This window comes from Hypanus sabinus, chromosome 25 (assembly GCF_030144855.1).
Source record: "Hypanus sabinus isolate sHypSab1 chromosome 25, sHypSab1.hap1, whole genome shotgun sequence".
Taxonomy (NCBI): Eukaryota; Metazoa; Chordata; class Chondrichthyes; order Myliobatiformes; family Dasyatidae; genus Hypanus; species Hypanus sabinus.
The window spans coordinates 24,826,007-24,950,600 of NC_082730.1; the positions used below are offsets into that span (position 1 = coordinate 24,826,007).

At 41.1% G+C, this 124,594-nt stretch overlaps 3 protein-coding genes across 6 annotated transcripts; 1 reads left to right on the plus strand and 2 right to left on the minus strand.

The window, feature by feature from the left end:
- The first annotated feature begins 14,400 nt into the window (after nt 1-14,400).
- On the plus strand, nt 14,401-22,420 carry amigo1 (adhesion molecule with Ig-like domain 1). Its single transcript, XM_059950336.1, has one exon. It carries the CDS (start codon nt 15,124-15,126, stop codon nt 16,666-16,668), a length of 1,545 nt encoding a protein of 514 aa, XP_059806319.1. The 5' UTR covers nt 14,401-15,123; the 3' UTR covers nt 16,669-22,420.
- Nucleotides 22,421-51,156: 28,736 nt separating this feature from the next.
- Nucleotides 51,157-74,213, minus strand: LOC132381109 (probable transmembrane reductase CYB561D1). Of its 3 annotated transcripts, none has more exons than XM_059950339.1 (4): nt 73,970-74,106; nt 66,718-66,754; nt 64,959-64,996; nt 51,157-60,315 (listed from the first exon to the last, which is right to left on the minus strand). In XM_059950339.1, the coding sequence occupies exons 3-4, from the start codon at nt 64,968-64,970 to the stop codon at nt 59,812-59,814; spliced, it is 516 nt and encodes a 171-aa protein (XP_059806322.1). In that variant the 5' UTR covers nt 64,971-64,996; nt 66,718-66,754; nt 73,970-74,106; the 3' UTR covers nt 51,157-59,811. The 3 variants fall into 3 exon arrangements, with proteins under 3 accessions (XP_059806322.1, XP_059806321.1, XP_059806320.1); XM_059950338.1 differs by lacking the exon at nt 66,718-66,754 and adding an exon at nt 68,009-68,059 and having other exon boundaries at nt 73,970-74,095; XM_059950337.1 differs by lacking the exon at nt 66,718-66,754 and having other exon boundaries at nt 73,970-74,213.
- Nucleotides 74,214-75,007: 794 nt separating this feature from the next.
- LOC132381110 (ataxin-7-like protein 1) lies at nt 75,008-121,011 on the minus strand. 2 transcript variants are annotated; one of them, XM_059950341.1, is made up of 12 exons: nt 120,889-120,992; nt 119,954-120,062; nt 100,974-101,042; nt 100,728-100,832; nt 99,533-99,746; nt 95,799-96,118; nt 92,593-92,675; nt 90,823-91,058; nt 89,356-89,551; nt 87,666-87,787; nt 84,870-85,698; nt 75,008-81,525 (listed from the first exon to the last, which is right to left on the minus strand). In XM_059950341.1, exons 3-12 carry the CDS (start codon nt 100,990-100,992, stop codon nt 81,508-81,510), a joined length of 2,142 nt encoding a protein of 713 aa, XP_059806324.1. In that variant the 5' UTR covers nt 100,993-101,042; nt 119,954-120,062; nt 120,889-120,992; the 3' UTR covers nt 75,008-81,507. The 2 variants fall into 2 exon arrangements, with proteins under 2 accessions (XP_059806324.1, XP_059806323.1); XM_059950340.1 differs by lacking the exon at nt 119,954-120,062 and having other exon boundaries at nt 120,889-121,011.
- Between the last annotated feature and the right edge of the window lie 3,583 nt (nt 121,012-124,594).

Sequence of the window (124,594 nt, forward strand, 5' to 3'; positions counted from 1 at the left end):
GGAAAAGTCTTAGGCAAACTCTAAAGTCTTAAGGTGGATAAGTCATGTGGGTCAGATGGACTACATCCCAGAGTCCTGAGAGAGGTTGCTGAAGAGATGATGGAAGCATTGGACATGATTTTTCAAGAATCACTTGATTCTGGCATGGTCCTGGAGGATAAAATCTTATGGCATTACAGGAAAGATACTGGCATGTATAATGGAATGGCTGACAGGCAGGAGGCAGTGAGTGGGAATAAAAGGGGCCTTTTCCGGTTGGCGGCCGGTGACTAGTGGTGTTCCTCAGGGGTCAGTATTGGGACCACTGCTTTCCACATTGTTTGTAAATGATTTAGATAATGGAGTTGTTGGCTTTGTGGCAAAGTTTGTGGATGATACGATGATAGGTGGAGGGTTAGGTAATGTTGCGGAAGCAACGCGATTGCAGCAGGACTTAGACAAATTGGAAGAATGGGCAAAAAACTGTTGGGAAAAGTATGATAATGCATTTTGGTAAAAGGAACAATAGTGCGGACTATTATCTAAATGGGGAGAAGGTTCAAATGTCGAGAGGTGCAGAGGGACTTAGGACTCCTAGTGCTGGACTCCCAGAAGGTTTATTTACAGATAAATGGGGAGAAGGTTCAAACATGAGAGGTGCAGAGGGACTTAGGAGTCCTTGTGCAAGACTCACAGAAAGTTAGTTTACAGGTTGAGTCTGTGGTAAAGAAGGCAAATGCAAAGTTAGTATTTATTTCAAGGGGAATAGAATATAAGCGCAAGGAGATAATGCTGAGCCTTTATAAGACACCAGTCAGGCTGCACTTGGAGTATTGTCAACAGATTTGGGCCCCAAATCTCAGAAAGGATGTGTTGTCATTGGAGAGAGTCCAGAGGAGGTTCACGAGGATGATTCCAGGAATGAAGAGGTTAACAAATGAGGAACATTTGGCAGCTTTGGGCCTGTACTCACCGGAATTTAGAAGAGTGTGGTGAGGGGGAGGGGTGATATTAAAACCTACCCAATGTTGAAAGGACTAGTTAGAATGGATGTGGAGAGGATGTTTTCTACAGTGGGACTATCCAGAACAGCCTCAAAATTGGGGGGCAACGCTTTAGCACAGAGGTAAGGAGGAATTCCTTTAACAGAGAGTAGTGAATCTGTGGCTGATCCATAGAGGCCAAGTCTGTGTGCATATTTAATGCAGAAGTTGATCATTCCTGATCAGTCAGGGCATCAAAGGATATGGCGAGAAGGCAGGTGTACGGGTTTGAGTAGGATCCGGGATTAGCCATGATGGAATGGCGGAGCAGACTCGATGGGCTGAATGGCCCAATTCTGCTCCTATGCCTTATGGTCTGATCCAGCCTTTCTGACATTCATTTCACAGGTTAATTATACCAATGAAAAACTGCACCACATATTATACTTATTGGTCATATATACATTGAAGCATCAAAACTTCCAATGAACTTTGTTGTTTGACATCAACAACCAATACAGTCCGAGATGTACAGAGTGTCACCATACTTCCTGTGTCAGCATAGCATAGCTACAACTTACCAACCCTAACCCATGCACCTTTGGAATGTGTTACACCCCGAAGAAAACCATGTAGTGACAGCCAGAACGTGCAAACTCCTTACAGACGGTGACAGGAATTGAAACCCAATGTCGCTGTAATGTATTCCACTAGCCACTCTGCTAGGGTGCTGTCCTATGAGACAAGTTATTTTTTTGTGATACTGATCTATGCACAGTAAACATGGAGCTATTAAATTTATTCACTTACCAGATGTGGGCGAGGCCAGCATTTATTGCCCATCCCCAGTTGCCCTTGAGAAGGTGGTGACGAGCTGCCTTCTTGAACCGCTGCATTCCCTGAGGTGTAGGTACACCCACAGTGCTGTTAGGGAGGGAATCCCATCCATGACTTTGACCCAGCGACAACGAAGGAACGGCGATATGATTCCAAGTCCGGATGGTGAGCTACGGGGCGTCAAAGTACCAGTTAGTGCAGTCGCTTTACAAGGCCAGTGTTCACCAATTGGGGTATGATTCCCAACACTTCTATATACATATAAAACAAAGGCACGCTCTGAGGACATAGGATTACAAACAGAGGGATAACTTGACTAGCGTGCTGACACGATACCGTAAATATCTTCAGTTTGCATAATAAATTCCAATATCAGGATTTGTAAACCTTTGAAGCTGAAATGAACTCGTATCAACGCTGTCATACATCCGAAGCTGAGCACTTTTTATCGTTAACAAAGGCAAAGCGATTCTGAATTTAAAAGTTTGAGCAGAAGTTTATACTTTGTAATGAATTACAAAGTATTATATTAGGTGTCAACAACACAACAGAATATTTTTCTTACATTTCTAGTGTAAGTCAACTTAGGGTCCACGGACCCCTTGGTTAATGGTAAGGCTTCATGGTGTAATAATGGCTGGGAACCTCTGGTGTTAGTGGAGATAAGTGATAAACAGTGAAGCAAAACCGAGTGAAGCGACATTGCGTGCGTGTGTTATGATAAATGGATTCAGTTAATTCCAGCATTTCCCGAGTTTCAGCTCGATATCCTGTGGGAAAGTAAGAAAAGGAAGGCGTAGAAGGGTACTGCTAATTCTCCAGCACGCACTCCATCTGAATGCGGTGCCCTGCTGGAACCATAGAGCAATTGAATTAGCACAGTTGTTGATCACGGAGTGCCTGAAATAGGGCGGTAAATGTAGCCACGGCCTCAGAGGAAAGAGTCAGGAGGTTCTGTCACTGAGTCCGAACTCTGCTCCAGTGTGACTGGGGTCTACGTTGAAATCTTAGCTGCTTTATGCTAATCCGCTCCTCCCGCTCTCATCATCAGCACTGCGGGTGAGTTAGCACGCAGTGCACCATCGCTGAAGGCGCAGCTGAGGCACCTATTAATACTCCTGACAACGGCGCCCAGCCAAGCCTGAACTGAAAACAAAATGAGCAGGTTCCTAAGCATGTGGATGAGAAACCAAAGCTGAGCTATGATCTGACAGCGGCAAAACTACAGCTCATTACAGAATAATTGCGGTGGTAAAGCGCGGGGGGGGGGGGGGGGATTCACTTAACCCTTCAGTGTCTGAAGAAGAGCACATTCACGTAGAAATAAAAGTGATGATCTAAAGAGGACCTAAACTTGTACGGTAGCTAAGGGCACTGAGTATTTCACAGACCTCTTATTGTTAGGCAAGTGTCATAAACTGTACAAAACAAAAACAAGAATGTTAAAACCAAATTGTTGCCAAACCAGCTCAACAGCACATGAAGAGAGGGTAATAGGCTATGGAGGGTTACGTTCTGCGTGAGTTCAAGTTTACAATGGAGATCACAGCTAGTAAGCAGGCTATAGAGAAATAGATCAAAGTTTCAGGGATTAATAAATGGAGGCAGAGTGGAAATGGAAGATAGGCATATATGATCATGATGATAGAAGAGGTAAATGTTTGGAAGTTCTTTTCACTGACAAATACTCCACCACGCATTGTGTCTTGAACAATGTATAATTTAGGGTCAAACCATTATAGGAAGGATGAGAAGACGTTAGAGAGAATGGAAAAGTCCTCCAGAATGCTGCATGGATTAGAAGGTATTAGTGATAGGGAGAGGTTGGACAAACAAGTTTGTCAGAGACCTGACATTGGCGTAAAAACTACAGTCATAGTCTTTTTTTTTCCCTGGATTAGAAAGGACATTGCTTTAAGGCAGGGACTCCCAACATTTTTATGCCTTGGACCAATAACATTAAGCAAGGGGTCCGTGGACCCCATGTTGGGAACCCCTGCTTTGTGAGGGGGGCAAGTTTTTTTTATACAGAAAGTAGTAGATACCCGGAATGCACTACAAAGTATCTACCTGTTGAAATGCCATTATAGTGTTTGCCTCTGTCTTTAGCCAAAGTGGCAGTGGAAGCAGACATTGGGACTTGGGAGGCATTTAGACAGACACATGTACATGAAGGATTGAAGGGATATGAATAAGATGCAGAGAGAAAGGCTTTGTTTAATTTGGCATCATGGTTAGCACAGACACATGGTGGTTAGCACATGGTTTTTATAGTGCCTATAAAAAGTGTTCACCCTCCGCCCCAGGAAGTTTTCATTTTTTATTGTTTTACAACATTGAATCACTGTGGATTTACCTTGGCTTTTTTTTTGACACTGATCAACAGAAAAAGACTTCCGTGTCAGAGTGAAACCAAATCTCTACAGAGTGACCGAAAGTAGTTACAAATATAAAAAACAAAATAATTGATTGCATCAGTATTCACTCTCCCCCCCCCCCTTAATATGACACACCAAATCATCACTGGTGCAGCCAATCGGTTTTAGAAGTCACATAATTAGTTAAATTGAGATCTGTTTTGAGACCTGTGAGCATTCAAGGGGTTTCAAATGACTGCAGTAAAAAATTCACCTGTATCTGGAAGGTCCAAATGCTGGTGAGTCAGGATCCTGGCAAACACTACACCATGATGACAAAAGAACACTCCAATCAACTCCACAAAAAGGTTATTGAAAAGCACAAGTCAGAAGATGGACACCAGAAAATTTCCAAGTTACTGAATATCCCCTGGAATAAAGAAATGGGAAGAATATGGTACAGCTGTAATTCTGCCTTGAGCAGGCCATCCTCAAAAACTGAGTGACCGTACAATAAAGGGACTAGTGAGGGAAGTCACCAAGAGACCTATGACAACTCTGGTGGTTACAAGCTTCAGGGCTGAGATGGCAGAAACTGCGTATACAACTGTTCCCTGGGTGTTTCATCTGTTGCAGCGTTATGGGAGAGTGGCAAAAAGAAAGCCACTGTTGAAGAAAAAATTCACATGAAATCTCATCTAGAGTTTGCCAGAAGGCATGTGGGAGACTCTGAAGTCAGCTGGAAGAAGGTTCTATTGTCTAATGAGACTAAAATTGAGCTTTTTAGCCATCAGACTAAATGCTATGTATGGTGTAAGCCAAATACTGCACATCATTAAAAACATACCATTCCTACCATGAAGCATGGTGGTGGCTGCATCATGCTGTGGGGACGCTTCACTGCAACGGGCCTTGGAAGGATTGTGAAGGTCGAGGGTAAAATGAATGCAACAAAATACAAGGAAATCCTGGAGGAAAACCTGATGCAGTCTGCAAAAAAACTGTGACTTTGGAGAAGATTTGTTTTCTAGCAAGACAATGACCCCAAACATAAAGCCAAAGCCACACAGGAATGGCTTAAAAACAACAAAGTTAATGTCTTGGAGTGGCCAAATCAGAGTCCAGACCTCAATCAAATTGGGAATTTGTGGCTGGACTTGAAAAGGGCTGTTCACTCACAATCCCCATGCAATCTGACAGAGCTTGAGCAGTTTTGTAAAGAAGAATGGGGAAAAATTACAGTGTCCAGATGTGCAAAGCTGATAGAGACCTATCCACACAGACTCAAGTAATTGCTGCCGAAAGTGCATCTACTGAATACTTATGCTATCAGTTATTTTGTGGTTTATATTTGTAATTAATTTATCTCATTTTGTAGAGATCTGTTTTCATTTTGACACAAAAGAGTCTTTTTCTATTGATCAGTATGAGAAAAGCCAAATTAAATCCACTGTGATTCAATGTTGTAAAACAATAAAACACGAAAAACTTGAAGGGGGGTGAATACTTTTTATAGGCACTGTAGTGAGCTGAAGGTTCTGGACCTGTGCTGTACCGTGTTCTATGTATGGATTAGGAACAAGAGAAGGTTTTTTTTTAAAAAATGGACTTCTCAAGGCATGTAAACAATACAAGAGCACACAGGGTGAAATTCCTGTCCTAGTTTCCTACTTCTCCCTGGCTTTATCATTTTTAGTAAATTGCTAAATTTCTAACATCCATCAATTCTGCTTGAATGTAATTTTTAAACTCCTTCACACATGCCATCTGATTGTAAGAGTGTATCCCAGCATTTTCTGTTTTTATCTCACTACCATTCTGTTGTTCCTGTATCCAATAACCCCACATGAAAAACAGACCTCATTTTGCCCTTTATTTCTTTTTCCATTTGTGCTCTCGCCCTTCTAGATCTATTAAATAATTATACTGGTGTAGAAACAGAAGTGAAAATGACCCTAAATTGACCCTGCACTCTGTCTGAGAACATTAGCACAGATACTGTGTGGGCAAGGGAAATGAGATAGCAAATTGCTAGTAAAATAAAAACAAATTAAATTTCTTTTTGAAGCGTATTTTCTTATTGGACCTTATAGTTTTAATTTTGCGGCAACAAAAGGCAAACAAAAAGCTACAGCCTCGCCTTATGATGATGAACTTGGCTGTGGGATGGAAAAATCTGCCTGGAGGTGAATCCTTAGTCGACAATTCAGAGACAACGTCTGCCAGCACACGAGCACTGAGCTGCTGAAATGCTTCGTAATGTTTCTGCTGTTGTAAGCTGATCTCAGCTACTTGAGCTGTGGGGTCCACAGAGGGAACACCACAACTCATCAATAAACGGAAGCCTGAGAGCACAGTAACAGCTGTGCATTGTGTTAGTATGCACAACGTGTGTGTAACTAATGGCCTGCCAGTCAGTATACTCCGCAGTAGAGTCTGCCATTTAAATGTTCAAATCTATAACCTCCCTCTTGTTTGTTACCTGCGTGGAACAGAGTCCAGTGTGTATCAGATTTACTTTCTATTTGTTTGGATTCTGTGTTTCATTCATTTGTCGTTTTATGGCAGCAGAATACTAAAAATACTATAAATTGCTTTAATAAATATATGTATAATATTACAAATAATTTAATTAAATACACAGTGTAAAAAGAGAGAAAGAAAAAAGAAAAAAAATAGTAAGTTTGTGTACATGGATTCATTATCTATTCAGGAATCTGATGGTGGAGGGGGCATGTCCTGGGTGTTGGGAATCTTTAATGATGGACGCCACCTTTTGTAGGCATCATCTTTTGAAAAAGTCCTCAGTGACGTCCAATAAAAAGGAGTAGGAATAAAGGAGTAGAGATAATGGAAATTGATGAGATGCAATCAAGGACTTTGTTCACCGTTTCAGAGGAGAAGCCACTGTTCAGGTTGAAGAAAGGCATTTCAGAGGCACCTGTGTGGAATGTTTCCCTTTAAACAATGCTGCCTGATACGTTGGGGCTTTCAACATTTTTTAAATTTTTGTTCATTTTTGACCATGCAGATAGGCAATCAAATTATTACATGTTGTGAATTCTAGCCCACACTCATGTGCTACTACTTCCCAAAGTGTCCCAACGTTGGTTAATTCCTATTTCTTGTCTACATTCTCTCTTTGGTGTATCATCCAGAGAGGATAGGTTCCATCCCTTGAACATAGTTCTGCTTATTCACTGCTGTACACTAACCCCTGAATGAACCAGCGTTAATTTTGCCTGTACCCCCATTTTGGGGCTCCTATTCCCCTCAACTACCCAGAGATTTCTCACAATACAAGTATAACTTGATCAGAGAAATGTAGCTATTGATGAAAAATCATGAAGATCTGTCTAACATTGTTTTCTGCTATCCTGGTAGTAACATAATAAAGAATCTGTTGTACAATGGCAATAATCTATCACTATCCCTCTATAACAAACTCAGGAATGAGTAAAGTTCCTAGTAGTAAAACATCAAATATTTGAATATATATATCAGAATATTTGCTATTCCTGCAAAGCACAAGGAGGAAAGTTACAGGGAAAGGGATGTAATAAGAGAGGTAGTGATGAGCAAAAGAACAAAGAAGCTGAAGACTTAACTTCTTGTTTAGTGAAATCTCCACAGCACCTCTGTTCCCTCAATGGAATTCTCCACACATACTCTTTGCCACTTTTAACCATATCCAGATTCCAGGCCATAGCAAGGCTTCAGACATAAATGGAAATCTGTCTCCCAGATGCTTCTGGGACATCAACAGATGCTCTATCTGTAGTGCTGAAAATAAGTGGGAATAAATAAGACTACAGTGAGCAGTCTTTGATCAGCAAAATTAATTAATTGCTGAATTTCTATAGCACTTACCATCTCCCAACTTTTCAAATACCTAGAGGGCACTTCCTCTAATTGGCATTCTTCTTCCTCTCCTTATTTGGTTATGAGAAACTGTTTCCTCAGCTGTGCCAATTAGTAGAAAGATTGTGCCTTTCCAATAATGCAATAAAACTACACTCTAAAGTTAATATACAGTTAATGAACGAAACTCAAAGAGCATCTAATAGGGTTAGGAAGAGTTTAAAATTTGCTCTTGCAAATGGTCATCATTTTCTGCTCCTTCACTAATTGTCCTAAAGATATGTCTGTAATGTGCTAATGAGCAATGTGATTTTAATATGAGTCAGTAGTGTGAGAGCAACTAAGCACACAACAAGCAGAAGCAAGAGTTAACCCTTCAGCTCCTAATGCCTGCTCTGCCTTTGAGTGAGATCATTGCTAGTCACCACTTAACAGCAAAAGACCCGTAAGCCTTGATGTTTCGAATAGTGTATTCTACATCTCTCATTTTCTTGCCATTTCACAGATGTGCATGAACTTAGACAGTCAGCTTTGATGTTTCTCTCTAAATTATTCTTGGATTCTACTTTATCTTTCCCCTTCAAGATCCCTACGTGCTAAATTCTGAAGTTTTCCAGACCTCAGGCTCACTGGTCATTTTGGCAATATTATAAAACTTCCTTACAAAAAACAAACAAATTTTAACTTCTCTTATTGTCTATGGTTGTACCACATTTTGCACTGGAATTTTGAGTCTTAAAGAAATATTAAATCCTGTGAGCGAAAACACTTTGTTAATGGGAAAGGTCAGAGGAGAATGGCCAGACTATTTCAAGCTGACAGGAAGGTGACAGTAACTCAAATAGCAACGCGCTACAACAGTAGAGTGCAGAACGGCATCTCTGAATGCACAACACGTCGTATCTTGAAGTGGATAGGATACAGCAACAGAAGTCCATGAACATACAGAAATACTCTCAGTGGTCACTTAATTAGGTACATCTTGAATGTAATAAAGTGACCACTGAGTGTGTATTTGCTGCAAATGATGTCAGAATCAGAATCAGGTTTAATATCACTGGCGTAACCCTCAGGTTACAGCATGAGTCTGAGGGAAGACAGTCTGTGGCCCTGCCAAACTTGTGAAGTCTCATCTGTGTGATGTATTACCCTGTTACAAATCAGTACCACGAATTATCAGGCGGTACACTGCATGCAATTAAATGATTGAGCTTTATAATTCTTAATTTGACAATAGGGTTAGTCAAGAAAACAAAAAGAAGAAGGCCCATTTTAATTAAACAGTCTAATGCGCACGTTGGAGCTCATAGTTTCTCATCCATGAGTCCTTCATCGATTTCCCACACCTCCCTCCCCCGCAGCCACAAGCAGCATCGACTCCTGGCCCCATTCCAAGCCCACTCTGTCCTACAGTCTACCTCTCCATTCTGGCATTTTCCGCCAAACATCAGACCTCAAACAACTTGCTCTCAGGCACATAACAAGAAAAAAACACTCCTTTAGTCAGACAGTGGAAATTTCCTAAGCCCCCGTTATCTCTAGCCATAACCCAAATACTGCTGCTACAGAACAAGCATTACATTAGCAGTGGAACCTTTCCCAGGGCAGTACACTGGCATACATCATGAAATTTGTTAACTATGAGGCAACAGTACAATACATGATAAATTGTAGAGAAAAAAAACTTAAGTACAGTAAGTTTATACTGCATTTATATTAAATAGTTAAATTATTATAGGATCTGTAGTGGAAAACCAGAAATAAAAGAAGTAGCGAGGTAATGTTCATGGGTTCAATGTCCATTTAGAAATTGAATAGCTGGGGGGAACAAGATGTTCCTGAATCACTGAGTGTGTGCCTTCAGGCTTCTGTACCTTCTTCCTGATGTTAACAATGAAAAGAGGGCATGTCCTGGGTGGTGGAAGCCCTTAATGATAGAAGTGGCTTTTCTGAGGCACCGTTCCTTGAAGATGTCTTGGATGCTACAGAGGTTGGTATCCATGATGGATCAGACTAACTTTACAACTCTCTGTAGCTTACTTCAATCTAATACAGTCGCTTCACAACCCCCCCACCCCCCACCATACCAGCTGGTGACGTAGCCTGTCAGAATACTCTCCATGGTACATCCGTAGAAGCTTTTGAGTGTTTCAGGTGACAAATCAAACCTCCTCAAATTCCTAATGATATATAGCAGCCATCTTTATAGCTGCATCGATACGTTGGGGCCCGGTTAGGTCCTCAGAGATAGTGACTCCCAGGAACGTCACATTGCTCACTCTCTCTACTTCAGATCCCTCTCTGAGAATTAGTTTGTGATCTCTTGTCCTACCCCGTCTGAGGTCCACAGTCGGTTCTTTGGTCTTACTGACTTTGAGTGCCAAGTTGTTGCTGCGACACCACTCAGCTATCTGGTGTATCTCGCTCCTGTACGCCCTCTCGACTCCATCTGCGATTCTGCCAACAATGGATGCATCATCAGCAAATTCATAGAAGGCATTTGCACTGTGTCTAGCCATACAGCCATGGATGTAGAAAGAGTAGAGCAGTGAACTAAGCACACATCCCTGGGGTGTGACAATGTTGATTGTCAGCGAGATGTTTTTACTGATCCACACTTACTGTGGTCTTCCGGTTAGGAAGTCAAGGATCCAGTTGCAGGGGGAGGTACAGAGACCCAGGTTATGTAGCTTTTCAATCAGAACTGTAGTAATGATGGTGTTACATGCTGAGCTATAGTCAATAAACAGCACCCTTGTATTGGTATTATATTTTGGGGGTGGGGGGGTTTGCATGTGTATTAATGTATCTCTTTTTTTGGAATAACAATAACCAGCACACTAATGACATATATACCTGGTCTACCACAGCTAGGTCATGTTTCTTATTTGTTTACACTGAAGATTTTCAATTGAAATGTTTCAATTTCCAACTTTCTATTAAATTCTATAGTTTGATCACTCTTCCCTAAAGAGCCCTTAAATCAGGTTGTTGGTTAACTCCTTCCCATTGAACAATACTAGATCTAAATAAGCTTGTTTCTTCATCAGTTCATCAAAATATTAATTTAAAATATCAACCCTGGCTGCTAATTTGGTGTTTCCTGTGTACATGTAGATTGGTGTATTATCTTTTTTAATTTCCTGGTGCATACTATGCACTATATTGCTATTATGGCTTGTCAATGAGTCACAGGTGCTTTCTGGCCCTCACTGTTTCTCAGTACCACCACCCAAAAGTATTATATTTCTCCATTTTCTGAGTTAATATCCTTTTTTTCTTAACTGTTCTAATTATGAAAGCTTCCCACTTCCTTCTCCACTTTGCTTGTTTCTTTTGAAGTTAAATATCCTGGAATATTTAACTCCCGAACTTCATTTCTTTGCAACCACCTCTAAGTACCAACTATAAGATCACATCTGTTTAGTTTTACTTGTGCCATTGATTCACCTGTTCATCGGCTTTGTTAGGATTCTAGAACAGTCACTTAATTATCCAGGAAGAATCAAGAGATTGCAGATATTGGAATCTAAAGCACACAAAAAGTAAGAACATATTTTTTCCAATACAGTATTTGCAATTTTATGGCCACACCTCATGAAACAATAATTATATCTGGTCAAAGTCTCAAAGTGCTAAGGTGGGATTTGATGTCTCATTTCCTGATTATTCCAGTCATACTCAGCAATCATATGAGTAAACAATATCATTAATTAAGAAAAACAGTTATTCTAATCTCCACTTTAAAACCAAATATCTTAGAGTTACACACACGCACACCAGGGCTGATGTGAGCAGGGAGAAGATGAGATAAAATAGAAAGGAAGCTATTGGCAGCAGTTTTGAAACCTGCAGATGGCATTATGAAAGCAAAGCTGAATAAAGTGAGGAGATTTGAGACCATCAGAAGCATTAAATTAAAATGCAACATATCAATTTAAAGAAGAATAAAGATACAGGAAGGATGGACAGGAGTGAGACCTACAGTAGAGTTCCCCCTCCAATGTCACATGGAAGATTAGATATTGATACGAGTCTCCTCTATTCCCTCCAAACACTCTCAAGGCAGGTGCAATGCAAACTAAGTATCATCTTCTTCCAGGAAGTATTTCCAGACTAGGTACAGCATGTATTAGATACTGAGTTAATCTGCTTTTAAACTTTCTGATCTATATCACTAGGACTGTTACAGAATGGGTTAGATGAAGAGTAAAGCTGATTCCAAACTCCTAATCCAGTGATAGCATAGAGTAAATCTCATTCAACAATATTCTATCAAACATCTTCAGCAAAGTTTAGATACAGAATAAAACTGACTCTGCACCTTCTTATCTAATATTTATTCCATGCAGAAACCTCCATCTACTTCTAAATCTATATTGTATCATGTAAATTTAACTCCAGCTAGCGAACTCTACCATCTGTCCCTCACCACAGAATTGTGCCACTGTCAAAATTCTGCATCCAAGCATTTTCAGAGTGGCTAAGACTAGGACTGCACTAATTCCTTGGAAACAAATTCAAGCCTTCCTGTTCCATTCTAAAACTAAGGGATGCTGCATTGTTGGAGATGAGTTCTTTCAGACAAGAACTTAAAAGGGCATAAAAGATCCCACAACATCCAGTGTCACAGAATAAACAGCTAAAGCAAGTACTGTTGTCATTTAACCCTTTGTGTTCATGTGATATTGCAGAGTATATATTGGCTGCTGTGTTCACTACAAAAATGAGTACACATCATTTGGTTGTCCCAATCAGTTTCAGCATCCAACAAGGTGAAAGCCACAATATAAACTGAATCCTTTTATTTCAATTTCCACTGCAGCTGTCAGATTTTTATACAGAATAGAAGAAGAAAAGAGAAAAATCAGGAACAAAAATCAGATGCAGCTGCAACTTAGGAACAGAAACAAGGTCAACACACAGGTCAAGGACAATGGGAGTAATAGTGAGTGATGCCTCTGAGCTGAGAAGAGAAGATGGTTGGGTCAGATTGTGATCAGAACCTCTCGTCAGAGCAGCATTTGATGACAATATGATGAGAATGAGCAAAGGGATTAAAGGGGGATTTGTGGTTTGTGGCTGGAAAGAATTTGGTGGGATCTGTTTCTGTGTTGTACATCACTATGATTTGAGGAAAGACTTTGAACTGTTAATCAAATTGCCACATTCCCCCCCCCCCTCCTTTCAAATCCATTCCTCAGCTTTTTCTCTCCAGTCCTGCCAAAGGGTTTTGGCCCTAAACGTTGACTGTGCTTTTTTCCATCGATGCTGCCTGGCCTGCTGAGTTCCTCCAGCATTTTGTCTGGGGTGGTCGCACTTTAGAACTATTTGAAGAGAAATGCTATGATATTTTAATTTTTCACTCTATTCCCACTTTAACCTATCTATTTGAGGCTTCATGGAATATTACAAAGAGGAAGAGCACCTCATCTTCAGACCAGCATTTTGCAGTCTTCCAGACTCAGTAGTGAATTCTGCAAATGGAGGTAACTTGCTTTCTTGATCTGAACATTTCTGATCAAAGTTGGACGTAAATCATGCATCTGGTATTGGTTCAGTTTTAATCTGTCCATTGGTACAGACTGATTTCCTATGCATTTGCAAAAAAAGTTGAATTTCCATAGCATTTTGCACTCATTCATTTCAATTATTACTCAGTTGTTATTAACCCACTAATCACTCCACACCAAATGGCTAAACATAGACATTCCTTATGCCCTATCTACCCATTCCCCCACCTTCTCTGCAATTTAAAGCCAAATTAATTTTCTCTCTTTACCCAAAACATTAACTCTCCTTTCTTTTCACTGACGCTGTCTGAGTCCGTCCAGCATTTTCTGCTTCAGTTTCAGATTTGCAATATCCACAGTTCTTTCTTTTAAAATGTTGTTGCAATAACATTTCTAGTAATATTGACTAATTACAAAAAGCTACTTGGAGCTCAATTACAATCTTAATATCCTTTCTCCGATGACTGGTCTTTAAATCCAGTTAAGAAGTTTATAACTTCTTAATCAGGTTTCAACACTGCAATCTTCAAGGGGGTTTAAAATTCTTTTTAATTAAATAAGAGAGAAAATCAGCAAAAATGCTACAGTTAAAGATATTTGCGGGAAGGGAGAGCCAACGAAATACGATTATTGATCGAAACCTCCAAATGATTGTGATTTTTTTAATCTCCTTCGTGGACATTGCAAAGATGGTGAAAGTACTGCAGTCACTTCGGCAATAAACCCGTCGTTCAATGGGTTAACTAAAGGTTGTACTAATTGGACGGCTGGCTACAGCGAGATTAGCCAATGGGACGGCGAAGCTGCGGCTTCCCCTGATGGATGTTTCTCTTCTCCAATCGGGACAGAGCTAAGAGGAGCGAAATAAACAATCTTGTCACTTGCGGAGAGCCGAGTGCGCAGAGAGCTGAATGAGGAGGTCAGAAGAGGGAAGCACCGCATTCTCAACCTGGGATCGTCCGCTGGAGTCTCTGTCGAGGTCTGGATTGCTGGCAGGAGTTTTCTGGAGCCCGCACTCGCTCTGTTGCTGCCAACCAGCCGAAGAAGTCTTTGCTTCCTACTGCCGCCTCCCGTTGCAAGCCATCGTCCTTCCATCCCATCTAACACACATATATTCGTCTTTGCTTTATTTTTGTTTAAAAGATGGTGAAGACGTCGTGAGGCGCTTGAGGAGCTGTTATTGCCCCTGCTGTTTCCGCAATATTGAAATGTTGATCCGCATTTAAAAGGGACCTGGATGGAAGGTGATTAACCTAGTACCGTGAAAACACCCCTGATGTCCAACGAAAGGAACCTTCTTCAGGGGAAGCAGTCAGAATATTTATTTTTGCAACCAGTAAGTAAAAACTTTCCGTGTTTATCCCCGAAACTGGGCTGCAATGAGTTAAATATCAGGCATGGTTGAAACCCCAAGGGGGACTTTTATTGGTAAATGTAGAGGAACTGTGGCACAATGCCAGTTCCCACTTGCTCTCTGCACAATGTTCAATTATTTACGGCTTCAGAAGCAAGCTCCCCGTGCCAGCAATACCTCTCTCCAGCCAATGACTCTCCCTTGTGTGGCGTAAATCCTGATCTACTCTGGCACACTCGATGACCAGTTCCTACAGCCTAGCCATGTGGATAAGCTGCCTCTTGGAGTTCCACCTGACTAGAGGATACAACTACGTATTTTCCTACCTGCCTGTTCTGCTTTTCCTGACGCTGTGTGGCCACCGAACTGTGAACGTATCTGCTCTGAAATGTCACTCCGAGTGCCTTTGCGCCAGTAACATAGTCAGCTGCTCTAAAAAGGGACTGGTTAACATCCCTACCTCTCTCCCCGAATACACAGCCGTTCTGGACCTTAGCTACAACAGTGTGACGCGCTTGAGAGCCGAATGGACCACAGTCCGTCTCGACAGACTCCACACACTGCTCCTCAGCCACAACGGCTTGTCCTTCACGTCGGAGGAAGCTTTCACGGAGGTGCCGCATTTGAGGTACCTTGACCTGTCCTCCAACAAGCTGAGAACTCTTGAAGAACTGCACTTCCAGGGGCTGGAAGAGCTGGAGGTCCTTCTGCTCTACAATAACCAGATCTCTCAGATTGACCGGACTGCCTTCGAAGGCCTGGAGAGGCTTCAGAAGTTGTACTTGAGTCAGAATCTGATCACTCGATTTCCACAGGAGTTGGTGGAAGAAAGTACCAGGTTGCCCGAACTGGAACTTTTGGATGTGTCTAGTAATAAGATAAAGGCCCTTCCTATACAGGAGCTGAAAACTCTACCTGCATATCTTAAAAACGGCCTGTACTTACACAATAATCCATTGATCTGTGATTGTAGCTTGTACCTTATGGTCAACCAGTGGTATAACAGGCGCTTCAGTTCTGCTGTGGACTTCAGGAATGAATACAAGTGTGTCCTGCCTTTAAACCACAAGGTGTCCATCAAGCTGTTTGACTTGCAAGAAGAGTACATGAACTGCAGCACCATTGTGGATTCAGAGGTGGAGGCCTTCTTGGAGGGCACCCTGACGATGCACTGCGACACCAGATTGAGGAACATGATGAAGGTCTGGGTGACGCCAGACAACAAGACCATTGAGGCTGGCCACGACAACCAAAGTCTCAGGATGCTGCCCGACGGCAATCTGCAGCTCAGTAACCTGCAGCCTGAAAACTCGGGGACCTACACTTGCCTGGCCAGCAGCAGCCGGTTCAACGAGACCATCCACGTGCAGCTGAAGGTGCACAATTCCACGGCAAGCGCCATGCACGAGACTCTGAATACTGCGTACACCACACTGGTTGGGTGTGTAGCCAGTGTGGTTTTGGTTCTCATCTACCTGTACCTCACGCCGTGCCGGTGCCAGTGTAGGAATAATGCCGACAAGCAGAGAAGCCAGCAGGAAGAAAGCATTCACTCGTCCATGCTGAGCGCCAGCTCCATCCACGACGTCTCTGTGGATAAGGCGGCCGTGGACCGGCGCGTGGCATTCATTGAGCCAGCCAAGGAAGCACAAGGGCAGAATGGGAGGCACAAACCAAATGCTGTGGAAGAGTTCGAGGATAAGAGGCTCTTAACGGTGCCCAGAAAGAAATCTGACTGTGGGTCCGTTGGCTCGGTGTCCTCTGACTCTCCCATTGTCGTCTAACACAGTGGGTTTGAGCCATAGTCTGCGCAGTGGGTGCAGGCTTCTGGCAGGCTGCCGGGTGAGTGATGCCGATGTTTAGCAATGCTTCATCAGGAGTCAAGTGGTCACCCATGCGGGTCTCGATTTGCTAAAAACAATTAGCGGCAACATCGCCAGGGCACAACCTGAAAAGGCAGACTGAAGGATCACAGCGAGATCTTAACTGTTGAAGATAATAATCCATATTTATTTTTCTTAAATTATTTTGTACGCCAAGCTGGCTTACTGTGTATAGGCGCTGCAGATTTCTAAACTACACAGTGTTCAACCATTTTACTCCACTAGTGACTGGATCGACCGAATCAAGTGGCTGATGCGGCTAAACCCATTTAGCCCACAGGTGACCCACAGGATTCTAAAAAAAAATTCAAAGAGATCAGAATAACAGAAAAGCCCTCTATTGGCCCAATAAGACAGGCAAAAGGGGAATGAAATGCTAACCACCTCGTACATCAGCAAACGCAAAATAATAATGACAAACGAATCACCAACCTGTCATCCCAGCAAAAATTCATGACGGTGGCATCGCAACATACATCTGGGAACAAGCTTACCAAGGGGTCACTGAATCACTGACAGACCTGAACGTTCAGAGTCAGCACACCCTCCTATCTAATCCTGCAAAGGTGCACTGAGGCAAAATGGACAGAGTTGAACTCCGAGTGGTGCACGCCTTAACAGTTTCCAGAACGTACTGAGGAAAATAGGGGGGAGAAAAATACATGGACATTGATAAAGTTCAGTGATACCTATGGGACTAGTGCCTCAGCTCGTGTGAAATTTGGGTTATCAGTATTTATCCTGAACGGTTTATCATCCTTTGGGCTAGAGTGGAATAACAAATTAATCAATGCCTTCTTATCAGGTATTTTGATCCAACCTTGTCTGAAGTGGGTTCTGTCATGACTAGTCTGATGAGGCCTGCTCATCTCCAAAGGGTAGCCGCTTGAGGAAGATATTGGAAGGTAACATTAACCAGCACCTATGGAACTGCTGCACAGGGAGAATTAGCAGAGCAAAGGATACACTGGACCTGACATTAATGCATGCCTGAAACTCAAGAAAGCCAGTAAATGAGAGAGAAGAGCCAGCTAAAAAAAAAACTCTGCATATATATTGCACCTTTCACGACCTCAGGATAGCCCAGAGCACTTCGCAGCCAATGAAGTACTTTTTAGAAGTATAGTCACTGTGGTAAAGTAGAAAGAATATGGATTGGTGCAATAACAGGTTAATCTCAAAATATTCCTTGTCTCAGTGTTAAGTGTTATGTTTTACACTGTGTTACTCCAACAGTCCAATGCAAGCACTGCAGTACATGAATATTTGCACACCTCTCTATAGCATGCAGTGAAACAGTGTCACCCCTAACTTATTTCTAGCACACTTAACATCTCACTCGTTCATCACCAATTCCTCTATACACATTCGTAGAGTTTTTAAGGATGATACAAAGTGAAACACCTGCATAACTAAAATTGAATTGGTCTGAGATTAAAAACAGGCACTGCATGAAGGCTTGCAAATGGGGTGTACTGCATACATCTGCTTGAAGATACCGATCTTTACTTCAAAAGTAATGATTCATGTTTTTTGTGGTGTCTATAATTACAGTCAGTTTCAGGGCAACAACACATCCAAGGAATTTAGACAATCACATGTTGTTTGCGTCTTGTAATTTGTGCCCAGTTTTCTGTTAAGTGCCTTGATACTTTACCATGTCTTTATTACTTCATATAGTTCCTCCAGTTTATAGTGTGATAAAGAATATGATGGTTTTTGATGAGAGGGAGAATCAAATGGAAAGAAAGAAAACATACTGACTGTTGAGGTGGTGCGAGGTTCTGACACGATTTTGTTATGATTTACCTGAGGGAGATGTACCCAATACGCCAAAGTTGTAGTGTTGGTGGTTTTGTTGCACAATTTACAGATGCTGAGAAATCTTCTGATTATTGGGATTCAGTACAAGTTAACATCTCCATAAAGCAGAGGGCGTGTTATAGAATCACAAGCGTCTGAATAAACTGAGAAAGGTTATCAATATAAATGATTAAAGAGTAGATCATCTAAAATAAGTTGTGTAAAGGGGAAACAAAAAATAATATCAGGCTCCATCATCCCGGGGGATCTCTCTCTCCAATTTTTGATGTGAAAACAGAAAATGCCAGAAACATTCAGAAGGTCAGCCAGCACTTGTGGAAAGAGCAACAGAGTTAGTGTTTTGGTTTTATTTCAGATTTCCAGCATCTGTGATTCTTTTGTTCCAGTTTATTGATATTTGAGTAAGACTGATCACTAACTTTATATTTTTATGCAAAAATAAAATCCCTAGTTGTTTTTGCTACAGAGCAAGTAGTACTGGATGTGCAGCACGGAACAGTATTAAAAAGATCCAGTTGCAATGCAGCAGTTTGTAAACAGCATGCTCCCAGATTTAGCAACGCAATGGCTAGGTAGTTCTGCTTTACTGCTGTTGGCTGTGAGATAAGTATCCTCCGGGCTGCCAGACAGATCTCCCCTGTTATTCTTGGCATTGATGTCATCAGAACATTTACCATCACCTTTAAGTTCAGAGCCTTAGATTACATCTCTTCTGAAAAATGACACCAGCACTAGCATTAGCTCTAGTGCAGCACAGGGAAGGTCAGACTGGATCATGTGCTCGTGTCCAGCCAAATTGGGATAGACACCTTTTGCTGCCTGCAGTGTAATTGCAATAGATCACCTAATAACTTTAGATATGCACCATGTCACCCAACAACAGCCAGATTTCCAAGCACTTGGTGAGTGGTCTGTGTAGTACTTGCTTTTACAAAAGCACTTTGTTCAGAGATCTGCACTTATCCCGCACTCAGGGATTAATGCAGAACTGGCGATATAGCTAGGGTCCATCAGCTCCAAATTGCTCTAAGCTGACACAGCCATCATATTCATATGCCTGTTTGTGAATTCAAAGATGTTTTAAAAAAAAACAGCAAACAAATAGCGTAAAAAATATTGTTCGGTCAATCATGTTGTTGAATGCATCAGCAGAGAAAACTGTTATCTTACTGGCTTTTTTTCAAGTGTCTTGAAAGCAGAGTGTAGGAGACTGCCCTCTGCAGCGGTGATCTATGGCTCTCCTAATGTCACTCTTGTACAATGTATTGTGATTTTGGTAGCAACTTATCATGTTGTGTAACTGTAAACTCATCTGTGTGCATAGAGTCTAGAGCAGAAATCTTGCCAGCTCTCATCCTGTCCTTCGTCGTGAGTCCCTTTTCAATAACAAGCTGTCTGTGTGCGCAAAGTCCAGTTCTTTCCATGGCTGAATACCTTTTGATCAGTTTCAGGGTTTTCTCCTGGAGGAGGGGTTTTTACTGATTATTCTTAATCCAGAGAATGATTGAATCTGATCATAACACACCTGCTGCCCTCACCCCAACTGATCTACTGCTAATAATAATCTTTTAGCAGAAATACTCTCAACGTAATCCCCTGTTGATGAAAATGATCTAGCTCGCACTGCATCTCCTGATAGGAAATTACCAAATCCAGCGTGAATTATACTCACTCAACCCTCAATATCGTTGTCAAGAGTTTTGGTTTGATAAAATGCAGTATTTTTAATGTATATTTAATGTATTGTTAATTTCTGAATTCCTGGCTGTTCAAGTACTTATGAACAATTTCACCTACATATTTATATGTAGAACTGAATTAAAGGCACACAGAACTTGGAAAAAAATTAACTCTTGCTCTTTTACAAGCGTTCTTGGTCCAAACCACCACCTGTCACCACAATGAGTAAGTGTAAAGGAAATCTATTTTGGAATCTAAGAGATTTTGTTTTTAATTCTTTTGGGTCACTGGATATTTCCCCTAGATAATATAACTCGAGTCTTCAGTGGCAGCTGTAGACAACTTCAGCTGAAAGTCAAATGAATGTCACTGGTTGAGGTTAGAAATAGAGGCAAATCCAAGTTACAAGAAATTTATAACCTAAATATGGGCCACTAGACATTATTATCACCAGGACATGATTTATACTGCACTGGAGAAAGAAGGACGAGAGAACAGGACAAGGTGAAATGGGGTGCAAGCTGGCTAGTGTGGAGAATAAATACTGGGATGGAAGTGGTGTTTATGTAATTCTGAGTAATCTTTGAGTGCTTTCTACCATTCCTGCTCTATTCTTTCTTCTCCCTATTCCCTACATTGAACTTCCACTTAAGCAGAAATTGTGCAATTTACCTCAGTTTATCCAAGCAGCACTGATTTCTAGCCCTTTGAGTAAAGAGATTTCTCCCCACTTCCTTAAATAGCTAATGCATGTTTTACAAATCCCGGGTGAGAGGGGTGGCAGCAGCACGCACGCATTTCCTTGCCTCATTATAACTCTCGTTTCTACTTCCACTCTGCCTGTAATTGGAGCCACAGTAAAAACGCAGCCCTTCATACTTCTCTCTAAATATGAATGTAATAATATGCTGTGGGGAAGCGTATTTGTTCCAATTTTACATTACCAAATGGAACACTCCTCACAAAGAAACACAATCGTAAGGGAACATGCTGACTTGTTACACAATGCCACGGGGCTGGAATCAATTTCCAGGCTGGAATGTTGTATTTGTCTGTTGCTTTTGTGACTTTACATGTTATTTGACAGCCTAGTCTGAAATTAAACCCGTAGAAGGTATTAGCCGTGATTGTGAGATATCATTTTGTAATTTTCCTTTTTATGAAAATCTTCACTGGGGGCACAGGTCATTTGATTTTAACCAACAATAAGAGCTAACTGCTGGAGATATCGATGGCTGAGTATTTGTCTTTTTGATAGCACACAGAAAGATTTCCATGGTTGGTGTGGTATTAAACACTGCATCTTTCCTCCAAAAACAGACTGGAATGAGACTGTCCATATAAATAGCATGAAATCACAAGCCTTTATAAACGCCTGCCTCTCAGAGGTACACCAGAAAGCTTTACCTAATCTAAAAAGAGATAGGCAATTATTCTCATTTTAATCAGCGCGGGTCTTAGAATCACAGAGGTGCACAGCATAAAAATAAGCCTTTTGGCCTTGATGTACACCGAGAGTGAAAAGTGCTGTGAAAAACACAGATCTTTCTTTCTCAACCTTGCATTACCGATCTATGATAAGATTTTTATTTATTAAGATGCAGCGCGGAATAGGCCCTTCCATCTGCGCCACCCAGCAACCCCCCGGTTTAACCCTGGCCTAATTGGAGGTATTTACAATGACCAATTAACCTACCAACTGGTATGTCTTTGGACTGTGGAAGGAAAATGGAGCACCAGGAGGAAACACACGCAGTCATGGCAAGAGCGTATAAACTCCTTACAGACAGCAGAGGGAATTGAACATGATTCGCCTGGACTGTAAAGCATTGTGCTAACCATGCCACCCAATGTAGGGTCCAACTACACAGGACTACATCTCAATTATATGAAGCAGGGGATCCCAACATTTTTTAATGCCATGGACTCCCTACCATTAACCAAGGGGTCTGTGGACCCCAGTTTGGGATCTCCCAGAAAGGGTTGTTGTTTCTTGATGATTTACTGCTGGGCGATTCACTGTACAATAGTGCACCTCGAATTGTTTACCTTCTAGAATCTGTCATTGGTTCCTTAACATTGTCAGTGATTGCAGCACCCCACAACCAATTAGGAATCGAACTGGCTCCGGATGATCAATTGAGTAATAGTTGACTTTTCAATTTCAAATGCTTTTATGTCTAATGGATGTTAAAGAACAGAAAGAAAAACATCAATACAATTTTAAATGATTTTATTCCCTGCATTCTGTTCATTAATCTTCAATCCCAGAAACCTGCAGAGCAGCCCTGGGAGGCTGGTAACTCATTATACACTTGTTCAGAGAGATCTGCATCGGGCCTTTGTATTTCCCCTTCCTAAAAACAACAAGTTTCACAGAATACCCCAGTGGTGCAATTATTCTAGACCTATAAATCATCCCTAGCAGCATATTAGTATTTAGAACTGCCATAATTTCAGAGCCAGAATATTAGCCATTTAGTAAGTTACCACATCCGGCAACGTAGCTGCATAAGATACATCTATCTGTGGCAGAGTTGCAACAACTGGCTGCTGTAGGTGACTTGCAGTGGTCACTTCGGAGGCAAAGTCTTGCCTTTACATCAAGGACCTGTTCATCAAACGTGCTAAATGGAATTGTCGGTGAACAGATCTGACAGCTCAGAACCGGTTCCACTGTGGACCAACATTGGCAGCAGAAATGTATGCTACCTTAGTCTTTAATTTCATGGCCTGGCATATCTCTCACTGGATAATTACCACCCCGCCAAGGGCATGGCTAAAAATGATAGGCACCAGCTGAGTGAAGTTATACTCCAGGATTAAAGATCAACAGAACCACTATTTAATAGCTAAATGATCTCCCAAATAATGAATCTGCTGAAAACAGTTAACCCCTAAATACTTACTCATGAGTGGTAATGGATATTTAAAGGGCAAACAGAGGAGGCTCCAAGAACATATCCATCAAAGATAGTGGGGCTTGGCATGCGCGTGCAAATGGCAGTTCAGCCAGGCATACATATTTTGATTTCCTACTGGAAACCAGCTTCTCCTGGGAGAGAGTAGCGGGATTTGTTTTTGCTGTTGTTGTTCAGTCGCTTTGTTGTGCTCAGTGACGTTCTGCCAAGAATTGCGGGCATGCGGTGTAGGCGCCAGAATGTGTGGCAACACTTGCGGGCAGCCCCCAGCGCATCCTTAGGTGTGCTGGTTATCAAAGCAAATGGCGCATTTCACTGTATGTTTCGATGTACACGTGATGGATTGTCATAAATTAACCTGTATCTGAACTGGACAGCCAGGTACAAGACAAAGTGAGAGGGCAATCTGGGGCAGGTACAAGGCCAAGTAAGATGGCTATCTGAGACAATGACTCAACTCCTAACACCATCAAAGTCATTCCATCATCAGGAAGACACAAAAGAGAAGCACAATGGAAGAACCTGTATTTGCCTGTGCCCACAACTCTTCAAAGGCTCAACCATCCAAGAGAAAGCAGCCACTTGATTAACACCCTACCCACTCCCCTAAATATCCAGTCCCTCCATCACAAGTGTGCAGTGGTACAATTCGTACAATCTACAAAATGCTCCTCACACGGGCCACTCCAACTGCACCTTCCAAACCTATGACCTTTGCCACCAGGAAGGACAAAGGTAGCAGGAACACTGGGACACCACCGCCTGCTGGTTCCCCTCCAAGTCACACAGTACGGCACGGTACTGCAATGCTATACAGCACCAGCAATGTGGCTTCAGTTCCACAACTAAAGAGTTTGTACATTCTCCCTGTGATCCCATGGTTTTCCTTTGCATGCTCCTTTTCCCTCCCACATTCCAAAGACATGAGGTTATTAAGTTGTACAGCCAGAAGTACTAAGACATCTGAGGTCATCCCCCAGCACATCCTCGGACTGTGTTGGTGATTAACACAGACGACGTATTCCACTGTATGTTTCAATGTACATATGCCAAATAAAGCTAACTTTCTTTCTTCACTTCCATCCTAACTTGGAATATATCGCCTCTTCTTGATTGGCGTCAGGTCTAAATACTGGAGCACTCTGGGGGCAGCAGTTTAAAGCAGCAACTCACCAGTCTTCTCAAGGGCAAGATGTGCCTCTATTGAAACCATATACTGAAAAAGAAAAGATCCAAACCTCTAGTCATGATGTTTTGAAAACTCATTCACTGCAGATAGTTTAATAATTGTCACTTCTTTCTATGTTAACATTTCACAGTTTAATTCATGTTTTTGTGTAGGAGAAAAATACAGATGACCTTTCATTTAAAAACAATTTAAAGCAATCTTGGTGTGTAGTAGTGATATTTCATCTAGATTTACAGCCTTACTATGCTAAGTAATGCCAGGCAGAGAGGCAGTAACATGTTAAGTTTTTGTTAAAAAAAATCTTTGTAAATGTATATAACAGGGTAGTTGAATTGCATTCTGCAAAAACTGTCAACTTTTTGATTGGGCCTCGACAGTAGTGCATTTTGAAAATGGGCAACAATGGTAAGAATTGTTCGGACAAGAGATTCTGTGAATGCTGGAAATCCAAAGCGAAATGCACAGAATGATAGATGAAATCAGCAGGTAAGGCAGCACCCACAGAAATGATCAACGTTTCAGGCCGAGTCCTTTTTTCCATTCTGTCGACTGTTTATTTCCATGGATGTTGCCTGACCTGCTGAGTTCCTCCAGCATTTTTGTGTGTTTTGCTATGATAAGAATCTGGCAATGGGACAGTTGGAGACAAGGAGTCACGAGTTCAAAACATGAGGAATTCATCCAGCTAGAACTGGCAGCTTTATCCTACTCAAGGGCAGGAGCTTTACGTTTATTGTTCTTGGCTTCATTTGTTTGGTCCACAACTCACATGGAGCTTTCTTCTGTCGACATCCTTCAAAGAAATTGTGCATGTAATCGTTTTGAGTGAAGGTAGTTTTAAATCCATTTAAATTTTTTAGTGAAGAATCCCAAATGAAGATGTACAAGGAACTGAGATTAAAGGATTTTCCCATGTAAATATTACACTGAGGGGGTAGGACAGCAACAAACATCTCCATCATGATTGCAAAATCTGAACTGTATCCTCATTTCATCATATGACACTCAGCTCCTGTCGCCGCAGTCCCACACTCCCACCATTGATCAGCCAGCGTATCCACCCTTACAATACACCGACTGGAAAGTGAGCAGATTGATTATCATTAGGTTGGTTGGTTCTTAGCTCTCAGTCAGTTTGCTGCCTGCTGTGTGCTAATCTTCACTCCCACCCGTACCAGCAATATTTCCATGTTTGTTAGACAAAAACATTCAAAGCAGATGAAGGCACTGACACTTTCTCCCAGAGTTGTTTACATCAGTGTCCGTTATTTCTTGGAGATTCTAAGAAAACAGTGGAAGCAACCTAATCCCCAGACAGATAAATCTCTATTAAATAAGACGCCTGAAGTTCAGTCCAATGATGATGGCATAGTCTTGATCCTCCACTCTGTCTTGTTCCACCTATGTAGTAAACAATGCCTCGTACGCCATGATGTTGTTCAGCTCAGTGTTCAACACAATCATTCCTCAGAGGCAGGTGGGTAAACTGTCCTAATTGGGACTGAAAACACCTCTCTGTAATAGGACCTTGGACTTCTTGACAGAAAGATCCCAGTTAGTACGAGTTGGCAGCAACATCTCAAGCTCCATCACACTGAGCACTGGTACACCTCCCCCACCCCTGAGAGCTGTGTGCTCAGCCTGCTGCTGTCCACACTGCTGACTCACAGCTACCCTCTGAAATTCAGCTCAAACTGCATCATTGTCCGCTGGTGATACTATAGTGGTTGGCCTCATTAGCAACAATGACCAAGTCGGCGTACAGTGAGTATTGCAAAATGGTTAAGTATAGTACAATCTGAGTCTCAACATGAACAAGACAAAAGATATGACTGTGAACTTCAGGAAGGCACAGGTCGAGCACTCTCCATTGCACATCAATGGCTCGGCCACGGAGAGAGTGAAAAGCACAAAGTTTCTTGGTGTGCACATCACGGACTATCTAATCCAGGCCCTCTTTCTGAGGAGACTGAAGTGTGAAAAGCTCCCTGCCCCCATTCTATCAAGTTTCTACAGGAGCACCATTGAAAGTGTCCTGTCTGGCTGCATCATGGTGTGATACAGAAGCTGCAAGGCATCGAGACCCTACACAGAAGATCATCAGGGTCTCCCTCCCCCCTATTTGTGACAGTTACCAGAAGCATTGCAGATGAAGGCCCAAAGCATTGCTGAGGATCCCTACCACTCTTCCCACAACCTCCTTGATCCACAAGAATAAGGAAGGAGATACAGGAGCATCAGGACTAGGACTGCCAGACTGGGCCGCAGCTTCTTCCTTCGGGCTGTGAGACTAATGAATACCCTGACAGTTCTGAGATCTCATCACTAGGACAGAGGGCTGTTCACTGTTACCCTGTGCTGCACATTATTACATGCATTTTGAACATGTTATTAACTTTTTTATAGTATAATATTTTTGTTTATGTGCTGTGTGTGATATATGTTTGTGGGTCCAGAGGAACGTTATTTCATTTGGTTGTATACATTAAAGCTCAAACTTGAAGAGTGTGAAATACCCATCGAGAGGAATCAAAACCTGAACCATCTGGAGAACTGATTGTCCAAGGCTGTACCCTTCAAGCTTACACCCGGATCAATGGCACATGTACAAATATGCATGCATGTATCATTATCATTTCAATGAATATTAATTTAAAGACCTGTTCCCTAGGACTGTTTGCCCATTTGGATAAAAATAGATGCGAACAAACTGATTAGATAGCTCAAAACACTACATATTTAAATACAGAAAAACAACATTAAACACAATGTCACCTCTCATCTTCCAGTTAGTCAAGAATAAAATGTTAAAACATTTGAAACCACACAATATTCCATTCCTATTTGGTAATTCTAAACTCTATAAGCATAGTGTATTATATATTACTGACTAGACATTACTATGATTGGACATATTAAACATTTCACATTCTTGTAGAAAAATGGAGAGGATATAGTTACTCTGATGCCTCTTAACTTCAACTTGTAGCATGGTCCGAGATGGAAACAACTATTTTGTGTTGAGTTTGTCTTTCTTTCCCAGAACTGTGGTGATAACTTGTCTTAATGCATTGAAAAGGGAAGTATCCCGAATTTTTGTGCCTAACTGTCATATATGATTTTACCTTCTGGAAGATACAGGGTGCGTGGCGTTGGGAGTAACCATAATGCTTTCTAAAGCTGTGACACTCAGCACCTGGACAAAGCTGGAGGAAATTCACTGTCAGTAATGTACTGAAGGATAAACCTTAAACTTGTTTTGAGCCAATTCTGAGGAAAAATTGGAGTAGGAAATTTTACTCTTGTTTAACTCAAATGTCAGTAACTCTCATTTATTTGGAGTAAATGATACATGGGGTGGTGGGGTAAGTAATTGCTCTGAGTTTTGGGGACATACAAACAATACTTGATTGTGATCCTGTAGATTTCAGTCTTCCCCATTAATGATAATGGAAATAAAAATGGAGAGGTATAAAATTAACTACTGACATGCTAATGCACAAATTAAAAATCTAAAATGCCGTGTAAAGGAGAAATTGGATATCCATCTCTCAGCGTCTTAAAAGATCACCCCCTTTGCTGGTGCTCAGCTGAATTTCTCCCGCTATCCCCACTGGAATATCTCAGCATCTCTACAATTTCAATGCTTTCAATTCAAATGTAGTTAGTTTGCTTAATTTGTGGGTTGTCATTGAGTTTACAACAGCAAGACATGCAGCTTGAGCTTTTACTGCCGCCAGCTGTAAGATCAGGGTTCAATTCCCACCGCTGTCAGTATGTGCTTCCCATGACCCCGTGGGTTTCCCCTGGGTGCTCTGTTTTCCTCCCACGTTCAAGAGCCATATGGGTTTGGGTTAGTGATGTGTTGCTATTGCTATGTTGGCGCCGGATGCGTAGTGACTCTTGCAGGCTTCCCAACACAATACTCGCTGATTTGATTTGATGCCATCAACTGTATGTCCAACATATTCGTGACAAATAAAGCTTATTTTTCTTTCTTTCACATGAACCTCTGCCCTTTCCATTTCTTTTCTTCCTATCAGCATAAACCTTTATTCACTTGTGTACCTATCTAGCTTGATGATAATCTCATTAGAGAATCATCAACTTGTACAGCAATGGAAACAGAGCCAGCTGAGATCATGACGACCATTACACAGCCATAATCTTTTTTACACCAATACTAACCAGTGTCATTCTGTTTTCCCCATACTCCCATCAACTACCCCAACAGTCTTACGTTTGGAACAGTTTACAAGGACCATTTAGCCTACGGGCTCACAGGTCTTTGGCATATGGGAGAAGACTAGATCGTCTAGGAGGAATCCTCACAATGACAGGGAGAACATGCAGAATCCTTGCAGCCAGCACCAGAGGTTAGAGTCAAAATTGGTTCACTGGAGCTGAGAGACAGCAGCTTTATTAACTGCTATTGCCCTTGCTATTTTCACAGCTACTCTCTCGGTTAGCAAGTTACACATTCTAATTCTGTTAGGGAAAGCCCTTTATCCTGAATTCCCCAGTGGGATTGTTGATGATAATCTTATACTTTAAAGCACTAGTTTTGATTTCTCCCGTAAGTAGAAACGTTTCTACATACAATCTCTCAAACACATATTAACTTGGGATCCTCTTTCATATCACTTTTCAATCCTAACTCTGCAAAGGAAAAGTGGCCATTTCCAACTTCATTACAGAAGCCAGAAATGGCCAAATCAATCTCAAGGGAAAAGCTCATTGTCTAGAGCGAGTTAACTGTGGTTTAAGATGAGGGATAAAGCAAAAACTCTGCATGTTTCACCTAAGCCTCAGTGACTTGATTTCTTGATGTTGACCCTGCTCTCAAAATGAAAAAAAAGATTAAATTAAACTCAGCTTCTCAATGATTGTTTTCATTTTTTTTAATCAAGAAATTGGATTATTTTAAGGTAAGATGAAGAAAACTGGACTTCCTTTATTTACAGACCTTGAGAGAACCAAGTAGGATTCTGAGAGTTTATAAAGGTTTATAAAATCATCTGAGGCATGGATAGGATGAATGCATGTCGTCTTTTCTCCAATGAAGGGGAATCAAAGGGGCATAGGGTTAACATGAGAGCGGAACGATTTAAAGGTGACCCAAGTGGCTACTTCCTCATACAGAAAACGAGGTATGTGAGGATTGAGTTGCCAGAGAAAGTGGTTGAAGGAGGTACGCTGACAACATTTAAATGACATTTGGACTGGTAGATAGATAGGAATGGTTTAAATGGATATTGGTCAAACATGACCAAATGGGATCAGTATAGATGGGCATCTTGATTGCATGGATAAGTTGGACAGAAGGACCTGCTTTCTTGCTGTATTCCTCTGTTACTCTAATTCCAATTTTGCCCACCTGAAATCGCTCACTATCCACAGCTACACATCTTTAATCACATCCACTTAACACAACAGACATCAATGTTTTTGCATGTGTTTATGTAGCAAACATCTACTACCATTCAATACTGAAGGGAGTGAAGCATACAACAATCAAGCACTTTATAGTATCCTTTCGGTATACCTCTAGCATACTTTACTAGCATATGCAAACACTATCATTAACAAAAGAGCTCAGCCCTTCATAAGAGCACCAGCAAGCAAAGTTTTTGACTGAGACACTGAAGCTAATTAGGGCCAATAACCAAAACAGGGTGAAAGTTCACATGAACAGAGCAAGTGAAGCTGAGTGTTCACACAAATTGGAAATCAAATTCATTATATTTGGAATCCCAATTAAAAATACAAGCAGATGGTTCATAATCTGCTCATTAGTAACTGGGCAAAGGTACTAAGCATTGTAGCAGTTCTGAATCACAAGGTGCACCATTTTAAATAAAGTCAATGTGGAGTTCATTGTTATACACGCAAGTAGATGTGCAATGAAAATCTTACTTTCAGCAGCATCATGGGCATTTAGCATTATATAGCAACGTTCACAAGCAAAACAATTAATTGTAAGTTATCCACAATTCTTACAAGAAAACACAATTAAAACAAAAAAAGTACAAAGACCATTTTAGAGAAAGTAGGTCAAAGTGGTCATGGTGTTGCTAAACTGTAGTGATTAGGGTTTTGCCAGTTGCTTTAAGAATGGAACGGTTGAAGGGATGTAGCTGTTCCTGAAGCTGGTGATGTGAGACTTTAGGCTTCTGTAGCTCCTGCCTGATGGTTGATGAGAAAAGATGGTATAGCCTGAATGGTGAAGATCTTTAATAAAAGATACTGCCTTTTTGAGGCAGCACCTCCTGTTGATATTACCGATGACAGGGATGATGGAATGATAGATGAGGATGTTAGGAGCAAGAAGGAAGGAAATTTTTCAATCAGAGTAGTCTGTCTGTGGCATCTTGAAAGTCAGGACTTTGAAGTCAGACTGATTAATTGCATTAAAGAGTAATTGTATTTGTGAAAAGAGAATTAAAAAAGCATGAGTATTAAGGGGAAGGATTGGAGGAATGAGTGGAAGCAGGAAAGGCCAAGTGAGATTAATACTTCAATATTTACTTCATCATTGGAGGAGAATACCTAGCCTTTGTGCCTTTGCCACTTATTAAAAAAAATTATCCAATTAGTCCAGTTCCCTTGCTGATTTTACATTGTCATGCATTCTTTTTTCCATAAAGTAGTTCTCCAGTCATACTTTAAACAATTGAATCTACCTTCAGCACCATTTTAAGCACTAAATTCCAGATCATCAGAACTCAGTGTTAAATGAAAATCTTCTCTTGTGTCTTGGCTTCTTTTCACATCTGCTTTAAATCTCAGGCTTCTGTTTCCTGAACCGGTGGGAAATGGAGATTTCCTCCTTTATTTACTCTTTCAGAATCTTTTATTCATTGAACACTAACTATTAAATCTCCTTTTGAACTTCTCTCCTCTCATGGCTAGAGAGGGTTAGAAGATAATATGTACTGTACTGTGCTTTAAAAAAAACCTTTTTTCCTCATATTTTAGTGACATTTATGACCTTATTTCAGTGCTAATGTGAAACCATTATCATGATTTTTAATTGGCCTAAAATTAAGGGTATATCGATGACCTAATTTTCTGGAGTGTTTCCTCCACAGTCCAATGTGTCATTCCATTACTACATCCTTAATTAAAGATATTCTCATTATACTAATACTGAGACATTACAGAATCCATTGGCTTGAAAGTAAATTATTCACAGGCTTTTTCCTCAGTGGAACTCAAAATCCACATCGGTATGAATTACTGATGGTGGACTTCTAAAATCCCCCTGTTCCCTTGGCATTGCTTTTATCATCTATTGTTTGAGATGGTACACTGAGGCCTTCTCTGCCTTTTTGGCAAGACATTAACGTTTCCATGACATATGTCATGGAACAGAAATTCTCTCTGATATTCTGATCAATAATTCAAATAAAAAAACAAAAAAAAACTGATTATCTCAGTTCTGTTTTGGAAATATCCATCATATGCTTTACATTGCAACAGTACTTTCAGTGGCTGCTTTGTGACAACCGTATAACCATATAACAATTACAGCACGGAAACAGGCCATCTCAGCCCTTCTAGTCCGTGCCGAACACTTACTCTCATCTAGTCCCACTGGCCTGCACTCAGCCCATAACCCTCCATTTCTTTCCTGTCCATATACCTATCCAATTTTACTTTAAATGACATTACCGAACCTGCCTCTACCACTTCTACTGGAAGCTCGTTCCACACAGCTACCACTCTCTGAGTAAAGAAATTCCCCCTTGTGTTACCCTTAAACTTTTGCCCTCTAACTCTCAACTCATGTCCTCTTGTTTGAATCTCCCCTACTCTCAATGGAAAAAGCCTATCCATGTCAACTCTATCTATCCCCCTCATAATTTTAAATACCTCTATCAAGTCTCCCCTCAACCTTCTACACTCCAAAGAATAAAGACCTAACTTGTTCAATCTTTCCCTGTAATTTAGGTGCTGAAATCCAGGTAACATTCCAGTAAATTTTCTCTGTACTCTCTCTATTTTGTTGACATCTTTCCTACAATTAAGTGACCAAAACTGTACACAATACTCCAAATTCAGCCCTACCAATACGTTGTACAATTTTAACACTGCATCCCAACTCCTCTACTCAATGCTCTGATTTATAAAGGCCAGTATACCAAAAGCTTTCTTCACCACCCTATCCACATGAGATTCCACCTTCAGGGAACTAAGCACCATTATTCCTAGATCACTCTGTTCTACTGCATTCTTCAATGCCCTACCATTTACCATGTATGTCCTACTTGGATTATTCCTACCAAAATGTAGCACCTCACACTTATCAGCATTAAACTCCATCTGCCATTGTTCAGCCCACTCTTCTAACTGGCCTAAATCTCTCTGCAAGCTTTGAAAACCTACTTCATTATCCACAATGCCACCTACCTCAGTATCATTTGCATACTTACTAATCCAATTTACCATCATCCAGATCATTAATGTATATGACAAACAGCATTGGACCCAGTACACTAAAACTAGTCACTAGCCTCCAACCTGACAAACAGTTATCCACCACTACTCTCTGGCATCTCCCATCCAGCCACTGATGAATCCATTTTACTACTTCAATATTCATACCTAATGATTGAACCTTCCTAACTAAACTTCCATGCGGAACCTTGTCAAAGGCCTTACTGAGGTCCATATAGACAACATCTACTGCTTTACCCTCATCAACTTTCCTCATAAACTCTTCAAAAAATCAATAAGATTTGTCAAACATGACCTTCCAAGCACAAATCCATGCTAACTGTTCCTAATCAGACCCTGTCTATCCAGATAATTATATATACCATCTCTAAGAATACTTTCTATTAATTTACTCACCACGATGTCAATGTCAAACTGACAGGCCTATAATTGCTAGGTTTACTCTTAGAACCCTTTTTAAACAATGGAACAACATGAGCAATATGCCAATTCTTGGGCACCATCCCCGTTTCTAATAACGTTTGAAATATTTCTGTCAGAGCTCCTGGTATTTCTACACTAACTTCCCTCAAGATCCTAGGGAATATCCTATCAGGACCCAGAGATTTATCCACTTTTATATTCCTAAAAGCGCCAGTACTTCCTCCTCTTTAATCGTCATAATTTCCATAACTTCCCTACTTGTTTCCCTTACCTTACACAATTCAATATCCTTCTCCTTAGTGAACACCGAAGAAAAGAAATTGTTCAAAATCTCCCCCATCTCTTTCAGCTCCACACTTAGCTGTCCACTCTGATTCTCTAGGGGACCAATTTTATCACTCTCCTTTTGCTATTAATATAACTGTAGAAACCCTTCTGAATTATTTTCATCTTACTTGCCAAAGCAAACTCGTATCTTCTTTTAGCTTTTCTAATTTCTTTCTTAAGATTCTTCTTACATTCTTTATATTCCTCGAGCACCTCATTTACTCCATGCTGCCTATGTTTATTGTAGATATCTCTTTTTTTTTGCTAACCAAGTTTCCAATATCCCTTGAAAACAATGGCTCTCTCAAACTTTTAACCTTTCCTTTCAATCTAACAGGAACATAAAGATTCTGTACCCTCAGAGTTTCACCTTTAAATGACCTCCATTTCTCTATTACATCCTTCCCATAAAACAAATTGTCCCAACCCACTCCTTCTAAATCCTTTCACTTCTCCTCAAAGTTAGCCTTTCTCCAATCAAAAATCTCAACCCTGGGTCCAGTCCTATCCTTCTCCATAATTATATTGAAACTAATGGCATTGTGATCACTGGACCCGAAGTGCTCCCCAACACATACCTCCGTCACTTGACCTATCTCATTCCCTAACAGCAGATCCAACACTACCCCTTCTCTAGTTGGTACCTCTATGTATTGCTGCAAAAAACTATCCTGCACACATTTTACAAACTCCAAACCATCCATCCCTTTTACAGTATGGGCTTTCCAGTCTATGTGTGGAAAATTAAAATCTCTCACAATCACAACCCTGTATTTACTACAAATATCTGCTATCTCCTTGCAAATTTGCTCCTCCAATTCTTGCTCCCCATTAGGAGGTCTATAATACACCCCTATAAGTGTTATTACACCTTTCCCATTCCTCAGTTCCACTCAAATAGCCTCCCTAGATGAGCCCTCTAATCTATCCTGCCAGAGTACCGCTGCAATGCAATACCTCCCCCTCTTGTCCCTCCAATTCTATCACACCTGAAGCAACAAAATCCAGGAATATTTAGTTGCCAATCACACCCCTCCTGCAACCATATTTCCCTAATAGCTACAACATCATATTTCCAGGTATCAATCCATGCTCTAAGCTCATCCACCTTTCTCACAATGCTCCTAGCATTAAAATAAATGCATTTAAGAAATTCTCCACCTCTTCCTCTCTGTTTATCTCTAACAGTAGAAAGAACTTTACTGTCTTCTTTTTCTTCCTTCTCCCATACATCTGTTCCTACACTCTAGTTCCCCTCCCCCCTCATATCTAGTTTAAATCCACCGGAGCCTCTCTAGCAAACCTACCTGCAAGAATATTTGTCCCCCTCCACCTCCGATGTAAACCGTCCTGCCGGAACAGGTCCCACCTCCCCCAGAAAACTGCCCAATTATCTATAAATCTGAAGCCCTCTCTCCTGCACCATGTCCTCAGCCACATGTTGATCTGCACTATCTTACTATTTCTAAACCCACCTGCATGTGGCACTGGTAGCGATCCTGAGATTGCTATCCTGGAGGTCCTGTCCTTTAACTTGGCATCTAGCTCCCTAAACTCACCTTTCAGGACCTCCTCACTCTTCCTACCCACGTCATTGGTCCCTACATGGACCACGACATCCGGCTGCTCACCCTCTCTCTTGGGAATACTGAGAACTTGATCCAAGATATCGCGGACCCTGGCACCAGGGAGGCAACAGACCATCCGGGATTCTCAATCTCTTCCACAGAACCTCCTATCTGTCTCCCTAACTATCAAATCCCCTATCACTACTGCTCTCCTCTTTTCCCTCCTTCCCTTCTGAGCTGAGGGTCCAGTCTCAGTGCCAGAGACACAAGCACTGCAACTTGTCCCTGGTAGGTCGTCCTCACCAACAGTATCCAAACCTCACCTGTTCAACCTGTTCAACCTCACCTCTGCCTGTTCTCGCCGAAGCCTGATTGAGCCAAAGTCATCCCACTCTGCTTCAGTCCACTCCGACAATGGCCCTTTTTTAGAAAAATTATTGTAAAACTCTTCTATTCATTGAGTGTTAAAGTGCACAACATTTCTGTCAGAATTCTAACAATTATATTGTAGGGGGTGGAACACACAAGCAGGCAACTAGTATTATCTCTTGTACAATATGTACATTGAGAATGCGTAAATGAAATGTGTTGAACAAGAATAGGGGAGAAGTCATTAGTCAAGCCTTAAAAAATGAGCTTTGTACTTGAAGAAAACAGGTAATCAGTTATAACTTGATATAGTATGTATATATGTATAATTACCAATGTTAATCTTCAAGGGCACTGGGTAATAGGAATTTGCTTATTCAAATTAGAAAAGGTAAAACGTTCTGAAGTTGAAAAAAGGCACTAAAAAATTCAGACTTTGATTCCTATAATGGAGCTTTTATGCTGCTGAAAGCTGCCTTATCTTTTTAGTTTAACAGGGCAAATGAAAGTGTCTTACCACTTACACAACCCTTTACAATAAGGGTGACCTGCATTCAATTCCTGCCACTGCCTGTAAGGAGTTTGTACATTCTACCCATGACATGGTGGGTTACTCCCACAGTCCAAAGATGTACCGGTTGGTTGGTTAATTAGTCCATAAGACCATAAGACAAAGCAGCAGAAGTTGGCCATTCGACCCATCGAGTCTGCTCCGCCATTTTATCATGAGCTGATCCAATCTTCCCTTTAGTCCCATTCCCCCACCTTCTCACCATAACCTTTGATGCCCTGGCTACTCAGATACCTATCAATCTCTGTCTTGAATACACCCAATGACTATTGGGTGTAGTCATTGTAAGTTGCCCTGTGAATAGGCCAGGATTACATCAGGGGATTGTTGGATGGCATGGCTCGAAAGGCAGGAAGGGCCTATTCCGTGCTTTATCTCAATAAGTAAATACAATAAAACTCTGATGTACCCTTAAAATAAGAACGTAGGAAATAGGAGCAGGAGTCGGCCCTCTAGCCCATCAAGCCTGCTCCGCCAATCAATAAGATAATAGCTAAGCTTATAATTGAACAATTTACAATAACCAATTAACCTACCCGATGAGGGAGGAAACCGGAGCACCCAGAGAAACCCACGCATTTGATGGGAAAGACATACAGAGTCCGTACAGAGGATGCCTGGATTGAACTCTGAGCTGTAATAGTGTCACACTAACCACTGTGCTACCATGCTACCCTAATGTAGGGACAATAATCCACAATAGCAAACCCATGGACAGTGGACAAAACAAAAAGACAGGGACACTGGGGACCTGAAATAAAAACAAATAAAAGGCTGGAAACACTCATAGGGTCAGGCAGCACCCATACAGCGAGAAATAGAATTAATGCTTCAGGTCATCAACAGTACAAGTGCAGGTAGATGACACTAAACATGGATATCAGTGTACAACAAGAATTTAAATGTTAATGCCATTTCTCTTTCCACATTAATTCTATTTCTCTTTCCACAGGTACTGCCTAAATTTTTAAGTATTTCCATCATTTCTTGTTTTGATTTCATTTTCTGGCAATTTCACTCTAGTAGGTCCCTGGGGAACTTAGTGTGGGAAATACTAAAACCAAATGCTTACTGTAAGAACTGACTTGATCCTTACATTTGGAATTATCGTTGGGAGAACAGAAGTACAGTTTATCTATATTTTGTCATGTTTAACCTGCCTTGTAAATATTTTATGAGACATCAGGGACAAGTTCCCAACCTTTTTTTATGCCATGGGTTCTGACCATTAACCAAGACATCCATGGAGGCCCTGTGAGGGAGCATTCTCTTCCATTGAATCTGTGCCAGAAAGTAAGATTCATCTTTCTTTCTGTATCTAAACTGGGCCCTGCCTATCCTAAGCAACATTCCCATCGACAAAGAGCATGTTGAGACTAACAAGGGGCTCTGGGAGTGGGTCAGTATTTAACTGGTGTCAGGAATTACAGAAATTCTCTGAGAGTTTTGCTAAGGTTTACATGGTTTCTTATCAATACATAGAAAATCACTAAAGATGACTCCCAATCACATACACGTATCCTAACACTAATACATTCTTTCACAGCATGGTTTCCCCAGGGTCTTGAGGGTGATTCAATACTTACAGTTGATTCTCTGAAAAGCTTCAATATTCATTAGTTCTTTAATAATATCTCATCATTTATTGAAGGGAGCTAGGGTAGGTGAAGGGGGAAATGTGGTTAGAAGAGTGTAGGAAATTACAGTGACAGAATTTTATGGAACCCTTTAAATTTTCAGTCAAAAGCAATGTAAGGAGGAATTATTGTGAGCAATTTAAACAGAAAACAAAATAAAAGTTCCATAGGAGTCAATATGATATATAATGCACTGTAAGTCACGGCATTTTCCACTATAAACTAGAAATGTAAACAATTACTTTTTTGTGGATTGTTGAACACCAGTGCACTTGCTGTGTAAATCTTGCCTCTCCACTTCACTTACAGGGTATCGAGCTGTCTACCTCTGTTCATCAGATCCATAAAATTTAAAAGCACATTTCACAATTTATAGGTTATGATTTACTGTGTTAATAATACAAAAAGAAGCTTTAGGTTTTAAGCGAGGTCCATAGAAGGGGCCTTATTTCAAAAGCTCTCATGCTTGGTTAGTTCAAGGTGCTACTTCTAATGTGAGGCCATTATTTCAAAATAGCTGCACTTATGTTTAACCAGCAAGAAACCGGCTGGTCCACAAGCAGGTAGTTCAAAAGAGAGTCACCAGAGGCTAAATCCTTACATAAGGGCATTGTCTTCACAAGAGCAGCTAAGGAGGTTAGATCTGTGTCTTTTGAAGGGTGATCAAACATGCAAAATCCTAAGAGGTCATGACAAGTTAGATGATGGGGTGTTTCCAACAATGAGGAAGTTTTGAACATGGAAGTATTTTTACAAGATGGTCGGATAGTTACTTAAAGCTGAGTTACATCAGAATTTCTTCTCTGCAGATGGGAGTGAAGGTTTTGAATTCTCTACCCTGAAGGGCCAGTACACTAAACAGTACATAAGAACATAAGACATAGGAGCAGGAGTAGGCCAATCGGCCCTTCAAGCCTGCTCCGCCATTCAACAAGATCATGGCTGATCCAATCTTAACTCTAGTTATCACCGAATCCCACAAGGCAACAGTGCCAACCAACAGACTACACTAATCAGTACATAAGAACATAAGACATAGGAGCAGGAGTAGGCCAATCGGCCCCTCAAGCCTGTTCCGCCATTCAACAAGATCATGGCTGATCCAACCTTAACTCTAGTTTTCACTGAATCCCACAAGCCAACAGTGCCAACCAACAGGGCACCATGCCGCCCATTTTATTTTATTATTCATCCCGCCCAAACCCATGTGATCGCCCGGGGGAAAAAAACCGATTTGCCAATTGAGGAGAAAAAATCTGGAAAATTCCTCTCCAACCCATCCAGGCTATCGAAAACTGGCCCAGGAGATCACATGGCTGATCTAAATCTAGCCTCATGTCCACTTACCTACTCGCTCACCGTATCCCCTAATGCCATTTTTATCCAGGAAAATGTCTATCTCTGTTTTGAATTTATTGAGTGGAGTAGCTTCCACAGCTCTCTGGGGCAGTAAATTCCACAGCCCCACTACCCTCTGAGTGAAGAAATTTCTCCTCATCTCAGTCCTGGAATGGCATCCCCATATTTTAAGATTATGCCCCCTAGTCCTAGTTTCACCCATCATTGGGAACATTCTCCCCGCATCCACCCAATCAAGCCCCTTCACAATCTTATATGTTTCAATAAGATAGCCTCTCATTCTTCGGAACTCCAATGAGTAGAGTCCCAATCTACTCAACCTCTCATCATACATCAACCCACCCATCCCCGGAATTAACCTAGTGAACCTTCTCTGCACTGCCTCGAGAGCCAGTATGTCCTTTCTTAAATATGGACACCAGAACTGCACGCAGTACTCCAGGTGTGGTCTCACCAATACCCGGTACAGCTGCAGTAAGTCCTCCCTGTTCTAGCCCATATGTCTAAATCTAAACTATCTCGATTCTACCCTAACATTAGTCCGCTTTGTGATAAATGCAAGAGGGGCGAGACCTCTCTCATTCATATGTACTGGTTCTGTCCTAGCTTGGAGAAATTTTGGTAAGCTGTCTTCACTACATTATCGTATATTCTGAATCAGCACCTAGAACCAAATCCCTTAATTGCTTTGTTCAGTTTCTGGGGCGAGACAGATTTACGTCTGAGTCCGACCAAATGCCGAATATTATCCTTTGCCTCTCTCCTGGCTAGACACTTGATCCTCCTTAGATGGAGAGATGTTGCCCTGCCCACTCATGCTCAATGGCTTAACGACATTATGGCCTGCTTGGACCTCAAAAAAATTCATTATTCAGTTCTTAATTCAGATCTAAAGTTCCATAAGGTCTGGGGACCTTTTATCGAGTACTCTCATAACCTTCCTCTTGACTAGGGTTTTTTTCTTTTCGGTCCCTTGCTTTCAGCTCCTTTTTTTTCTGGTAGTAGGCATTATTGTCCTCTGTTGCTAAGTGTATTCACAGTCTGGGAGTTTGATTGTCCTGATTGATATTCTCTATATTGTGTTGTGGTTGGTCTGGAGTTTTTTTTTGTGTTGTGGGGCTTGGGGAGGATACTAAGTTTACTTGTCTTCAATTCAGGTGCTTTTTTTTTTAATTCTCTTTCTTTGTATCATATTGTCATTGTATGCTTAATTTTGCACTGTATTAATGTTCTTCATTTTGATTTGGGGTTTTTTAATTTGTAAAATGTATAAAAAGAACTAATAAAAAAAAAGACCTCCCTGTTCTTATACTCCATCCCCCTAGCAATAAAAGCCAGCATTCCATTGGCCTTCTTGACCACCTGCTGCACTTGCATATTAACTTTTTGTGTTTCCTGCACCAGGACCCCCAGATCCCTTTGCACAGAAGCACTTTCCAGTTTCTCTCCATTTAGATAATAACTTGCTCTATTATTTTTCCTGCCAAAATACTTAGGGAGGAGAAGAGATGAATTTCTGAAAAAAAAACTACAAATTCAACAGCATGGAGAAGTGGCAGCTTGCGGGAAATCAGCCACGCTCGTGTGGAATGGCAGGGCAGGCTTGTGGGCCAAGGAACATTTCTGCTCCTATTTTCTTGGTTTTTGTTCCATGCAATAAAATTATAGCACATCTAAAAGGGTTAGATGATGGAGACAGTTTGTATACAAAATAGAACATTTTGTGGGTTTTTGTGCTACGTGAGACATATGTTTTGTGGGTACACCATGGTTAGGAGGAATGTTGTTTCATTTGTTTGTATATACACTATGTACAGTCAGAAGGCAACGAACTTGAACTTGACTTGATTATCGACAATGCTTTCATTCCCTTACACGCAGGAAGTGGAGGAGGAATAATTTGTGGTTAGCCCAACATTGGTACAGCTCAGGGTGCTCCGGACAGAGTTCAGAGTTCAGTTCTGGTGGTGTTTGTACATTCTCCCCGTGAACCATATGGGTTTCCCCTGGGTGCTCCAGTTTCCTCCCACAGTCCAAAGATGTATCGGTTAGTAGATTATTTGGTCATTGCAAATTGTCCTGTGAATAGGCTAGCTTTAAATAGGTGGGTTTCTGGGTAGTATAGCTCATTGGGCTGGAAGGGGCTGTTCCACACTAAATAAAGATAAAACAAATTATACACAAGGGATGAAAGCTATGTTCTATTGATAAAGAGCTACCTAGAATTCCTCCTGGGTGTGTATTACCGTGGAGGGGTTTGAAAATGATGGTATTAACTTTGAAATCAAATTATCAGAAGGCCTAGAACAGAGAATGGACTGACCTCAACATGTTGGGGCACAATTGGGAGGTATTGGAGGAATAGATAAAGAGGTAGACACAGCTTTGGCCAGAAGAAAGCAATGAAAGGGTTGAAGTTAACAATGGAAACTCAATAGGACTGAGTACCTAAAGTGCTGGGAGCATCAGGCTCCAAAGAGTTTAGAAATCCACAATTGACAAATGTGGAAGAACTTTTAAGTCAATTTATGTCATTCAAAGCAATTTTCCTGTGACTCTGCATACCCCCAGAACAGTTTTATACTCTTTCACATCTGAGAGAATATTCCACAGCTAATCTGTTCTTGCAGCAAGCACGATAATTTAGAGGGACATGGATGCTGAGTCACAGAGCTGTAACCATAGCGACAGCAACAGTTCACTGAAAGCAAAGATGGTGGAGAGAATGGTAGGTCATTAAAACCCAGTAAAGAGGATTTTTATCAGAACTGTTACCTTGTGATTCAATTAAAGAATTTAGTTTACAATGATCTTCATGAAGATCTATTCTGGTCCTTAAAAAGGCTAATGTTTCAGGATTATATAGTATATGCGAAGTTAGATTTCTATTTCTGTAGATTCTCCTAAAAATTGTCTCAATTTTTTTTTTTACAAACTAAGTACTTTCAGACAGGCAAGTTGGCAACTGACTATGGACACTGTAATACTCCAGCAACAAGTTGCACATAAGGCAGTGAAAAAGGCAAATGGTATGTTGGCATTCATATAGCAAAAGGATTTGAGTACAGGAGCAGGGAGGTTCTACTGCAGTTGTACAAGGCCTTGGTGAGACCGCACCTAGAATATTGTGTGCAGTTTTGGTCCCCTAATCTGAGGAAAGACATTCTTACCATAGAGGGAGTACAGAGAAGGTTCACCAGATTGATTCCTGGGATGACAGGACTTTCATATGAAGAAAGACTGGATCGACTAGGCTTATACTCACTGGAATTTAGAAGATTGAGGGGGGATCTTATTGAAACATATAAAATTCTAAAGGGATTGGACAGGCTAGATGCAGGAAGATTGTTTCCGATGTTGGGAAAGTCCAGAACAAGGGGTCACAGTTTAAGGATAAAGGGGAAGCCTTTTAGGACTGAGATGAGGAAAAACGTCTTCACACAGAGAGTGGTGAATCTGCGGAATTCTCTGCCACAGGAAACAGTTGAGGCCGGTTCATTGGCTATATTTAAGAGGAAGTTAGATATGGTCCTTGTGGCTAAAGGGATCTGGGGGAATGGAGAGAAAGCAGGTACAGAGTTCTGAGTTGGATGATCAGCCGTGATCATACTGAATGGCGGTGCAGGCTTGAAGGGCCAAATGTCCTACTCCTGCACCTATTTTCTATGTTTCTAAGCGTATACTGTAACATATTGGCAGGCAGAGTTGATATGGGTATGAGGGTGTAGATCCTCTTTAGATCAAAGAATGATAAATAAGTAAGCTCTGAAGGAACACTGCATCTGTGAAGGGTCTCAACCCAAAATCTCGACCATCTATTTCCCTCCATAGATGCTGCCTGATTTGTTCAGTTCCTCCAGCACTTTGAATGTTGCTCCATGTTTCAGCATCTGTCGACTCTGTCTCTCCAGTGGTATATAAACAGAGAATCAACTGTGAGATCTTCAAAAATGGGGAGAAGCTAAAGGATTCATACATGCTTATGCACAATTATTCCAGTCTAATCCCCCTTTATTCTGTCTTTTCACCCAGCAGATACCAAATGCCCACTACTTCTATATCCCAATGTCCCACTGCTTTGAAAACACTACTCCTCCCTCTTTTCATTTTTAGCCTTTTTGTTTTGAAACAACAAATAACCTACGATATTGAGTTCCCAGTTCTGGTCACCCTGCAACTGTGCCTCTGTAATAGCAAGTAAATTAAATTCATTTATTTCCATTTGTTTTGTCCATTCATCTATCTTTCTGCAAATGTTGTGTGCATTCAAATAAAGAGCTTTAAGCCTTTTTTTAAATAATTGCTGCAGGTTCCAATTATTACCGCACACTTCTGGTTATATTTTCTCCACCTTCCTTACAAGCTTTTATTTTCATTCACCCCTTCACCACTTTATGCCACGGCTCTCTCATTTCCTTTCAAGTTATTAAACTCCTCTTCACTTGAATCCTCCTACTTTCTAATTCGCCTAAAGCCCTGTCCATAATCCTAGTTGGGCGCCAGTCCCAGTGTTTTTGAAATGAAGCTTATCGCAATGGAATAACCCTTTCTTTCCTTCTACTGGTTTCAATGCCTCATGAACCTGGACCTATCTCTTCCATGCCTATTTTTAAGCAAGGCAATTACTTCCCTAATTTTACTTATCCTCTGCTGATTTGCATATAGCTCAGGTAACAATTTGGATATTATTCCTTATGTGAATCTGCTTTCCAGTTGAGCCCTGATCTGCTTATAATTCCTCAGCAAAGCCTTCCTCCTTGTTGGAACATAATCATTGGCACTTACACACCAACCCATCTATCCTCGAGTGGCTAACTGCAAATTAGCAGAACATCGCAAATTCAGCTTGGGTAAAAAAGGATCTAGTGTTTTCCCGGCGCATATGACGAATAAACTCTTTTTGGGCTTACAGCGGGTATAGGTATCGATTTTAACTGATGTTTCAATTATAAACTCTGCCATCTTCATTAAGAATGAGGTTGTTTACAACACAATGGTATGAACGATGAGCTTTCCAATTTCCGGTAACTCACACTGATGGTGTTCTCCTCCCACACACACTCACTTGTCCACTTAGTTTTCTTCCTTTGTTCACTTTCGCCATACTTTCCCCTCACCTGATTCCATCAGTCTATTATGCCTGGCCCATCTGGTTTCACCCCTGTCCCCCCCAGTTGATTCCATCCACCCCTCAGTCCCTCTATGTATGGTTCCACTTATCACCCAGCCTCTGCATTTATACCAGTAATCTTTCTTCTTCTAATGCAAGGTCTTGCACCATTTATCTCCATAGGTGCTACTTGACCCACTGAACTCTTCTAGTATGTTTTTAAATTCCAGCCTAGCAGTCCCTTTTTGCCTTCTGGGCTGAAGGAATGTTGGGTAGAAGTGAGGAGGAGGACTGGGGCAATGGAGACAATTGGTCTGACCTAAGCATGACTGGCGAACCTAGTTGCATCTAACAACCTTTTCTGTCTCCCATAAATGTCCATATTCTTTGAGGCAAAAAAAAGTTGTCAAATCAAAACTCATTCACAGCTAGTGAACACAGTTCTAGATCCCTGCCATTAAAGGTAAATGTCAGGTCAGGAACCGAGGGTAGGAGCAACACAGATCAACAATGAAATCTGGCAGACGATGAGAGGAAAACCTGCATAAATGTAGGTTGAATGTAATCCAATGTTTATCGTTTCACAGAGTGCAGTAACAATTCCCTTTGATCATTAAATGCACTTCACCCTCCTGAAATGAAGTTGTTTTACATTGACCCAATTCCAGTCATTTCACATGTATCTCCGTCACACTGGGATGAATATGACAGACAAATGTTTGATTGTTTTATTTTTTTTTCAAGTGTGGTTATAAGATTCTGGGATTTCTACTTTTCCCCACATAAATTGCATGCCTTAAAAAACATGGTATTTTCTCATTTCTTTCCTGCTCTCTTTTCTGGGCTTACTGTGTCACACATTGCCTGCCGTCAGGCTGTGAAATAACTTCTTTCCACAATGTCACCTAAAGCCCCAGGCAGAAATTTAAAGGCGCCTGAGTGTTGCATTGTACATTTTACAAGCTGTTGCTTGTGCCCCCCCCCCCCAAAGGAACTAATTCTTGCTGAAGTATTACTTATAAAAGGCTGAGCATTGTCAATACATTCACTTTCATTGATGCATTCGGAGGAAGCAGGCAGCGTGTCAAAGGCAGTGTTCATTACCCATCCCACACCATTCATAAGAATGGTGGAATTGATGCAGCCTTTCTGATGGAGGTATTTCCACACTGTTGCCTAATCGGGACACCCCAGATGTAGATGCAGCCACAATGAAGAAATAGGCTATAAGATATTAGAAATGTTGTTACAGGTGAGCAACCACTACATTTTCAGGTGGCTCCCTGTGGCTGCACGTGTTGCAATATAGATGGGAGTGAATGCTTTGGATGGTGGGTGTGACGTCTATCAATAGGGCTGTTTTTTTCTGCAAAGGCACTGTACTTCAGATGTTCTTGAAGCCGCATGCATTTAGTCCTTAAAATGGTCATTGTCATAGAGTCATAAAACGTGGAAACAAGTCCTTCAGCCCAGCTTGTCCATATGATGTTCCATTATATTCTTGGATTGCCTTGCAGATAGCGGAAAAGTGTTGGGACATCAGCCAATTTCACTCGCTGTAAGATAACCAGCCTCCAACCTACTATTTTGAATTAAGTAGCTGGTTTGGTTAACAGCAATGTACAGGATGTTGATGGTGATGGTGGGTACTTGGGGTGGTCGGAATGCCATTGAAAGTTAAGAGAAGGTCTTCTGATGGAAATGGTGACTGGCCTAAACAAGAGTTCACTTCAGCTATCCTGATGGTAGTCTACATCCTACCCCAGGCAAACATGAAGCCTGCACTTAATGATCTGTACTCTGTGGTTACACCCTTGTGTACCAATGAGGATGATCTAGGTGTTCCCAAACCAGAAACTGTGGATGAACTGGGAGATTCACTACCTATTGAGGTCCAGAACTTATCAAATCAAGATATAATCTCTGTACAACTATATGGGAAGCCAAAAGACAATACCATTCCAAAATCGAGCCCCAGACCAGCTGTCAGTTAAGCGCTATAAAAGGCTACGAGACAAAGTCAGGCAACATTGCCGACAACAGCACATCCCTTCCAGATGAGCCTAATTCATAATATGCATGTTTGAACCAAAGCTAACCTGAATGTCACCACTCACACGGACAGCTTCCAATGCAGACAGATCAATCTTCAGCAGAGTGATGCCATATGAAGCGCCTGGCTAGGATAGCATCCCTGACCAAGTCCATAAATTCTGTGCAGATCTACTGGCAGGAATAGTTGCAGATATTTTAAAATTTTTCCTTGTTTTAAGGAGGCTACTATCATTCCAATACCGATGAGGTAATGGGCTTGAATGACTACCATCTAGTGACTAGAACATCCACCATCATGAAGGGCTTCGAGAGGCTGGTCATGCCGCAAGTTAACTCCAGCCTCCCAGACAAACCTGACTCACTGCCTACTGCCTAAAAAAGGTCTATTGCAGATACTATTTCCCTGACTCTTCATTGATCTGGACAGTAAAGACACCTATGCCAGACTATTGTTCATTGAGTTCACTCTGCCTTCAAGATTATTATCCATCTCCAAATTCCTAGACTTGGAATACCTCCCTTTGTAACTGGATCCCTGACTTCCTGATCAACAGATTGCAATCAGTAAAGATAGGTTGCAACACCTCTCCAGTGACTATTCTCAACACCGGTGCCCCACAAAGCTGCATCCTCTGTCTCCCAACTCTACTCCCTGTACACTCATGACTGCATGGCCAGATTCTGCCCTAAATCCATCTTTGCAGTTGAATGATTCCACTGTAAAAGGTCTTAATTCTATTTGTGGTGGATTGGAGTACAAGATGGAGTAAGAGTGCCTAGTGACATGATGTCATGCCAACAACCTTTCCCTCAGTGTCAGCAAAGCAAAAGAGCTGGTCATTGCTGTGAGGAAGTGGGGAGACACATGTTCCTATTTATAACAATAGTGCTGAGGTTGAGAGAGTTAAGAGCTTCAAGTTACTAGGAGTGAGCATCACCAATAGCCTGTCCTAGTCCAGCCATATCGATGCCCCATCTAAGGGAGCTCACTAGCAATTCTACTTCCTCAGGAGGCTAGGGAAATTTGGCATGTTCCTTTTGACTCTCAACAATTTTTACTGAGGCACCATAAAAAGCATCCTATGCAGATACATCATGGCTTGGTACTGCAGCTGCTCTCCCCATGACCTCAAGAAACTACAGAGACAATCAGCACATCATGGAAATGAACTCCCCCCCCCCCCCCACCAACTGTATACTTCTTACTGCCTCAGTAAAGCAAGCATAATCGGTATCAGGTTTATTATCATCAGCATGTGTCGTGAAATTTGTTAGCTTAGCAGCAGCAGTTCAAAACAATACATAATTTAGAAAGAATAAATTAAGAAATAAATAGGTAAATGAATTATAGTGTATATATGTATATTGAATAGATTTTAAATAGTGCAAAACAGAAATAATATATATTTTTAAAAAGTGAGGTCGCGTTCATGGGTTCTATGACCTTCTTGACAGTAACAATGAGAAGAAGGCATGGCCTAGGTGGTTGGGGTCTTTAATAATGGACATCACCTTTCTGAGACACAACTCCTTGAAGATGTCTTAGGTACTATGGAGGCTAGTATTCAAGATGGAGCTGACTAATTTTACAACCTTCTGTAGCTATTGATCCTGTGCACACCAGACAGTGGTGCAGCCGGTCAGAACGCTCTCCATCGTACATCTATATAAATTTTATAGTTGAGAAACCAAATCTCTTCAAATTCCTAATGAAATATAGTCGCTGCCTTGTCTTCTTTATAGCTGCATCAATAGTAATTTGGGACCAGGTTAGATCCTCAGAGATGTTGACACCCAGGAACTTGAAGTTACTCACTCCACTTCTGAGTATTAGTTCGTGTTCCCTCGTCTTACCCTTCCTGAAGTCCACAATCAGCTCTTCCGTCTTATTGACATTGAGTGCAAGGTTGTTGCTGTGACACCTTTCATCTAGCTGGTATATCTCACTCCTGTATGTCCTCTCATTTCCATCTGAGATTCTACCAACAATGGTGGTATCATCAGCAAAATTATAATTTGAGCTATAACTAGCCACAGTCATGGATATAGAGACCCCAGCCACCCAGGTATACTTCACTGTTGTTTTAAGACTATGATGCCACTGTAATAAGATACTAAGCATTTCCCTAGTACTATAAGATGGACTTGACATCACAAATTACCTCATCATGACCTTGTACCTTATTGTCAACCTGCATTGCATTTTCTCTGTAATACTTTATTTTGTACTGTTATTGTTTTACCATGTACTAACTCAATAAACCATTGTAATCTGTATGAACAGCATGCAAGACAAGCTTTTTTCCCCCACTGTACATCGGCATATGTGACAAAAATAAACCAATTTACCAGTATAGCCTTGATATTTCTGTACAGCAATGAAGGACTGCTCCAATTTTTTTGAATTTAAGCTGTCTTGAACACTTTGCAATCATTAGTGAATATCCTTACTGTTGACATGATAGAAGGAAGACATTGATGGATCTGCCCGAGTAACCACTGTGATAATATCCTGAAGCTGAGATGATTAATCAACAATCACTATCACTCATGCCACTGCAGGAGACTTCCAGTTGATCTCTGGTAACACTTAAAAACAGACTCCTCAATCTCAGACCTCTGCTACCTTATGGCTATACCCACTCATGGAGAACCCGGAGGAAAACTCTGGAGCTAGAGTCGCTAAGGTGGTGCTACGTTCAGTTCAATGATAACTGGCCACTCCGGCAATGCTGCTGGCGCCCAACTGAATCAGTTTCTGCCGTTGCTTTGGATTCACCAGCGGTGCAGAGAAGGGGAGCCTACTGTGTGGACAACAGCTTGCTCTCCATATCTTACTGCCTTGGCGTGCAAGACACAGACAGCTGGCACACAACATTTATGGTCAACCCCAACCTACAGAGGGCCTCAGATACAGCTGGGGTACTGTGTACATTGCTAGTCACTATACTACAGGAAGAAAGTATTTGCATGGGATAGGATATAGAGAAAGTTCACCAATATGGTGCTTTTCAATTATGAGGAGATACTCGATTCCTTGGAGCAGAGGATAGGCCAAATAGAAGTGTTCAGAATTGTGAGAGGAATAGATTTGAGTTAAAAGTTGCTTTTCCCATAGCAGGTATGTTCAAAACTAGAGAGCATAAGTTTAGGATATGTGGTAAATTTAGAGGGGTCTATAGAAGATCTTTTTCACCCAGAAAGTGATTGGGATCCGGAATCCACTGCCTGTCAGAGTGATGAATGCATAGAGAGGCTATGGACCACGTACTGGTAAATTGGATTGCTACTGATAGGTACAATGGTCAGTATGGATGTGATGGGCCAAAGGGCCTGATACTGTGCTCTATTACTATGACCCCTATGAAGTCAGCACTTTATTTTATGCTTGGGCATATGCTGGAACAAGACAGTATTGCTAAAAATCAAAAACCCATCTTGCTGAGCAGGTTGTTGTCAAGTGTCATTTCACAGCAATCTGAACAGCACCCACCACCACTTTGCTGATGATTTTAAGTACTGACAATCCACTGGTGAAAGAGCTAACAACTTAAAAACAACGACCGGACATCACAGTTTGTAACTGAAGATACAAAATTAAACTATAATTTTAGTGCCATTTAAAACCTCAATTTCCCATTCATATCACAAAGTGCATTCACTTCTGTTATCTGAAATAATGCAATAGCCAATGTTTTCCACAGCAGGCATCCACAAACAGCGATGGGAAAATAATCAAATAACCAATTTGTTTTAATTTAGGTATAAGGACTGTGAAAATATTGTCCAAGATATCAGAATTCCTGCGCCTTCTTCAAACAGCATGATCGGGCCTTTCAGACCTATTCTAGACTGTCTACTTGTCATCTCACCCGGGTTGTAAAATTGATACACGCATTTATTTGGCCCCTAAATCAAGCACCCCAAACTACATTTTGTAATGTTACATGAGGCAAACAGCCGAAACTTAGTACTTTATTTATTTTTTTGAGATATGGCGTGGAATACCATTCTACCTACCAATCCCCAATCCTAACCTAATCACAGGAATACAGTCGTCCCTCGCTATCTGCGGGCGATTAGTTCCGCAAATGCTCAAGTCCCTTATATAAAATGGTATCGTATTCGCACATAACCTACACACATCCTTCAGTATACTTTAAATCATCTCTAGATTACTTATATCTAATACAATGTAAATGTTATGTAAGTAGTTGTTATACTGTATTGTTTAGGGAACAATAACAAGAAAAGAAGTCTGTACATATTCAGTACAGACACAACCATCGTAGCTCTTCTGGGAACGCTGATGATGCCGATTCTTCCATCATCTTTAAGTTCTTGAGTCTGTAAGCGCTTTACATAGCTAGCCAGTCATCCCTTACTAGCCTTAAACTCCTTCCTCTTGCTCACAACACAAATAGTGAACGAACAAGACATGAGGTGAACAGTGCTCAAACGAGTGCTGAAGAGAGACTGAGGATCTGTGAAATGGTGGGAGGCTACAGCAGGGTATGCCTAGACATCACTTCATTCACGTGGATTCAGCGTAGTGCTCGGTGCGCGGCAAATTCAAGTTTTGCTTTTTGGAATATTTTATATCCATGTATACAGAAAGCCGACTGTGTTTATAATGACCAAGTAATTTACCAATCTTTGGACTGTGGGAGGAAACAGGAGCACCCAGAGAAAACCCATGTGGTCACAGGGAGAATGTACAAACTCCTTGTAGGTAGCAGCAGGAATTGAGCCCATTTGCCTGAATTATATAATGTTGTGGATGGCATTACACTACCGTGTCATCCCAACAGCACTTACCCAATTTGTTATCTTAGCCTTTCCCCGAACCTTACAAAACTTTGGATTAGTAATTAAAAGCAAAGCAGATTTTAAAAGTACATTTGTGTCAATTCAATAAAAACATTTTTATTAAAAAAGCAGAGTTTAGATGATCACAATTCCATTTGTTAGAACATATAGTGCATTTTCATCAAGCTAGTATGACAACAAAACGACGTAATAATGTGGAATAAAATAGAACAGAATTGCAATAATCCATGAACAAGTTTAAAAACCTGAGAGCAAAGCATACTATCTTAAGAGACAAGGGATCCTGATCAAAGTTCATCCAACACTTCAACAATATATTTATTGTACATAGGTCCTTTGTTGTGCCAAAAACAGCACATATTTTCTTATTTACAGTGCATTTTAGCATAGTTTACTGAGAAACACTCTAAATATAAGAAAATGTGTACTAGCTATAATTTTTAAATGTTATGTGGAGGCTTGATGTGATAAGTCACATTGCACAACATTACATTTGGAAGAACAGGTGCAGTTGCAGAGCATATATAATAGCATTGAGAAGGACATTATTTAAATCAAAAACACTTTGGGATTGACATTTTGAGTAGAAAAATAAATTCAATATGCGCACATGCACACAGATGTACGTGTAATTCTTGTAAATACAACAGATGGCTAAATATGTAATCATGTCTTTCATTGTATCCAAGCTAACACAAAATTCTATTTTAAATATTTTGTGCCAAGAAAAATGAAAACAAGACCCAGCTTGCATTTTGGTCATGTGGTGCATTAAAATACTTCTCTTCTAATATTTGTCTATCTGTACACTTGCAATGCTACTGTGACACTGTAATTTCCTCTGGGATATCTATCTATACCATGGATTTTATAGTGAAGCAAGTAAAATTGAAGTTCCTGTGGTCGCACTCTCCTGAAACGAAGGTTGGAACTAGACAAGATTAGTTGTGGTTCACTGAGGGCACTGGAACCTGCAGTCTTCCTTAGAGACTACAGCAGATAATCTAAGCTGATGTGCCAAGAGTATGATGCACAGTCAAATCTGGACCCTGTTGCCTGCTCAACTACAGGCATACCTGTATGGTTCTGGTCTCTATGAAAATACTAAGGAACATAGTTTCTGCTAAACATTGTGGATATGCTATGCTGGCACCGGAATGTGTGGTGACACTTGTGGGCTGGCTCTGTTGGCTGTTAACACGAAGATTTCACTGTATGTTTCAATGTACATGGTATAAATAAATGAATCTGAGTACTACAATAGTCCTTGCTCAAGTTGACAATACTGAAGCACAGACATCTGATCAAGCACCAAGCATCTACAATGTGCAGATGGTGTCCCTAGTTCAGAGTAGCAAGACTTGTCATTAAGTCAGATTAAAATACATTAGCTAGCCCATAACTCACTCTCAGAGATTTGGCCATACACAGATTGGCAGAGTGACTGATTCCAGAGGATCCTACTAATCAAAATCATGCTTAATCAAAAGATGCTTAAGAAATGTTTTAAATTAAAAGATTTATTGCTGAAACTGTTGTTTCCACATCCATTCTCATAAACACAATCACGAGATTCTCTGCGTATCTTTGCTCCTGGCCGCAAACCTTAATATATAAAAAAAACTTGGCATTGTTTAGACAAATCAGTCACTTGCATATACATTCACATCCTCTATCAAAGTATCAAAGCCATAGCACACTATTTCTTTAAAATGTTGCTCACCAACACCTCCCAAACCCACAAATGACAGGCTCATAGGAACACTAATGCCCTCTGACTTCTTAAATCATACACTCCTTCTACACTCTGGAAGATTAAACTTCTTTCTGAGACTCTTCTATGGCTGAGTTGCCATTCCAAGTGCACTGAAAACAAGTCATGCTGTCTTCAGAGTTGCTGGAAGATACTGATAACTAACGGCTTATTACCTTTGGGTCTACTTCTTCATGGAAATTCCAATGAAGAGGCTTAGTAAGTTAACATCAATTTTAGGTGTCTTTTTTTTGGTACTGAGTGCAATAAGAATATTACTATACCAGAAGACATTATATGCAAGATCCAAAAGAATCCATAAACAATTGACAATTATTTTTATAGATCTGGCATTAACATAAAATACTGTAAGACATAAAGTGCTGTTAAAAACTCTCGGATGTAAGCAGCTCCCCCCAAAATTTGCTGATCTTGTGCACAGATGCAAATACGTGACAGATGTAAATGAGAAAAAGACTGCCCCATTAATATCAGGAAGGACATCAAGCAAAGGAAACACCCACAAAATGCTGGAGGAACTCAGCAGGTCAGGCAGCATCTATGGAAAGGAATAAACAGTCGACGTTTTGGATTGGGACCCTTCATCAGGATCAAGCAAGGGGATTGCAGTATGACATAAAATCATTACCGCTGATCCTTTTTAATACTGCCATCTACACCTCAGAGAGGTGGAGGGCAAAGGAGTCAAGCTGAATCCAGGTGAATTGACTGTAAATTGTACATTCATCAACAATACATTCATTGTTGATCCTATTCTAGAATGGCTGAAGTCATTAAAATCCTGCAGCCTTTTACCTCAAGCCCTTCACCTGTGTAAATGTAAAAAAGACCGAGTTTCACTTGGTCTGTAAAAAGCAGAACACTCAGTACATACTCAGTAGTGAAAACAGTTGAAATGTAACCAAAACTATAGTCCAATAAATTAAGCCAGGATAGACTGAAAAGTAACTAGGAGTGAGGGTAGACCCATGGAGTCAGAATCAAAAGTTGCTCTAACATTAAAGCACCTTTAATGTTGATCAAGACAGATCCAAAATAAACTAGGATTTCTCCAGGCAGATTGTAGGCAGCCAGCAGCAAGACACCTAGACAAAAACAACCACCATCACCCAATATTCTTCTTAACCTGAAATAAATGTATTTAGTAGCAAATAATTTTTACACAGAGTGCTCTGCTGAAAATAATTCAAAAAAAAATTGACATTTCTATTCTTTTCACCTCCAAAACTGTAAACTGCATGATGATTGTGACTTTGCAGGGACTGTGGTATTTATGAATTGAAATGCAAGGCAGAGTAGACAGGGAGTATCTTTTACGCAGGGTTGAATGTCTAATACCAGAGGGCATGCATTGAAGGCAAGAGGGGCTAGATTCAAAGGTAATGTGAGGGGCAAGTTTTTTCCTCAGAGAGTGGTGGATGCCTGGCATGGTGCAAATATAACAGAGGCTCTTAAGAGTCGCTTAGATAGGCACATGAATGTGAGGAAGATGAAAGGATGTGGATATTGTGTAGTAGGAGGGATTGGTTTTCTTTCAAAAATTTACTTTTTAGTTGGGTCAGCACAACATTGTGGGCCAAAGAGCCCGGTTCTGTGCTGTACTGTTCTATGTACAGGTGTGACTGATCAACTTTCAAAGGGTATAAAGGGAACAGCTAAAATTAAATGCTTGAAGACACCAAAAGGTAACCTGAGTTTAAAAAGAATGAAGAAATCTTACAGCTGATGATTGAATCAGCACAGAAGTTCACCCTGAAATATCATTTCCATTTTCACTTGCAATGAAGGGCATTTGGTGACTTATTCCTTGTCCCGTTTATGGAAAGTATTTGGAAATGTGCTGTAGAAGAGTTGTTCAGTGGTGATTGACATATAATCATTGCAATTTTATGTAAAAGGGGAAATTGAAAAGAACCTCACTATAAATTTAATTAAATATGCATATCCTAAAGCAGCTTCAAGTCCATTACCTTTCAAGAAAACTCACATCCTAAGTATTGCACCATTTGGGAGACTCATATCTAGTGCTAAAGAAACTGCAAAGTTGCCACCCAATGTACCACAAGGTGCAAAGAGGAACAATATCTGGCTACTTCCAGTGCAATAACATACTTCCATTAGAACTCACAGCACCACTGCCTAATTTACTTATGCAAGCTATTACTGTAAATTGAGAAATGTCTTACTTTTAAATATACAAACATTAATCAGTAACAGGCTCCACAAACCATTCTACCACTTCGAAGACCCTTCCCCCTCAGTATGGTTAAAACAACAAAGATGTTCAATAAATAGAACTTAAATATCTCATATGTTATACAAATAAGAAATGGTTTCTGATTACCCTGCCCCTTAATAAAACCCAGTACATGTGCTTGAAACTAGTGATCCCTTGCACATATGCCCTTTCTGGGGAAGAAACTTGCTGGATTCGGCTACTATACACGGAAAATGTTTCCTGGCATAGCCAAACTTCAAATATTGAAATGGTGCCTGTGATGCCTTTCTCTTGCCTCAAGAGTGTTCAGACAAAACAGCTTTGTGCATGCGCAGCTTTTATTTCTCTCAGAGTTCTTACAATTGATCGTGACAGTCCCTGACAGACTATTCAAGCCACAGCTGGTATTGGTTCTATCTATAGGTAAAACATTTCCTTGAGGATCAAATGAACAATGATTGTTCATGTCCTGACCTGATAGCTGCTGCTTCAAACAGCCAATCTAGTCAAGGAAAAGCTGACTCTTCACAGACCACGGATTGAACTATTACCTCACTTGGTGCAGCTCAGCCAGTGCTTCATATAGGCACTAACAGATGGCTGGTATAGCAGAACTTCACAAATTTTATATATTTTAGAATTATTTTTAATTTCAGAGGGGAGATTAAAATAGAATAAGTCATATGAACTGATTGACTCATTGCTAAATCAAATACATTTTGAATTATCAGGAAGCTCAATGGGTTCCAGGGGGAAGAATTTATATTTTGTATTAATATTTAAAATACAGTAGATTTTGGTTAATTGGGCCATCAGTTAATCGGGGCAATAGCTGGGATTCCCTTCATTTATCTGGAACGCTAAACTGCTTAAATTGGGGCAGAAGACTGCTGTTAAACATTTTCTAACTAGCATCAGTCACGTACCCATTGAGTGGCTATTGAACACTACATCATGCTTAAACTGAACATTTTTTAAATAGTGTCACTTGAGTGCTTATGCTCAAAAAGCAGTGATTTTTGCCACTGATAGTTGACAAGCAATAAACAGTAAGACAATTCAGAAGAGTTTTGCTCACTGCGATTTCAAGCATTCAGTCTTGGAAATACCAGAAACGACTGGGTGTGAAATGAAATGATTTCACTACTTCAACAAGTTAGGAACTACAAAGAATTTGAAGGTATTGACAGTCTTGAATGATACAATTAAAATAAAGATTTGGTGGATACAACTGTCAAAAGTACTGTTTGAAGGCAGTCCATTATCTGCACTAGGTGTTTGAACTGATTTTGTTTATAGTCTATCAAAAGAACATGTCAGCATATACTGAATGAATTTCTCCTTTGATAACTATTAGGAACCAATACAGTTTTAATGTACCAAAGTAGTTTTGGCATTGTTCTGCATTTCATTTAAATACATAATTTGTTACTCTGCTTTGTTATTCCTTTTCAACTATTTCCATGAAACTTTGGCTAATTGAGCCAAAATGTACTGGTCCCAATTAAGCAGAATCCACTGTATATCATTTTGTTTTTGTGTGAATAGACTCTAAAATAAAGTTGTATAGCTAAAAGCCTGATAGCCATTTACACAGCAGTTAGATATAATGTTTGGAATGGTGAAGGTAGTAGTTCCAGCGTACAGGTCAGAAAGCGTGGATGTGGTACAGGTCACTCTAGATAAATAATACAACCTTCCTCATTCATAACCTTCAGGTTAATGAAGCAAAGTATCAAACCAACATACCATACTAACTCTCAAGAGTAGTGCTGTGGCATTATTTGAGGACCTCTTGGTGATTTCCTCTATTTCTTTCTCAACAAGAACACATAAAATGAACCACAAATCTCACAATTGTCCTGCGGCAACCCAGCATCAGCACACTTCATAAATAACATACAGAAGACTTTTCTTTCAAGTTATCACTTCTCAGCTTTTGGCTTGGTCTCAAGTGACATAAACTATATTTATTTATTTTTATTTAGAGATACAGCACAGAACAAGGCCCTTCCAACTCAACGAGCTGCACCTCTCGGCAACCCACTTATTTAATCCTAACCTAATCACTGGAGAATTTACACTGATCAATTAACCTGCTAACCACTACATCTTTTGACTGTGGGAAGAAACCAAAGCACCTGGAGGAAACCCATACACTCACGGGAAGTCCATACAAACTTCTTACAGAGGATGCCAGAACTGAACTCCGACACCTCAACCTGTAATAGTGTCGTGCTCACTGCCGCACTACTGTGGCACCCCATTTCTTAATTGATGGAAATCATGTAAGCCAAAGCAAAAATGAAAACATTAATTCAAATTAAAGACCTTAGTGAAGCAATATAATATAAAACTTATATTTATGTACCAAGACTTACTGCACCTTCCTTGACAATTGTCATCTGATATGTACTTCAAGGCAGATGATTAGAAGTGAACCATCTGGGTTTATGATATCTTACATTCATATACTATGCACATATACCTTGATTCCATTACACATACACACAATATCCCTTTTTTGTTTGTTGTCTCACTTTTAGACACTAAATATTGGCAGAAAACATGTTTTGGTAATGACATAACTTCCAACATTTGCATTTTTCAGATACCAACTGCCTTGTTGTACATGTACAAATTTGAGGTCCCTTCATAAGTACTATGTCACATGGCCTTGAGATCACCAAGAACAAAGATTCTGACAAAAGTATTACTGTTCAATTTTACAGTGCACATTATTTTCACACCCATTGTGATTTTTATCATGCATGATAAAGGGGTACCATCTTATTATAGTCAAAAATTAAAATTATGCCGAGTACAAGAAAAATTCACAGATAATACACAAAGCTCCATATGACATCCTGTAATGCATATGGCTGGTATGTTTAAAATACTGTGAAACAGTGACATCTAGTGTCAGAAACCAGATAGTGCAAAATAATTAATCTGCTTTTCAGAAAATTCATGACCCTTCACCGAGCAACCTTCTCTAAATGAACTGGTTAAACACGCCAGAAGTGCTCAATCCAACTGGAGTGCAAACCACTGAATATTTCAACTTTAGCCTAGAATTTGATTTTGGTCCACTGCATCACTAATGGTAACTTTAGCATAAGTCCACTACCATTTAAAGCGAAATATTGAATAGAAATAGATGGTGAATAAGTAGAGAAAAAATGATTGCACCCAATAACAAGTTTTCATTTTTCAGGAATATTTCAGTCATTCAAGAGCATCATTGTTGGAAAAAAAAAGAAAAATGATTTGACTTAGGGCATATATATCAAATACACTCAAGCTGCCCAGTTCAATGGTTTACATCATAAAGAAAACAATGAAGAATACTTCTGAGGAAGCAGATGTTAGGGCTTTCAAACAAGCTCTCAAAAATGTATTCCTTACTGCCACTTCTCAGACCAACGATTAGTAAAGTGAAATTAGGGCCAAATTGTGTCATGATAATAACTGAAGCTGTATTGAGTTTATCACCACACTCACTCAAGTAATTTGAACCAGAAACAAGCAAGCAGAGGTGGATTAATCAAAATTCCAAATATGTTAGCAGCACTTGAATGTTAAGTCTATTATAAAACTTGATAAAATTTTAGCATAAAATAATTTTGCATAGCCACTGGTATATTTGACCAGCTTACATAAGATTTAACCTGAATAATTTTGCCTCTGACATATTTAGCTACCTGCTATTCTACACAAGCAACCTGAGGATTTCATCCTTTAGCATCCCAGCAGGTAAAGTTGTGGGAATATATTTGCAAAGCTATTTTATAGCTCACATCAGGTCATTCAGCCCTCAGATAAGGTAACCTCTATTAGATTTTTGATCTTACATTGTTTGTACTAAAATAAAAGATAAAGTTCAACTAGTTTCAATACAGTGATGGGTTCTACTATTAAAAATTTTGAAGATCCCAAAATACTTTTAAATTTACAAATTCACGCCAATCAGCAACATTTGTTCAGCATGAAAATGTATAAAGATCCTACAATGTCACCCTAAAGATACTGCACACCTTACTACCCAGAGACAAATATTAGAACAAAATTTCCAGAGTCTGCATATAGCACAAGAGGAAAAGACTAAGAATCTGGGGGTATAGTTTCACATGATGCCTATAATGAATACAACACAGAACCATTAGATGGTGTAAACATAAAAATATTAACATATACACCATTGCTTAAATAATACATCTTTGGATCATATTGATTATGATTTATACAGAAGTATTTCCATCATTGGTGCTAAAAGGATTTAGAAATATAAAAATAAATGTTTTAAGCTATATATGCATTTTTAATGATTTAAAGTTTTTTCTTCCTGCTTGGACAGTCCATTCATTCCATGACCAAGCTGGAGATAGCATGTCCATAAATTTACTCTTTGCCCTGCATTCACCGAACTACAGAACTCCAGACAAAGTCTGGCATCGTCTGTAAAAAAGACTAATGAGAGCCCACAGGGAGCAGGAATGGAGATTAGACAATGTTGAAAAAGAATCATTAATTTGTTAGTATAGATGTGGACATGATACGGAGGTGAAGGAAAAAGGAATTTTAAAAGGTTTCTTGTAGCCAGTTTTGCTCAGTATTTGCCCAAACCAATCACAGAATTAGCTCCAAATTCATCTCTCAAGCTCATCTTTTCTGGACACATTGGCTGTGATTGTTGTGCTATGAACACAATGTTGATGTTGATCCAACATTAAATCACTATTTTCTTCTTGGACAAGTAACCATTATTGACCTGGTTCATAATAACGAGAGCTGGAATCAGTGGAACAATTAAGCATGAGTACCACAAAATCACATTAACCTGGGCTTTGAACCAATCAGAGCACAAGCCCAGCATTACTGTAGCCGTCCCCATCAGGTAAGCCACTAGACCGCAGGTGGCATGGTAAAGTCGCAGCCTGGTCACTGAGTAGGCATTGATCAACTTTGGAAACAAAAGGCAGAGGCCACACAGCAACTGACCACAAACAGCAATCGCAGTCCCGATTCCAAGGATGCTGTGCCAAGAGGTAAGGTGTGGGGACTCGGAGATGTTCTTGCTGGAAACAATGAAAATGAGGCCAATGGAACCAATGATCACAGCAAGAACTTGCATCATCCAGTGAAGTCGCACTTTGGCTTTAACTGAGCAACAAAAAAATGGGGAGCTGTCCATTGAGAAGATCAGAATGGCTTCAGTCATACAAAAGCAGACCTGAAATGAAAGCAAAGACAGAATTCATTAATGCAACTGATTCAGGCTCATCAGTAGCAAGAATTCTTTTCCTGCTGGGCGGGGCTGACATTTACTGAAGGCTTATAAATCTCCTCTCTCCTGTATTTCCAGTTTCCTTCAATTCAGTATTGGCACCTTCTATCAAGTTACCCAATTCCAAAATTGTCTCCCTGAACTCTCCTGTCTCAAAGTCACACCTGTTATTACAGATTACTTTAAAGAGGTTATTGGGTGAGGAAAAAAATCAGAATTTGTTTCCTCCACAAAATTCTGCCTTCAAAGGATAGACAGATTAAAATCAGCAACGAGCTCACTGAAGAACTGCTTCAAGTATCGACCCATGAGGCACCTGACATGACTTGGGACTTCAGAGAAAAGGACTGCATGACTACCTTCAGGAAACAAATGAAACACAGGCCATCAGTAGCAATGCTGATGACTACAGAATGATTTCAAAGAACAGAGGCATTCTGTTGGGTAACTGGCAATCATCCACAAATCAACAGCACAAAAAATAATTTATTACATCACCTTGAAGAGCGTGGCAGATTAAAATTGCTGTCTCTTTATACTAGTGGCAGTTTTTGTATAAAGTCAAATGGAAGCCCCATCTACCACCACAGTATGTGAAAGCTACCATGGCATGACTTCACAGAGCAGGGGAGCTTGCATTTTTCAAGCAACATAGCTAAAATTAATTATTTGATTGTGATCATATCTGCTTGTGATATCCTGCTGTTGGCAGAAATACAAGTTTGTTTATACCCCTCCCTATCCAAGGATTAATGATTCCAAGGACAACTCCCAAATTAGACTAGAAAAGCAATGATCAGCAACTGAAGTTAGTCCCCTGTCTTCGTGAGTGGTGCAATGACCAGCTAAGCAACGGCTCAGAAACATTCTTGATCACTTAACTGTGCAGAATATGCAAACTAATTTATAAATATATAAATAAATTCCAGTGTATGTTTTACATGTGCCAATAACAACTCCAGAGTAAAGGGGAGAACTTAACAGCTTTATTTTCACTAAAGCACCTTGCACACAATTTGTTAATCTAAAACAGAGTTTAATAGATTCACTTCCTAACTTCAAAAAACATTTGACAAAACCAATGCAAGTAACCTTTTAATCCTGCTAGTTTGTAACTGTTCAGTGCTCTGCATATCCCATTGGTAGCATCCTGTGTTCTGATTTTGTGTTTACACTGAGGAAGACCTACATTGTCCAGAAGCAACAAAACCTACAACTTTCCAGAAGTACTGCATGTTTGACCACCTCCCAATAAAACTATTCCAGACAATTCATTTGAAGAGACTCGAAAACCTAACAGTAGCCCTGTTCTCAGCCAAGTTAAGTCAGCCCTTCTTAAGGTGTCAACAACAGACACAAGTTTATTTATCACATATACATCAGAATACACAATGCAATGTGTCATTTGCTTTAACAACCAACATACCCAAGGGTGTGCTGGGGCAGCCTGCGAGTGTCGCCACTCATTCCAGCACCAACACAGCATGCCCACATTTGTTTACAGAACATCACAATACACATTAATAAATAATATGCTATTTTTATGTTATGTACATTACATACATTATATTGCATGTAATAAATTACAATATAACAAAATAGTAAAATATCTCAAATTGCTTTGATGCTCCCAGGCCAATCAGCTTTTTAAAGCTGATACAATTTTAGGTTTATACTTCTGTATTTACACTGGAAACTTCCTGTGACATGGGTTGGCTATGCGAACTGAAACACATTAAAGTTTCCTGCTAACTGTGGCAGAAGAAAAAGTGGAATTTATTATCAGAATAGTTAAAAGGAAGGAGAGAGAAATTAGGGATCTCTACTGATCTGTTAGCCTAATTTTAGTGGTAGGAAAAATACTAAAATCCCTATGGAAGAATGCAGTACTAAAACACTTTGAAAAGAGAAGGATTCAACAGACCAACTCAAAGTTCAAAGTAACAATCCAACTCGATTCATGAAAGCTTACGGTTTTTGTTAGCCTCAGCTGATTACTTGCTGCACTTCTGTGCCTTAAAAGGGAAAGCAAATTTTGTGCAAAGTATATATAAATTCTTTGAATGGTAGCCATTGCTTATTTACTGTTAAAACTTTTAATGTAATTTCCCAAACTATATACACAACTTGTACTGTTGTAATTAGCTTTAAGCACTTGATTTTGAACTGAATTAATTTTCAATCTTTATATAAAACATCAGATTACAGCAGGTTACAAGGAAATAGGTGAGTAAATGGGAATGGATTCAGGGCTAATATTAACACAGTGGGTTGAATGCCTTCCTTTTATGCAGTGTGAAATATAATTACTCTTCCCTAAAGGGTGCTTACCAACCAGATGACTAATTAATACTTTTTATTGAATAATACCAGAGCTAAGATAACTCATCCCTTTATTCAATCTTCAATATATTAATTTAGTAACCCATCTTCTACACACATGAATTCATTCGCTGCATTATTACTGATAGCTTCATTTGATCAGTTTATATGTAGATTAAAATCGCCCTTGATTATTGCATTACTCAGAACTATAGAATAGTATAAACATATGAAGGAGCCATTTGCCTCAGTGAGGCTATGCTGGCTCTTTCAGAGGACAATCTCGATGGTTCTATAATCTTGCAACTTTTTAAACTTTTATTCAATCCCGTTTAAATATACTAATGAGTTAAATTCATAGGATAACATTTATCATGTAATGTAATCCAAATCCTAACTATTCATTGTTTAACAGTTATTCAAGATTGAAGATTGCTTAATGTCATTTTCTGGACACACGTTCAGGCTGAGACCCAAAACATCGACTGCACTTCTTCCTATAGATGCTGCCTGGCCTGCTGCATTCCACCGGCATTTTGTGTGTGCTGCGTGAATTTACAGCATCTGCAGATTTCCTCGTGGTAGTGTTAGACAGTGTAGATGGATTGTTTACCAGGTCACAATGTCAAAACAAGGGGCTGGTCATTGAGGAGAGAAGTAATTATTTTGCCAAAAGGCAGTAATTTCTGGAACTCTTTGCGAGGAGGTCAGTGGACCTTCAGTATGTGAGATATTAATAGATTGCTGCATATGAAGGAAATCAAAGTATATACAACAGGTTTAGAGCTGTTATGATCTTAATAAATGAAGGAACAAGTGAAAGGAGCTGAATGACCTTCTCTGGCTTCTACCTGCCCTCCTTTTCTTGAAGGAGCAACTTAATATTGTTCAAGAGGAATATACAAGCTGAACCAAACCCAAAACCAGCAATTCCAGTCTCACAGCTCATTAACTTTGATTTATTCCCCCTTTTCAAGATGAATTTTGTAATCTCAAGGGCATTGAATGTCATTGATTTGGAATTTATCTGTCAATGTGCTAGAATCCTAAGAATTGTTTGCATCATTAATTCCGGAGCACACATCAAGTCATCAACTGGATCTTTCTCGGGTTAGCAGACTGAGACTGGTTTGGTGTCATACACACTGGTGCTTTATCCCAACTATTCATAACTTCCATCAATAATCTAGCTAAGAAATAAAGAGCTAGTGAGAGGAGAGATTGTACCTGAAGCATTCTGTTCAGTTTTGGAATTCTTTACCCATAAAAAGGATATACTTGCCATAGAGAGAGTGCTGAAAGTACCAGGAATGCCACGTTTTCCCATGAGAAGTAACTGTGCAGACTTGGGATACCAAGATGATAGGACACCAGTTTAAAATGAGAGGGGAAAGATTTAAAAGAAATGAGGGGCAATTTTTTTTTACATGAAGGGTGGTATCTGTATGAAAGCAGCTACCAGAAGAAGACGTTGAAACAGGTACTGTACAATAATTTTTATTGGATAAATTGGACAAGTATATGGATTGGAATGATTCCGAAGGTTATGGACCAAACACTAACAAATGGGACTAGCTTGCATTGGGCATCTTAGTTAGCATGGTCTAGTTAGGCCAAAGGGCCTGTTTCCATGCTGTATAGCCATATGACTCTATGACCAGTCAGTCCTACATTATCCAGCTTGGAAGAATGAGAAACTCAATGAAATTCAAAATTTATACAGCTTGAAAGGAGACATCTTTTCCCCTGGATGAGAGATTGAGAAGCTGTAGTCACAGTCTCAGAACAAGGGATAGGCCATTTAGGATTGTAATGAGGAGAAATATCTCCAGGAATTCACCACTTGAAAGAGCTGTGGAGGCTTAGTCATTGAGTTAATTCAAAACAGAGATTCCACAAGATGATGCAGGAAAATGGGTTAACCACAATCTTGATGAATGGCAGTGAAGTTTTGAAGGAGTAAATAGCCTTCACCTGCTCCTTGGTCTTATATTCTAAAGCAGATAAATTCTGGCATAGGGTAGTTCAGAATATTCGCCAAAAGAGAAAGCCCACAATAAGTTAAAATAAGTTCCATTAACTTTCAATGTAGACCCGTTATGAATAAATTGACAAAATGTGTTTAGATGTCCTGAGGTGTACTATTGTAAATTCAAAATACAGTTCTATCATTAAGAGGTGGTAAGTTCAGAAAATATACTGTAGATGATCATCTGGAATCACAAATAATAACTTGTCAAATGTTTATATCAAAAAGAAACACTTACTGCTACAGCCATGCAGGCTGGGTGCCATGAGAAACGACCTGGAAAAGACCAAATTTTCAGCTGATGAACATTCTGAGGAAAGTATTGAGCACAATTAAGAATAATACTTTTATAGTACTGTTGAAAAGTCTTAAGCACATATATTTAGCTAGGGTGTCGAAGACTTTTGCACAGTTCTGTATTTGTCAACGAGGAGCAGAGAGCACGATGTTGAGAACGTTGAGGATGGAGCACTGCAGGAGGAGTGTGGGAGGTGTTAGAGAAGGGAGTGCCTGGGGCAAGGGATGGCACAAGGTCATCTGGTTCCAAACAATTGGTTTATTGATCATTACAGAAGGTCTCTTGGTTCTTCCCCTTCCCTCCCCTCTCCCTTCTCCTTTTCCCAACTATGATTCCCCACTCCCTGTTCCCTTCCCACTCTCAGCCAATAGACCCATATCAGGATCAGGTTTATCATCACTCAAGTACATCATGAAATTTGTTTTATCTTTACAGCAGTACAGTGTAAAACATAAAATTACTACAGTACTGTGCAAAAGTCTTAGTCACCGTAGCACTATTTATATTAAGTTGCTAACCCTCTCTGGGCTATTAGTACTATCATTATCAGTGTGAAGACATACTGATCTGTCAGTTCTGAAATACCCCACTGAAGACATCACAGGTTTTCAGGTACTAGAAAACACAGGCCACGTGCTTTTGCATGGGCCCTTGTTACTGCCTTTGTTCTAAACTTGTTCTGACGGCCCTTCCAACTCTTTCTTCATAACATCAAAGTCTGCAATGGTTTTCTTACTTTTCTGGACCTGTCTCCATTTCAGGACAAACTAGCCATGGACATCCACTATAAATATACCAATTGCCACAGCTACCATCTATATCCCTGCTCAAACCTATCTCCTACAAGCACACCATCCTCTTTTCTGTGCTGCATACTCTGGAGATGAGGCTTTCTGCTCTAGGACTTCTGCATTAACCTGGGAACGTGACTCCCCCTCTGCTGTAGTTGATGAAATGATCTAACAAATTTCCTCCATTTCTCAACCATCTCCTCTCAGACCCCAATCCCTTGCCCAGATGAAAAGAGTTCCTCTGGTCCTTGCTTTTCACCCCACCAGCCTCCACATCCAGTATATCACCCTTTGCCATTTCTACACTTCTTCCCTCCTCACCACTTTTCTACGTTCCGCTCTCAGTATGACTTCCAGGATTGCTCATCCCTCTCCATGCCCTTGCAATTTTGCCTACAACCATACAAGGCACAACAATTGCCCCTTCAACTCCTCCCTCACCACCATCCAAAGGCCTGAACAGGCATTGATTCACAAGACTGCCCTTGAAGCTGGCCTATTGCATTCGATGTTTGCAACGTGGCCTCCTCCACATCTGACCACCACAGCCATCTTGAGCCTCCAGTTGCATGTCACTTCAACTCTCAGTGGTGTAGCAGGCAGCACAATCACTTTACAGCACCAGTGATCACTGACTGGGATTCAATTCCCACCACCCTATAAGGAGTTTTTACATTCTCCCCATTACGGTGTGGGTTCTAAGTTTTATCCTACATTCCGAAGTAGTACAGTTAAGGTGAGTAAACTACGGGTGTGCAATGTTGGCACCAGAAGTGTGGCAACACTCCAGGGCTGCTCCCAGAACAATCCTTGATAACTTGGTTTAACACATTTTACTGTATGCTCCAATGTTTCCAAGTACATGTGACAAATAAAACTTTTTCGCTTCTTCTCATTTCTATACCAACCTGCTTTTCCTCAGCCTTCTCTTCAGCCATTCTGAAGCTAAGCATGAAACAAGAACACCATCTCATTATGTTTGGAAAGCTTACAACCCAATGATATAAACACTTAATTTTCCAATTTCATGAGACCTCTATGGTCCTTTCCCACTTTCACCAATCTGTCCAGGTTCTCTCCCTTTTACCTTTTCCATCTCTTCCCCTTCCCCAATCTGATTCTATATATCTAGCAGCTTCTGTCTCACCATCCCTACTGCACTCTTTTATATTAATCATCTTTCCTCCCCCCCTCCCAGTGGTGACGCAGGGATTTCACCCAAAACATCAGCACATACCTTTTGTCTCCACAGGTGCTGGGTTTTCCCAGCAGCTTACTATATTGATCAATTTTCAAGCATCTGTAGTGCCTTGTTTCTCCCACCCTTTTACATTCTTTGAAGTTCTGGGTTGCCTGAGCCCAGCTTTATAAATGGGTGATTACACATACACTCCCTTTCTTTCAAGTTAAGCAGAAAGCGGAAGTTTCACCTTGCTTAATAAAGAAGTTCCAATTATTTTGAAACGTTACAAGCTATACCTGACTCATGCTAGGATATGTTTAGGCACAATCTCTTCGATCTTCTTGCATTATGGAGGTGGGAGGAGAAGGAGGTGGTGACGAAGGCAAAGGCGAAGCATGGTGGAGGCAAGGATGAGGGAAGTCCCAATGTCTGATCAATTTAAGTGCTAGGCCAAATTTGAAAGATGAGGTACGGACCGAATCATGGTGGCATGGTTCAGGCCCCAGTGCTGTCAGAGAGCGAGGAACAACCCGATGTTTGGCCAATTTAAGTGCCAAGCCAAATTGTGAAGTTCAGGGTGTCAGGACCGGAGGTGAGGAACAGGTCAGTTCTGCATGGTTCTGATCGCTGCTCTGCAATGTTTACTCAGCTCTGTACTACACTAAGGCTGTGGCCTGCTCCAGCTGCAGTGATGCCTGGCTTTCCGCCTTTCGTACAACTTCAGTTCTGAATGCTATTGGCTTACTTTTATGGTTTGCATGGTTTTTTTTTCTGTCTGCACACTGAGTGTTTGACGGTCATTTTTAATGGGTTCTTTTGGGATTTCTTTGTTTTGTGGCTGCCTGTAAGGAGAGGAATCTCAAGGTTGTATAATGTATACATACTTTGATAATAAATGCACTTTGAATTCTTCTGCTTTAAAATACAGAGCACAAAGGGAAAAGAAAGATTTGAATTGTTAACATGCTATATTAAGAGGGGTTTTTTTTAAGCAAACTTAAACACCTTTCACCTACCTTTTGGGTGCATGGTGTTTCAAGTGTACAGAAGTTTGACTTGCACCTGAACTATCAGAAGGGGTACACATGGAGAGATCAATGAGTACCAACATAAGCAAAAGAGTACAAGATATGGGTAAGGTGGGAACAATTACACAAGTACATCAGAAGGATGAAAGTCCTGTCAATATTTTCAAGTTATGTGTGTAACAGTCATCTTTCAGCTGGTAGTGTCCTCATGCAATGCTATCCTTCTTGTGAGTAGAGATTACAAGAATGCTAAAAATGGACCATCTGCCTTCTCTGCTATTCAATATTATTTCTGATCTGTCCCAGACTTTAACTCCTCTTCTACACCAGCTCCACACAGCCTCTAATTCCAGTGACATAGTTCTAGAGCCACAGTTCCCAAGGAGACGTGGATTGTGCAGCAGGACAGTGTTCAAAAGAAGCAAACGGGGGCAATCAGTGCACACTGTTCGCCACAGATCCCGAGGAGACGTGGATTGAATGTAATTAACCACTTGGCAAGTTAGGTTTAAGTGGAGCGGCCATTGCAGGAGTGAGCCAGTGTTAAAGTAGGGAGTTCAGGCTTCGGCTTCAGTGAGAAAGGGCAAAGGCAGTAAGTAGATTTTTGCATTTAATTTTTCTTCCTTTCTTATGGCACACAGTTAGAGCAGTGGGGTGCTAGGCAAGAGAGTGGATTGCTCCTCAGGGGACGTGGGAAGGTAGGAAGACCGCCAGTGTCCCTGATGACTACACCTGCAAGAAGTGCATCCAGCTACATCTTCTTTCAGACTGTGTTAAGGAACTGGAGCTAGAACCGAGTGAATTCTAGAAGGGGTTGATCGACAGGAGGTAGTTACAGCAAAGGTGCAGGACACAGGTAACTATGTGACCGTCAGGAGGGAGAAAGCGGATATGCAGCCAGTGTAGAGTATCCCTGTGGCCATTCTCCTCAACAACAGGTACACCGCTTTGGGTACTGTGGGTGGGAGGGGTGGGGGGGGGGGGTAACCTTGCAGAAGAAAGCCAGGTCTCTTGGTATTGATTGTGACTCAGAAGGGAAAGGGGAATAAGAGACAAACTGCAGTGACTAGGGATCTCTTAGTTAGGGGAATAGACAGGAGGCTCTGTGGATGAGAACAAGATTTCTAGATGCTACGTTGCCTCCCAGGTGCCAGGTTCAGGGACATCTTGGATTCAGTCCACAGCATTTTTAAGTAGAAGGGTGAGCAGCCAAAAGTCGTGCCCAAATCTGTACTAATGACGTAGGTAGGAGGGTTGACAAGGTCCTACAAAATGAGTTCAGGAAGTTAGGGGTTAAGTTAAAGCACAGGACCTCCAGAGTTGTGATATCAGGATTGCTACCCATGCCACATGCTAGTGAGGCTAGAAATAAGATCATACAGTTTAACATGGGACTAAGGAGATGGTGCTGGAAGGAAGGGTTCAGATTTCTGGATAATTCGGCTGTTTTACTGGGAAGGTGGGACCTGTAAAGGGGGACAGTTTGCACCTGAACTTGGGGGGTGGGGGTATCCTTGCAGGAAAGTTTGCTGGTGCTGCATGACATGAGGAGTTGTAAACTAGAGTTGCAGGGGGATGGGAAACAAAATGCCAGAGCAGATAGCAAAGAGGTTACGGGGAAAGACGTTGTTAAAACTACATACTAAGAAACAAAAGGTTGAGCATGGTGGGACTAATGTTCTGAGTTGTATATATTTCAATGCAAGGTGTATTGTAGGAAAGGTGGATCGGCTTAGGGCATAGGTGTCAAACTCAAGGCCCGTGGGCCATATCTGGCCCAGCGTACAATTCTATCCGGCCCGCGAGATCATTTTAGATAGATCTATTATTTTAATTATTAATAGCCCGGCGATATGAAGCCTATGATTGTAAGTTAATACCAATCATAATGCTTGCTCAGCAGTCTTCTTCATAAGAAAAGGAATTTGTGAAGTGAAACACTTTGTAGTTATAGCAGAGACTGAGACACATGAGAACAGGCTGAAAAAACGGAGGCAAAGAAAGCTGCGTTCGCACGTGCCCGACTGATCCGGCCCTCATGAAGCTGCATTTTGCCCAATCTGGCCCGTGACCTAAAATGAGTTTGACACCCCTGGCTTAGGGCATTGATCAACACATGGGATTATGACATTGTAGCTATTGTACTTGGTTGTAGGAGAGGCAGGACTAGCAGCTCAATGTTCATTGTTTTGGACATGATAGAGCATGAGGGATTAAGAGGGGTGAGGTGGGATTATTAGTCAGGAAAAATGTCATGTTAGTGCTTAGACAGGACAGACTGGAGAGCTTATCTACTGAGACTATATGGATAGAATTGAAGAATAAGAAAGGGATGACCATGTTAAAGGGATTATAATATTTTCTGGCCTCCAATACTGCAAAAGGGCTGCATTGGACAGAATCAATCAAATGTGTTCAGGAAAATTTCCTTAATCAGTACAGAGGTCCCAACTAAGAGAGTGCAATACTATATCACTGATTAGGAAATTAGACAAGGAAGGTGACAGGAGTTTGTGTTGGGGAACACTTAACATCTAGTGATCATAATGCCATTAGTTTCAAGATAATTATGAAGGAAGTTAGGTCAGGTCCTCCGGTTGAGATTGCAAATTGGAGAAAGGTCAATTTTGAAGGTGTCAGGAAGGATCTGGCAAGTGTGGATTGGGACACATTATTTTCTTGCAAAGGTGTACTTGGTAAGTGGGAGGCCTTCAAACACGAAATTTGGAGATTACAATGTTTGTATGCTCCAGTCAAAATAAAAAGCAAGGACAACAGGATTAGAGAGCCTTGGTTTTTGAGAGCTATTGAGGCCCTGATTAAGAAAAAGTAGGAGGTGCATAACTGGTATAGACAGGAAAGAGCAAACGAGGTACTTGAGAAGTATGGAAAAAATGCAAGAGAACACTTAAAAAGGAAATCAAGTACCAAACAAAGGCTTGGGGTTGCTCTAGCCCAAAGGCTTCTACAGATATATTAAGAGCAAAATGATAGCAAGGGACAAAATTGGTCCTCTGGAAGATCAGAGTGGTCATTTATGCATGCAGCCAAGAGATGGAGGAGATCTTAAATGGATTTTTTCTATATTTACTCAAGAGATGGAGAGAGTCTATAGAAGTGAGTTGAAGCAGCAGTGAGGTCATGTACACTATACAGATTGCATAAGTGGTGGTGTTCGCTGTCTTGAGGCAACTTAGGGTGGATAAATCCCCAAAGCCCGACAAGGTGTTGCCTCAGACACTGTGGGAGGCAAGTGCAGAAATTACAGAGGCCCTAAGCAGAGATATTTAATACATCCTCAGAGGATTGGAAGTTAGCTAATATTGTTTCATTGTTTAAGAAAGGCTCTAAAATAAATCAGCAAATTGTAAGCTGGTAAACCTGACCTCATCAGTAGGCAAGTTATTGGAAGGTATTCAAAGGAAATGGACATATAAGTATTTGGATAGACAGGAACTAATTGGAGATGGTCAATATACAGACTTGTGCACAGTACTGTAGTAATTTTATGTATTGCACTGTACTGCTGCCACAAAGAAACCAAATTTCATGACATATGTGAGTGATGATAAATCTGATTCTGATATGGTTCTCTATTGTGGACTGACAGTGGGAAGGGGCAGGGTTGGGAAAATGGGAAGGGAGAGGGGAGTGGGAAGCACCAGAGAGGCATTCTGTAATGATCAATACACCAAATGTTGTGGCCTATTGTGTCTGCACCTGCGCCAACCACCGTACCCACACCCTTCTTTGTCACCTGTCCCACACACCTCACACAGCACTCCACCCTGCCATTCCGAACATCCTTTGCTCCTGCCAGATTTACAAATTTGCTCTCCCCTCCCCAATGACAATACAGTATTGTATAAAGGTCTTAGGCACCCTAGTTATATATGCCCAAGATATTTGCACAATACTGTAAAAGGACTTTTGCAAGGTTTAGTCACTTGGCATTCAAGATGAAGTAGTAAATTGGATTAGGCACTGGCTTCATGGAGATGGCAGAGAATGGTCATAGAGGGTTGTTTCTCTGACTGAAGGTTTGAAAATGGTGGAGTGCTGCAGGAATCAGTGGTGGGTCTGTTGTTGTTTGTCATCTGTATCAACATTTTGGATAACAATGTGGTAAACTGCATCAGCAAATATGCAGATAGTACCAAGATTGGGGGTGTAGTGGACTGCAAGGAAGACTATCAAAACTTGCAGAGGGATCTGGATGAACTGAAAAAAAAAATGGAAGATGGAGTTTAATGCAGACAAATGTGAGGTGTTGCTCCTAGGGAGGAGTAATCAGGAAAGGACTTATCACAATGAGAGATAGGGCACTGAAGAGTGCAGTAGAACAGAGAGATCTAGGAATACAGATCCAAAATTCCTTGAAAGTGCTGTCAAAACACTGTCATAGTTTGATAGGATTGTAAAGAAAACTTATGGTGCACTGGCCTTCATAAATCAAATTACTGGGTACAGGATTTGGGATGTTATGTTGAAGTTGTTTTAGACTTTGGTGAGGCCTAATTTGGAGTAATGTGTGCATTTCTGGTCACCTACCGACAGGAATGATGTCAATAAGCTTGAAAGAGTTCAGAGAAAATTTACGAGGATGCTACCAGGACTTGAGGATCTGAGTTAGAGGGAAAGGTTGAATCAATTAGGACTTTATTCCCTAGAATATAGGAAAATGAGGGGAGAGTTGATTAAGATATACAAAATTATGAGGGATATAATTATCAGGGTTTCTCCACTGAGGTTGGGTGAAACTGGAACTAGAGGTCATGGGCTAAGAGTGAAAGGTGAAATATTTAAGGAAACATGAGGACAAATTGCATCACTCAGAGGATGGTAAGAAATGAGTTGCCAGCAGAAATGGTGGATAAGGGTTCGGTTTCAACAGTTAAGAAAAATTTAGATAGGTATGTAGATGAGAGGGGTAAGGAGTGTTATGGTCCTGGTGCAGGTCATTGGGAACAAGGCATAAATTATAGTTTGGCATGGACTAGATGGGCCAAAGGGCCTGTTTCTGAGTTGTACTGTTCTATGACTATAACTCTAGATTCACCTCCTTCTGAAAGAGGTCTCTAGTTTGGGAAGTGTTAATGTGAGTAACCACAGTGTATTTTGATACACTCCAAAGCCACCACATCCCAGTGGTGGAAGGAATAACTGTTTATGTGTGGTATCAATCAAGTTAGCCACTCTTTCTCTGGCCAACACTGCATTTCTTGAGAGCTGACAAATGTCACTCACTCACTCAAATGAAAAGTATTCTATTACTCTGGCTTCTGGATTGTAGACAGCGGGGAAACTTTGACATGCCAACAAGTGATTTACAGGATAACCGGCCTCTCGCCTGCTACTGGCATTTCCACCACCCATTCCCACCTGGCTTCTTCTCACATTAGAGCCTAGAACAATACAGCACAGAGCAGGCCCTTCAATCCACAATGTTGTACTGATCTAATTAAATAACTAAACTGTTTCTGTGCTGTACTTTTCTATGATTCTAAACACCTAACTAAATTAGTCCTTTTTGCCTACACAATGTCCATACACTTTCATTTCCTACCTATTAAGACTAAGAGCCTCTATTGTATCTGCCGCCACTACCACCCTTGGCAATGCCACTCTCCGTGTAAAAGAAAACGTTTCCCGCATGGCTCATTTGAATTTACCCCCACTCACCTCAAATACATGCACAAAAGTATAAGACATTTCAACCCTGGGAAGGAGACCCCGGTTAGCCATTTCATAATCATATACACCTGTCACATCTCCCCTCAGCTTCTCGCCCTCCAGAGAAAACAGCTTAACTTTATCCAACCTCTCCTCTAATCTAGGCAGCATTCTGCACGAATCTCTACACACATACACACCCCATTTCACTGTACCGCTACTTCTCCGACAGTGCCCTTCGCCCAGCCCTGCTTCACCATTTCCCCTCGCACTCACTGGTTCCCAGGCGGCTCAGCACTCCCACGTAGATGCTCAGCCCCAGTGCACTCAGGTGGGCCGCCGCTCCCGCCGTCTTCCTCAGACACAGGTAGAGGCCGCAGCGCCGCGCTCCAGAGCCGTGGCCCGCCTGGCCGACCCTGGCGCCCAGGGGCTCGGACAGCCACTGAGAGCTCCGCATCCCAGCGCCCCGGCCCCGAACCCGGTCCGCGCTCAACTCCCGGTTACGTCACTTCCAGACGGCCGCCAGTCCGGAAGTAGGCGTAAACGCCGACCGATTGACAGTTGAAACAACAAATGGTAGGAGGGCACAGGTGCAGGTTCAGGTGTCTGCGATCCAACCATTTACATTTAACTTAGCCCCTTTCACTTAATAAAACCTCCTTATGTTTTCCACACTAACATCTTTCTCAAATGGGGTTGCATTTACAAAAGCTACTTTTTTATGTATTATTATATTTCTGAAATAAAGAAAATTTTCACCAAGTGGACTGAACAAAAGAGAATTTAAATATTAGACTGCAGCATTATGTGTTGGGAGAATTGCTACTGGGTTTCTGGTAGATAAAGTTAGTGTTTGTCAACATGCACACAACAAATGAAAAGAATTGTTCATTTCACAAATGAGATTGCTGACAAGTCTGATTTTCCAACGCAAGGATGTGCAAATGATGATGTTTGCCACAGGGAGACACACAGACAGAGAAGGGTGGGGTGGGGTGACACGTACATATGAAGTTTATGCTCCCTCCTGCTGAAGTGCCTAGGACGAGGAGTCACTGTTTCAAAATAATCAACTCAAAATCATCAGTCATTCAATTAATCTGTAACTTGTCAACATGTTCCTGCCTTGACTATATAAACTTTATAACCACAGGTGTCTGCACTTCAAAACTAACAAGTGCTTAGTGCAAGAATCGTATCCACCATCATTCTGGTATTAAGTATTTTACTCAACATGTTAGTATTAGACAGGACACTTAGAAAATTCTAATAAAACTTTATTAAAAAAAATATCCAAATTGCTCACCAAACAGATAAACAAAAAAAAAACTTTATTCAAAACATCTGTTTGGGTATTATAAATTATACATTTATTTGTTTATAAACCAAAAACACTGAGGTCTAAAGTCAATGTAAAAAAAACCATAAATATTGGTCATACAGCAATCATTCAAAACAAACTCCCCAACATAAGTACAGGAAGCAACTTTGACTGGCCTCAAGCCAATGATGAATGGAATGTGAAGTCAGCAGGTTGGTGACTCCCAAGAATGGAGGGATCGGTAGAATGGGGATTTGCGGTTAGGAGTGGATTGGAGCCTGGAGAAAGAGCTAGGTCAGTTTTGCTAGCCCTTAGCATGCCTTCATTTTCTGCTGATGATTATTGCAACCTTTACTGCCGTAAATGAGAATATTGAGCTTAGTGATGATGCCATCTGCGGTTGAACAGCCTACTGTACATTAATTATCTACGCTCATTCATTGTGAATCTTAACTTCATACCGTACCCAACTAGGAGTCAAAAACTTCACAATCTCTAAGCCAATCCTGATTAGCAAAATAAAATGTCGGAACCTATTTCTGCCCACTGTGACTGCACTCCATTTCAGTTATTAAACTGCAGCCTTATGAGGGCTGTTCACAAACAATTTAGCTCACTTGGAAAAGCAAGGTTCGTGGGCACTTGCTTTTCAAGTGCCCCTAAAAGGACAACCTTTTCATTTTGAAGTGAAATTTAAAGTACGTCACTTGAAAAATGTAAGCAGCATCAATTATTTTTTAAAAAGTTTCTTTTTAAAACTGTCACACTTATGGCAACATAACAATTTTAATTCTCATCTTAATCAATTTAATCTTTTCTTTATCTTGCAGGCTTTCTTTCCTCAATGCCTTCAGTCCTTTATTGAGGATACTAATGGCTTCCTGATGCTTTGTCTATCAGAAAGCAATGGACAAACAACCAAGGTTTGCCACTTTTCTATTCCCTGATCCTGATCCTATTCAATACAGGTAGGAGGAGAAGCCTGCCTAGAACACTAGCAGGCTAGTCAACTGCAGGCGTCATCACACCAGAGCTTGATCTTATTTTCAATAAGCACCCATACAGTGATAGTAAAAACAGCATTTACTTTTCTAAACCAGCAACACTGAGTGTAGAGTGCCACTCTGAAAGGTCTCCCTGATCAGATTCAACAAATTTCAGTACTGATTGGAAATAGTATCTAAGATTTGATCATTGTATATGGTTGACTTTTCAATGAATAGTGTCTTGACATCATTTGAACAGCCTTTTATCTATTTCAACGCATAGTACAGAGATGGAGCATTCAGTGATGGGCTGTCGAAAAGCAAAATGGCAAATGCTGAAATTCTGAAATAAAAACAGTAGTGGTGGAAACACTTAGCAGGTCTGAAAGCACGTGCAGAGAAACAGACAGAATTAATAGTTCAGGCAGATGACCTTTCACTAGAAAGGTTACCAACCTGACATCTGCACCTCTCCCCAAATGCTGTCTAACATGCTGCATCTTTCCAACATTCTCTGTTTCTATCATTGGAATACTACTATCTGAATTATAAAACTAGCAACCTCTAATAATACACAGCGAGGACACGTATTAAATATTTTCTAGCAAAACAATACCAACCACAAAAATAGCTATTTAAAAAAAAAACTGTCAGCTTACAGGCCTGGGCAGCAGCTCATATTTGAGGTAAGTATTCAATTCCATATCTTTTAGCATAAAATAACCTTTGCTGATACAAATTAAAGTTTAAAATGGTTTATATCAGTTACTTTCCTCTCATCTGAGAGAATGTGCAGTCCAAACACTGATATTAATGAAGGAATCACAGAGAGAGAGAGAAGGAAAAGAAAGAGATGAATGTTTTTTTTACAAATCATCCATTATGGAATTAAAGATTAATTTTGAGGTATTGCAAAGCTGAGGGACTGACAGCTCTATAAAAACATCAATGTATTCAACACAGGAGCATAAGGAAGTCTCTACTTCTAAGCGAGACTTAGTAGAAGTAAATGTAATAATGACAGATGTTCAGTAATTAATTCAGGAGAAATACAATTGCCAGAGAGTGGCAATAATGTAGTAACAGCTACAAAAAAATGATGTAACAGATTTCACATGAAGCAGCTGATGCAAAAAATATCCAAGCAATTAAGAGGAAGCAAGTTAACGACAGGGAAGAAATGTTATGGGGTTAGATGAACAGGAGTATGGGGTGGGGGAGTGGGGGGAGTAGGGAGACACTCTGCTAATATTCCACCTTGGACCTATTAGGCAAACTACTCGTTACTGTTTTCTAAACTATTTAAATATTACTTATTGATAAAAGGACAAGATGAATAAACATTAGGATGAGTAAATACTGGTGCTTTCTTTCCTTCCACCTCCCCCCAGTGGTTGGTTATTCAGCAATGACAAGGGCACAGACTTAAGACAATAAGGAAAATAATTGTCGTAAACCCTCTGATCCCTGATCTCTCTCACTCTTTCCTGTCTTTAGGCTTCCTATGGTTCATTGCTTTGTTAAACTTTATATCTGGTTACTGTAGTTAATAAATCTCTATTTTTTTCATTATTTCTTATGAATTGTGTCTCAAACTTCATATTGGAAACATTTTAAATGGGAACACCAAGGTAGAAACTCCACATGTCAGATTAAGACCTATACCCACTCTATTCCTATAACTTGGACCCAGTATCATCTTGATATCAGTACGACTGAGTTCAGGATGTGCTAAGGTAGATCAAATTGGGCAACACAGAGCTTCAACTAAGTCTTTCCAATCCAGACACCAATTTAATTCCACACTCAACCTCCTTAAAAAATATTAAAAACTGGATAAAGCAAAATCAGATTCAGATTATAATGGCTTGATCTGTACAATAAATTACATGACTACTGACATTGCAATGGTTTGCATTTAAACAGTGTGCTACCCTTCAACTGTTGCCAAGGTACCTAATTACCTCAATGGGTATGCATCTGGCATTGGTAACATTAGGTCACTATACCTGTATATATGTATTTATCTTTATATATAGATATATATTTGACCATTTCAAACTGTAAAATATTATAGACAATGTGTCATTACTAGATCAAATACAAAAAATATTTGCATAATTCAGTACATAACCATTACAAACTTTTCAGACATTTACACACCTTGGCATTTTGATCTCCATGCCCGACACTCTTGCTCAGTATTTCACATTATTGTGTGCTGTTCAGTCTTTCATTTGAATCAGCATTATAGAGGTCAATTTTAGCACTTCACTGAACTGGCCGCTCACTGGAGATGGGACACAGGTATTCAAGACCAGAGGCTAAGCTAGTTCAGGGAGTTCGTTACAAATTCTTGTTTATTCCTGGCTCTTGGGTTCCACTTCTGCTCAGAATCGTAATGGTCACTCGTCTGCACCTAACCTTTATGGCGATGCATATAATCAGCCTGATAAACAATAATTATCATTAAATTGGTAATCTCAGCAGGGCAATCAAAACTACTGGACTGATATAGGAAGCAGAATGGAAGGGATTCTCACCTAAGGGCAAGCAGTGTGGAGGAGGCTTAGTTCAAAGTTTGATGAAGTAATTGGCTTTTATGAAGACTTTTTAGGATGGAGGGGGACATGGATATGAGAAGATTGTTATACAGTATGATTTAGGACGGAGGTTCCACATAAAGGACCGGAGACTTTGCCAGTAACAGTACACCACGAGGGCTGATACAACCAAGACCTGAATCAAAGGACCAAAGTTTATGAACTGATGTCAGGTTTGAGAAAATCAATGAGGTAACAAAGGACAACCCAGAATCCTATGGTAAGGATTTATTTTAAAAACAGGTCCAGAATTGAAACTATAGGCTAAAAGAATGAGGATTCAGTGGAAAATGACAAGGATAGAGAGGGTGAGTGAGCAGAACATAATGCAATATTCAAATAAGGTGAGTTGGGAATCTCAGTTTATGAACAGGTCACACTAGGCATGCTTGATAACGACAATTGGTGTCAGATACTAGAAGTGTTCTGTTTCCCAGCACTAAAGGTCCATTGCCATTAAAGCCGGCAAAATTCTATAATGAGGGTAATTTTTCTTGTTGGGTCACCGGCTATGGAAAATGGATGTAAAAGGGGGAATGATTAGATTCTCCCTACTATATCTCCCTTAAAAGAGTCAGCACAGGCACAATAGCCTCATCTGGGCTGTTACAAAATGTCACCTTTATCATGGGTGATTTGGATGAAATTGATTTCCTCTATCTTCACTGAGCATTTTATCAATACATTTTAGCTGAAAACAGCCACTGGACTAATCTCAGCTCAAGTGATTGGGCTCAGGTTTCCACGTTGTCGTCGCTCACTCATTGATTAGGAGGACAACATCAGGCAGTTATTTCTTTTCCTTGTTAATTGAGAATTTAACACTGTCCCTGGGAAGACGGGATGAATCATTATTAGGAGACACTCTACAACTCAAGCTATGCCGTCATTACATATTGCTATATTTTCCCTCAAAAGTTACATATAATTTGAATTCATACCTCAAAACTTAAAAGTAGCAAGTTAAAAAAGTTGCAGAGAAAGTAACATCATTCATATAAAAGTACTGATAAAGTGGGTTGGATTAAAATATAAGCATAAAATAATGAAATTTTAAAATTCTGTTTGTAACAGAAACTTCAAGCGCAACTGAGCAAAAAGAAAATCCAATTCATCTTCTGGTGGGCAAAAGAATGGTTCAACTTGAGAATTGTATAGAATTTGGCAGAATATAGTTAAATCATTTTAACTTTGCTTGAAGAATGTTCTCAGGGTCACTATCATTAAAATATTCTTTAGCAAAACGAAAGGGAAGGGACTGTAGTTGCTGGTGGACAGGCCTAACGTGTGGAAGCAGAAGTGAAGAGAGAAAGAGATGTAAATAATTAGAGAAAAATGTTAGAAGACATGCAGTTTCCATGACAACATGGGTTTCTTCCAGGTGCTCTGGTTTCTTCCTACAGCCCAAAGATGTACTGCAACATAGACACAACACTTTTTGGGTATGGGGAGGAAAGGCTGCCTTAGCAGAGGGTAGGAATTCAGAGGATGGATAAGTACAAGTTATGAACAAAAGTGAGTCGATGAGTAGATGTGAAGGAGCGCAAGTGCAGGGCTGCAGGAAATTACAGAGAGGAGGAATGAAATTAATAGGATTATTCTGCGGGATGTAGCATGCACCAGATAGACTAAATGACCTTTTGTGTTGTTATAAGATACAGCGGAGTGAACAAATTGAAGCAAGAACAGAGAAAGGGAGAGAGGAGGGGACTGAAATCTAATAACACCAAACAATAATTAAGTACGTGGGATTAACTTCAATGGTTAGATCACTGGGCAAGAGAAGCTTAGACCAAGATGAAATTTGCCTAAAGAACATGAAATAGTGGTGACCCTACTATCAATATATCAAATCATTCCTTCTTTTCAATGTTCTCTTTCAATCCATTAAAGTTTCACGTATAAGAGCCAACTTTCTAGATACATCTCAATGAAGAAGATGCAATAGCATTATGATACAAGTAGGTCAGGGCCAAAGGCCATGTAAATATCAGTAATTTTGCCTGCAGTTCTTCAGGAGATATAATACTTTTCTTCCCATTTATATCTACAATTGGAACTGCTCAGACTTATCTGAACAGATATTTGGCATATATAAACTTTGGGCTGTCAGTGACAGTCATCATCCCCTTCTCTTAACCTCTCTCAGATTGCTCTTAGTGACTGCTGGGTAGCCTCTGCTAAGACAGGAAGAGTAGCATGGGGGTGGATCTAACTGCCCTGGATGGAGGGGAAGGGAATGTAAGAGTTTTAATTGTGAAAAATTAAGGTTATACAAGAGGAACATTTCCTTGAGGAGTGTATCTGATGGGTGTCCAGCACCCATGGGCCCCAGTTCACCATGAATCAAACCCTTTGTAAGAAGATAGAGGCAGGAAAACACAAGTTTACAAATGCACGATGCCGAAAAAGAGACATCTGCACCCCACTGCCTGCAGGGAGCATGGATTAAATATATGGCAGAATGTCCTTTATCATTCTCCAATACATTGTGGGCAAGAAGCACAGGTTGAATACCTCATGGCCAATTTTGCATATGTTTTGTTATCAGGTTTCCTTTGTAGCAATACAGAGTAAGGCTTCCATGTTTAATGGTGAGGACAGCAAAACTCCAGAACAAAGAAACTGGAAGGGACAAACAAAACAGATGGATGGACAGGGTAGTAACGGACTCCATACAGACGTGTTATGCAATAGAAGGGGTAGGCTGCACACTCTATAGTGCCAAATGAGGCAGCTAGTGGGACAGTCCCACTTTCATTTGTGCCTAATAAGCCTGTGATCCGACAGAGCTCTTGACACTCGCGACAGGCGCCAATCTGTGTGCCCAAGGGCTGGAATTGGTGGCTGATCGATGGAAGGTTTCCAGGTCCTGTATCGCCAAAAAGCTGGGCAGACCAACTTTCAGGGTCGCACTTTTGCCTGGGGGAAGATAAAGAAAGAGAGAAGTATGACAGGATTAATTTCTATTATATAAAACCACACCCAGAATAACAATCAGACAGCTTGCTTCAATTCAGTGGCTATTTTGCCACTAGAGTTTCTCCAAGCATTAATCATAACATTGAATTAAAGCAGCTCTGAATTGATGCACAGAATGATCCTATAAACCAATAAAATCATAAATTGGTAACCTGTTAAACTAAGTTGATTGACGATCAAAACATTGAGCAAGGATACCCGGGTGAATTTAAGTAAATAATAGTCATGCTTCTTTTTAAAAAGAGGGCAAACAAGACCTTGATGTAATGACACATGAAAAGAGATAACATTGCTTATAGATCAACAAAATCTCAATAATGCAATGAGTGTCTCAGCCCAGATTCGGTATTCAAATCTCTATAGCAGCCTTGAACTTATAATCTTTTGCCTCAAGAGATAAGAATGCTACACCATTGCTGTGTTCATATATAGCTAACACTAACACAACTCTTTTCAAGTTTGTTGAGGAAATGCTGCCTTAGCAGAGGATACGATTCCAACGATGAATAAAGAACAGTGTTGTGATTATTGTCCCATGACCCATCAAGTCTGCTCCGCAATTCAATCATGGCTGAGCTATCCTCTCCTACATTCTTCCCATAACCTTCAACATCCAAGAACCTATCAACCTCCACTTTAAATATACCCAATGACTTGACCTCCACAGCCACTTGAATTCCATAGATTCACCACCCTCTGGCTAAAGAAATTCCTCATCTCTCTTCTAAAGGGATATCCTTCTATTCAGAGGCTGTGCCCTCTGTTCCTATACTCTCCCACTATTGGAAGCATCCTCTTCACACTCACTCCATCCACACTCCAGCCTTTCAATATTCCATAGGTTACAATGAGATCCCCCTTTATCCTTCTAAACTCCAGAAAGTACAGGCCCAGAACAATCCAATGTTCTTCAAACATTAATCATCCCCTTAGATCATCTTTGTAAACCTCCTCTGGACTTACTCCAATGCCAGCACATCCTTTGTTAGATAAAAGGTCCAAAACTGCTCACCATGCTCCAAATGTGAACTAACCAACACCTTATAAAGTTTCAGCATTTGATTCTTGCTATTATATAATGTTCTAAAGGTCTGAATCCTAACTTCCTTACTTTTCTGTTTGGTTCACCCAGCAATAAATAATAACATTCTGTTAGCTTTCCTAATCTCTAGCTGTACCTGCATCTGGTGGCTTGTCACCACTTAGATGTTCTTTTTTTCCCTGCCAAAGTGGACAATTTCACATCTTGTCAAATTATACTCCATTTACCAGATCTTTGCTCATTCATTAGCTTCTATATCATTTTGTATGCTCCTTTGTCTTCTTCACAACTTATTTTCCTAAAAATGTCACAACAAATTTAACAACTATACCTCTTGTGTCCTCATACAAAACATCTATAAACTTCATTAAACATCAAGGGCCCAGCATCCCTAATTTTCATTACTCCATCTTTGTCTGATGCATGTCAGATTACTGAACTCCTAGACCTGGAATTCCCTCAAACGTTTATCATCTTGACCAAACATTAATGGCATTCTCTTGCTATTTAAAATTCTGGAGATTCCTTCCTAACAACATTACTGGAGCAACTGTCACCTCCCAGGCTCCAACAACCCAACAAGGTAGCTCACTAGAAAATTAGTGCTAGTCAATAGGCTTGAGCCAACCTTGTGCCACCCACAACCCCAGAAAAACTAAAGAACATATGCGCAGTGAAAATATATAGTATCTAAACACACAAGACTCTGGAGATCTGGAAATCCAGAGTAACACGCACAAAATGCTGGGGGAGCTCAGCAGGTCAGGCAGCATCTATACAAAAGAATAAATAGCTGTTGCTTCGGGCTGACACCCTTCATGAGTTGCTACAGCATTTTGTGTATAGTATCTGAACTATTCTTGTTCAGAATATCTTCTCTTGAGTAACTAAATACACAATACTTCTGTTTAAATAGGAAAATCCCAGTTCGTTATGCATTCTGAAGAATGAAGCAACTTTTGAAGGTGATCATGATAGTTTATTGTTCTGAAAGAACAGGGTTTCGTTCTCCACTTTATCCTCCTTTGCATTAATTCTTACTGTTAAGCTGGTACCACAGCCGTTATAGCTCCTCAGCCAAAAGTCATTGTTCATGTCACCCTAAACAGTCAGCTTGACTGCATCAGTTTTGCACAAAAAAATAACTAGGGAGCAAAATCCTTACACTTCAGTGCAGTACTTCCAGTCAGTGGATGTCGTCAAAATTCTAAGTCTTAAAATTAACTGATTCCTATAAGGAAATATTATCTGAGCCCAGAGGCTGTTTGGGACCTTTTAGTTCATTGAACACGTTCCACAATTCAGTCTGGCAATGGTTGAACTAACTTGCATTCTAAGTCATCCAAGTTATCTAATAATCTCAACCATAAAATTTGAAATGCCAATCTCAGTTTACAGAGAAATTAGTTCCAGATTTCCAGCACCCTGTGTGAAATTGCTGCTCGCTATCAGTGCAGTAATCCATGCTCTCATTTTAAAGCTGCTGTTCTGCATTCTTCCACTAGAGGAAATAGTCTCGTTATCCGATCAGATTCTTTAATCACTTTAAAGATGCTGACTTTATCGCCTCATAATCTTTTAAGAAAATTAAATATCTACCCTGGCAACTTGCTTTCAAAATGTAAGTCTTTTGTCTCACAGAATCATTCAGACTCAAGGTCCTCTTCAGTGTACTGCACAGGACCACATGCAGTTACTACAGATAATGTCTAAATGGAGCTGTATCCAACTGCAGCATTGCTTGCACCCCTTGGACTCCAAACTTCACACCTTTTGACTAAAGAGCCAAGAATGCTACCATTGAGCGAAAGATGAAGAGTCTCAGATCAAAACATCAACTGTTTATTCTCCTCCATAGATGCTGCCTGACCAGCCGAGTTCCTCCAGCATTTTGTGTGTGTTACTCTGAATTTTCAGCATCTGTAGAATCTCTTGTGTTTACTGAGCCGAAGATTCACTTCTGATTATTGAACCACTGGAAGCATTACAGCTGAGCCTCCAAAGCAGTTTGTACATACAAACACTTGAGCAAACTCTCCAACAGGTCAGAGGAGGGCTAGTCTATTCTGAAGTAGAGGAAGAGGAATTCTGAATACTTCAGGTCTGTCATAGTAATTACACTCCTACCAGCACCTTAGCTGGAAGCAGCTGGTTCTGATGTTTAAAATGGCCACCCCTCTGCCCAGGCCCTCATTCCCGGCCCACTTCCCCAGGCATTGCAGTGGACCTTTGCATTCCTTACCTTTTGTGTGTGGGAGTTGCCGAGTGGTCGGGACGTTGCCAAGCTCTCCTCTTTTTTCCTTTGTGCACAGCTGACCTCGGGGGGCTTGGCTACTTTGGTGGGTTTTGAGCAGGCGCCAGCGTTCTTCCTCTTCCTGCCCTCAGCCCGCACAGGGGAGTTGGCGATCAGTGGTGGGGGTGAGGGGCTGCGGATTCCCAGCTTCCGCCCCTCACAGAGACGGGCACCCCTTTTGGGATCAAAGTGTTCCACCGCTCTGCTGTTCCCTTTGATGGAGTTCCCTGATTGCCCCAGAATTCCCGCTTGTCCCTGTGCTTTGGGGCTGTGGGCAGCAACTCCATTGTTAGCATTGTGTGACGAGGTATTCGAGTGAGGCGGCCGGGGGGCAATTCCGCCAGGAGGAGGTGTACTGATCTTGCCCAAACTAAGCACGCAGTTCCTTTTGAGGGGAGGGTCTTGAGCAGGTGTCAGCTCAGAGTTGGAGAGCGCTGGCTTCTTCCTCTTGTTCTGTGACGTGTCAGCAAATGGGTGGGAGCCTTGATGGAAACCAAGCCCCTGGCCAGCCTTGGCCCAGGACACTTTGCTGGAGGAGTGGGGCGGGTTCGAGGCAGGGGTTGTTGGAGCAAGTGAACGGCAGCAGGCGGCAGGCAAGTCCGAGGGGGCTCGCGCTGTGGTGACGGCAGCTGGAGAGGACGCTGGTTTCAGATCTGTGCTCACGAGGGGTGGCGGGGAGGAGGAGCCCAAAGGCAGGGATGACACAGACTGCAGCGAGTGCGTCAAGGAGGCAGGTGTTGGCGGTGCCCTCTGGGAATCCACAGCCGGAGGAATTTTCCTGCATTAAGCAAAAAAAAACTAAAATGAATCAGATTATCCCTCAGGTTGTAACCATCAGTCACTGGGGGAGTGCTGGGTGGCTGGGAGACAAGAAAGAGAAGTGGGGGTGGTCACACTGTTTGAGGGTTTGTGGGTACGTGCACTGCCAGCAACAGGAAGATATGGGAGCGAAGGGGACTATGCTGCTGAAGAGGAACTGCACTTCAGGGATGGGAAGGCGGCATTAGGAGATACATGTGAACAGATGGTCCCTGTGCTCCCAGGAGGGGTTGGGTCAGGTTGACCTTTTGGTGATGACATGAAGTGCCACAGAATTGGTAAATGGTTCATCATTTTCCACAGGTATTGAGATACAGTGAGAGGGTTTGGTTCGCGTGCCATCCAGCAGAGCATTCAATATATAGTCATATTTAATTATTTTTTTATTGATTGATTGAGAATTAGGGTGGAATAGGCCCGTTGAACAACGCCATTCAGCGTAATAATGAGACAATTTAAAGGATCAATTAACCTACCAACTGGTATATCTTTGGATTGTGAGAGGAAAGCAGCACACCCGGATGAAACCCACGCAGTCACAGGGGGAAAGCACAAACTCCCGACAGACAGCAGCGGGAATTGAACCCGGATCGCTGGTATTGTAAAGCGTTGAGCTAACTGCTGCACTACCGTGCCGCCCCACAAGAGGGAGTACACGAGGCGATCAGAATGCAGAATATTGTGTCGGTTACAGAGAAAGTGTGATGGATAAATACAGTGCACGTGACGTGATGAGGTAGACGGAGGGATCATGAGTCCACCTTTATTATTCAAGAGTCTTCTAACAGCAGGGTTGAAGATGTTTTAGAGCCTGATGGTATGTGTACTCAAGGCTTTTGTATCTTGTGTATTGGTATTTGCTTATTATTGTCACATGAACCAAGATACCGTGAGAAGCAAGCTTTGCACACTGTTCATGCAGATCAGGTCATTACACAGTGCTTTGAAGTACAAGATAAAATAATAGCAATACAGAAGAAAGTGTAAGAGTTACCAAAAAAGTGCAATGCAAGATCATAACGAGATATGTACGAGTAATATAAAATCCCTCCCTTAGGTTAATTATAAGTATTATAATTAAGAGACAAAACTTTGTAGGTTATAAACAGTAATGGCACACAAATTGGATTAAGTCGGTCATAATCCAGCTAAAAGATAGCACAGAATCTGAGGCTCAGTGGCCTCTTATTTGGGTTTTTATCTCATACAGCTTTCTCTATGGAAAATCAAAAAGCCAGAACAAGAACAGAACTTACTCGGGATACGCAACAGGCCAACACCTAGGGCCATGTAACAATGAAGATCGGTGCTTCACTGGGCCTCCATTTTCAAAACAAAATACCTGGGGAGGAGCCAAAATGGCGATAGAGGGTGACTTCCTCAAGCTCATCTGAAAAACAATTTTTGTTGCACTGCAGATCATGGGCTGTTTGGGGGCTTTGCTATTTCTTGCTGGGTGGTGGGAAGCTAATACTTCCTGCTGGAATAAGTGGAAGGAGGAGAGGATTGATGCTTTGCAGCTGCTTGTGTGTGGGAAGGAGATGGGGGTGCTTCGGGATTCTAACATTTTTCTGTCATTCATTCTTTAGGGTTTTCTTCTGTTTCATGGATGTCTATAAAGAGTAAGAATTTCAAGTTGTATATTAAATGGAACCATCGAAATGCTCTGGTATTTTGGCTTAGACCAACGAAGACCAATAGATAGTTACTCCTTGTGAATAACATCTATCCATGATCAATTATCTTCCTACAAAAATGTACAGGCTTTTAAAGCCCTTGGATCAAGTCACAGATATTTCCTGCATTAGTCTATCTTTCTCCCTCAATGCTTGTGAACTGTGGAGAGTGTGTAGTATACTCGCCCTTCCTCACTACAAGTACTTCAATAATAATCAACAGTGGGCATCAGAAGGACAGCATACTGACCTCCACATCTGAGAGTTTAGGTGCCTTTCCACCATGGAGTTAAGGGCCATTCGGAATCGGTCCAATCTCCTGTTGAAGACGTAATAACCTCGGCTGATCATTCGGCTTCCAAAAGTGCAAAACTGCAAAGAAAAAAGGCTGGATCAGGTGAAGAAGGGATTGGTTCAAGAATAGCTCTCGTACAGTAGCAGTAATATTGGGAAAAGGCCAATTCATGCTCAAAGCAGAATCATAGCTACAATTTACAGAATTTATGAAGAATTCCGTTAGTATCAGGCTTTGGGATACTGTCATGATGTCATAAAGTGTACCAGCAATATAGAATTCTTCCCTCAGGTTAGTATGAAGTATTACCATTAAGACCTACAGATTTGTGGAGGAAGGAAGCAAATCAGATCAATATCAGCTATAATCTTGATTAAAAATTGAACATAATGAGGAGCTGAGTGATGTCCTCCTATTTTGATTTTTGTTCCAAATAGTTTTCTTAGTTTGTAAATGAAAAATGAAAAAATCTACAGGTGCTGGAAATGTGAAATATAAGTAAAAAATGCTAGGATATTCAATAGGTCAAGTTGCAGCTGGAGAGAGAGAAACAGTGTTCATGTTTCAGGTTGAGAACATTTTATTAGGTAGGAAAAATGAGATACACTAAAATAGAATTGTTTCTAATTTCTTCACTTCTAATGAAGGATCGTCTCCCTGAAACAATAATTTTGCTTCTCTCGATCTCTCTCTCCCCACAGATACTGCCCGACCTGTCGAGTATTCCCCACCATAAAATTATATGGACAGAATTAGGCTCATAAGCCCATCAAGTTTGCTCCACCATTCAAACATGGTTGATATTTTTTTCATCTCAATTTTCTCACCTTCTCCCCCTAACCCTCAGCCCCATTACCAATCAAGAACCTATCACTCTCTGCTTTAAATATACCCAATGGCATGGCCTCCACAGCCCTCTGTAGCAACCACAAATTCACCCTGAGGAAATTCCTCCACATCTCAGTTCTAAAGAGACTCCCTATTTATTCAGAGGTTGTCCTCGCGTATCCCAGGCTTTCCTATTAATGGAAACATCCTCCCCACATCAATTCTATCTCTTTGTTTTTATTTACTTGCTGGTACCCTACAGTGTAACACATTCCTGCTAGTTCCAGGATCCAGTTTCCTTCTGTGCCTAGCTGAATCATCGAAAAGTACAGTGTGAGGTGGGGCACTGTAGCCCATCTGTCCATGCTGGGTGAAAATAGATTTTAGATTGGTCCCACTTCACTGAGCCCTGCAGGTCAGCTTTAGATTCCAACCTGTTTAATTATTAGACTAGTCCCACTGGACAGGAAATTCAACAGAGTGTGTCATCCTCCTTTCCCAAAAACACCTGCATGCTTTGTGGGGGCTGCTGGGCAGAAACTGGAAATGAGTAAGTAATTTGCCAAGGAAGACATGCAAGGTTAAGGGGGGGGGGGGGGGGGGGAAGAGGCAAATAACCAACAATTCGGCATGAACCACTTTCAGTACTAGTAGAAAGTAAATAAAAATGTTTGTCTGAAACACTGAATAATGTAGCGAGGTTACAAACATTTCTCAGCCCCATCTGCTCTGCAGAGGATTCAGTTTAAACCATCAATGCTGCTGGTAAGACAAGTGAGAAGTGGAGAGAGAGGGGCTGGGCTGCAATAGAACGTACTGCCAGTGGCTTTGGATGAAATCGTGAATAATGACAGTCTGGCTTGTCCAATTCCTCAGTCACCTCCCCGTCACTCTCTTCGCTCGACAGCCGGCTGTTTATCTCGAATCTGAAGAGAGGGTAGGGGAGCTCAGGGTGTGGTGTGGGATCAGCCGGGGATCTCTCCGTGTCAGTCAATTCATTTTCCAAAGAAACCCTGTGAAAAGAAAAGAAATTCAGATGGCAGCAAGACCACAGTAGTCCAGAAGCCCTCAGAACGAAACAGAAATTCACAGCCCCTTCAGCTAAAAAGGAGAGGAGTCATTTGTGTTTGCATACTGATTACAGCCGTGTATATTGGATAAATAGTTGTTGATTAAAGTTAGGTTCACCAGCCTTGAGAAGGGAGCGTTTTGAAGGTTAACATACTAGTTCAGCAACAAACACATGCTGAGCTGTATTCTTGCATAAGGTACAGAGTGAAGCTTGCTCAACATGCCTCACAAAACATTCTTATGATTGACGGTAAATGAACAAAATTTACACAGACACCTAATACAGATAACAGACTGCCTTCATACAATGCTTTAGATGATTGTATTCTCCAAATCTTCACTTCCATTATAACATTCAAAATAATTATTGATACCTTAAAATTCACTGTAGTTCCTAACTTGATGAAGTAGTGAAATCATTTCATTTTCACTCCCTGCCATTTCTGGCATCTCCAAGCTTGAATGCTTGAAATCACAGTGAGCAAAACGTTTCTGAGTTGTCTTATTGCTTATTTCTTGCCAACTATTGGTAATAAAAATCACTGCTTTTTGAACACAAACACACGCAACTGAAGCTGCTTAGAAACTGTTCGCTTTCAGGACAGTAATAGCCACTAAGTGCAAGGGACTGGCGCTAGTTAGGAACTGTTCGGCAACAGTCTCCCATCCCAATTAAGTGGCATAGCATCCCAAATAAACAAAGGGAATCCCTGCTATTTTCTCAATTAATTTTGTTCTTTAGAAGTTGTCCCAAATAAACAGTGACCCCAATTAACCAATGGCTCAAATAACAAGATTGCACTGTGTATATAATTACAATATCTTGTAATATATTACTTTATTTTAATAAATATATTTAATATACAATATAATCATTAGAAAGAACCAGAAAGCCATTAAACAAGATTATGCTGACTCGTATCACAACTGGTTTATTAACTCGTTAAAATCCCACCGACAACACCGAAAACTCCAATTAACCTCTTGTATCTAGTATTCTGGGGAAGTCAATTCTAGATTTTAACTAACGTTTGCCATTGAAAGCATTTTCTGATTTCACATTTGGCTTTAAGTTTAAGCTGTTTCTTGTGTTAGACTCCCCCATCAGAGGAAGAAACATCTGCATTATCACTGTTCTCCCACCCTCCCAGTAAACACCTATATCCCGAGAGAGCCAATGGGTGCCCACGAATGCTAGGAATTTAGATCATACCTTGAGCCGGAACAGCCGGCAGGCTTTGTGTGGCTCAGGGAGATTCCTGCCATCACCGAAGCCCAGCCTCCAGCGGTCGTTTCCTGCACAGGGGAATGTGTCACTGCCTCTTTAGCTTGCTGCTTTTTCTCTCTGCCACCTTCCTTGTTCTTCAAGCTGGCCCGATGTTCTGCCAACAACTCATCAAACGCCAGCCGCCGGCCGAGCACGTTCCTCCTCTGAGTCAGTGAGTGCGTCTAGCAGGACGAAAGACAACGGGTTTAGCATCAGTTGACAACAGCGGTAAGGGGAACGGGCAGAACAATCTGATACTACATTGCAGAGGAAAACACGGTCACAATCTTCACAGGAATAAATATTGGACAGCAAGCTGCAAAGAGAAGGGTAGAAAGCCTTTGAAGTTGCAAGAGGAAATTTCAGGGCTCAGGGCTTTGCCAGATGAAGAAACTTCTGCCACTGGTGGAATGATGTGGGAGAGTGCAAATCAATTTAGGAAGGAGTCCAGGGATCTTGGAGAGCTAAAGAACTGGAGAAACTAGCAAATCCATGTGGGATTTTATAACAAAGATTGTACAAACTACAGCAATGCCAGTATTGGGACCAACATACATTAGCAGGGATGATACAGTAAGTTATAAAGTGAAGAAAAACTTTATTTTATTATCTACTGTATTAATTGCACAGTATACTCTTGAGGCAGCAATGACTTCTCGAAGAGACAGTGCAGAGGGGACTGTTCCACTGGACAGGCAATTCAGAGTAAATGGCAATTGGTTTAATATTGTTACCTATAATGAGGTTTATGAAAAACTTTGCTCTGCCAGCCATCCATACAGATCATTTCACCACTTTGGTACATTGAGGTAGTACAAGGGAAAAGCTATAACTCAATGCAGAATATAATACTACAGAGAAGGTGCTGTGCAGGCAATAAGGTGAAAGGCCACGACAAGGTGGATCGTGAGGTCAAAATTCCATCTTATTACACAAGAGTGTGCACTGCACCAACAGATAGCTCCGAGGGAACTCTACACAGTCAACCTGGCAACCTCAAGGGATTGCTGCACACACAGGCCACACCAAAAGAACACTGTCCTCTCAGATCAGGAACATTGGAAATGTATTACCACATTAGACAATCAGCACCAAGGGACCACCCCAGGGTGGGGGTGCATTTCAAGCAAAATGCAGTTAATTATCTGGGCTGTAGCATTAAAGCATGCAGGAGTTTGGTTTTCAGATTTAGGCTCCAAACCAGCCAGGTTTTAATCCCTATTGGATTGAAGGATGAGTCACTTCCATTACTCCCGCCTGGTGCAACAGCAAAACATGGAAAGCCCAGAGGCAAGAAAAGACTGGCTGCTCCATCAAATCTGTTCCGCACTACGATGACTGGAGCATTGTTGAATAGTGCCTCCCTTCCTTGTCATCGCCTGAGGTAATGAAGCCCAGGGCCACTATAAGGGAAAAAATACTTTGGAAAATTCCTCTTTAACCCCTCAGGGAACTGAAACCAGATCTCACAGACCAAGAGTTAGTTATAAAGTGAAGAAAACCTTTATTTTATTATCTGCTGTATTAATTCCATAAAAGTTACTACAACACTCAACATACACATTTTGTTTTATTTCTAGTCAAAAATCTATATGTCTAGCCATTTAAAATTCAACAAAAGGGCTGTCCTGAAATTTTGCCTGATGAAAATAAAACAAATACAATGTTGGGGGCTGCAGAGGTGGTGGTGGGGGGGGGGGGGGGGTTAAAAGTTACCTTACAAGTTAATGAACGAGTGCAATGCTTCTTGGTCTCTGGATCCATGACTCCGCAGTGTTTATTGAGGTCACTTTCTTTCTCTGTCGAGAGATTAGGTAGAGGTTATGCGGTATGACAGATGTTTCCTGTTAAAGGCCCCAAGGTACCTTAGGACTTCATTTCCCCATACAGAAACACTTATTACAGCACTTTCAGAACGAAAAGAGATTCAAGTTAAGTCTAAGACGCTTTCCCAGACATTTTATTTTTAAAATATAAAATAAATTTACACGGCAAGAAACAAGACCTTTTAGTCAATGGATTGAGATGATTTAAACTAGGGATTCTTCAATAACTCTGCCATGTCCCTCACCTGCTTGCAATGGAAGGAGGGTTAGGCATAGGGCTAGCAAGCCTATCCTGTAAAAACCCAGTGGTACAGAAATACTAACAGAAGCTCCAAATACCTCTCCCCTGGAAGAGGAAGGATCTTCAAAGATGGGCCACACACCTGGGGTCAACTTGAAAGACAGCCCTAGGATGGAACACCCTAATTAGCCGCAGTCAGCGGTCTATGGCCCAGTAGGGGTGATGGGCTTATGTATGTCAGTATTCTTCAATAGCTTCATGATACTCCAGTGGACCTGAATGCTATTATGAATGTATTCGTGTAGCTTTTGAAAACAGTAAAAATGTCCAATGGCCTTCAATGAAGTATTAATCAAGCCTCAGTTAAAGTGGTAGGTTTTAAGACAATAAGGTAGAACAGCAGAACTAGACCATTCAATCATGGCTGATTTATTATCCCTCTAAACACAATCTTCCTGCCTTCTCCCTGGAACCTTTGGTGCCCTTACGAATCAAGAACGTATTAACCTACACTTTAAATATACTCAATGACTTGACCTCGTTCTCTGTGGCAATGAATCCAGAGATTCACCACCCTCTGGCTACAGAAATTCCTGCTCATTTATGTTCTACAGGAATGCTGTTCTATTTCTGAGGCTGTACTCTCTGGTGCTGCACTCCCCCCATTACTGGAAACATCCTCTCTAAATCCATTCATTCTAGCCTTTCAGTATTTGATAGGTTTCAGTGAGATTTCTTCATTCTTCGAACCTCCACTGAGTACAGGCCCAGAGACATCAAGCATTAACCCTTTCATTTCCAGAATCATTCTCGTCAACCTCTTCAGGACCATCTGCAATACCAGCACACCTTTTCTTAGATAAGGGACCCAAAACTGCTCACAATATTCCGTGCATTCTGACAATGCCTTACAAAGTCTCAGCATTACATCCTGACTTTTATACTCTGGTCCTCTCAAAATGAGTAACATTGTATTTACCTTCCTTACCACCAACTCAACTTGCATGTCAACCTTTATGGAATCCTACACAAGGACTCACAAGTCCCTTTGCACTTCTCGTTTCTGAACTTTCTCCCCATTTAGAAAGTAGCTTAAATTTATATCACCTTATTCCATCTGCCACTTCTTTGCCTGTTCTCCTGATATCTCTAAGTCCTTCTGGAGACTCCTTGCTTCCTCAACACTACCTGCCCGTCCACCTATCTTTGTATTGTCCACAAAGGTATCAATCCTGTCATCCAAATCATTGACCTATAGCATGAAAAGAAGCCATCCAACTCCTGCAGATCACAACCAGTCACTGGTAGTCAACTAGAAAAAGCCCCTTTTATTCCTTTGCTTTGCCTTCTGCCAGTCATACAATCTTCTATCCATACTAGTATCTTTCCTGCAACACCACAGGCTCTTAACTTGTTTAGCAGCCTCATGTGCGGCACCTTCTCAAAGGCTTTCTAAAAATCCAAGTAAACAACATCCTGCCTGTTATTTCCTCAAAGAATTCCAACAGATTTGTCAGGCAAGATTTCCCCTTAAGGAAACCATGTCAACTTTGGCTTATTTTATCATGTGCCTCCAAGTGCCCCAAAACGTCATCGTTATAATAGACACCAACATCTTCCCAACCACTGAAGTCAGGCTAACTGGCCTATAATTTCCTTTCTTCTGCCTCCTTCCCTTCCAAAAGAATGAACTGATATTTGCAATTTTCCAGTCCTCCAGAACTATTCCAGAATCTGGTGATTCTTGGAAGATCATTACTAATGACTTCACAATCTCTTCAGTTACCTCCTTCAGAACCCTGAGCTGTAGTCCATTTGGTCCAGGTGACTTACCTACTTTCAGACCTTTCAGCTTCCCAAGCACCTTCTCATTAGTTATAGCAAATGCACTCACTTCTCCCCTTGACACTCTTGAATTTCTGGCATACTGTTAGTACCTTCCACAGTGACGACTGACATAAAATACTTGTTAGTCTGCCATTTCTTTGTGAATTTCTACCTCTCCAGCATCATCATCCAGCAGTCCGATATCCACTCTCACTTCTCTTTTACTCTTTATACTGTATAACTGAAAAAAAACTTTGGTATCCTTTTATTTTATTAGCTCACTTTCCTTCATATTTAATCTTCCCTCTCCTTATGACTTTTCAGTTGCCCTCTGTTGGTTTTTAAAAGTTTCCCAACCTTCTTCAGCCCTATTAATTTTTGCTATATTATATGCCCTCTCTTCTGCTTTTATGCTGTCTTTGACTTCCCTTCAACCACAGTTGCCTCATCCTCCCTTTAGAGTACTTCTTCATCTTTGGGATGTATCTATCCTACACCTTCCGAATTAGCCCCAGAAAGTCCAGCCATTACTGTTCTACTATCATCCCTGCTAGTGTCCCACTCCAATCAACTTTGGTCCACTCCTTTTTCATGCTTCTGTAACTTCCCTTTATTTCACTGTAATGCTGATATATCTGACTTTATCTTCTCCCTTTCAACCTGCAGGGCGAATTCTTTGATATTATGATCACTGTCTCCTAAGAGTTCCTTTACCTTAGGCTCCCTAATCAAATCTGGTTCATTACACAACACCCAATCCACAACTGGGTATCAACCACAAGCTCATTGTGAGAGTGCAGGAAATGGAAAACCGTTCCACTAGCAGAACAAAAGTCACTGAACTCTATCTTAAAGCTGGTTAATAAAATATGCAATTCAAGCCAATCTCAAATATCACCAATAATACAGTATTCAACTTCCCATTTACCATCAGTCTTCTCCATGTCTATTCACCAACAGTGTCTTTGGCCATTCCTTATATTACTAGCTTCGGAAGAATAAGCTGCAGGACTCAATTTTATACTCACCCATTACTCTCCTGTGGACTTTATGGCTGTTCCTCCTGTTACTGAATGCTGGTTCTTCCAGCATTGGTAATCGTTCACCTTTACCATTCTGAATCACTGCTGCAGTGAGTGAGAGGTCAGCTGCTTTTGGGACTGCATTCAAAACCCCTGTCTTTGCCAAGGAATCAAGGACAGGGGCCGGGCTGGGTTTCTCAGATGGTGAAATGGGTTCAGGAGAGGATGGAGAAGCAGCAGGAGGCTTGGCGGTCAGTTTGATGCATGAACTCTCTGTCTTTCCGAGAGATGGGATCTTTTCCAGGTTCACCACAGGAACAAACAAGCTGGAAGAGAAGAGAGGAAATTAAGGAATAAATCCAATCATCCCATTCAATCCAGACCTGTTTTTCCCTAAATCTTCATGGCAGGAGTGCATGGCTATTCACCCAGATGGCAAAACTGCAGCTAAGCCTGACGTGAAGTATTCTCTTTTGTTCAGTTTCCAAGAGAAAATCTGATGGGAGGAGCAGAGAAAAGGCCTTCTACAACAAACAGCATAGCTCACTTTAACCCTATAGCTCTTTGAATCAGAATGAGAATCAGATTTAATATCACTGATATATATCATGAATTTGTTGTTTTGCAGTGGCATTACATTGAAAATAACTATAAATTGTAATAAGAATAAATTAGTTATAATATATACTATAAATAAGTCATTCAAATGGAGAGCAAACATTGTGAGCTGGTCTTCAGGGTCCTGTAACTCCACCCTGATGGTAGCAATGAGCAGAGGGCATATCTTGGGTTATGGGGGTCCTTAATAATGGATGCCAGCTTTTTGAGGCATCACCTGTTAAAGACGTCCTTGATAGAACTGGATGAGTTTAAAACACTTTGTAGCTTTTTCGATCCTCAGCAGTGGCCCCTCCATACCAGACAGTGTAGAGCTAACTTTGTGGCTCTATGGTTCATCCACATGATAGAAGGGCAAGGTTAGGTTCAGGCTCAAACACAATGTATAAGCTGGAGCTTTTAGCCCTGGAGTGAAGGAGGGTGAGAGGTTTAAAATAAAATAAAACCATAAGGGGTGCATATAAGTTGGATGGTCACAGGGTAGGGGAGTATAACACTAGAGAGTATAGGTATAAGGAGAAAGAGGAAAATTTTAAAAGGGACCACAGATGTAATTTTTTCAAAGAGGATTGTTTGTATGAGGAATGAGCTGCCAGAGGCATGGATGCAATTACAGTTTTACATCAATCCTCAGAACTAGACATTGAATTAGGATTCCTCGCCCCTTAAGTCTGCTCTGGAATTGAATTAGATTGAACCCAGTCTTTTACCTCAGCATCACGTTCCGTACTGAATCCATATCACTAAATTCCTTTACTATCCAAAAATCTATCAGTCTCTGTCTTGAACATACTTGAGCCTCTGCAGCCCTCTTGGATAAAGAAATCCAGAGACTCTGGGTGAAGAATTTCTTTTCAGCTAAATCCTGAAGGGCCTTGGCATTGTTTTTAGCCTGCAACCTCTCTTCCTGAATGTTTAGCCAACAGAAAGATCACCTGTACATCTACCATTAGGATTTTGTATCTGTCAGTGAGATTACTTCTCTTCTACAGAACTCCACAGCATTTATGCCCAGTCTGTTTAATCTGTCCTCATAGGTCAATCGCATCATTTTATGGAAGTTTGGTTCCAATTATATCCTTCATTGGCTAGGCTAACCATAATTTTGAGTGTAGTCTTACCAGAGTCCTATATAACTTCAGTAAAACATGTTTACTCATGCTCAGATCGTCTTACAACAAAGGTCAACATAATATTTTCCAGCATGGCAGCTTTCTGTCCTTCCGGGGCCAGATGAGTTCATTTATTAGCTCCAAATCTGCAAATTACTTTCAGAGATAGATTGGAAGAGAGTCACCAAAAACTACTACTAGACGAAGCGAGTATTATACCAACATCACTGGGAACCTACAAAACTGGAGACTATCTAGTCCAATGAGCATATGCTGACAATTAGGAAGAGATATCCAAACAGTCCCACCTCCTGCTCTTTCCCCATAGTCCTACCAATATTTTTGACCTCACATATTGTTTGAAAGTACTAATTGAATATGATTCCACTAGGTTTTCCAGCAATTATTCCAGATCAAAATTCATGGATAAAAATTCAAGGATAAAAATTTTCTTTCTGGCTCTCTACCCAACTTCTCTGCTTTGCAGAACATCTCCAAGTCAATCCACAAAGGTATCCCTGCTAAATGGTCCCTTAATTTTCCATTACAGTCCCACTCTGATCTCTGTCTTCTTAGTACAGTTCCAACAAAACACAGGAAATGCTGTAGAAACAGCATTTGGGTTGCAACATCCACAATAACAGTTTCAGATAAACAGCTTTCTAGTTTGCATCAGTACTGGCCAGTGCCAAAGTGAGGCCAATTTGCAATGTTAACTCAGCTTCTGTATTCACAGGCTGGCTGACCTGCCTGGCTTTTCCGCTTCTCCATTCTGTTTCACATTTCTAGCAACTGTTTTGTTCTGGAACTCACTATTCCAATATTTTCACTCTGTCCTTTGTTCTCATTTTCCTCTGATCAGATAACACTGCAAACTCCTTCAACAGCATGCATGTCACTGAATTTTTCAGTCTCTTATTACATACACACTTGTTTTGTTCTCTCCATCTTTCTCTGCAATTTAAAATATAGATGTTTTCTTGCTTTTTCCAATTCTGCTGACAAGTCATCAACTTGGAGAACCAACTTGGTTGATTTCTCCAGAGATGCTGCCTGAATAGCTGAGTACTCCTAGATTATAATTTTTACACTTTACTGTGCACAGTCAGCCCTCCTTATCTGCTCAAGTCCCTTATTTAACCTGTCTCAGTGCAGGTGGACTTTAAGACCCAGGGGAGATCCGGACCCGCCGCCTGCGGCTGCTGCTGAATCCACAGTGTTTCTGTTCTGTTGACAGAAAACGATCATGATTGAAAATAAAGTGGAAATAATAAAGCGATCGGCAAGAGGTGAAACGCCACTGGTCATTGGAAAAGCATTAGGCTACAGTCAATGATCGGAACAATTTTAAAGGATAAAGTGAGAATAATAGAGCATGTGAAAGGCCCTGCCCTGATGAAAGCTACAATTATTACTAAGCAACGCAATGGTTTAATTATTGAAACACTTATGTTTCTTAAGTGTTTTATATGCATAGAAATGTAAAATATATACTATATACTAAGACAAACATTTGACTAACTGACACTAAATAATACCGGATGCACCTGTTCCGACTTACGTACAAATCTGACTTAAAGACTGACTGTACTTTAAATCATCTCTAGATTACTTATAGTAGCTAATACAATGTAAATGCTATTTAAATAGTTGTTATACTGTATTGTTTAGAGAATAATGACAAGAAAAAAAGTCTGCACATGCTCAAACAATGAGTGCTGGAGAGAGAACTTCCGGGTTTTCCTGATCTGTGGATGGTTGAATCTGCGCATGCAGAACCCGCGGATACTAGAATCAGTTCCCCTTATCTACTCTAACAATACTTTTAATTAGTTGCATTAAATCTACCCTTAAACTTTAATGTTCTTAGGAAAATAACCCCAGTTTACCATCAATGGTGAGTTCTTCATCTATGGTTATAGTGTAATAAACATGAGCCACTTTAACTTAGAAAACTAGTTGTATTTTTCCCCCCATTTGGATTAAAGGTCAAAAAGAAAACTAGATTACCACAGATTTTCTTTTGGTCCCTTTGAAGGCACATCTAACTGTAGCACCTTGTTACCAGGGCTGTGCAGCTTCTCTTTGGAGGATCTGGTGCCATGATTGGAGGTAACTGCAGTTTGAACACTGTTGCATCGCGATTTCTGCAGAATGGAGTTTGGGGAATTCAAGGCAGGAGCTTTTCGTGCTGACAGTTTGTTCAGAGACCCATGTCTTCTCTCTGCAAGAAATTGAACCCCTTTAAGATTCTCAAATTAGAGATTTTGCATTAAATATTTAGTGACAAAGCCTCAACTGCTTCCCTGGGCAGAGAATTCCACAGATTCACCACTTTCTGGGAAAAATAGTTTCTCCTAAATCTTCTCCCCTGAATCTTGAAGCAATGTCCCCTAGTTCTAGTCTCACCTACCAATGGAAACAACTTTCCTACTTCTATCTTATCTATCCCTTTACTTCGTCCAGTGTGAACTCTTGACAGTCCTGATCTCTCTCTTCCACTGAAAATGATCTGCCCCATTTTCTCTTAGACATCAGGGCAGACCACCTTTAATTACCCACGGAGTTAACTTAAGAGTCCAAATGAATTAAAATACGATGCATCCCACAATATAGTTACAATCATATTACAAAATAGACAGAAGTGTCCACCTTAAGTGCAGTATACAAACATCACATACACATTTTACATAGTAAGGGAATTAAGGGTTATTGAGAAAAGGCAGGTAGATGGAGCTGAGTTTACAGGCAGATCAGCCATGATCTTATCGAATGGCTGGGCAAGCTCAATGGGTCGGATGGCCTACTCCTGCTCCCATTTCTTATGTTCTTATGTAAAGTATGGAACTATTATTGTATTTGCTGGTAGATACTTTTTTGTAAATATTGGCAGTTTACTTTTCACTAATTTTGCTAAATTTTGTTTTTAAAATACCTGATGAACACCCTTGCACTAAAGTGCTAAACAACTCCATTTTTTTTCTCTTCGGCCATAACCCACATATCTAACAGTCAGATTTAAACAAGTTTCATTCTCAATTACATAACATTTGAAACGTATTACATGAACACATTTCCAGTGAGGTGTGAGCTGAACCGATATGATGCTTTAACAATATGTGCCTCTGGGTTATCAGATCTAATAGGTATATACTTTCTTCTGTCTTATTATAACCCAAAGATGCTCAGTTACAAAATGACTTACCACAGTGCATCTGAAATGCCTGAGGTTTAACTACTTGTCCACACTGGTTACACACCACAAGGAAGAACTCATCATGGGCTGGACAGTGACCAAAGATTGGCATATCTGAAAGGAGAGGTGAAATAGCTAATACAAGTAGACACTACATAAAGAAAGTTGGGAGTGGGGAAATGCCTTTATGTCAATTCCTCTAATTCAGCATCTTATCAGTCCCCATTCTTACCCTTCACTCTTCCAGATCATTACCTTCTCTAATGAGCCGCATTGTTTCAATTTTCTTTCTCACATCCTTGCCACAGTCTTCCGATTCTGTGCCTGAAAGTATACATTAAAACAGTCACAATGCTTGAAGCAATCAAAAAACAAATTATATGAGCTTCATACTGCACTGAATAGAAAGTTAGTAATTTAGCCAACACATAGAATCACCTTGGTCCCTATCTCATCATCCCATTTCAAGTCAAGTTCACAGAATTTTAGAGTATTCAAGTGGATGAAATGCCCTAACCTGGCCATGCAGCTCTCTGGTAGATTGTTTATTTCATCTTGCCCATTCCCTGTGTATACAATAAATGTTTTGATGACTCTAGATTATGGTCTCTGGGGGCTTTGCATGGTTGGTGGTGGGGGCTGATGCTTTTGCTGGAGCAGGTGGGGGGAGGGGGAAAGCTTTTGCTGTTGTGCACGAGTTTTTAACATTTTCTGTCATTCATTCTTTGGGTTTCTTTTCTCTGTTTCATGGATGTCTTCAAAGACTAAGGATTTCAGGCTGTATTACTGTATACATTCTCTTGTATTAAATTTATTCCCCTTTTGAATATTACAGTCGAATCTTTATTCCACTGCTTTTTTCAGACAGTGTATTCCAGATCACGGCAGGATGCAATACTATAACTAAAGCTTAACCAATCATTTATAAAGTTATTTATAACTTCCTTGGTTTTGTGCTCTACAAAACACAGGTCTTATAACCTCTATAACAGTCTTCTGAATGGATTAAACACCCACACATCTCAGTTTCTATGATTCTTTAAAAACTACAGAATTCAGTTCACATTGTGTCTTCTTAATCTTCCTCCCAAATAATGTATGACTTCTCTGCATAAGCTCATCTTTGTCTGTCTTCTCAAAAGTCTATTGATTTCCTTGTCACTTTCATACATTTCTGAGTTTCATCATCACTGGTACAGACTAATAATAAATTGCAAAAAAAGCACTGGCCCTAATTGTAAGCCCTGGGGAACACTACTGTAGACTCCAGTCTGAAAACCAACCATTTGCTATTACTCTGATTTCCATCTCTCAGTCAATTTCACATCCATTCTCCCATTGCTTCCTTTATCCCCTGGGTTTCAATTTTGTAACAAGTCTATTTTGTGGCACCATGTAATCTAGACTGACAGAGCAGTAGTGTGCTAGTGAGGGAGTAATGAGGTTGAACGCATCACTATAATGAGGAACAAACCTGGACAGTGAACCTACAACCTTGTGACATGTCAGTGAAGCTGCTACCACTGAACCCCACGCTGGCATGGAGCATCTGCTTTAATGTATATGACGTGACAATATAATCTTATTGGAATTCTTTGAAGTGATAGTGGATTCTTCATTTATTGCTACCAAAGGAACTCTTACTTTCTATTTAAAAATATTTTTGTCAACAAATATTTGTAATGCCAGTATGGTCAGCATTTCATACTCACCCCTATTAACCCTGAACATAATGCTTTGCTTGGCCATTGCATGGAACACTTAAATCATAGGTCTAGAGCAGGGGTTCCCAACCAGGGATCTCCTTGGTTAATAGTAGAGGTCCAAGGTATAAAAAGGGTTGGGAATCCCTGTTCTAAGTTATATCTAGGTAAATTAAGTATAGCAAACTTTCACCCTGAAGTATATTAGTGAAGTAGATAGGATATTACAACAAACCAGTAGTTTTGTAGACACAAGAGACTGCAAATGCTGGAATCTGAAGCAAAAATAACGAACTGCTGGAGCAACCTGGTATGGCAGAGTGATAGTCAACATTTTGAATTAAGATCCCAAGTCGGGATTCAAATCTAGATGGGAGCTCGCCACCATAAAGAGTTGGTGGGGGAGCTGAGGCCGGAGCTGGTATGCAATAGGTAGAATCAAGAGAAGAGGGAGATGTTGGGTAGGTGGACCTGGGTAGGAAGGGAGGGGGCTGGAGGTAGAGAGAGAGGCTAGAAGGTGATAATTGGAGACAAAGGGTTGGAGATTATGGAATCTGGTAAGGAAGCTGATAAATGAGACTAGAGAAAACTGGTCGAAGATCCAGTGGGCTGAGTGTATGTACAATGCACAAATGAAACCAGGTGGGAGAAATATTTGAAAAGATGGGGAAGTGTGAGAACATGGGTGAATCAGATGAGAGAAAAAGGAACAAAGGAGGTATGAGTTACCTGAAATAGGAAAAATGTAATGTTCGTATGATTGGTTGTAGACTACCCAGGTGGAATATGTGGTACTGTTCTTCTACTTTGCCTCACCATGGCAATGGAGAAAGCTGAGGATAGACTAGTCAGATCACAAACAAGAGAAAGCCCACAGATGATGGAAATCAAAGCAATGCGGGAGAAACTCAGCAGGCCAGGCAGCATCTATGGATCTGGTGTGAAACGTTGACTGTTTAGTCTATTCCACAGATGCTGCCTGACCTGCTGAGTTCCTCAAGCATTTTGTGTGTATTGGACAGACTAGTCGGTGTGAGATTGGGAAGTTGAAATGACATACAACCAAGTGCTCAAGGGATCCACTGCGGACAGAGAGCACCTGTCTACACACAGTCTTGCCAACGTAAAGGTAGCAACATCACAAGCACTGAAAACAACAGACAGGGCTGGAGGAGGTATGTGAGTCTCTGTTTTACCTGAAAGGGATGTTTAGGCTCCGGATGGTGGTGAGGGAGGAGGTGCTGCACCTCCTGTTGTTGAAATGTAAGGCATTGGGAAGGATGGACAGGAACAATGGTTCCTGTGGAAAACAGAAAGGAATCAGATTGTGTAGCAACTGACAGCAGAGATTGATAGGGTGAAAGGCTAGAACCAAGGGAACTCGACGTCTGTTCTATCTGGGGGAAGGTGGGCTGAAAATGTGCTGCCAGAGGTGGCAGTAGAAGCAAATTTGACAGAAGCATTCAAGATGGACAAGTATTATGCAGGAATGATAGAGACATTATATAGACAGAAGAGATTAATCGGGCATTTGATTACTAGATTTATTAGTTTGGCACAACATTGTAGGACGAAGGGCCTGTTCCTGTGCTGTACTGTTCTATATTCTAACTTAAGTGTGGGGAATGGAGCTGAGTGCATGAAGGCTCCATCAACCAGAGTACAAGGGAAACCCCATTTCCTGAAAAAAGGAGGGCATTTCAGATGGGTTGGCTGCACCTAAGGTTATGAATATTGAATTCTCTAATTTCAGGTAACCCATAGTGTTCCTTGCTCTCTAATTCTGATCCACCTGGGTTCTCTCATTGCCCCTCCCCCTGCTTTTCTAAACCCACCCTCAACACCTCAGCTCCACTAACCAAAATTTTTCAACTCTCCCACCTTAGTCCAGCTGCCTATCACCCATACATTTAACCCACTCTGCTGCCTCACTGGTTTCATATGCCCATCATCCCTCCCTCATCTGGTTCCACTCATCACTTTCTCTATTTATCAGATTCCAAAATCTGCAGCCCTTTACATTCTCACTTATCACTTTCTAACAACTACCTCTAAATCTATCTTCCCCTCGCCTCACCTGGCTCCATCCGCCATCATGCCCCTCCTCACCTGGTTCCACCCGGCAGCTCCTGGCTCATCTCTCCTCTTGTTACACTGGCTCTCTACCCTGTACTCTCTTCAGTCTTGATCCCAAAATGTTTAATATTGCTCTGCTTCCACAGATGCTACCTGACCTACTGACTCCAGCAAACTTCTACAGACGTACCATGAAGAGCACTGGTTATCTGGTATGGAGGCACCAATACAAACAACTGGAAAAAAGCTGCAGAAGGTTGTAAACTCACCCAGTCCCATCATGGGCACTAGCTTCTCCACCATCAAGGAAGCTTCAAACGGCAATGCCTCAAGAATGTGGCATCTATCATTCAAAACCCTCACCACCCAAGACATGCCCTCTTCACACTGTATCATCAGGAGGCAGCACAGGAGCCAGAAGATCCATACTCAATGGTTTGGGAATAGCTTCTTCATTTCCACTGTCAGATTTCTGAACAGTCCATGGACCTATGAACACTACCATATTATTTTGATCTTCATTTTCACTTTTACATTTTTCTTACTGTAATTTATAGTACTTTTTATATATTGCACTGTACACTGCCACAAAACAACAGATTTCACGATAAATAGCAGTGATAATAAACCAGATTCTGTGTTCTTACAGTGTTTTTTTTTGCTCCAGTGGTTCTGTATTCATTGTTATTAAGGCTTTTTTTTTAAATTATAAATTATCAACTGAATTTAAATTCAGCTGCAGTCGTGCAATTGGAATTCAGATCTCTGGACTATTAGTCCGTCTTGCTATCCAGTAATTTACCCATTTGACTAACTTCCCACCATCGGCACAAGATAGAGGTCACCAACTGACTCTTCTTGAAGAGCTGAGTTCCTGCCTACCGCTAGTTGGTAAAGAATATATACTTCTCAAACTGTGAAGTTTTCAACGGAAACAGAAATGTTTCAAACACATCAAAATTCCTAGAATCAGCAGCACCTTGCCCTGAAATCTAAATATATCAGTTACTGGGAGCTTTATTTGGTGTATGTTTTCCTATTTAAAATGGGAGGGTTACTCAAACATACTGATGCAGTTCATTAAGTGCTCATAGGGGATGACTCACCAGAGAAAGGACAATTTATTCCTTTCCTTGGAATAGAGGAATTCTTTGCCCTCCTCCACATTTTGTCATCCAAGGTGCCAATTATCACCAGTATTTAGTATTCACAGACAAACTCTGCTACCTCATCAGTCTCCTCCAACAGTAGGTGGACCTACTGTATCTCCAGGAGTTGCAACACAGAATAACTGGTTAGGAGTAAACTGAACCTTTGTGTGCTGAGTTTGATGATCTTGGACATAGATCCCTCCAATAAGAGCATTTAACTGCTCTTTAGTCCTCAAACAAACCAGTATGTCCAGTCTTGAAACTTCTAATGACTCAAGCATCATAGGTGTTGGAAGTCGGATTCAGATTTATTTATCACATGTACATTGAACCTTACAGTGAAATGTGTTGTTTATGTTAACAACCAACACAAACAAGGATGTGCTGAGGGCAGCCTGCAAGTGTCACCACACGTTCTGGCGCCAACAAAGCAGGCCCACAACATCCAGTAAAAGAGTACAAATATCAAAAGAACAAACAGGACAACTAAACAAGCCCCTTCCCCATCTTCCTACCCACTCCTTCACACACACTGACAGTCCTTCAAACCCAGAGAGGCAGAGAAAAGGAGTTCCAAGATTTCTGGAAAAAAGTGCTTTCACATTTAGTCTGAATGTGCTGGTTTTAATTTTAATATTACGGCTAATTTGGAAAGAAGTAACATCTCTTGATCCAACCATTCCAATATCTTAACTTTTCAAATATATTGATAAAACCTCAATCTAAAGCCAAGGGAATGCAGACCTATTTTATATAACAAAGAGAAAATCTGCAGATGCTAGAAATCCAAGTCACACAGTGCTGGAGGAACACAGCAGGCCAGGCAGCCCTATTTTATGTAACTTTTTTTTTCAAAAGTGAACTCTGTAAGCTGTGCTTTTATATATAACTGTGCAAAACTGAAGTACAATGCCTAGAGATGCACGCAGACTCCAGAAGCTTATCTGGACTCTGTATAACTGAAATACAACATGATTTCTTTTTGTTCCAGCATTCCCCCTCCCCCCCACCCCGCCCAGCTACTACAAATGAAATCTCCCTCTTTCTGGGTTAAGGGAGGGAGAAGAGTAGGAATTGTACTGTTGATTTTTATTCAGTCTGAGTGTGGCTCAGTGACTTGTACCTTTGTCTCTAAATCAGCAAGTTGACAGTTCAAGACTAGACTCATCACTTAATGAACCACTGGCATTGTAGCATTGTACTGTTAACTTTTTGACTTGTGTCATGAATGCACCTTATGCTAATTATCAATCTTCTGGAATATATTTTATTATTTGTTCATTTATTTGTGGTAATATTACTTTACGTGTTGTGGATATATACTGTGTTGTGCGCCTTATTCTGGAGGAACAATATTTTGCATTTGGCAGTATACGTGTGTATGGTTTATGACAATAAATTTGACCTTCATTTTGAGATTAGGGACTTAACCATGAAATCTAGACTGTCTTTCAGTCCTCTCCTGCACTATAAATGTTTTGGGGCTTTCTGAGATTGTGGAATCTGCTACAGAAATGAAACCCGTTTCTTTCCTTTTAATCAAAACTTGCATCCTTTTTCTTCCCCACTGACCACACTACTATCCACTGAGTGCATTACTCTCAAGCATCAGACTGGAAAATGTCTGTGTGATGACATTTGCTGTGATAATTCCAAGGGATGAACAGTCAGCCAACTACAGCAGTCCACGTTAACATATCCTTTCTCTACTTGTGATGTCTGACTGCAAGTAGAGAATATTTGACATATTTGTAGCCAGGATATTTGACAGCATTAGCCAGAAGCCATAGAAGATAAGGCAGAACAGTACAGCACAGGAAAAGGTTTGTCAACCCACCACATTATGTATCAAACATGATGCCAATTTAAACTACATATCTGCCTGCATGTAGCCTATATTCTTCAATTCCCTGCCCGCTCATGTGCTCGCTTAAATACTTTTATAAGTTCCCATCATATCAGCTTACACCACACCCCCCCCCCCACCCGAGTGCATTCCAAGCATCTACCACTCTGTGTAAAGATCTTGCTACATAAAATTCCTTTAAACTTTGCTTCCCTCTCACTTAAACTTGTGCCCATTGGTACTTGAAATTTCCAGTCTGGAAAATAGATACCATCTACCCTATCTATGCTTCCAATAATTTTATATACTACTATCAGGCCCCTCAGCCTTTGATGCTCTAGAGAAAACAATCCAGTTTTCATATCAAAATCAGAATCAGGTTTAATATCCTCAGTATATGTTGTGAAATTTGTTAACAGTGACAGCAGTACAATACATGATAATATAGTTAAAAAATTACTAAGTCAATTACAGCAAGTATGTATGTATATTAAATAGTTATATCAAAAACAGTGCAAAAACAGAAATACTATATAAAAAAGTGGGTTATTGTTCATGGGTTCAATGTCCAGTTAGGAATCAGATGGCAGAGGGAAAGAAGCTGTTCCTAAATCAGTGCTCCCAAGAATCATGCCATTTACCACATATTTTCCTTATGCACAAACACACAAAGTGCCAAAACCTCACACTTGTCCAGATTCAGCCCCATGTCCAACTTCTCAGCCCATATCTCTTACTGGTGTATATCCTGTCAAATCCTTGAACACCATTCCCCACTACTCACAACACTCCCAACTTTCATGCCGTGTGCACAGTTACTAATCGTCCCACCTAGATTTTCATCCGAATAATTCATATTTATCACAAACAACATCCAAGATACTTTTATGCTCAGTTGATGCAGCATGAATGGTAACATCAACTAATGCTCTACGTAACCCAGAATTCCTCCTGTAGTTTACTTTTACACTTTATCTCTCAGTGAGCAGGGGCAGAAACTAGCTGATCCCTGCTTCCCTTGACTATATTCTAAACCAGAGTGTCCTGAATCCAGTTGTTAACCAGTGGAAAGTGCAGCTGAGTTTCATGTGTAAATGTCGCCAGACAGATGCTCAAACTGTTACATCTTCACAAGATGGTGGTGTGCTCAGATGCCGTGACTACTCGGGCTCCAATCAATGGTGAAATTTCTTGTCCTGCGCATCTTTTCTATGACCAGAAAACACTGCTGATCATAAAGAACACTAAAATCTGCAAGTCTACCTTGTTAGCGAGTGGATAATGAAGGTGCTGCACAATTACGGACTTACACAGTGAGTGGGCCCCTGCTCTTTGTTGTGGTCCACTACAGCTACTCAGGGAAACAGATACCTACCCCAACAGTGTCTTCATTGTTGCTGGTGAATTCAATCATACCAACTCAAAAATAGTCCTACCAAAGTTCTATCAGCATTTCAACTTCACAACTGCAGGAAAGAATATATCAGACCTGGTTTACAGCCAAGTTTGTGAAGCCTACCAGGTTGTATCCTCACCCCCCACCCCCGACCTCACTTCAGGTACGCAGAACACAGATCCATTTTGCTAATTGCTGCATACAGATCACTGGTTAAACAAGTTAAACCAGTTCACAGGGACACCAGAACCTGGCCAAAAGGGCCACCTCAACACTGCAGAACTGGAGCATATTCAGGGAGGCGGCTACCTACGGTCATCACATAACATTGATGAGTATGCAGGATCAGTGACTGGGTAAATAGGAAAGTGCATTGATGATGTTACGGTGATTAAACACTACACTGCCAGGGCAAACCAGAAACCACAGCTGACTGCAGAGATTTGTGCACTGCTCAGGGATCAGGACACTGCGGTCAGATCGAGGGTCAAGAACACCCTAACGTCAGCAGGAACTGTGCTCTTCCACGCAATCAGGAAAGCAAAGCATGAGTACGCACAGAAAATCCAGACACCTTTGTAACACCAGGGACACACGGTGTATCTGGTAATGTATACAAATCATAACCGATTGTTAAGTCCACCCTGCATGTCAACAACAACGGTGCATCCCTTCCTGATGGATTCAATGCCTTCTTTGCACTATTTGGTGCACTGAGTGATGTGACATCGAGGAAAGCACCCTCTTTTCTTAAGGAACAGGCACCTGATCTGGCCACAGCCAAGGTGAGGAGGATCTTAGCCAGGGTAAACCCGTGCAAAGAGGCAAGACTGCAAAACATACCTGGTCAGGTGCTGAGGGACTATGCAGCCCAGTCAAAGGAGGTCTTAACAGACATCTTTAATATCTCACTGAAATAGTCCACCATCATTCTGGTGGCCAAGAACAAACTGGCACACACTTTCTGAGGAGATTAAGATATGCAAGGTCCCCCACCCCCACTCTTAACAACTTTCTACAGGAACACTATCAAGAGTGTCCTGTGTTATCGTGTGGTATGCATTATTGTCTGGTATGGAAGCTGCAAGGCGTCAGAATCAGAATCAGGTTTAAAGTGAGGTAGTGCTCATGGGTTCATTGTCCATTCTGCAGTCTGATGGTGGAAGAGAAGAAGCTGTTCTTGAACCATTGAGCGTGTGTCTTCAGGCTCCTGTACCTCCGCCTTGATGGCAACAATGAGAAGAGGGCACATCCTGCGCAGTGGGGGTCCTTAATGATGGATGCCTTTGAAGGTGTTCTGGATACTGGGGAGGAAACTGCCCATGATGGAGCTGGGTGAGCTTACAGCTCTCCGCAGCTTTTGCCAATCCTGCGCAGTGGCCCCTCCATTCCAGACAGTGATGCAACCAATTAGAATGTTCTTCATGGTACATTGTGAGTGTCTTTGGTAACATACCAAGTCTCCTCAAACTAATAAAATATAGCCACTGCTGTGCCTTCTTTGTAATTGTATCAATATGTTGGGCCCAGGATAGATCTTCAGGAACTTGAAACTGCTCACCCTTTCCACTGCTGATCTCTTGATGAAGACTGGTATGTGTTCCCTTGGCTTCCCCTTCCTGAAGTCCAAAGTCAGTTCCTTGGTCTTACTGACATTTACTGCAAGATTGGTGTTGCAACACCACTCAACCAGCTGATCTATCTCACTCCTGAATGCCTCCCCATCACCATCTGAAACTCTGCCAACAATAGATGTGTCATCGGGAAATTTATAGATTATGTTTGAGCTGCGCCTAGCCACACAGTCGTGGGTGTAGAAAAACTAGAGCAGTGGGCTAAGCATGCATCCTTGATGTGCGCCAGTGTTGAGTGTCTGCGAGGATATGTTATTTCCCATCAGCACTGTGGTCTCCTGGGAGGAAGTCAAGGATCCAGTTGCAGAGCAGGGTACAGAGGTCAGATTTTGGAGCTTGTTGATCAGAACTGAGGGAATGACTGTACTGAATGCTGAATTGTAATCAATAAACAGCAGCCACACGCAAGTGTTGCTACTGTCCAGTTGATCCAAGATTGAGTGGAGATTGAAGTTTTCAGTGCCCTATCAGGTACACCATCAGGGCCTGACGCCTAGCAAGGGTTCACCCTCTTGAAAGATGTTCTGATGTTGGCCTCTGAGACAGAGATCACATGGTCACCGGGTGCTCATTAGTCTCATAGCTGTAGTTTTATCTTCCCTTTCAAATCAAGCACGAAAAGCATTGAGCTCATCTGGGAGTGAAACATCACAGCCATTCATGATGTTAGGTTTTGCCTCATAGGAAGTAATGGCCTGCCAACCCTGCCAGACATGCATCCAATTCCGTCTCTAACTTCAATCAGAATTGTTTTCTTGCTATTAAAATAGCTTTCAATGGATTATATCTGAGCATCTTGCATACTTATGGATTACTGGTCTTGATGAAGTCAATGCTCAGCAGACTATGAATCTCCTTTTTCATTCACAGCTTTTGGTTTGGGTATGTCTGGTATGCCCTCGAAGGGATACACTCATCCACACAGGTCTTGATGAAGTCAGTGACAACTGTGGCATATCAACCCTATAGAGGACTGTAAGAACTCCTGAGAGGATCATCAGAACCTCTCTCCCCCACTACTTATGACACCTAACTGAAGCGTTGCAGATGAATAGCCCAAAGCATCGTTGAAGATCCCTATACCCATCCGACAATCTATCTGACCCACTACTATCAGGACGGAGGCACAGGAACATCAGGAATAAGACTGCTAGAATGTGTGACAGCTTCTTTTCTCAAGTTATGAGACTAATGAGTACCCTGCAACCACCAAGGTCTTGTCACTGGGATAGCGAGGTGTTTACCGCTTACCTGCACTGTGCAATACGTGCATTTTGAATTATATTTTATTCACTTATTTATGGTAATATTTTGGTCTATGTGCTGTGTGTGGTAATATATAGTGGTCCAGAGAAATATTGTTTTGTTTGGTTGTATATACCATTTGTACAGTTGTTGCTCCTCTCCATGCCTTGCGGTGCATCGGATGGCAGCCTTGCCACTTCTTTAGCATTTGACTGTTTTTGCATTTACGAGGCTGAACACTCAACCCTACACGTGCAGGGAGCCAGCCGGGTTCGAACCCAGGTCCACTTACTTCAAAGTCCGGTTGTACAGTTAAATGACTAGAAACTTGAACATGAACTTCAGTTGTACCTTCTCTCTGGACTCTTCCCCTGCGTGTTTTTTTTTTGCTCTGCTTCAGTGGATATACACTGCCAATTCAATTAGGAATCACTAGGAGTTAGATTGGTTTGATCAGAGTGGATTGTACATTTAAAAGTTGGCAATCTGGTTTATAGCAGCTAGCTTTTACCAACATAACTGGGCAAAAGGTCAGATTGTGAAAATCAGCACACATGTACTCTGCCATTGAACAACACACACAGTCCAATGGAATAACTGCAAACTGACTGAGAACTCTGCCCACTGAATCACACCAGGTTCCAACAGGTCCTCTGATTTCAATGGAAAGAAATGGCTCTGGAGAGAAGGAGAAACAACAACATAATTTTTTTTTATTTGATTTAGCTAATTGTATGTAATTGTTTTTATTGCATTGAAGCATATTTTTAAGTATTTTAAATTACTGTTTGATTTTTAATGAATTAAAAATGCCAGAGACATTCATAAACATTAAATCTCAAAGACTGTTTTTACTGCTGGTGAGCCTGGAGACAAAGTTGCACTGGTATGCATGGCAATTCTGGGGCAAAGCCAGTTACATTCAGATAAGTAATGAGCTGTGCTGTGCATCACAGAACCTTTGGGAGATTTGCTCCAAATCAAAGCAACCTTCAAGAGACTGAGGAGCCCAGACAGCCTGCCAGCCAGCAGAAGATCTGGCCCATTGCTTTTCCAATTTCATATGGATGGTTGCAGACAAGAACAATACCCAAATAGCACTGGCAGAACTGTATGAGATTCTACATCTGCCAAATTCCACCATGGACGGTCCCAAGCCCGGCTGTGAAAGGAGGGTTGAGCATGAGGCTAGCAACCCCATCCCATAAAACCTCAGTGCTACAGAAACACCAACAGAAGCTCAAAAGACCTCATTCCGGGGAGAGGAAGGACTATACTAATATGGACTACACCTGGAGACAACTTGCAAGACTGACCCAGGACAGAGGTCTCTGACGAGTTGCTGTCAACAGCCTAAGCCCCAGTAGGGGTAATAGGCTTAAGAAGGGGAGGGCTGCATCTGCTATTGGAAGGTCCCAGCCAGAAATCAGATAGAAATGAGGGGAAGGATGTGGTTTTTGTTATGTGGAGTGTATCAGAAGTTGTGCACAGCAAGACCTTTAAGAGCAGCAAGAGGGAAACCAAATAATCTATATCAATAATGTCGATCAAGGAACAAATACTGTTCATTGCAACAATGCAGACTGCCTTGTTCCTCGAGATAGCAACAAGGATCTTTAACAGAATGTCCACTTAACAAATCATTCTGCATTGCCATCCCTTTGTCTTGCACTGGAAGTACAGTCAACTCTGGTTAATCGGGCCAAGCCACTTATTTGGGACAGCTCTTAAAAAACAAAAACTAATCGTGAAAATAGCCGGGATTCTCTTCCTTTATTTGGGAAACAATGCTGCTTAATTAGGAAAGGCGATTGTTGGTGAACAGTTTCTAACTGCATAGACACGTGCACTTGTGTGGCTATTAGTGACTACACTGCTTGGAGGAAACTGTTTTTAAAGAGCATCAGCTGTGTATACCTGTGTTCAAAATGGCAGGAAACGAGCAGTAAGGCAACACAGAACTGCTTTGCTCACTGTGGTTCCAAGCATTCAGGCCGGGAGTGAAAATGAAATGATTTCACTATTTCACCAAGTTAGGAAGTACAAAGAATTAGAGGTATTGATGATCATCTTGAATGTTACAATGAAAATGAAGACTTGGAGGATGCAATCATCGAAAATTATATGAAAGCAGTCCATTACCTACACTAGGCATCTGTGCTGATTTTCTTCATTTACACTGTAGTAATTTTCATAGTGTTCTAGTTTATTATGTACTTCATTTAAATACATAACTTGTTACTCAGTTAAATGGTAAATTCTTTTTTTATACCTTTTGAACTATTTCCTTGAAACTTTAACTACAGCCACTTAATTGGGCCAAAACGTACTGGTCCCGATGTGTCCCATTAACTGGAATCCATTGTATTTGCCTATCTTTCATGCTCAAGTCAAAGCCAGTCGAGCTTATTGTCATATGCACAAGTATATGTACACACAGGTGCAATGAAAAGCTTACTCAAGGCAACATCACAGACCAACTGCATCATATAAGCAGTATTTACAAGAAAATATAAACTAAACTATATTTATAAGGAAGAACACAAATAGAAAAACAAAAGTCCATTTTAGTGCTAGGTGTCCATAGCATTGCTAAACTGTCATGATTAGGAATATGCTGGTTGGTTCAATAACTGAATGGTTGAAGGGAAGTAGCAGTTCTTAAGCCTGATGCTATGGGACTTCAAGCTTCTGTACCTCCTGCTTGATGATAGTGAAAAGATGGCATGGCCTGGATGGAATTCTCTGGAATGACTCTGGTAAGAACATTACCTCCCAAGCCTTATCTAATGGTAGATGCTGAATACTCCAGACTATCCGTTTGCATGCCCATCCCTGGTTGCTGCTTTGCCCTGGCAATAGGAAGGCTTCAATCAGAGGTCAAGAGATATCTACACGCATGCACCATAAGAAAGATATGACAAATTAAATAGAGAAACAGGATCATCACTTGCTGCATTCAGTCACTTCTTGGGGCCAATCCAGATAGGAAGCTTCAGACATGCCAAATTGTACAGAATTTTGGCTTTGGGAAAAGCCAGTTGGGATCGACCCAAACAAACCCCCACTATTTCAACAGCTGGTGGAAATGCTGCACTTCTTTCAGTTTGAAAGTAAGGGCTGAATATCTTCAAGTATCACTAGCAATTGAGTCAGTGCTGGGACTTGGTTAGTTAGAGAATGAGACTGATACACAATAGGAAAACTGCTTAAGTATAACATTTAACATCCAAACTCCTTAATTCAATGACTCCCTGTCAGAGGTGGGCACTTCTTGGGATGGGGTGGCAAAGATTTTCACAAGTCTATATAACTTCATCAATATTGAGATAACTTACAAACTTCACAAATTAAAAACAAATGCAAATATACTTAGCAAGCCAGACAGCATCTGTGGAAAAGAGTAAACAATCGACTTTTTGGGCTGAGACCCTTTATTATTAAGATGGCCCTCCAGCATTTTATGTGTCTTGCTTTGGGTTTCCAGCATCTGCAGATTTTCTTGTGTTTAGTTATTGCAGCCACTGAATTGCTAGTGGTCCCAAATTCCTCAAAAGGATTAGCCAGTAAAGTCACCAGCAGTCAAGGGAACGATTTTAGTCAGAAGGACTAGGAACCACAGCATTAATTCATCCCTTCCAATTCTCCAATCCTTAGGGGCACAATGAGAGTGTTATGCCATGTAGGATCTGTAGTAAGAGTACAAATCTATACCTGTCAGTGACAGACCACATTATATAGAGAAAAGTAATTGGTCCTAATAGTACTGGAGAGAAACAGGCATACCCATTAATATCACAGTGTTATCTAATGTTTGAGTAATGTACATCATTTGTGGAAGGGTATAACATTGTATTCTATATTAAAGAGTGGCAGAACTATACAGTATTCTATCATAATGTCTCACTTGTAGACCCCAGTCAGTTTGGCTCAGCAATAACATCTCCTTCACAATCTCCATCAACACAGTTGCACCACAAGGTTGTGTACTAGCTCCCTGCTCTGCTCACTTTTTATTTATGACTGTGTGGCTAAGCACAGCTCCAAAACCATATTCAAGATTGCTGATGACACCAGTGCTGTGGGCTGAATCAAAGGTGGTGATGAATCAGCATATAGGAGGGAGACTGAAAATTTGCTGAATGGTGTCATAACAACAACCTCTCACAAGACCAGGGAACTGATTGTAGACTTCAGGAGAGGGAAATCAGAGGTCCACAAGGCGGTATTTATCGGAGGATCAGAGGTGGAGAGGGTTAGCAAATTTAAAATCCCGTGGGTTACTATTTCAGAGGACCTGCATGCAAGTGCAATTGTGAAGGAGGTACAGTAGTACCTCTGCTTCCTTAGGAGTGTGCGGAGATTTGGCACGACATCTGAAACTTTAACAAACTTCTATAGATGAGTAGTGGAGAGTGTACTGACTGGCTGCATCACGGCCGGGAATGGAAACCCCAATGCCTTTGAACAGAAAACCCTACAAAAGGTCGTGGATTTGGCACAGTACAATCCCTCCCAATCACTGAGCACATTTATATGAAACGCTGTTGCAGGAAAGCAGCATCCATCAGAGATCCCCACCACCCAGGCCATGCTCTTTTCTTCCTGCTGCCTTCAGGTAGAAGGTACAAGTCAGGACGCACACCACCAGGTTCAGGAACAGTTACCACCCCTCAACCGTCAGGCCCTTGAACAAAAGGAGTTAACTACACTCACTTGCCCATCCATTGACATGTTCCCACAACCAATGGGAAGGACTCTTTATCTTGTTATCTCATGTCCTCCTTATTTATAGCTATTTATTTATATTTGCATTTGCAGAGTTTTTATTTTCTGCCTTCTGGACTCTGGTTGATCTTTCATTGATTCTGTTATAGTTACTACACTATATAGAATAGTACAGCACATTACAGGCCTTTCGGCCCACAATGTTGTGCCAGCCCTCAAACCCTGCCTCCCATATAACCCCCACCTTAAATTCCTCCATATACCTGTCAAGTAGTCTCTTAAACTTCACTAGTGTATCTGCCTCCACACTTTCTCAGGCAGTGCATTCCACGCAATGACCACTCTCTGAGTGAAAAACCTTCCTCTAATATCCCCCTTGAACTTCCCTCCCCTTACCTTAAAGCCATATCCTCTTGTATTGAGCAGTGGTGCCCTGGGGAAGAGGCGCTGGCTGTCCACTCTATCTATTCCTCTTAATATCTTGTACACCTCTATCATGTCTCCTCTCATCCTCCTTCTCTCCAAAGAGTAAAGCCCTAACTCCCATAATATCTGATCATAATGCATACACTCTAAACCAGGCAGCATCCTGGTAAATCTCCTCTGTACCCTTTCCAATGCTTCCACATCCTTCCTATAGTGAGGCGACCAGAACTGGACTATATTTGCTGAGTATGCCTGCAGGAAACTGAAATTAATTTCAGGGTTGTATCTGGTGACATACGTGTACTTTGATAATAAAATTTACTTTGACTATGACAATAATTAATAAGTTTAGATCTGTTCCTACAATACCACAGCAACATGGGACAGATAAATTCTCAACAGTACTACATCCAGTGCTACATGATGACAGAGCTGTTCTACTACTTCTATGCTCCAGTCATGTACAGTGACAGACCTGTACCCAACTCCGCAGTACTCTAATGCTACACAGGATCATTAGATCAATGGCAGTGAGAACAAAATCAGATTAACAGGCATACCCATGCCTTTAAGAGACTAAAATGTCTCAAAGTACTTCATAGAGGTATAATCAAACAAATTTAATACCAAACCAAAAAAAGGGTCATGATTATCAAATACTTAGTCAAAGAGATAGTTTTTAAAGGAGCATCTTGAAGATAGAAAGCCAATGAACTTCAGAGGGAATCCAAAAGCTTAGTGTGTAAATATGTGAAGGCACTGACAAGGATGGACAAAGAATACATAACAGAAAGGAAAAACACAAAGGTTGAAAAGAATTGCAGGGCTTACTAAGTAACAATGAAAGGATTACAGGATATGAAAGCAGATTAAAATCAGATTAATTATAAGAAGTAAATATGATTTACTAGATGGGGAAATCAGATGGGAAATGAGCACAAAGTTGTGGAAGTTGCCGTCATGAGTGGAGCTGTCTGACTTCTGGCAGCAAGTTTCTCGGCATTATGAGCTTTAAATAAGAGCAATTTCTATTTTTCGGGGGTTGGTTGGCAGAAAGAATGTAGGGGGTTTTGCTGGAGGGAGAAGGAGAAGGAGATGATAAAGAAACAGCTACCATTAAGAGATGGTTTGGAAAGCAATGGAACTTTCATACTTTAAGCAAATAAATGTCTGTGCTAATTCAGTGAAGGCTATGCTAATTCATTGCTTTACAGGCTACAGGCATTTCCAGGATATAAATATTCCTTATTTTATCAACAATATAGTAAGCATTTGAATCCCTCTCTCCCAAAGCTGTGTTGACTGCCTTTGAAGTCTCAGTTCCACAGGAACCTGAAGTATTTAGAAAGACACCCTAATATTAAATTAGAATGAAAAACTAACAAGAAAAAAATGTGAACATAAAAGATTCTGAAGCTGCTGGAAATCCAGAATAACACACATAAATTCCTTGGAACTTTGTAGTGATTTGAATAAACTTTTGAAGATTTTTCTATTTGTTATTAAGAGCTTTTCTTCTACCTTCAGATAGGAAGCATTCATTTGTCTCATTTGAGCCATTGTCCCTTGCTGGGGGACATGATAGCATAGTGACCATAATCAGGATTAAATTCGTGCCACTGTCTATAAGGAGTTTGTGCATTCTCCCAGCGACTGTGTGAGCTTCCTCCGAGAGCTCCGGTTTCCTTTCACATTCCAAAGACATACGAGTTAGAGTTCGTAAATTGTGGGCTTGCTACGGAAATATGGTGGCATATGCAGGCTGTCCTTAGCACATCCTCGGACTGTGTTAGTCATTGACACAAACAATGCATTTCACTGTTTGTTTCTTTGCACATGGGGCAAATCAAGTTAATATTTAATCTTCAGCTGCACGCTTGTTTGAGCAGACTGCCTGGATAGGTTAGTCCCCTCAGCTTAGAAATACTGAAGAGAGCCACAGTAGATGTTTCCATTTGTCCCATACAGACTGAGGATACAATAGTGCCTTCGAGATATGTGTGCCTCAGCTTCACAGCAGGCTGGCTCGTTGAACAATGGCACATCAGGGCCTTTGCTAACAATGCCTGGTACAAACAAGATGCAAATTGGAATTATGGGATACTCTACATAACACCTAAGGTTCACAAACATGAGAAAGTCTGGATATCCAAAGCAACACACACAAAATGCTGGAGGAACTCAGCAGGTCAGACAGCATCTCGAGAAAAGAGTGAACAGTCAATGTTTCAGGTCGAGACCTTCCATCAGGACTGAGAAGAAAGGGGGAAAAAAAGCCAGAATATAAAGGTAGTGAGAGGGAAAAGGGGCTAGAGTAAAGCCAGGTGGGTGGGAAAGTTCAAGGGCTGTAGAAGAAAGAATCTGATAGGAAAGAAGAGTGGACAATAGGAGAAAGGGGGCCCAGGGTGAAGTAATGGGCTGAATGGAGAACAGAGGAAGAGGAAGAGGGGAGGATATTGTTCTCTGGAAGGAGAAATCAATATTCATACCACCTGGTTGGAGAGTATCCAGACAGAATACAAGGTATTGCTCCTTCACCCTGAGGGTGGCCTCATCTTGGCACAAGAGGGAGGCCACAGAGCAACACGTCAGACTGGGAATGGGAATCAGAATAAAACTGTTTGGCACTGGGAAGTCCCGCTTGTGGTGGATGGTGCGAAGGAGCTCGACGAAGTGGCCCGCCCATTATTTACAGTGTTTAACAAAACAAAGTGTCCAGGTCACGAGAAAATCTCCAGTGACCAATAACGGGTCATAAGACATCCCAAAGTGCCTAACAACCAGTGTGTACTTTTAAAATTTAGTCCTGGGGCAATGGAAGATACTGGAAAGCCAATAGCAAAGTCCCATTATTAGCAAGATGATTACATTTAAATTTAATGACATCCATGATAATTAGTCAGTGGGACATGATGGGACAACGAAAAGAATAAGTAAAGACTATTTGGAGCCGCAACCCCATTCGCCAATTCTTAATGATCTTCCCCTCTGTGACCAGCCTCCCAGATCAAAAGTTTCAGTATAACTGACCTGATAACAATTAAGAAAAATGTTCCATACTGGCCATTCCACGCTGCTCCCAAAACATCCGACTCCAACTCTTAGACAAAATCCCCGGTCTGTATCTTGTCAATCAAATCTACATTATGATTAAAATTTTGCAAACTTCAATCAGATTACATTTTTTTCCCTTCCAAATTGCAGGAAATACCACATTAACCTGGATTCCAAGGATTCCCAGTCATTCAAGTAAATTCTTGATACTCCTTTCCAACCATATATAATATTCCATTGGCTAATCAAGGGTTTATACTACATCACATAACTTCCATTCCTCATGTATCCTCCACATTTAAAAGCCAGAATTCCATTAGGCTTATTGGTGATTTTCTGTATTTCTTCACATTTTATTGATCTGTGTACATAAACTCCGAAGTCTCTCTGGATCTCCACTGCTTATATTAATTCACTAATTAAAATATTTACCATTCTCTCTCTCTTTCTCTTGCAAAAGTGGGTGAACTCACATTAGCTGATGTTGAATCATAAATGCAGTTTTACCTATTCACTAGACTCTCTTGTTAAGTATATTAATCAAAATAGAATCCGTGGGACCTGCAAAAGGTTGGCTTCATTTTTTTTAAGCCAGTACCTTCAGTTGCACAACACTCGCGTCTAGAGATAGATTAGATTTTATGGAGTGACACTTCACTCCTCAACTTTCACGAGTGTTAATCACAGAAACATGAATGGTATGCGTTACCCCATCACCTACACGGCTTTAGGACCCAGCGGAAGCCCAGATGTCACTACTCACCAGGAGGGCGCTAGGACCCGGCGGCCGCTGTCTGTGTGCGGGAGGAGGCCGGTCACGGGCAGTCCGTTTAAACCAAGCGCTCGCAATGGAACCGTTAAAGACCCCGTGGCCCAACGAGGACCTCCCACCTGATACCGAGCCCACTCACCATCCGACAGCCGCAGAGCCTCAGCCCGCTCGATCCAGCTGCTCCAAGACTGGCCCACGAACGCCTCGGGACTCGGGAGCCTGCGCTCCGAGGCCGCCATCATCACACACTGCGCGCTCCCGAGCCGCCATCACCGCGCGCGCTCCCGGCACGCTGCGTTTCCGCGGCGTCGGCGTGTACGGGGCGGAGCTAATGGATGAGGGGGCGGAGTTGTTCGGTGGCTGCAGTTCCTTCTCCTTGCCAGCAGGGGGTTTTGGAGGGTGGGGGGGCAACTGCGCCGCACGTCCCAAAGCGACAGTAGTGGGCGCGCCAGCAGCACTGAAGAACCAGGAAGGCATTAGGTTTACAAAGCATTGGCCAGTAATCAGTCTGTTGTCTGCAGTCTCCGGTACCAATGGCAAAACTGGCCAGGTGCATCAGTAAATAAGTTAGAATTCCAGCCGACTAATTAACACCGCTTTCCCATTTCCTACATTAACTCTGCTGTCTGACCTAGTGATTATTTTGTGTTTTTACCCTACAAATCAGAATCAGGTTTTTTGTCACTCTTATATGATGTGAAATTTATTGTTTCATGGCAGCAGTACAGAGTTCAGAGTATATTTATTATCAAATATGTATACAACTACAACCTTGAGATTCATCTGCTTGCGGGCACCCATGAAAAAATGGAACACAATAGAATTCACGAAAAACCCCGCAACTCACAGACAGACATGCATCCGACATGTGAAAAGGGACGATTTTTACAAACAATAGAAAGCAAATAAACATCCACAAAACATGAACCGCAAAGTCCCTGAAAGTATGTCCGCAGCCACGTTGCCAGATCAGCACCGGAGCTGGTACAGGAGCCCAATGGCTGCACATCACACCTGTGATACCATCCAAAGACACAAAATTATTATAAATTACAAAATAGTACAAATAATGAGGCAGAGTTAATGGGTTCACAAACTAATCACAAAGCGACGAAGTAAGAGAAGATGGGTGAAGCTATCTCCCTCGGTCCCGAGAGCCTGATGATCGAGGGGTGATAATTGTTCCTGAACGTAGTGGTGTAAGTCCTGAGGCTCCTATACCTTCTTCCGAATGGCAGCAGTGAGAAGAGTATGGTGAGGTCCCTGCTGAGGTATGCTGCTTTTTTGTGACAACACCATGTGTAGATGCGCTCAATGGTGGAGTGGGCTTTAGCCATGATGGACTGGGCCGTATCCACAACATTTTGAAGGATTTTCCATTCAAGGGCATTGTTGTTTCCTTACCAAGCTGTGATACAGCCAATCAATATACTCTCCATCACACTTTTATATAAGTTTGTCAAAGTTTGAAATGTCACGCCAAATCTATGCAAACTCCTAAGAAAGTAGCTGCCCTGCTCGCTTCATAATTGCACTTACCTGCTGGGCCCAGGACAGGGTCCTGCGAAATGATAACACCAAGGAATTTAAAGTTGCTGACTCCAGCTCTTTTGATGACTGGCTCATAGACCACTGGTTTCTTCCTCATGAAATCAATACTCAGGTCCTCGGTCTTGCTGACATTCAATAAGAGTTTGTTGTTCTGACACCACTCCGCCAGATTTTCAACCTCCCTCCTATATGCCGATTCATCACCACCTTTGATTTGGCCTACGACAGTGGTGTCATCAGCAAACTAGAATATGGCATTGGAGCTGTGCTTAGCCACACAGTCATAGGCATAAAGTGAGTAGAGCAGGGGGCTGAGCACACAGCCTTTGAACACCCATGCTGACGGGGATGGTGGAGGAGTTGGTGCTGCCAATCTGAACTGACTGGGGTCTGCAAGTGAGGAAATTGAGGATTCAATTGCACAGGGAGGTATTGAGGACAAGTCTGGAAGCTTATTGATTAGTTATGAGGGGATGATGGTATTGAATGCTGAGCTGTAACTGATAAACAGTCATCCTATTGTTTGCACCTTTGCTGTCCAGATATAACAATCATATAACCATATAACAATCACAGCACGGAAACAGGCCATCTTGGCCCTCCTAGTCCGTGCCGAACTCTTAATCTCACCTAGTCCCACCTACCCGCACTCAGCCCATAACCCTTCACTCCTTTCCTGTCCATATACCTATCCAATTTTACCTTAAATGACACAACTGAACTGGCCTCTACTACTTCTAATGTTCCAGGATTGAGTGAACAGTCACTGTGATAGCACCGCTGTGGACCTTTTGCACTGGTAGGCAAATTGAGAGGATCTACATCACTTCTCAGGCAAGAAAAAGGCTACAGAAAATGGTAGATACAGCTCAGTCCATCACAGGAAAGCATTCACCACCCCTAAGGGCATTTATGTGGCATACTGCCAACTGACAGCAGCATCCATTGTCAAAGACTCCTTCCATCTAAGCCATGACCTCTTTTTGCAACTAACACCAAGCAGGAGATATGTAAGGTCTTGTATCCAACACCACCAGGTTCAAGAGCAGTCATTTCCCTACAACCATCAGGCTCCTCGACCAATGTGGATAACTTCACTTATTTAATGACACAGTGCGGAGTAGGCCCTTCTGGTTGTCTGAGCTGTGTTGTCCCAGCAAACCTGATTAACCCTAACCTAATCACAGGACAATTTACAATGACCAATTAACCTACCTTGCAAATCTTTGGACTGTGTGAGGAAATCTGGGCATCTGGGGAAAACCCACACATTCAACACGGAGGACGTACAGACTCCTTACAGAATGGTACCAGAATTGAACTCCAACCTCCTGAACAGCCTATGCTATAATAGCACCATGCTAACTGCTGTGCTACCATGGCACACAATAACCTTTAACCACTGTCCCTAAATTATTCTACAACCTTCAGACTCACTTTCAAAGACCCTTTACATCTCATGTTCTTGGTATTATTTTTGTTATTTGCACAGTTTGCTTTCTTTCACACAATGATCGCTTGTCGGTCTTTATGTGGGATTTTTCATTAATTTTATTACATTTCTTTTCTCCCCTGTAAAATCCTTCAAGAAAATCACTCTTAGACTAGTATGTAGCAACATTAATGGCACATCACCGATGAGGTTACGCTGTGATTTGGCAGTGACTGGAGCAAGGCTCAGGAGGGCCACCAGAACGTTGACAGAAGAGACAAAGAATGGCAGCTTTTGGCTGTGACTGAGGAAAGACAGGAATTGGTGTCCAACTGACCCCATTGAAAGCTGCAGGGGGTGGCAGGGAGACCTATCTGCCACTGCTCTGCCACCAGGTGATGTACCAGGGCTAAGGGAGTGAAACATCAGTGAGTGGTGGTCCCTGGCTGATGACCCTGCAGCTGACCCAAGGGCATTGTTGGAGGTGTGGCAGGCAGTAATGCCAAGCAGGAAGTATCAATGTATTTTGATAATAAATTTACTTTCAACTTAGAACTTAAAGACACTAATCTTTTCCACCACTGATCCCTCCATAAAGGACTGATGTGTGTTCTCCTGACCTCATGTTCCTGATATCCATAATCAATTCCTTGGTCTTGATGAGCATGAAGTTGTTACCACTCAACCAGCTAATCTATCTCATTTTTGCATGCCTCCTTATTGCCATCTCAGATTTTACCTCCTCAGCATACTCGCAATATCAGCAAGGGAAGAAAAACAGAAACTGTCACTAGCTATCTAGAACAGGCATGGGCAAACTACCGCCCGCAGGCCATATGCGGCCTGTTAAGCTTTTTAATCC

Coding starts and splice junctions, on each gene's coding strand:
- amigo1 (XM_059950336.1), top strand. CDS start 15,124: ATGACCAGTTCCTACAGCCTAGCCATGTGGATAAGCTGCCTCTTGGAG.
- LOC132381110 (XM_059950340.1), bottom strand. CDS start 120,991: ATGATGGCGGCCTCGGAGCGCAGGCTCCCGAGTCCCGAGGCGTTCGTG. Junction 96,119..99,532: donor GGACCAAAAGAAAATCTGTG/GTAATCTAGTTT, acceptor CTTCTCTTCCAG/CTTGTTTGTTCCTGTGGTGA. Junction 87,788..89,355: donor TTCATCCAAAGCCACTGGCA/GTACGTTCTATT, acceptor TTTTCTTTGCAG/TTTTGCACTTTTGGAAGCCG.
- LOC132381109 (XM_059950337.1), bottom strand. CDS start 74,150: ATGCGGAGCTCTCAGTGGCTGTCCGAGCCCCTGGGCGCCAGGGTCGGC. Junction 64,997..73,969: donor GCTGAGCCGCCTGGGAACCA/GTGAGTGCGAGG, acceptor GGTCTTTTCCAG/GTCGTTTCTCATGGCACCCA. Junction 60,316..64,958: donor CAGCCTGCATGGCTGTAGCA/GTAAGTGTTTCT, acceptor CTTTCATTTCAG/GTCTGCTTTTGTATGACTGA.